We start from the raw sequence: 144,179 nt of genomic DNA on the forward strand, positions 1-144,179 counted from the left end.
TTCATAATGCACCAAGATCACCTACATTCAAATAACCTATTGAAGAGAAACCGAAGAAGGAAGGAACAAGAGCTTGAAGCAACAAAGAGAAATTATATTGCAACAATGAGAAATAAAATTGTTGTACAAAAATGCAAAGGGGGAGCCTGTTTATAAAGGCCTCTAGGAAGCTTGCAAAATAAGCTTAGAAAGTGCTAGAAAGTGCTAGAAGATAAGAATAACAACTAAAAATACATCCACAAGAGGTGGGATATCCTTGATCAAGGTGAGAGGATAAGTATGACTAGATAGGAATAACTCCTATGTTGTCAGCAACTCATCAACTACAACTATTAAATAAATGCATTAACCTAAGTAAACTTAAGTAAAAGAATAAATAATGAATAAATAATTATTTACTCTAATGATAAATGGGCAAGTGTCATTTATGAGGCAACTCTAATGTTACCCTCACAACCTCTTTCAACTCTAGCCCCTTAGTGACACTATGTGGCATCCATATGCTTTCATTTAGATAAGGGAGGCAAGGTCACAACCAAGAACTCTCTCTACCCCCATCCTATCCTATACTATCACTCAAGGCATGGGCAAGGTAAAACATTGACTCTTGTTAATTTATTTTAACCCTGTGATATTGCTATCAAGATTCAATTATGTGATTTTGAGTCAAACTCATTGACACATGTTTCATGAGTAGTGAATCAACATGAATCCTTGTCTCATGAGAATAAATGGAACATTTTTCACTCATTGGATCTAGGTCATACTCATATGGGTGAAGCATTAGGACCTCCTAGGAGGTCACCCATTCCATTACTACTCTAGCCTAAGCACACTTAACTATGAGTTTCCTCGATGGTTAAACCCAAAGCTTGCAAACCCATTTGAAAAACCTTCGCCAAGTTTTTTTACCTTATGAACCATTCATCAGAAAGCCCCTTAAGCTCATCAATTGATAAGTAGGAGATAATTTCCATAGCAAGTCAAATTGTGATATTGGTATGAAGATTTAACTATGTGATTTTGAGTTAAACTCATTGACCCATGTTTCATAAGTAGTGATTCAACATAAATCCTTCTCTCATGAGAATAAATGGAACACTCAAAACTCATTAGATCTAGGTGATGGTCATAGGGGTGAAGCACCAGGACTTCCTGAGAGGTCACCCATCATCCTGGTGCTTCACCTCAATCCTATACAAGCAACTGGAAAGCATCAAAAGATAACTGATCAAAACTCATAGGTTACACCAAGCAAATCACAATATAACCACTGATCCATAACTCAATGATCAAAACACATAACCATGACATCTCATGCAACATAATAAAACAATCACTCGTAGGCCTCTAGTAAACATCCAAAACTAGCCAAAATACTAAGTCAAACCCAACTCCAACTCAATGTAAACCATACATCACACTAAATATAGTGTCATAATTCATTTGATTTTGTTGCCTGGTTATAAAATTGTTTCAATTTTATAGGCCATGGTTACCATGGTTAATTTTTGAAACTTTCCTAGTTTTAAGCCTTAAATTGGTCATTTTATTTTTGAATTTTTGTGAGTCTCTAAACTTCCATGTCTCTAACTCGTTATCAGCTTCGCACAACACTTGGAATTTTTAAAATCCAACTTCTGAGCCTCAAGTTATCACAGGTTAATGGAGAGACTCAAAATGTGTGTTTTCAAGTCTATCATTAACCATTAAGCTCTCAAAAGGTTAATGATAACATCTAAAAACATGTTTTTCTTAACCTCTCAAAAGGTTAATGATAACGTTCAAAAACACATTTTCATTACCCTCTCAAAAGGTTAATGATAACCTCCAAAAACAAGTTTTTCTTAATCTGTTTGAGACAATCTCTATTTAGCTGATAGGGTCAAGAACTGGGCAGCGAGGAAATGGACGAGAATGTTTCCATTGTAGAGTTATTGGATTTGGATACTTTTGGATATTCTTTGATCATTGGGTCATGGATGAAAGACTATGGCAATATGGAATTTTCAAAAATGTCACCTGTCTCCTCAGCTTGTATAGGATCAGAAGGCATCAGAGCATTGATGTCAAAACTAGGAGCAGAAGGCTATAGCACATAAGGAGCATGCTCTTTAATCAAACCCAGTGATTTTTGGCATTGAAAATGATACTCCTGCTGCAAGACAAACACTTTCATGTGAATGGAGAGTTTTCAAGAAGAAACAATGATGATCTTGCTAATAACAGAGCAGCAACATGGGGAAAATCTGGAAGAACAGAATGGATTTAACATTAATGAACTCCCGAGAGAAGTAGAGCAACAAGGGGAGGTTCAGCCTAACAACCCTAAATTGCCTGAGCCTAATACATAGAGTGTTCAGCCTCCTAACAAGCGTACTAATAGGCATGTAATTAACAGAAAGAGAAAAGAAAAGAGAAAGCTAAGACATTTAAGCAGCACACCTTCTGGTCAAATCAATATGACATTACCATCATTGCAACCATATTCTACATTTGGAAGCAAGCACAAATGTGGCAAAGAGACAAGAAAAATATTTATATAGCTTAGACGCAATGCTTTCCATCAATGGTGAAGTGAAAGGATTAATTTGAAGGCTCACATGGAACAGAGCATGTGTGCATAATGAAAATTGATGAATATCTCAAGCTTTAGATAACAAGTAGTTGATGTTGGATAGCGTGCACTTCATAACACCGATTGTTACTGCCATTTGGTAGCTTCTCATCATCCACTGTTTGATAGAAATCTCAAAAACAAGTTTTGCACTTGCTAAAGTGGCATGAAAGTCCACAGACAGTTGTGGAACTTACAAACTTGACTTATGAATGCCACCTAGATGTTGTGAAGTTGATGTTAGGAAAATCAAGATTCCTGATGTTCATGGTTCACTACATGTTTGATAGAATGTCTGAATGAAATGTGGTCTCAAGAATGGGATTAATAATATGGACCCAACAGAATGCACCTATCTCTCATGCATGCCCACCTAATGTCTATGGTAAAGATGCTATGCATCGTGTCACACTTCTATCACTCTAGTTTTGCTCAAGATTAATTAGTGTTGTTTGACAATATATTGAGTTCACATATTGTTGAGAGTTGGCTTTTAAAGCTTTATCAACATCTACACTCGGGCGAGAGGAGATTTTCATGGCACACAAGGTGGTAGATTGCCATCAAAACTATGGAAGCAATATCATATACACATCTTCAAGTTTTCCATCAGGACGTAAAATCATCTAATATATTGTTAGATGACACATTCACTACATGTCTTACACCATTGTTGTCTGTTGAAGATTCGACGTGCATTTTGTTTGACCATTTTCTATCTACACTCAAGGAGAACCTCTTGACTTAAATTTTAGTGCCTGAAATCATATTGAATGAGGGAAAATAGAACACGGATGGAGAATATGGCAAGATTAGCAAAAGCATGTTTGCAAGCGAAAGCAAAAGAAAGGCCATTGATGAGTGAGGTGGTGGAAGATCTTGTTTAGATAAGAGCTAACACAAGACAATCAAGACTTCACAAAGATGTGAGTGTGATAAAGCATAAGACTCATCCAAATAAGCTAGGCTAAATTTTTACACCTTGCTAAACTTATGTGATAGTACTTCAAAGGATCTTTACCCTTTTCCACCATCTGTTACAACATGTTCTATAGAGGATCCATCTACTCAATTGATTTAGACTTAGGTGAGTTCAGCTTTTGTGCAAAATGGTGGCCATGGGAATTGTTTAAATCATGGTTTTTATAGCCAAGTGGTATACCGAGGGCCTATCTATTGTTATCTATGATCTGTTTGCAGCTTTGAAGTTTGCAGGTGACCTTTCAACAAGAAGCTACGTTCAAGAATTCAGTCACAAATGTTTACAAAGATGATTTTGACATATAATAAAAACCATAGTGAAAATCTGGTTGAAACATGAGTTTTTAGATCTAACATGGGCCACAGAGGAGACTAAAGAAGCAACAAGTAATATTGAAGGAAAGTGCATTCTCTCTACAATTCAAGTTTCTAGCATTGTAAGCACAAGGTTAGGACTAACAAATCAATGATGATCATCCTAAATGCTTACAGGGCTTTCCAAATAGATCAATTGTGTCCAGGTAGATAGAGTTAGTAGCTAGAAGAATCAATGATTGTATATGTAAACATCTTTAGGAACTCTAGCTAATGTTTTGTTTTTGCAAGTTTCCTTGTATAGGTTAATTTTCTTGAGGTTAATTAACCTTCTAAAATTACGTATTTTGGAGGTGGTTATTAACCACGAAGAGGTAGTTATTAACCTCTATGTCTATATAAGGACATCTTTTGGCTTTGTAAAAGGGACTTTTTGGTTTTAAAAATAAGGGAACACTATGCTAAAATTTTGATTGAGGGATAAATTTTGGAAAGTATGTACACTGTTTATAGCTGAATTAAAAAATCTCTATTGCTTTCTTAGTGCAAGGAAATGAAATGAGATGTGCTTTGGGTTTCTTATTTTAAAATCAAAATTGTTATATGCAGTAGTAGACATTCTCATGGTGCTATGCGAGTGTTTATGAATGATAATGAATGTACTTGGTAATATTGGTTGCCTTCAAGCGTAGTTCTTGATCACCATTGTTATCAATCTTGTTCACCAAAGAAGGTTGTGAGGGCGTGTGGTGTATTCGTCCTAAATGACTTTCTCCTGATCTTTAAAGTTTTAGATTCTTTATTTAAAAATCCTTTTTCAAAATCCATATCATACGAGGGAGCTACCCCTCTAAATATAGAGGAAGGTCTCATACCAAGGGCCTATCCAACTATTTTGAATAGTTTACCACACACTCTGTTGGGAAAATTCTACTGTGACAAATATGTTTACCAATAGGTTTGAAAACATACAAGTTTAATTTTCCACAAATAGGTTCAAGTTTTATGTTTTCAAAGTGTCATATTTGACAAAGTTTTTAAATTCACAAAAGTAATAAAGTTCCTTAGCATAAAATCATTTTCATATAAAGTGAACCATCTAAACAAAATTTGAGTCATATAAAAGGTCCAGGAAATTTCCTCATCTATAAATAATTTAATTACAATTTCCAAATTAAATTATACATATATATAACTTAATTTAATAATAGTATTTATTAAATTATTAATAACTAATATTCATTAATTAATAATTATTATAATTGATCAGTTTCAATAGGTTACTTTATCGCACACATATAGAGAAGGAAACAAAATTGTTGATTATCTCTCTAACTTAGGTTGTAATGGGATTACTACTTCTTTTACATTACAACCTTTAGGATTCATGGAGCACTACAAAGACTTGTAGAAATTGACATCTAATGAGATTGTGGACTGCTAGAAGTAATTTTTTATTTCTTACATTTTCTTGAATAGTTAATACCATTTCATTGTCAAACACCAGTATTAGTGTCAAGTTTCAACTATTGCTGAGATACAATTCTTCTTGAGATTCATTAATTACCAAGAAAGGTAGGGTAAATTTTTTGTTGAGCTGCATGAACATAGAGTATACTATGCAATCTCAAGTTTAGTAATGACCAAGTCCCTTGAGCCTCACCAAGCTACTCAGTTTAATGTCTATTGAGTGTCTACTTTTGTTGAGCTTCATGAACACAATGTATACCATGCAACTTTGGGTTTAGTGTTGACTGATTTCCTTGAGCTTCATTGAGTAAATTGATTTAGTGTCTACTAAGTGTCTACTTTTTTTGATCTACATGAACATAGTGTATACCATGCAACTTCAAGTTTAGTGTTGATTGAGTTCCTTGAGCTTCACTGAGTAAATCAATTTAGTATCTACCAATTTTTTATCAGGTATTAAGTGGTAGTGTGTTGAATGAGCTCTAGTTGGTTTTTTGCCAAGTTAAGTAGGGTGAGGCTTATGCCAAGCAATTCAATCATAGTTCTTATCGAGTGTTCTCAAGCCTACTACTGACTGAGCTACTTGATCTTGCCAAGTGATCTAGATCTTCCATTACTAAGCTTTTGACGATCAACATGCAAAAGTGTGATGGCTCTAAGGGGATAAGACTTTCTGAATGGTTGATGGTCACTAAGCTTTATACAAATTGGCATCTCTAGTATGGGCCTGAATTTAGTACTGAACATTAATTAGTGCCTTTATAAATCTTAGGTTCTCATGTGCGCAATTAAGGTAAAATCATGCTAAATCTCTTCTTACTGCTTAGAATCATGTTTTTTGACATCACTTGAGTATGTTTTTGCTTCATTTTGGATGTGTGGTTCTTTGTACATGACAAGATCCAATTCAATACATATGGAAGTAGAACAATTTGCTCCTTCTTCAATTCTAAGGGCATCAGTTTTGTACTTTTCCCTTCATAGTTGCAATTAGGTTCCGATTTAATGGCATATTCTTTATTACTCACATGAGAGTAGGTACTTCACTTCCTTTGAGCGTATGATGGGGAATTTATTTATATGTGAAGAATGGACCTCTTTTCATATCTTCATCTTCCTGGCTATTTGTGCTTGTCAGCTCAATTAATTCCAAAATGTTGCTTCCACATAATACATGTGTAAAATGTGATTCCTATTACCAATTTCATCAAAGTATTCTCCCCAAAACCTTTAGAATCAAGCTTCAATTGATAATGGATGAAGATGCACTCTCTCAACCTTTAGATGATGTAGTCCAAGATACTATGTTCACTATGCATTCCTACAATATTTACTAAGTAGTTTGAACCATCATTGGGGAGGATTTCCTTTTTGTATCCTCAAGAAATGTGTTATTTTCTTCAAATTTGGTCTCCATATTCCTATCTAATGCCATGGATCTCCTACAATCAACGTTAGGGTTGGAAATTATCACTATCAAGGTGGTCCAACTTGAGTACTGGGTAGAAAATAAGTTGAAATAGGAAATGCAAAGTTATGATTTGTGGTTTGGAGATGCTTTGGTGGGAGGACTATTTCCAAGAACCATACTCTTGAAAAATCATGAAGCTATGATGACATTCAAAGTGTTACAGAAGTCCTTTGAAAAGCACAACCCTCGATTCCTAATTAATACCTTGCATGTCACGGCACGAGCTCTAGATTTTTAGTTGGTTGAGGAGGTGAAGAAAGTAGAATTTAGATTGCTTGATATTTTGGGTATTCCAACTTCTGACGCACGAGAAAAATCAGGCCACATGAAGATACCTTTGGCTCCTCCATTTCAGTTAGTTCATGAACCAGGTGTCTTGTTAGCTCCAACTATCAATGCTCCTAGCTTCATACACCATGTTTGACAAGAAACTCTTTGGTCTCCCCATTTGGATTTCCCAAAATCAAATATCCAGGATGCACCTTCTACCACTAGCATTTTAGATCTTGTAGCTGAAGGCTCAAATTCAGGATGGGAGGTTACTCCTGTAACATCTTCAAATTTTGGATGGGGCTTCTCTATTAATCTTAGTTTGGCATCCACTTCTATTGAGGGTGCCTCATGCGAGGATATGGAAGAAAGATAGCGCAAAGGCTTCCCTCTATTTTTTGGGTAATTTTTCCAAACTTCAGACATGCTATGTTAATTGTTGACAATCTTGGTTAAATTTGAGTCCTCCATGCTTGCTGTTTGATACGCATGAAAATGTAAAATTTGATAGATTTTGAATTCTTGATGGTATTAGTTTTGTTATTGATATAATAAGATTTTAAATACTAATTTTAGTCACTTGTACATATTGCGATGATGTTGGGTTTTCTTTCTAATTATTTTCTAGTTGAGCTCTTGAACTAGTTTAATTTAATAATATATATATTTAGTGGCTTGTCCACTTTTGCCCAAAAAAAATCATTTAATACAATTATTATTTGATAATTTAAAATATATATAAAAATATAATATAATATAAACTTACCTCACCTTATTTTAAAGCCCATAGGTTGAGAAGGTTGTCGTGGTAGCCTTGCTATTGTAATAGCAAGGTACTCTGTCAGCAGTACCTACTGCTATGATAGTAGCTCTATCGTTCATAGACTTTGCAAAGGCTACTAAAAGAGAAAAGGAGGGGGGGTGGGGGGTGGGGGGTGGTGGCCTCGCCCCCTAAAGTATGTTTTACTTACATTTTTTTAATGGTTTTCTTTCAAAATCAAAGCCCTCCATTACCATATGCAATTGAACTTCTTCTTTTTTAAATTACCGCAATAATTTATCAATTACTCTGGTAAGTATATATATATATATATATATATATTTCCAAAATAGATCTGATAGGGCAATGAAATTGAAATAGTCAAAACTTATGAATTATATTTGGTTTTTATTTTCTAACTCTACCTCAATCTCAACTTTCTAAAATAATCCATTTTCCAATAAGAATTTCTCAATAGATTTTTTTCTCATAATCAATCCAATAATGAATAACAAGATTTCTCAAACAAGGGTTCCAATTTTAATTTTCATTCATAGATGTTTGAATAATGAAGAACGATAAATTTATGATCAAGGGTTTCAACAATAACTATTTTTGAAAATAGATCCATTAACAAACATAGAGAAGATAGAGGAAATTCAAATGGAAATTACTATGAAAATCTTAACAATGATCCTACCTTGATCTAATGCTAAAAAAATGGATGCTTGGAAGTTGCAAGAATTCTTGTCTTCTCGAAAACTCTTTTCTCAAAAATTTTCTCCTGCAAACCTGTATGTGGAGAAATGAGCTCTAATTTCTTAATAAAGAGCTTTCTCCTTTAGGGTTTCCTTTTTACAAACACGCAAACATTCTTTGTATTATTCTAATTTATTTTAATTTCATGTGCAAACTTTTTGCATTTTAATTAAAATAAAATGTATTTAATTTATTCTCTCTCTCTTTGATTAAATTAGGAGACATATTTAATAATATATCTATTAATTTAAATTATAATAATATTTAGATTTCATCAATTAAAATGAAACTCCTAAATTAATTATTATTAAATTAAATAAATATTATTAAACCAATTTGTGAACTTTAATTAAATATTTTAAATTTAATTCTTCCATTTAATCAATTTCTCAATTAATTAAATAATATTAAATTTTGATTTTTCTTTATAAAATTTTCTTCAAATTAAATATTTTAATATTCACTTAATTTGATTTAAGTATAACTAAAAAATCACAACAAACCCACAAATCTAAATAAGAAAACCCATTTTAAAGATAGAATACTAAAACAAGCTCACACTAGTACATTTGTGGGTCATTTTTGACCAAAATAATCAACAACATGCCAATTTGACTTGCCAAATTCATTTTTTAAAAATATGATCCCAATAACATCAAAATTTTGATGAAAGTTAAGTTTAGCATCAATATTTTGACGTTGTCAGAGATACAAAAAAAAGTGTAACTTCATTTAATCACGTGGCAAAGTGTAGGTAGGAGGGAGGCTTCATGAAGATTTTTATAGCAACGTTAAAGGTAAGGGTTTTCATAAAACAATTTGCAAGGCTTACCTTGTTTTAAACCAAGTTCATTTTTTCTCCATCTAGTAAGAAGGTCGTTGAAGAGAAGCTGCCAATAAAATCAAGAGTGTAGATGAACTTTAGATAGTATTAGCTTATCCATCCTAATGATTTTCTAAGGTTTGAGGCCAATTTGGTTGGTAGACTATTTGATGATCTATGAACATACCCAAAATATTTAAGCTATTTTATTTCTTATGTTATGAGTGAGAATGATTTTGCATTGTTATATGTAAATCTTTGTGTGTGTGGTTAGTTTTAGAAAGACTTGTAATCTATCTTGAATTATAAAGAATGCATGCTAGTGTACACAAACAAGGGTTGTATTGCAATTTCCTCCAAATGCTGACAGGACAAATTTGAAAATCAGGGTATGAATACTTTGATTTTTTTTTTCTGATATTAGTTGTATACTATTGACTTTTGATATTGCACGCATGATAAATGTATTGTTGACTGCTAAAAAGTAAGAAACAATGCTACACCATTTTTCTTTAGCATTATGCCTACATATGAAATATCTTTAGGTGTTAAAATTTAAATTTGTTAGTAGGTGATATTTTTGATAGCAAGTGAATTTAAAGTGTATGACAAAAATAATCTTCTAAAAACTATTGCATATTAGCAATTTGGATGGCTTACACCCTTATTGACCATGGAAGCAAGCACTTTTACCCCTTCGTATTTAACATCCCAAGATAACTCCACCATGCTCCATATCATTCCACCCATAGAATCTGCATTTAACTATCAAGTAATTGGAGTAGTATTGATCCATAATTTCTCTATTAAGCCATGCAACCACTAACAATAATTCATCTTGGAAGAAATATTTAGTGAGTTTAAAGAAAGCGCTTAGTTTCTTAAACACGTGATTCTGACTCATTTGTATTTTTATTAGAAATAAATTAAAAGAGTAAAAAGATTAAACATCGTATCCATCAAGTGACCCATAAAACTTAATACATTAGTAATGCTACTATTATACCCTCCCCTATATATTTTGTTTTGAATTTTACTTTTGATGAGCTACAAATAATGGGTGTAATAATATTGTTTGTGCTTCTAAGCCTTCAATTTTGAGACCCGCATAAAAAATGTTTCTTATATCACCAAAGGAATCCTTCCACATTGCTACTCACCCAATCTCAAGAACCCATGATCTATTCCCTATCTTTTGTAACATTATTTTAGATGGTTAGCACACTAAGCATACTAGTTGCATAGCCTCAAATGTTGCCAGAATATTCCAAGCAGGTGGGTGGTGGTAAAACAAGAACCACAATGGACATATCCATCCTAATACCCTTCTACAAGCCAATAATTAGGATTTTCCACTGCGAGAATTAGGAGGGAAGAGCCATTTTTGTTAAAACCCTAACTGTAGTTTAGGTTAACCAATTGAGCCAAATAAATGAAAATCAAACACAAACTAATTTTATTTGATATATACTAATCAATACACTAAAAAATGATCAAAAACATAAATTTTCACCATAAACATAGGTACATACTAAACACTGCAAGAAGGTCTCAAATTTGTACTTGTTGTCTACACACCTCTTTCTGACCAAAACACTTGTTTATTTGATTCAAATTTCATACAACACACTCCAACCCTTTCCTAGGTTGGAGATATTCACTTTATAGGTCAAATGTCTTGACCTTACAAATTCATTCCTACATGTTTGATCAAAACAACAAATTCACCATTGATCTTCTATTTTTGCAAGAAAAGTTGCATGAAAACTTTTTTTTTGCAATTTTCCAATAATTCAAAACAAATGACTTTAAATGCCTTCCAATATTTCTTGCATGAAAACCTTTTTTTCAATTTTTGCAACCCTTCCATATTTCTAATCAAATACCTTCTAATGCCTTCCAAGGTGATAAAATTGCATATGCAAATGTATGTATGTTTGTATGTATGTGTATATATATGTATGTATGTATATGTTTGTATGTATATATGTAGAGAGATCTTGTGGATTGTCAACATTAGTGGAGATGTAGGATTTTGTTGTTGTGCCCTTGTGATCATTGTATATGTATGTATGTATGTATATAAACAAAGAGATCAGGCCATGGGAGAGCATTTGAGTTGTGAACATAAAATTGGGAATGATTTATGTCGTGTTTATTTTTATTTATATATATATCTAAAATCAACTTCACATTGTGTTGTAACTCTTCCATAGGTGTTTGAACTGGTTCCAAATAATAAAGCAATGACATTACCTCTAAACCATACAAAGGATGTTGAAGTGGTTACAAATAATAAAACAATAAAACTCACTCAACCTGTGCTAAGTAACAAGCCATGTACATCTTTCTTAAGTTTAATAATAAAAATTCCTAACTCATAGTCCAAGAATAATTTTTTAAAACATATATTGACCAGTTGGAAATTGAGCCAAAAAATTGTAAGAATGATTGTGCAAAAAGAGTGAAAAAAATTATTGTGCCTGATAATCATCTTTTTATGCTCTTTTTGGCACAGGTGTTCTTACATTTTATGATTTTTTGGTGAGAAAAAAATTCCAAACTAATTAGGTAGGTGATACAAAATAAAATTATAATTGGTTGAAGCATGTTTAAATACCTTATTTCACATGTTATTGAATGTTTCTTGAATGTCTCTAGAATGTTTAGGGTAGTAACTCCTTACACTCAACTCTTCACTAAAGTTATTCTCACTGTCACAATGACATTACCTCTAAACCATGCAAAGGATGTTGAAGTGGTTCCCAACCTTGAAACACTCTTATAACTTAAGAAATGGCAAAGAAAATGTAGAAGCAATACATGACAAAATGCACAACTTGTATTCTTTATATATATATAGAGAGAGAGAGATATCTTTTTTAAGTTGCTTATTATATATTTGCACAACAGAAATTTTTTTCCAACTACATACATATTCTAGAATCTAAATAATAAATTAATAAATTCTAAGTGACAATCCATAACCTAGTTCAATTGGTGTAGTTTTTGATTAGTTGGGTTGATTACAAATCCCTATAGAAATGTCATCAGATTAGGTACAATAAAAAAAATAATCAGCTATTCCTAGCTAGCATTAACTTGACTAGTCTACTTAGATCCATTGATTATTGTCACAATCTTTTAAACATAACTATATAAGGAGTGAGTTAGGATTCATATAGGAAACTACTTGATTCACTTGAGTGGTTGTATGATGGTGAAGAGTTATATTAGGTGAGTAAAACTCACTAGTACTTATAGGAATACAATTACATCAAAAAAATTAGAAACTAGAACTACATATTCATTGTGGTGAGTAGTTCAAGGGTCTTGATCCCATGTTTATAGGTATGTAGGTAGCCTAGTAGGCAGAGTATGCCTCTAGTGTGCAGATGCCTTAGACATAGTTAGGTAGCCTTAGATATAGTTAGGTAGCACTTAACCATGTATGTATCAAGTAGGTGATCCAAACTTAAATCATAGTTGGTAGATGCATGTTTAAATACCTTATTTCACATGTTACTGAATGTTATGTGTTTATGTGTTACTATTAATGAATGTAAAAGGATGAATGTTCTAGGTTAATGTACCAGTTCTTAAGCATAAAATAGATAAATCATGATTTGAAATGAAAACTTGGGTGCTTAACTTAATGAATTAGCACACCAAGAAAAAGCCCTTGTGTGATGAAGGATTATATGATTTTCTACATATTTTGCCACATAGTAGTGCATTGCAAGTTCACATTCATTCTTAAGTAGTTATTTGTGAGCACCAAGTGTGTGAAGGCTCCATGAAAAGACATGTTTTCCAACCCCATTTCTCTTCCTCCATATCCTACAAAAATAAAAAATATTGCCTCCAACATTGCAACCATATGATAAATGGGAATAGCACATGCCCAAGCCATAACCTATTCCAATTGGTGCAGTTGTTGATTAGCTGGGTTGATTACAAATTCCTATAGAACTATCATTAGATTAGGTACAATAAAATGAAATATTAGTTGTTCCTAGCTAGTAGGATTAAATATAGTTTTCCAAGGTGATAAAATTGCATATGTAGATGCATCACTTGAAAAACTAATTACATAAAGGATGCATCATTGTAATATTGGAATCAAACAGAATGCAATCATAGGAATGAAGTTGCAAAGCTAACCCCAATGCAAGAAGAGGTTAAAGATGATAGGAAGATGGTGATGGGTCAATGTAAGAACATAGATAGTATAGAACTAAAGTCTCTTAATGTAGAGGCAACAAGTTATCCATGGACAATAAACACAATTGAAGTACAAAAAATGAAGTGAAAATAGTAAGGTTAAAGTTGTTGAATTGGATGAAGCCATCATTTTTGGCAATTCGTATGTTGAATAGTCAAAGTATTATATTTATTTTTGAGTCATGATAGGTTAGTGAAATAGTTATTTCAATTCATGTCACTAGTGCTGGAACCAAGGTACGGTACAGGTGTATAGTTGATAGATTTGGTCAGGTTTGCACATTTGACTCTACCATGAAGTCCTATTTGATTGATGACTTGAATCATCTAATGTTCATAAGATGAAAGTATGTTAAAAGTAGGTCAAAATGAAAATTTTAACCTAGCAAAATTTAAAAGATAATACATAATGAACAATACAGATAATACACATGATAAGAATAGGTTTAGCAAATCAAGACTAACAATGTTGTCAAAATAATAAATTTAAATTATTAAAGACATTCATTTTTAGCCTCATGGCTCAAAATGCATTGTCTAAGTAATAGGTATGAAGTAAGTTTAACAAAACAAACACCAATAGTATTGTATACATGCCAGTACCAAAAGTATCTCTTGCAATCACAAACAATGTCAAATATTTTTGGACTTGGTAGTAGCTTCTCCAAATTAGCATCTCCTAAAAGAAATTTTTACATGTACTGATAAAAGTAAAATTGGAACCTTAATTAAAGGTCTAATAGTTGTAGGTAGGGCTTCCTCAGAATCTATACCAAAAATTGCAACAACAACAAAAACTATTGCTAGTTCAAAGTTGTTACTTGACGCAGCAAAAGATTGTTTGATAGATTGGGGATATGGGATTTTCTTAAAAAATTCATATAAGTTTTGGACAACCCAGTCCATGTTAATGACACTAGTCAAAACCTACTAGGTGGCATAAAGGATAAGACCAATTATGGGCTAAAAATATCCAATCAATGACCATGTTCCTCAACTGGGACTCAAAAATATTTGGATTGGAAAGTAGAAAACATATGCAAAATGTTGAGGAATGAGCCATCTTGAAAGTGTTCCTATTTATTCTGCAACATTCTGACTATCCAAGGATCTTTAAGATTGGGGTTAAAAATATATACATTGGCAAGAAAAATTAATCTATGCCCTCTTCATATACAATCCTAACATGTGATATTTCCTCACCACACATGGTCTCCAGGGCACTTGCCATGCCTAAAATCCTCATTCCTTTATAATTACTATTAAGAATTGGAATAGTATTGATAGAATAAATGGCCTTAAAGAAGTTATTTATTTCATTTATTCTTGGGAAATAAGACACTAATTGAATTACATGAACTATATATTGGACTATATAAACATACAAAAGAAAGGAAAAAGTAATGAATAATTAAGTCACAATTGTTATGTCGAGAATTAGATGATTACAACTGTTGATTTGTAGAATGACCAATACACATGGTGTAACATGAGTAAAGTTAACTGGAACATGATAAAAATTTACATTCAAATTCATATACTTACAAAGAGTCCTAAATTGAATCCCAAAATGAAAATAGTGGGTATAGCAATGACAGCCAATTCTAATTCACCTGGGTATCCTGCAAAAGCCTAAGTCACAACACTTTTTCCATTCAGAGCTAGGAAATTAAATATGGAAGACCATGCAATAGCTCATATTTTCATTGATTCATCTACAATCCTCTTTCCTAACTCACTTGAACATGTAAATGATCCAATTTCATTGCTCCCCTGCAAATTAAATGAAATTTCATTGCCCCCTGCAAATTACAAGAAACTTCTACATCCCCACTCTATTCATTACAAATAAGGGAATCTTCTAAAGAGTTTGCCACATCTCCCATCTTTACAACTAAATTTTAACATACTAGAGTCAAATGCAACATAAATTTGAAAAATATAACCCCAATGTGCTAAATTTATAACATAGTCATACATCAATGGGGGTGTTGATGATGTCGATTGAAAAAATGGTGATCCTCACAAGTGTCATAGAATGAACATGTGCCATTAATGGTCTTCTAAATAGTAGTCTACTATCAGAAAATATAAACTACAAATGAATAACAACCATAATATTCTCTAATGAATCTTTTTAATGAGTAAAAAAAGAAATCAACCAGTGTTCATTAAATTTTAGTGATATATAATGAATCTCCTTCACATTTTTCATGGCTATAGAAAAATCTTTATTCTCATGAAATTTTTTGAGGGCATCATAAAATTGTGTACTCTACTCTTTAAGAGATTATTTGTTAAAGCACAATCTTCTCTACTCTTCTAACCAAGATATTCTTATGTGGACAAACATAGTTCAAGATCTAATGGTAGGGCTTCATCTTCATTATAATTGACAGTTTTTGCAATCTTGTAAGAAGAATTCATAAAATCATCAAGTTAGCTTCTCTCAGTCCCTATATGCAAAAATCTAGGTTATTTTAGTGTGCTAATTCCAACCAAATCAATCATCTTGATCTTTTTTTGATCATTCTTGCTAGCCTATTTTTAGCCTGGTATAAAATGACAATATTTTCATTTTTTTTTTAAACTCTAACTATCGTCAAAATTTTGACGCCATTTTCATCGATGGTATAAAAAACTCATTCAATCATCTCTCACTAGCATCAATAGTTTGACAAGGTTTTTTGTTGATGGTATAACATACCCATCGAATCATCTTTGGCTAGCATTGATACTTTGATGTTTTGAATTAGTTGTGTGGCACTAACATTTGACATAGATGGGAATGATTTTCAATTGATCTTCCTGTCAATACATCAACAACTATGGAATGTGTCAAACTTTCTATTGAAATTCTTTAGAATAACTAAGAGTGGGGTGTATTAGTTATCCAAGGTCTAGATGTACAAATAAAACTTTTCACATCTTAGTGAAACCATACCCATAAAACATATTCATGCATGCACCCATTAGATCATACAATGCTTAAACTTATAGATTACTATGCTAGGTAAAAACAACTTTGTAAAAATGTAAACACGAAACATAATAGATTCAATAATGCATTTGACACAAGGATTTTACATAGAAACCCAATTTGGGAAAAACCACAAGTAACATGCTACTCATTCTCACTCTTTTGAAGTGATGCATAGTGAAAGGCAAACCTTGTTAAAGGTTACAACAAACACTGTTAAATGTGACCTAGTTAGAGGATTTTAATGACCCTATTAGGAGTGAGCATTGTTAGAGGATATTAGATCATTCACTTGCAATGTCACCCAGTTAAAGGATCTACAAATGACTGTTAGTTAAACCTTACTCCAAAGGATTTACCATGGACTAGTAGAATTATTAGAAAGTAATAGTAAGGCTTGATCCGATAACAAATTACAACTCACTTGAAAATTACATATCTTTATTTTGGTCCTCCATTATTCTTGGATTTCACACACTTCAACTATGATAGCTTGTTCACCATTAAAGAATTCATACCTTTAAGCCTTCTTTCTTTGCTTGCCAATAGCAATCTCTTATGTTCAATCATATAAATTAAGCAATACCTTAGACCTCTTGTTTAACTTAGGTTCTCGAACATGACCAACCTTGCTTCTAAATAGCCATCTCTATAAATAGAAAATTAAGATCTTTTGTCGTTCAACCTCTATAGTCAATTTTAGGGTTAGGTAAGATTAGGTAGGATTCAATGAATCTACCCATCTTTTCATTTGAGTCCCTTCTAGAAACTTCATCTTCAATCCTCTTTAAATTCACCTCAAAATGGTTTACCATGAATTCCGTGCCACAAACTCATCATATTTATCTTCCACGTGCTTCAAAAAATTCAAGAGAACAAAATAGTTAGCTCAAATTCATCAGATCTACAATTTAACATGAATACTAACACTCAACATCAATATGTTATCACTCAGCTTCCAAACTATTCAACCACTCATCTTCAACTATATCACATGGCAAACACTAAAGTTTACTAGTTATCGACATCAACTAAACTTTCACTTTGCTTGGCTCCACTAATTTTATGCTCAGCTTGCACTCTTTTCTTGGCACCTACTACCCACTCGGTCAAGCTTGGTATACTTAATTCTTTTTACTTGTTCTTCTAGACTTAGTCATTGTATCCAACCTTTGTAGCCTTAAGTAGATAATCAATGCACTATAACATCACTCTCTTACTTGATCTTTGTACTCCTTTGTCTTACCATAACTCAACCTTTCCTCTAGGTGCTTTTGTTATCTCATTTGATCAAAACCTCCTCATCAACTAAACAAATGGTAGTACTCAAATCAACTAGGCAGTTGTCTTACCAACAAGTAGCAGGTTTAACATGACAAAAAAATGATTGGAACACATTGTCATACTTGTGCTAATCTATTTTCAACACTTTCAATGCAATTATAGTGATGTTAGAGTTTGACATTTAACTATCAAAATTTTGACTAGAACCACATTAAAAAATAGGTCCAAATTCATTAGTGTCAAGGGTCAAAATCTTGAATTCACGTCACTTGACAAATTTGGAAGGGAAAATAATTCATATACTTGTCCTATTTTCTAGGATAATTGGCTTAGGGTTATGATTTGGACTCAAGAATTATCTCCCCTCTTTACCATTGAGATATTGTAATAGGGCACGCTTGTCCTGGTAGTTCAAGGAACTCAATGCCTAGTACCTACAATTCACATAAAAGTTGAGCATGTACATATACATATCAATCTAAACTAAATATGAAATGAAGGGGAGTGGTGCATCATGTAGATCTCAACTAGCAGGTGACTAGGACTACCTCCCTCAACCACATCAAAAAAATCAAACATAAAGTAAAACATATATGTACACCATACACATGCAAGTATGGGATAAGTAACCATATAAAAATGCATATAAATCATCCATTTAACTATCATCATGAAATAAGTTAAATAACTATATGAACATACACAACATCATCATCAAGAGGATAAACATAAACACATGAAATGATCAAGTATCAAGTGGCTCATCAAATATATAAACTGAGTATGAAATAAAATCAAATCAAATCAGGTAATCAAGTACCACTAAATCATAAAACATAACCATAAAACTAGTCTAAATTTTTTTGGCAATATAGAATGAAAAGTAAATTAGAGATAGGCATTAAAATAACAATACACCAGTTGTACCTAGATTTGAAGGTCATTTCTACAATTTTTAGAAATATGGGCATAGAGCTCAAGAATGTAGATCCAAGGTAAAATCCAATTTGACAGCCAAAGGCAAAAAAATGCATCCAGATAAGGTAACTCCTATAATTGGGATTACAATAGATGGTATAGTTGTCATTATTGTGGTGAATATGGACAAATTGCAAAAAATTGCATTAGGATACATTTTAGAAGCAAATACAAGAGTTGGTTGAATGAAAGTTTGATTGGTTTGTCATAAGATTGGGCATGTAAGCAAGAATTGCAGGACTTGAGCGTTAACACATAGTAATGAACAATTCAAAAGTTTTAGGAAAATTAGATGCATAAAAAACAAGGAATGAGATGAATCAAACCTAGAGAAAGAAGGAAGTAGAAAGAAATAGTGGAACTAGGAAAGCTAAGGTCACCCAATCCAAAGGATTAGGTGATCAAACTACTTCTAACTAAGAAAAAGGACATATAAGAAACTATAAAATTGAGTGCTACATTATATACCAATTCCTAACATAAGATATGTTAAAAGTCCATATCTGCATGAATCAAGATGCACTAGGAAAAATTTGAGGTATGAACTGAGCAAAGAGATCATATGAATAATTGATGTGGACTATTAGTATTAGTGTCTATAGTGATTGTGTATCACGATGTGAACTAGGTTCCTATACATATGGAGTTGATATGTTTACAAAGCCAAGTGCAAAAAAGAAATAAAGACCAAGTCTTGGTCTTGACCAAGCAATGGAAGGAAGGTATTATTAACCGAGTTTTATGTTGAGGTTGAGACCATGGTATTACACCCAATAATGTATGATGCATTTATGGAAGACCTAATTATTGAAATCTGATTGAAAAGATCATTATTGAAGAAGGGAGATTGTTGATAAAGAATGTCTACTATTAGTTGGAATGACAATTACTTATAAGATCCAAAGTACTATCACTTAATTGATTGATGAAGAGGATTTAATCAATGAGATGTAACAAAAGCACCTAAAGAAAAGGATGAGTTATGGCTTCGGAATGAAGTACAAGGATCAATTAAGACAATGGTAAAATGATGTATTGATAATACACTTGAAGATACAAAGGTTGATCACACTTAGAAAATCTAGAAGAATAAGTTATAACAAAACTTTCTGCAAAGCTTGACTAAATTCATCAATGGGTGTCAAGCAAGCTAGTTCATGCCGAGCAGATTATCAATAAGTGTCTAGTAAATGCAAAATCTAGTGTGTGTCAAGTGAAATAGAAGGTGCTAAGCAAGTTTAGGTGCCAAGCTAGGCAAAATGTAATATGTGCCAAGCATCAATAAAACTTAGTTGATGTTGAGTAACATAGTAGGTGCCAAGTAACAGAATATGTGTTGAGCATCAAAAAGTCAATAGTGTCAAACTACTGCATTATTTGAAAAGTCAAAGATTTCCTAGATTTGAGCTAATGAGTTTTTTACCTTGAATTTTGTGAACCATATAGAAGATAAGGATGATGAGCTAGTAGCACAAAATTTTAGGTTAACCATTTTTGGGAAAATTTAGGAGGATTCCACATGATGTTTCTAGAAGAAACAAGATAAGGGGAAGATAAATTGTATCTTACCTAATTCATTTGAATCTAAGATAAGAGTAGGAAAAATATTCCAAATTCCTATTTAAGGAGTTATAGGTCAAGAAACAAGAGTGGTTGGAGAGAGTATGTGGTGTGAAGGAGAAGGCATCAAGAGGGAAGAATAGTGTATAGAGACTCTGCTTCAATAGGTGACCACAAAGGTGATTGCACATGCACAATGAGCATGGAGACTCAAGGAAAAAAAGCTTGAAAGGACGATAAGCTATTAGAGCTGCAATGATTGAAATCTAGGAAAATTTGTGAGCTGAAGTGTGATCTAAAATCTGCAAGTTATGTTGTGAGTTGTATCAGATCAAAAGCCCTTATTGTTACTCTCTAGCAATTGTATCGGTTAGGAAAAATCTTATGGACCTAGGTTGGTTTAACAACCATTTTGAAAATCCTTTAATAGGGTGACATTACAAGTGAATATTCTAAAGTCCTTTAACCAGGCCCACTTCTAATAGGTTGGTTGAAATCCCTTAATAGGGTCATATTTAATAGTGTGTTTTGTAGCCTTTCACAGGGTATCACTTCAGAAGAGTGAGAAAGGAGTAGCATGTTACTGGTGGTTTTTCCCAAATTAGGTTTCCACGTAAATCATTGTGTTGTGTGTTGATCTTTCATGTCTTATTTATGTATGTTGAATTATCAGTAACTTTCTAAGAAGAATGTTTAGCTTTGATGCATGGTTAGTTTAAATGGGCTTACTATACTTAATGAAAAATTTTATCAAGACATTTGGACCTTGAATAACTTATTCACACTCCCTCTCAGTTATTCTAAAGCATTTCTAGTAATTGGTATAAGAGCCATCTTCTGATTTGGTTTAAAGGTACTAGAAGTAGAAAGATCAAGATGTCTAAGAAAGAACTTTCTAAGCTCAACAGAGATAACTTCACTGCATGGTAAAGTTTAATGAAGCTGCACCTTGGACCAATAGGTGATCATGAAAAAATCTCAATTGAAGTACAACATGTTGATCTAGCTAGTGTCCCTACTATAGAAGATATGAAGAAAAAGAAGGAGCACAACCAGACAATACTGAAAATTGTCTTTTCTCTTAGCTATGTTGAATTTGATGACATCAAGGGATGTACATCTACATTCAAGATGTGGGAAGCCTTGTAAAATATTTATGGAGGAGATCAAAACATCCAAAGAGGAAAAAGAGAAAGCCTCAAAGGAAATTTTGATGACATGAGAATAGAGGAAGGTGAGAGCATTGCCCAATATGCCTCTAAAATAAAGGAAGTAGTAAGTGCAATAAGAATCTTTCTTGGTGATTTGGATGATGAAACTATTATTAGTAAAGTCTTAAGAACCCTGCTCCCTATATATGCTATTAGAGTATTAGCCATCCAAGAATTGACATGCATACCAAGAAACAAACTAACTCTTGAAGGTATAGTGGGAAGACTTACTACATTTCAGTTATCCAACTTTGATAACTACAAACCTAAGAATCTTGAGTTTTCTTTCAAGGCCAAGATATTGTTGAAAGACACTATAGAAGTGAAACCAAATAAGAAGAAAATAAAGATAAAATATGCATCTAGTGATAGCAACATAGATGAAGAAGATGTCGAACAATTGGAAGCATTACCGGCTAGAAGATTTCACGGAGGCAAAGGTAAATTCAAAGGTAAGCTACCTATCATTTCTTTTAATTGCAATAAAGTAGGACATATTATTTCAAGGTGTAAGTAGAAGAAGAACCATAGAGAAGGCAACAAGTACAAGAATATAAGAGAATATGATAGCAGGGATTACAAAGACAAAGGAAAAATGTGCTACATTGTTGAAGAAGAGAATTCTGATGAAAATGATGATGAGGTATTCTATGTAGCCATGAAGGATGAGTCAGATAAAGATGAGGCAAAAACATTGGTAACCTATGTAAACAAGAATGATAGGTGGATCATAGACAATGGATGCTCACATCACATGATAGGAGACAAAAGTAAGTTTGTTACCTTAACTCAGTATGATGGAAATAGTGTTAGGTTTGGAAATGATACTCCATGTATAATCAAAGGAAAAGATTCCATTAAGCTTATAGAGAAAATTTCATGTGATAATGCATATTATGTTGAAGGGTTGAATTGCAATCTGATAAGTGTGTCACAGCTAAGAAATGTAGGATGCAAAGTAGAATTTGGAAACAAAACTGCCAAAATCTATGACACTAATGGAAATTTGATAGGAAAAGCATACCAAACTAGGAGTAATATATTTTACCTAGATATGGAGGATGCAACCTATCTTATTGTAAGATTTGATGATGTGTGGCTATGGCATAAAAGGCTATGTCATGTCAACTTTGATAATCTGATTAGCATCAACAAAGTGAAGAAAGGTAGAGGTTTGCCTAAACTAAAGAAGCCTAACAATACAATGTGCAAATAGTGTTAGCTAGGAAAGATGACCAAGTCAAGTTTCACAAGAAAAACCTATACTTCCAAAGAAGTACTAGAGTTAGTCCATATTGATTTATGTGGCCCAATAGAAGTGCAAAGCTACAAAGGAGATAGATATATAATGTTGTTTGTTGATGATTACTCTAGGATGATGACTGTCATGTTCTTAAAGAAAAAATATAATGTATTTCAAATTTTTAAGTGGTATTTGGCCAAGGTTGAGAAACAAATAGGGAAGAATTTGAAGTGCCTAAGCTCTGATAGAGGAGGAGAGTTCACATCAAAAGAATTTGAGACATTTTGCAATCATAAAGGAAATAAGAGACAAACATCAGCATCTAGAACTCCCACATAAAATGGAATTGTAGAGAGGAGGAATAGATTAGTGATGGACTATGCCAAAACATTAATGATGGAGAAGAGAATTTCTCTAAAGCACTGGAGAAAAGCTATAAGTATAGTTGTCTACACTCTAAATCAAGTACAAATCAAAAAAGGTACAAGTGTAACACCTTTTGAATTATGGTATGGTCACTCACCCAATGTCAAACATTTCAAAGTATTTGGTTGTAAGTGCTATATTTTAACAAACTCAAGAAATAGAAAGTTTGATGCAAAGAGTGATGAAGTTATATTCCTTGGATACTCCACTAGGAATAAAGCATATAAGTGTTTAAATACTGACACTAATAAAATTTTGGAGAGTGCAAATGTAAACTTTGATGAGCATACAAAAGTTCAAGTTGATGAATCCATCAAGAAATTAGAAGAGTACAAATCCTTTGTATACTTCTATGAAGGAATGCCTACTAAAGAAGAAGCTACCAATCGAGTTGGAAATCAGCAACAAGTTTTAGTATTAGCTGAATCACAACCAGTGAATGTTGAGTTACATTCAGAAGCCAAGTTGTAGAATGAAGAAAATTCACATTCTGATTTTGAAATCAGTACACATGAAAGAGATGATGAACTACCTAAAAGAGATGTGCACAGTGACTCTGGAACTGAAAGATCAAACATGGAAACAAGGACAAAACTAAGGCTATCCATGTGAGAAGACATCATCCTACTGAACAAATCATTAGTGACAAGGAAGCCAGACCAATGACAAGAAATAAACTAAGAAATGAATCATGTCTATTAAGCAAGATTGAACCCAAAATAGTGAAAGATGCACTACAAGATGATGATTGGTATAAAGCTATGGAACAAGAAATTGAGTAGATAGAAAATAAAAAAAAACCTTGACTTTAGTTCCAAGACCTGCTGACAAGAATGTGACTGGTATCAAGTGGGTATTTAGGAACAAGCTAGATGAGAATGGTGAGATCACAAGAAATAAGGCTAGACTAGTCTATAAAGGCTACGCATAAGAAGAAGGACTGGACTATGGGGAAACATTTACCCCTGTTGCAAGAATAGAAGGAGTAAGAACTCTACTTGCATATGTTTCTTACAAAGGTTTTAAAGTTTACCAAATGGATGCAAAGTCAACTTTTTTGAATGGTATACTGGAAGAGGAAGTCTGCACAGAACAACCAGAGGGATTTTTTGATGACAGCAACAAGGATATGGTTTACAAACTATATAAAGCACTTTATGGTTTGAAACAAGTGCCTAGAGCTTGGTATGAAAGACTTCACAAATATCTTGTGACGATAGGATTTGAGAGAATAGATGACAACAACAACCTACATATCAATGTAGAAAAAGGTAAAGACATTCTAATATCTAAAATCTTTGTTGATGATATAATATTTGGAGGAAAAGATGCATTATGAAAAGATTTTGTTGATCAGATGAAACATGAGTTTGAGATGTCAATGTTTGGGAAAATCAAATTCTTTGTTTGATTGCAAGTACATCAACTAAAACATGGCATATTTGTGACCCAATTAAAATATATCAAGGAGATACTCAAAATATTTGGCTTAGAAGATTTAAAACCAATTAGTACACTAATGGTAACAAGACATAAGTTATCCAAGAATGATGAATTAGCTAAAGTAAATCAGACAATGTATAGATCAATGATTGGAAAGTTATAGTATGTTGTACACAGAAGACCAGACATTGCATTATCTGTTTAATAGTGGAAAGATTTTCTACAAACCTAAGAGAAAATAATCTTATGGTAGTAAAAAGAATAATGAGCTACTTAAAAGGAACATATGACTTTGGTTTACACTACAAGAGGACTAAAAAGTTTGAGTTGAATGCCTGTACTAATGTAGATTGGGGAGATAATATAGAAGATAGAAAAAACATCAGTGGAGGGGCACTCTTCTTAGGTAAAAGATTAGTCACTTGGAGTAGTAAAAAGAAAAGTTGTACCTCATAGTCCATAGCTGAAGTTGAGTATGTTTTTGTTGCCATCAATTGCACCAATATTGTATGAATCAAGCACCTCTTGAAAGGTATGAATGAAGAGATAACTAAACCTATGATACTCTATTGTGATAACACAAGTTCCATCAACATATCAAAGAATCCTGAGATGCATGCCAAAATAAAGCAAAATGCAATTAAGTATCACTATGTAAGAGAACTAGTGGAAGACAAACAAGTGAAGATGGAATATATCAACTCAAAGGAACAAATTGTTGACATCTTCACAAAACCATTAGCTAAAGATCCATTTGAGTATCTAGGAGGTAAATTAGGGGTAATACCCCCATCCAAGGCTATTTGAGTAACAACAAGATTGCCCTGCATCAAATGAGTTGATTGTTGAACTAATATAAATTGATGTAGAGAATCCTTACTTTAGGTTTTTCTTGAATTAATTAAAATAGTGAAATTCCAAATAAGTCACATGCAAGTTGACAAAGAGAGAAACTGGAGTTCCTACAAGTGCTAAATTTGCATGATAAGATGCTGAAAGTATCTATCTTTGGCATTGTTGTTAAAGAGATAGAAATAGCAAAAACTAATCAAATCTACATGATTAAATGCTTAGAGGGAGAAATAGCAGAAAGGAAGGAGAAAGGAAACAATAGCTAAGAGGGAGAAGTAGAAGCAAAGGAATCAATCAGGATAACAGATCTAAGAGGGAGTAGATCAAAGGGGGAGTAGAATTAAAAAAAAGGAGAAGACAATGTATTAGAAAAGAGGGAGATATGAAAGTTGATGAAAATAGTAATGACAACAAGTTTCTTTTTGGCATTTGACTTACTGTTTTAACCTAGTTAGCATTTTGATAACTTGGTCGATCAATTTGGTTTTCCGTCAATGCCAAAGAGGGAGATTGTTGAAATCTAATTGAAAAGATCATTATTGAAGAAGGGAAATTGTTGATAAAGAATGTTTTCAATTATTTTTTTGTCACTGATGTCAAACTTGCTATTTGTTGGAATGAAAATTGCTTATAAGATCCAAAGCATTATCACTTAGTTGATTAATGAAGAGGATTTAATCAATGAGATGTAACAAAAGTAGCTAAAGGAAAGGATGAGTTATGGTTTTGCAATGAAATATAAGGATTAGTTAAGACAATGGTAAAATGATGTATTGATAATAAACTTGAAGATACAAAGGTTGGCCACACTTAGAAACTCTAGAAGAATAAGTTATAACAAAACTATCTACAAAGCTTGACTAAATTCATTAGTGGGTGTCGAGAAAGCTAGTTCATGCTAAGAAGATTATTAGTACGTGCCAAGAAAATGAAAAATCTACTATGTGCCAAGTGAAATAGAAGGTACTGGGAAAGTTTAGGTGTCAAGCTAGACAAAATGTAATATGTGGTGAGCATCAATAAAACTTAGTTGATGCTGAGTAACACAATAGGTGTTGAGTAACACAATATTTATCGAGCATCAGAAAGTCAATAGTGCCAAGCTACTACATTATTCAAAAAGTCAAAAAAATTCCAAATTTGAGTCGACGAGTTTGTTACCTTGAATTTTGTGAACTAGATAGAAGAAAAGGATGATGAGCTAGTGCCACAAAATTTTAGGTTAACCATTTTTGGGAAAATTCAGGAGGATTCTACATGATGTTTCTAGAAAAAACAAGATAAGGGGAAGATACATCGTATCTTACCTAATCCTTTCAAATCCAAGATAAGAGTAGGAATATTAGAGCAAGAAAAGTATTCCAAACTTTTATTTAAGGAGTTATAGGCAAGAAGCAAGAGTGGTTAGAGAGAGTATGTGGTGTCAAGGAGAAGGCATCGAGAGGGAAGAATAGAGTATAGAGACTCTGCTTCAATAGGTTACCATAGAGGTGATTGCACCAGCACAATGAGCATGGAGACTCAAGGAGACAAAGGTTGAAAGGAGGACAAGCTATTAGAGTTGCAATGACTGAAAGCCAGGCAAATTTGTGAGCTGAAGTGTGATCTGAAATTTGCAAGTTATGTTGTGAGTTGTATCAAATCAAAAACCCTTATTGTTACTCTCTAGAAATTGTATCAATTAGGAAAAATCCTATGGACTTAGGTTGGTTTAACAACCATTTTATAAATCCCTTAACATGGTGACATTCCAAGTGAATGTTCTAAAGCCCTTTAACTAGGCCCACTTCTAACAATGTGGTTGAAATCCCTTAATAGGGTCACATTTAATAGTGTGTTTTGTAGCCTTTAATAGGGTAGGCCTTTCATAGGGCATCACTTCAGAAGAGTGAGAAAGGAGTAGCATGTTATTGGTGATTTTTCCCAAATTGGGTTACTATGTAAATCACTGTGTTATGTGTTGATCTTTCATGTCTTATTCTTGCATGTTGATAGTAACTTGCTAGGAAGAATGTTTAGCTTGGATGCATGGTTAGTTTAAATGGGTTTACTATGCTTAATGAAAAAATTTATCAGGATATTTGGACCTTGAATAACTAATTCACCCCCTCTCTCAGTTATTCTAAAGCATTTCTAACATTAATTCAACCACTTGAAGCTATATAAAGAATTCTAAAGATCATCTTATTTACCAAGTGATTAGAGAACCTTTAGAGTGATTTAAAGGTGATTGAAAGAAAAATTTGTGCAAAATTTTGTATGATTGTATAGTGTGCCATTGAAGAATAGTGAATTAAAGTAAGTAAAGTTTGTGAACCAAGTTCAGTTATTTTGTGAAGTTGTCATTATTTTTTTCAAAATCCAAGTTCAAAATGGCATCATCTACATCAGGAAGTTGAAAGGAAGCTTTGTGATGTTGAATTCTTCACCATTAAGGATAACATTCTATTGATAAGATTTATCTAGATTTGAAGTCAACCATATATTCTTTGAGCATGGAGCTAGGTTCAAGATCCATTCATTTCAATAGAATCATTTTTGCACAAGGGAGATTATCCAAGTTAATGGCTAAAGATTAAAACATTAGAGAAAATTTGATCTGTATCCAATCTATTTTGCCACCTCATTTGGAGGTCATGCAAAAAGAACTAACAACTACTAATGGTTTAGTCCAGGGAGATCCACATCTCTCATCAAAATATCTAACTACTCAACCTGAAATCAAGATACAAGTTCTAGAATCTATTAGATCTAGTTGCGATCACACATTGGCTATGATTTTACAGATGCATAAATAGTTTTTGGACAAGTATAATTTGACCCCAATAACCCCAAAGCCTTGAATAAAAAAAATAAGGTAAAAATAGTAATCATATCATATGTTTGAGTGGGAAACTAGAAGAAGGAAGGAAATAAGAACAAATGAAGTTGAAAGATCAAACGTATAACAATATAATATTGCACATTTTTAGAGACATCTATATATGATGTATATAGTATGATTCACAATCTAAGGTAGAGTGTTATTTTTAAATTTTTAATGATAAGTCAGGACAAAGTACTTTTTCCACTAATGTCAAAGGGAGCAATTGTTGATCTCTAAGTCATTTCAACTATCAGTGTCAATTGCTTAGTCAATTCCTAGGCAAAGTGTGTTGTTCATCACTGCGAGGAAGCCACCTAGTGAAGGCTAAGTAATTTATCTAGAATTGTTCACATTTTAGTTTGAGTCAAGAAATTCTTAGGTTATAGAGAACTCCAATATAGACCAAGTACTAGTTTATGTTGAGTAAAGAAAGAAGACATCAAGCTAAGAAGAGTCAACACATCTTGGGTAGTGTAGTTATTTTTGAGCATATAGAAGTTGGGGACACCATAAATATTAGTTGTGACTGAGTGTCAGGGTACTCAAGTGCTAAGTAAACTGATTTTAGCATATGGTCTTGTGATGACACAAACACTTAAACCATTTTGGCTTACTTCTATAGACAATTTAAAGATTTTAGAGATGGTCAAGGAGTTTTTTATCAATTTTTTCATAGATCATTGATCCCTATACAAGGTGATCAACCAATTAGAAAATTGGAGGGACTAACTAGAAAAAGGGAGAAATTTGGATTATTAATCATGGTCTTGAATCTTCTCCAGATGTTTATTTAGGAAGGGTCTAAACCCTAAATTGAGAGAGAGATTGTGTATGTGTGTGAGATATGAAGGAGAGATTAAAGAGTCAATTGTATGAGTGAAGGAAGGCTATGATTTGATGTTTAGAATTAGAGATTAGACATAGAAACCTAGTAGTAAAGGACGTAATAAATTTTATCAAATAAGGAGATCAAATCAGAGTTGGAAAGAGGAGATCCATAATATATCATTAGAGTACAAACTAAAGGATCACGTACTAATACATTCTAGTGAATGAATTAGGGAAAATCTCTTAATAGAGCAGTCCTAACAAGTTTATCCAAATCTCCTAAAAGAGCACTTACTAATTTGTAAGTTTAAAGCCTTTCATCAAGGTATACTAAATAAAACGTGTAAGTTGTTAGTAGGATAGACCCTTCAGTGCGTAGATCACTAGAGGTTATCACATATTGTAGCCTTAATAGACACACTTTATTGCTATAGTAGTGAAGATTTTTTGGTGTCATCCCCACCCTAATTTTACCTTCACCTTGGAGGCTTCCTAGATAACCAATCTTTGAGTTGTGTGTTTAAATTTACTTTCATGTTTGTGGATGTGATGCATAGTTAGATCTATTTTAGTTTATGGATATATGATTCATGATGTTGATATGAGATGGGTTAATGGTTAATGCATTTGATTTATTTCAAATAGTTAAAAGTTTTATATATCCTAATTTACCTCACTCCTCTCAATATCTTACTTTCCCCATAGACTTCCAATAATTGACATCAAATCTTCATTCTCTTAGAAGAAGTGTAACAACTTGAGAGTTAATATCTTGGCAATGGAGACATATAAGTTGGGAAATATCATTGAGAATCAAAAACTTGAGATCTAGATGATACTGTAGCAACTTGAAGTAGCAAGAAAGGAGTTGAAGAAATCCTTAAAAAGAAGAACAAAATTGGCTATCCAATAGAATAACACTCTATATCAAGAAGAAGACAATGAAGGACTACTTGACAATAGTAATTTTAGTAAAAGTGATGTAGCAATAACAAACTTATTGGAAAGAAACAACACATTGAATGAAGAGGTAAGAACATTAAAGAGTGAACATGAAATCTAGTCAGTAAAATTGTGTGAAGTGACTAAACAGAAAAGGAAAGTTGAAGAGGATAAAAATCATATATATCTACCAGACTAGATGATAAGAAAAATGAAGTGCAAAGGCTTACTCAAAATTGGTTTGATATGTCCATTAGACTTATCCTTACAACTCAAGAGTTTAGTAGAGAAAATGTGGAGATTTCTAATATGAAATCTAAGAAAGAGCATTTGAAGAATGAACTAAAACATGAAAAGGAATTTATTGAAAGGTTGAACAAACCTAAAGAAGTTGTGAGATATTATGAAGAGATGATGAGATTAGAAATAATACCTCATGACACATCTAATCTAGGCTATATTGAGCACCTATCTAAGGAAGAAGAATCATCAAAGAGTGGAGAATAGATGAATGAAAAGCCAATACACACCAAACCTACATGTCATAACTATGGGAAACTAGGACATGCAACAAATATCTACAAAAGAAAGAATTGTAAACAAAACCATAAACCAAATTTTAATGGATATTGTTTTAATTATTAGAAGCAAGGACAGCAAGCACATGAATCTAGGTCAAAGGCTAGCAATACACTAGTTGCACCTAGATTTGAAGGTCATCACTATAATTATCAGAAATATGGACATAGATCTCAATGTAGATCCAAGGAAAAATCTAATTGGACAACCAAAAGTAAAATGAAAGCATCCAAATAAGGCAACTCCTATAATTGGGATTACAACACATGGTACAATTGTCATTGTTGTGGTGAATATGGACATATTGCAAAAAACTACATTAGGACACATTTTAGAGGAAAATAGAAAAGTTGGTTGAATAGAAGTTGATTTTTTTAGTTGTCATAGAATTGGACATGTAAGAAAGAACTGTTGATCTTGAGCAGAAGTACTTAGCAAAGAACAACTAAATGGAAAAGGAAAATTTGATGCAGAACAAACAAGGAATGAGATTAATCAAACATGGAGAAAGAAGGAAGTAGAAAACAATAGTGGAACTGGGGAATTTGAGGTCACCTAATCTAAATGATCATGTGATCACACTACTTCTAAGTAAGAAAAAAGGTATGTAAGGAACTGTACAATTGAATGCTACATTATATACTTGTTCCTAACATAGGATATGTTAAAAATCCATGTCTACATGAATTAAGATGCACTATGACATATTTGGGGTAAGAACTAAACAAAGAGGTCATATGCGTAATTGATTTCATGTATTAGTATTAATGTCTATAGTGATTGTGTATCGCTATGTTAAATAGGCACCCCATACATATCAAGTTGATATGTTGACTAAGCTAAGTGTGAAAAAGAAATGAAGACTAAGTGGTGGTCTTTACCAAGTGATACAAGGAAGTTATTGTTAACCGAGTTCTATGTTGAGGCCAAGATAGTTATATTACACCCACCAGTGTATGAAGCATTTATTGAAGACCTAATTTTACCATTTGAATATATATAGTGAATTTTGAAGATCATTTTCCTTCCCAAAAGATTAGAGAAGCTTCAGAGACATTTAAAGTTGATATATTCAAAGAGTGATTTGTGCGAAATTTGGTGTGATTCTATAGTGTGCCATTAACAAATTATGAGAATTAATAAAAGTTTGTAAAATGAGTTTGGTTATTTTTGTGAAGTTGTTGAAATTTTTTCAAAACACTAGGTCAAAATGACATCATCTGCATCGACAAGTGTAAAGGTCAAGTTCTTCACAAGAAAGAATCAACAGTCTCTTAATAAGTTTTAGTCAGATTTGAAGTCAAATGAACATTCTTTGAGCATGGATGCAAGTTCAAGATCCATTCATTTCAATAAATTGAGTTTTACACAAAGGAGATTAGCTAAGTTAATGGCTAATGATTACAACATTATGGAAAAATTGATCTCTATCCAATATATGGTACTGTGTCATTTTGAGGTGATGTAGAAAGAAATAATAGATGCAAAGGATATGGTCTAGAGAGATCTACATCTAACGATAGAAAATAGTGTCATGGATCTAGCTTCAAAGCTAAAAATCAAGATAAAAAATTTGGGATATGTTAGATCTAGTTGGGATCATGCATTGGCTATGATTTTATAGATTCATAAATTATTAATGGACAAGTATAGTTTGACCCCAACAAACCCAAATCCATTAGTGATGAAAACAAGGGGGAAATAGTAATCATGTCATATATTTAAGGGGGGAACCAAAAGAAGGAAGGAAATAGGAACAAATGAAGTTGAAAGATCAAAGGTATGACAATGTAACACTACTCGTTTTTTAAAACATGTATATATGATGTATATAGACCAAGTCACTATCTAAAGGGGAGTGATATTTTGAAATTTTGAATGATAAGTCTTGACAAAGTATTTTTGCCACTAATGTAAAAGGGGGCATTTATTGATCTCTAAGTCATGTTGACTATTAGTTTCAAATACTTAGTCATTTCCTAGCCAGAGTTGGTCAGTCATCACCATGACCGAGCCACCCAATCAAGGCTAAATAATGTATCTAGAGTTGTTCATATTTAAGTTTTACCCGAGTAATTATTAGGTTATCGAGCACCCTAGGATTGGTCAATTGTTAGTTTATGCCAATTTAAGAAAGAAGATGTCAAGCTAATCATAGTGAGTTCATGCTATTTTCATACAATTATTGGCAAGCATACAGAAGTCAAGGGACAACATAAATTTATTTGTGGCCAATTTTAAGGGTAAGTACAAGAAGTTGGGTCTCAATTCTATGGAAGTCCACAGATTGAGATCATACTCTTTTAGAAATGAGCACCCATTTTTTAAAAATGGGTACATATATTAGGCTCGGGTGCCTGATCCAAAATTCAAAATATAAGCATTCATTTTTAATTTTCAAAAAATGGGTACCCATTTTTGAAAAAAATAAATTTGTATTTTTTTAGAAATGGATACCCATTATTTAAAAGTAAAAAATGGGTACCCATTTTTCAAAATGGATACCATTTCCAAAAAATACAATTTAGAAAAATAAATATTTGGGGATTTTTAATGTGTTTTAAATGTTGATTTTACTTTTTCAAAATGAGCACCCATTTTTTGAATTTTGAATAATGGGTGCTTGTTTCTTACAACATGGGGCATGATTTTTTTTCTCTTGCCTCAACTTTTGGTTCAAGATAGGCTTGGCGAGACCAATCCTATGCCTTAACCTCTCAAGATTTGGCTAAGGCATTGAACTAACAAATTCACACCTTGCCATAATATTTAAAGGGCCTTCCCGATCAAAATTTTTATGAAACAGAAATCCATTAGATTTTTTACTATCCTGATTTTAGAAATATAAATTTTATAGTGTAATGATTTTATTTACTATTTTTGCATTATTTTTTAATGAAAGGTGGTACCTAAATGTAAAATAGTGAGGTTCACTAAAACTTTAATAATTTTTTTATTTTATGATTTTTCTTAAATTAATGTGTCAGTGATCAATCTACATACAATATTTTTGAAGCTAAAAAAAAATTGAAAAAAGTGAAATTCTGATCAAATTATGATGTCTGTACATGAGAGGTTTTAAAATTTACCTTTATAGCCAATTAATAAATAAAAAAATTATTCAATTAAAAATTAAGAAAAAATATTATCATTAATCTTAGGTGTATTATGTAACTCCCTCTCAAAGGATTTACAAAAAAAACCATTTATTTGTGTTAAATTATGGTGTCCATACACGAGTATGGTATGGTCTTGAAACAAACATTTTGAAAAAAGTGGTTTTTAAAGATCCATACCAAAAAAAATCCATCATATGGGTACACAAATAAATTACATATTCAAAAAGTAGATTCCAAACACTGCAAGTTTAATTTTTGAAGGTTTTTATATTCAATCTCTAAATGCCTCAAATTTTGACATCAATTGACAAGAAATTTTAAAGATAGGAAAAACACTTCCACTTTTTGCCCAAAAGTGAGACCCAACTTCTTGCACTTACCCGTAAGGATACTCAAGTGTCGAGTAAACTAGTTTTGGCATGTGTATTTTTGATGGCACAAACACTTTTGTAAACCATTCTGGCCAACTTTTATACATGATTTAAAAATTTTGGAGACAACTAAGGAGTAGAGATCATTGATCCCTAGGCTAGGTGATCAACCAATCAAACAATTGGAGGGATTGTGCATAAAAAGGGAGGAATTTGGATTATTGATCATGATCTAGAACCTTCTTTAGATATTCATTTAAGAAGGGTCAAAACCCTAAATTGAGAGAGAGATCGTGTATATGTGTGAGAGATGAATGAGAGATTGAAGATTCAACTGTATGAGTGAAATATGTGTTGACATTAAGGTCAATTTGTCTATGAGTGACTCAAAACATAGCCAGTTGATTACATTTCTATTGAGCTCTATAGTTGCTACTGAGCTTATCATTCATCCAGCAGTGTTAACCAAGTGTCTCCATTGCTACTGAGCTAAACAAATAGTTTACAATTCATGTTGAGCTTCATAGTATCTACCAAGCATTACAGACAATTTATAGTATCACTCGAGCATAACAATGTCTATTGAGGTTTCAAGAAGAAGTGATGAAGACTCTAGTGTTAACAAAGATTTTTAGTGTTAACCAAGTTCTATAGTGTCTACTAAGCTCATAGTATTAACAAAGTAAATCTAGTGTTGATTGAGTTATGCAATGTCAACCAAGTGATTTTGTATCTATCAAGTTTCTTAGTGTTCATTGAGTCACACAGTGCTGACTAAGATCAAGCTACTCAAAGTGATTAGTATGGTTGAGATTCAAGTTCAACAAAGTGCAAGAGTTTTTTGAGCATTGACAGTGTTTGCTAAGTATTAGAATATCACCAAGTTTGTCTTATGAACCTAAGTTATAGCAGTTGGGCTGACTTTGTGTATTATGATGAATTTGGTATTGTAGCTGACTCTAATAAGTAGTTATTTGGATTGATATATATGTAATTCAATGTAACATATCCAGTGTGTTGGGTGATGTGACACACTCTCCTGCCCATAGGTGGTTAATTATGTGGTGTTCCATATTCACTAACAGTCATGGCTTTTGGTGCAACGGTAAATGGGCCCTACAATTGGTATCAGAGCCTAGTTTTGGCCTGGTCATGGGTTCAAATCTTCCCGATGCCTTCCCAACCCACGTAAGCACCTAGTATGCGCGTTGAGGGGGAGATTGTTGGGTGATACGATGCACTCCCCTGCCCATAGGTGGTTAATTATGTGGTGTTCCATGTTCACTAATAGTCATGGCTTTTGGTGCAATGGTAAATGGGACCTACACAGTGTGTCATTGAGAAGGAATATGAAGTGTATGAGTGTGAATTAAAGAAGGCTACAAGCAATATAAGGGACAATAAAGATTTATCTATCAAAACAAGGTGCTCATTGCAATTCAATGAATCTCATTCAACAAATAAAAGTTGTAGATCAGAGACCATCCACTGCTTCATTCTAATAGGTGTGTTAGTTAAATTGTTTAATTGGGTGGACTTAATAGTCTTTTGCTAAATATCCTAATAAAGTGCATACTTCATTGTATGTTTGTAAATCTATTAACAAGGTGGACCTCATAATCCTTATTGCTCTTAATAGGGTAGATCATTAGAAGTGATCAATTATAAGCCTTGACAGGTTAACTTTATACTGCAGTACTAAAGCTTGTGGGTATCATTCCAACCCGGGTTTTACTTTCTAATTGGAAGGTTTCTAGGTCACCATATTTTGTGTCAAAGTGTTATGAATTTTTTATTGCTTTCATTATTTCGTGCATGCAATTAGATCAAAATAATATATGAAGCATTAATTTGTGAAGTGAGATAAAGTTTTATTGGTTCCTGATTCACTCCTCCCCTCTCAGTAACCTAGCCTACCTTACATTTCCAACAATTGGTATCAGAGCTTTTGGTTCTCACATTATAGGTTTAACAACTTGAGATAAGATCAGAGGCAATGGAGATATACAAGAGATGAGGCTATTGAGAATGAAGAGTTGGATCTAGAGTATTTCTATTAGACAACTCAAGAAGGAAAAGGAGAAACTCTCTCAATCATTGAAAAGAAGGAAAGATCTTGCAACACAAATGGGTGAAAATCTCTATATTGAAGAAAGAATTGAAGACTTATGCCCAAAAAGAGATTTAGATAAAGTTGATGCAACAATCAAATCCCTATTAGAGAAGAATTCCAATCTTCAAGAAGAATTTAGAAAGATGAAAAGAGAGAAAGAAATCCAATCACTTAGATTATGTGAAGTCATGGAAGAAAAAGACAAAGACAAAGAAGTGATTGAAGAAAAGAACAATTAAATTCAACTATTCCTTCAACAAGAAGACTTTATTATTCAACTCAATGATGCAAATCAATAGCTTAACAATCTATGGATAGAGAATGAAAGATTGTAGAATGATCTTAGCATGGAAAAGAAATCCAATGAAAAAGTGATGAAATATCAAGAAAGCATGAATCAGTTACATGAAAAAAATTAGTATAGACACAAAGGAAAAACTAGACTAGGATATACAAAAGAAGTTGAATAATCTCAGCAAGGACCTCAAAAGAACAAAGAACCTACTTGTAATAATTGTGGTAAGATAGGTCATACATCAAACAAATGTTGGAGAAATGGTAAAAGAAAATTCAATGGAAAGTTTTATAGTTACAATAAGCATGGACATACAGCAAGTGAATGCATAGAGAAACCTAAGTTTGAAGGAAAGTGTCACAATTGCAACTATAGTGCCTCTCATGTTTGCAATCTGTACCTTCTTTATTTTGATTTAAGAGATACTTGATACTCTTATTATATGTACTTTGAGATGACCTGAGTGTCAAATGTTATACCTTGATTTTAGTACCATAGATGCTTTACTACTATGTTGTTCAGTTTATCATATTTTCAAGTTGATACAATTTTGAGATGAAAGTAGGTCTATAATGATATATGATTATCTAGTATTTAGACTTATTTTTTGAATATGTTATGTGATGAATTTTATGCTATGGTTATTTACTTCATTCTTGTTTCTTTATGTTGTATGCAAACATGAGTGATGTAAATGGATTATTTAGGTATAACTGAATAAATGGTTTAATTACTTATTTAATACATGTATTGCTTTGCTTATGTTATTATATGAAATTGCACTTGATCATGTGTTTTAGTGTGTAGGATTCATATCCCTGGTAGTGGCACATGGAGCTAGTGATTCAACTATTCATATTTTACCAATGGCATCCCTGTATGGTCCACATATCCTTATTTTAATATTTTAAATCAAACCTTTTGATGAATACTAAATCTGAACTTATCTGTGTTATGTGATTAGACCAATGAGCATGTTTGTGCATTTAGAGGTTCACATTGTTGCAAAAGTTGTTAAGGAATTTTCTGTGATTTTGGGTTTTCAGGCTTTAAATCTTATTGAATTTAATTTCTAGTAGCTTTGCCTTAAGTGAATTCTTGTTATGAGGAATAACATGTTTTTGTTTGAGTCAATTCAGAGTTTAGCTAGTCTAATTGGCTATTTGACCTAATCAATTATTCACTCAAAAATTGAATAAGAATTGAAAAAGGGATTTATTTTCTCACTTCTCATTTTTGCAAAATAAAAATTTGAGAGCTTTTTGGAGAATCCTCTTCTGGAGGATCACATTTCTATTCATTGTGGGAGATGTGAGCATGGGATCTTTGTGAGGTCAGTCTCATTGGATCTGGCTTGGGTAGACCTTGCTTTGTAGTGATTTCCAATAGTTTCAATGAGAAATTTATTTTATTATGTTGTTTTTAGTTTCAACCCCTTTTGCTATCAAGTAGGGCTTTCCTTTTTTCTTGTTTCAGCTTCATTTCAACTTCTATTTCTAGTAGCAGTTTGTTAGGAGGCTAATAGCTAGTGTTCCCCTCTTTTTCTTCCTATTTGTTCTGCTTGGTTGGTTGAGTACGGACATTTTCCCTATTTTTGGGATGGGGGTTTGAGGTTTTGTGCTATTATGTTGGCCATTTTTGCATATGGTGTCTAAACCCAAATTTTATTGGATTTTTGGGGTTTTTATGACCAAAGACCAAATGGGTTTTAATTTCAAAGTTTTCCAATTTTGGGGGTTTTTACCTCATTTTGCGTGGTGTCCTATTTTCTCAAGTTTTCTTGGCATGATGTTGGTCGTGGACCCAGATGATCCAATTGTATGTTATTCTGACCACTATTGCACTTTTATGTTGCATTGGGATGTGTGTCACATCCATCCTCCTGAGTCTATTTTTGGTTGAGTGAATTTTTGCATTGTGTTCTCATCTAGTCCTTTGATGTGATCTTTGTGATGGTGGTGTGACACACACAAGTACATGTGCATACATTTGTCGGGTGACTTGCAAGGCTTAATCTTCCATGGTACTTCCAAAAGTTATGATCATTGAGGTAAGTTGGGCATTTGCATGCCTATGGGCACTCATCATTAGATAACCATGGGTATGGTAGGGTAGCATATGGAGGGGGCTTCTTTTCCACAACCCATTGCCTATTTCTCGAGGGTTGGCGCACAAAAGTTTTAATCAAGTGATAACTAAAGAAAATATCTAGTGGTAATAAAACTTAAGATAATAAAATGTGTGTACAAGAGCCTTCCGTTGATGAGTTGAGCCACATGATCTAAGCTTGGGCTTGTCAATGCTAAGTGACTCTCCATGATGTCAACCCCTACTTACTATCCCATTGAGTGTTTGACTAGGACCTATAGTTTATGCATTGTCTCTAATCTTGGTTTCAATCATCATGCCTATCTGGCATGAGTCTTAGCCATTGATGTTTTCTTTATGTGTGTTTTTGGTTGGATCATTATCTCCATCAGCATGGTGGGAATGGGCCTACAAGTTCCACATGGTTGGGAGGCATAGCTACATATACCACTACTAGGGAGTGGTGTATAGAGACAATCTATTGTCCTAGTGTGACAGTTGATGGATGTTTTCACTTGGTACTTCGAGTTCCTAAGTATGATTTCATGTGATTTATGCTTTTATTGGAATATTTGTATATCATGTTTAGATGATGTTAGTATTGTCACATTTCCTTATTATGATGTTTACCATATGTAGATGATGAGTTTAATTGTAGGATTATCTTATGCTTTACTTTTAGCATGTTAGATTTCCTTATGTTTATGTTGCAACACATTTTAGTAGTGACACCCTCATAAGATGGCACTGATGTTTTGGTCCATAGTTTGGGATGTTACACAAGGGGGATGACTAGGGCCCATGATGGCCTTATGATGCTATTATGGTTCGGAGAAACTGTGTACTTAGTTTGGTTGTTTTGTATGTTGTGATGTTATTCCAGTTTATTGTGATGTTGTTTAAGTACACTACAATGTTACCTTTTGTACTTTCCCTTCATTGCCATGATAGCTGGTTAGATTTAGCTTCTATCTTTTAGTTATTCATTCGAGTGTCTTTTCCTCAATATGTGGATCTGATACTCCCCGATGTGGAGGAATACTTTTTCTAGCCAAGTACATTCTCATGCCATTTGGAGCACATCCTCACATTGAAGGTATGTTCTCACATGGCATGTTGCACATCCTCACATGAGATTTCTGTCTACTATTGGTCCTCACATGAAAAATAGGGGGCAACTCCACTAGTTTTTGAGGATCATTTTTTGGTGATTCCCTTTGGGTTTACTTAATTTTCCATGCTTTGATAGATCTTTGTTCCCTTGTGTTGTTATCATTTTGGGTTTTTGTATCTTATTGAGTGTGTGTTAGTTTGGGTAGTGGTGTTTGGAGATTTATTAGTTATCAGGATGGTGGTTAAATCTTCTATTGCAATCTTTGTGTTCCATATATAATGTCATCATGTACACTCATACTTGCAAATTTTTTTTTACTTATTTGACTTGGCTTGTATTTCATCCTTGTTCCAAGGATCTTTGGGCAAAGCATTACATGTAGTATCAGAGCCAATGTTGCAACATTGGGATCAATGTGTTATGTTTCTAGTACACTTTTGTTTTTGTTGTGTATTATTATATTATGGTTGCTATTTTGATATCTTGTTAGTTCATTTTTTTGACTCGTATGCTCATGACCTGATTGTTCTAACATTGTCTTGTTGTTCCCATAGTTATGCCTCCTACACATAGACCTGGTGGTCAAGGTGGTACCTATAGCAGTAACCATGGAGAAGAACATTAGGAAGGAGAGGGGGAATAGGGTAATAATGAACATAATGGTGTGGGGACATTGATGCCAGTGCTTCAAGAGATTCTTTCTTGGTTGGGCCCTCGTGTACAAGAACATCAATGAGATCATAACCAGGAGGAGGGACTCCATCATGGGGATACCCATCATTTAGACCATAGAGACGAGGAACATGAGCATGAATGTTCCCATACTCCACTAGGTGGTCGAGGACACCATTGGGGTGGTAGGGACAACAACAATGAAGATTCCATCTGGTTGGAATATTGTGCAATTATGCAACCAATTTGAAGGCATATTGTGCAATTATGTAGTCAAGGGACCACGCATCTGTATGGTGGAATATTGAGGGGTAGAAGCTCCAGATTAGCAGTGCAGATCTCACCTCGGAGATCTTTGAGGAGAGGTTCTATGAGAGATTCCTTTCTCCTCAATTCAAAGAGGCTCATGCTGGTGAGTTCCATGCAACTAGCAAGGAAACATGACACTAGATCAGTACAAAATCTAATTCTTTGAGCTTAGGTAGTACTCATGCTACAACCATATGATTTACTCATAGCTCATAATTTCATCTTAGGCCTTAAGGATGCCCTGATCAGAGAAGCCCATATGCATCAGCCTAGGACTCTTGTTCTCATTGTAGAGAAGGGATGTATTGTAAAGGAAAATCTAACTAGAGGTTTTAGTGGCAAATCTAGTTCTAAGAACCAAAGTGCAAAGAATTCAGGGTAGGATGCATAGTTTACCTAGACTTTGGGGAAAGGATAGGCCTAGTTAGTACCCTCTCAAGATGGTTTTCATTGTAATCAATAGAAGGGGTATTGGACCATGGGTGGATAGGATTCTAGTACCTCAAGTAAGAAAAGAGATAACTAAAGCCAAGGATACAAATCTCAGTAGGATCATCCTCCTTAGAGTGTTTAGTAGAATTCTAGCAAGGGTAGTGCACCTTATCCTAGTGCTACTTAGGGTGGTCGTAGAATATGGTCCAGCTTTGGGGGAAACTATTATTCTTGTGGCCCACCTAACCATAAATATTTTTAGTTCTTCATTAAACTAGCTTCAAGACCTAGTAAAGGTGCAACCAAATCAAAGCCTGTAGTGGAAGATGTTGGAAGGAATCACCTAGTCTTTGTAGTAGTTAACAACTATCAAGCTAATCATCAAGGTACAGTAGTCAAGGCTACAAGTACATTGCATGGTATTTTTTCTTGAATTTTATTCAACTCAAGTGCTTCTAATTCTTTCATATCACCATCTCTTATTCAGCAATGTGGGCTAGTGGTAGTGCATCAAGTTGATAGGTGGTAGGTTGAGTTAGACATAGGTTCCAAAGTGGTAGTAGACTCATTGGTTAGAGTTTGTATTTTGAATTTGAGAAACTTCACCACCATAGTGGATCTACACATTCTACCTCTTGGATCATATGACATCACTTTGGGCATGGATTGGTTAATCATCCATCAAGAAAATATAGATTGTCATTGTAAATTGGTACAGTGTGTTGATGACATAGGTGGGTAGGTAGAACTTTTGGGAGTCCCAAGACTAGTCTCACTTTGGATGATCTTAGCTAATCAGTTGAAGTAGAGTGTGTAGAAGGGTTGCCAGTTGTTTCTTATCTCTATCACTAATCTTGAGGAAGCCAAGAGTCATACAATGACACTTGATGATCACCCACTCATTCATGAGTATGCTGATGTGTTTCATGATGGGATTCCAGGTATGCCACCATAGTGTGACATAGATTTTTGGATTGATCTTGTACCAAGACTAGAACCAATTTCATGAGCTCCTTATCAAATTACTACTTAGGAGCTTAGTGAGATTAGGTTGCATTTGGAGGAATTTTTAGCCAAGGGCCATTGTTGTCCTAATGTATCCTCGTGGGGTGCATGGGTTATCTTCATGAAGAAGAAGGATGTTCTTTGTGTTTTTGCATTGACTATTGGTAGTTGAATAAGGTGGCAATGAAGAACCAATATCCTTTTCTGAGGATAGATGACTTGTTCAGTTCAATCAAATGAAGGGAGCACAAATTTTCTCAAAGATTGATCTAAAGTTAGGATATCATCAGCTTCATATTTAGGAGGTTGATATTCATCAAACTACTTTCATACATAGTATGGTCATTATGAGTTCACAATTGTACCCTTTAGGTTAACCAATGTGCCATCAATGTTTATGATTTTAATGGATGGATTATTTTGCACTTACCTCAATCAATGTGTCATTGTATTCTTGGATGACATATTGATTTATTCGAAGACTATGGAGGAGGATGAAGTCTATTTACATAAAGTATTACAGTGCTTGAGAGACCATCAGTTGTATGGCAATTTGAGTAAATGTGGGTTCTTCCAAGTTAGAGGTGAAGTATTTGGGACACATCACTAGTGATGGAATTGTAGTTGATCTAGATAAGATTCATGGTATCATGGATTGGTTGGTACCCAATAATGTCTCAGAAGTTCATAGTTTCATGGGATTGGTAGGTTACTACCATCACTTCATGAAGTATTTCTCATGAATAGCTCATCCCATCACTTCTCTTCAGCAAAAAGGGAAGAAATATGTTTGGTCAAAGTAGTGTGAGGTAGTGTTTAATGCTCTTAAAGATTTTTTGACTAGTGCGCCAATCCTTGTAGTGCCTAATCCTAGAGGTGACTTCATGGTTTGCACAAATGCTTCATTGAAAGGCATGGGTGTAGTGTTGATGCAGGATGGTCAAGTGATTACATATGAGTCTAGAAAACTCAAGGACTATGAACTTAACTATGCCACTCATGATTTGGAACTTTTGGTCATAGTTCATGCCCTTTCCCATCGGAGCTATTTTTATTTGGGACATAGGTTTGAGTTGCATAGTGATCATAGGAGCTTGTAGTATATCTTTACTCAGCCAAATCTGAATGCATGATAGTGTCATTGGATGGAGTTCTTGTTCAAGTATGACTTTGATATTCATTACATTAAAGGGAAGAAGAATTTTTTCATGGATGCCTTGAGTAGAAGGTGACATGAGGTATCAGTGTTATCATTTGGAGTGGATTTGTGAGGTCATAGCTCGAAGGCTTTTCCTAGAGACACTTGGTATCAAGAGGTGAGGGTGAAGATCGAGTCTGAGCATACCCTTGAGGGGAGATTTTTAGGTTATTTTGAATCTAATGGACAACTATGACACTTAGGGAATATCTATGTACCCATGTCAAGTGATCTTCATACCTTGGTTTTGTCAAAAGCGAATTGTGCATCATATTCTACACATCTCAGTGTCAAGAAGATGCATGTTGATCTTAAATAGTTGTACTTCTAGGCAAGAATGAGACATGATGTTGTTGATTTTGTTTCTTAATGTCTCAAGTTCCATAGAGTGAAGGTAGAGCATTAGCATCTGGTAGGACTATTGCAGTTGTATACCATTCCAAAGCGAAAGTGGGATATAGTATCTATTGATTTTATCATAGAGTTTCCTATGTCATCACGAAGACATGATTGTATTATGGTGATAGTGGAAAAATTGTCCAAGGTAGCACATTTTTTACCCATGAGAGAATCCTATGTAGCTTCTTCTATAGTACATTTTTTCTTGGAGGATATTTTTTTCTTCTATGGGATCCCTCGTCGGATTATTTTGGATAGAGATCCAATGTTTACTTTTGTACTATGGATGTCTCTCCTACATGCTTTGGGCATGTAAGTCAATTTTGGCTTGGATTATCACCCAGAGACCAATGGTTAGACTAAGAGATTGAATTAGGTTCTAGAGGATATGATTCACATGTATGTTATTGATAGCTAGGTGAAGTGGGAAGACTATTTGTACCTTTTTGAGTTTGCATACAACAAGTATCATAGTTCTCTTGGCATTTCACATTTTCAGACCTTGTATGGTAGACCATGTCATACCCCTTTGAGTTTGGATCATTTAGAGGACTAAGTTCTAGTACCCTTTGGGTTTACTTAATTTTCTATGCTTTGGTAGATCTTTGTTTCCTTGTGTTGTTGTCATTTTGGGTTTTTGTATCATGTTGAGTGTGTGTCAATTTTGGTAGTGGCATTTGGAGATTTTTTGGTTACCAGGATGGTGGTTAAGTCTTCCATTGTGATCTTTATGATCTACGTATGATGTTTTCATGTGCACTCATACTTGTAAATTTTTTTTTATCTTGGGTTGTATTTCATCCTTGTTCCAAGGATCTCCAGGCAAGGCATTACAACAACAAACAAGGACACAAATCTTCAAAGTCAAAGATCAAAAAGTGGAACCCAGTAGAGAAAATTGTGAAAGTAATATTTGGATGGGATTACAACACATGGTGTAGATATCACTACTATGGTGAGTTTGGGCACATTGGAGAAAACTATGGAAACATCACATGAGGAAAAGAGATACTACAAAGAGATGTTTTATTTTTATAGAACTTGGATATCTTTCCAAGAATGATATGAACACAAGAAGAATTGAAGATGAAAAGAAAGCCAAAGCTGAAAATATCAGGAAACAAATGAGGTAGTAATGGGTGCAAAAATCTTTAGAGAATGCAAGCCATAATCATGAGATTATTAACACCCAAGCTAGTGATTTGGATGGCCCAAACATTTCAATTTAGTTCCCTACGGAGATCACTAGAACTCTAATTCAAAAGAAGTCATCTAACATAAGTTCTAGCTAGCAATTATAAATATCCATATCAGTATTCAAGATGCACAAGGATCATTGAGTGATGATGGAAACTCAAGATTGTACCAAGAAAGGTCAGGTTGCATATCTTTTTCAAGATGTAGATGTTGATTTGGTAGTTCCAACCAAGTCAAGAGACCTTATTGAGTTGAAGGTGTCTCCCAAGCATTAGAGACCAAACCGAGTTGAGGATACCTTTTCACCAAACAAATTTGTATGAAGAATTAATGGAAATCAAGATGGGAAAATTTATTAAATGGATTAAATTGATTGTATTGTTTCACTACGAATTTTTAGAGAATAGAGTTAAGAGAAAATTTAGAGCCTATGACAGATTTTAGCTACTTTTGTTGAAGATTCTCTAGTATTTGAAATCCTACCAAGCGATGGTATCTTCAAGAAGAAAAGTTGAGAAAGGTTCTAAAATGTTGGTTTTTGGAGTGGATTCCAAGGCTTCCACATTCAAACTAAGTCCAAAAATTGTGGAGACACTAGACCCCGCTAGAGCACAATCAAAAATTCCATCAAAGGTACTTCTTGTCCACAACATTCATTCTTTCTATCATTGTTCTATTCAAGAGCTTGGAACCCTAGAAATGAATGAAGCATTCAATGAATTATGTGTGGATGGCATTCCAAAACCTAAACACAAATATTTGGAGACAAAGTGTTTGACGTATATAATGCATATGCTGTGGAAATTTTAAGTAAAGTGGATTGGAATTATCTTGAGTTGTGTTCATCACATGTAACTATGATTAGAGCATCCTATTTTGATAACCAAGAAGATCATACATAAGATCACTGGATTGCCCATTTTAGACAAAGAAAAGATCACTAAAACCCTAGGTTAGGAAGAATTGACAAAGTGAACTCTTACCAAGTGGGATGGCAAAGGCATAAAGCTAAGTAGTGTGACTGACATGGAATTGAAGTTTGGGATCCATGTGATAGCTCAAAAAAGCTATAGCTCGAGCCAGTTGAACAACATTTCATGTGAAGTGGTTGACCTAGCATAAAAGGCGGTGAAGAACAACTTATCCTTTGACCTTGCCAAGTAGCTTTTGAATCAATTGAGCAAGAATATGGAGAGCATCTAAGTATCAAAGATGAATCCATGTAAGTTTGGTTCTCTCTTGACATATTTATTTTTCTATGTTCAGAAAATTTTTCCCTCTAAAGGAACAATAGTATGGAAGAAAGATAGTCCAATTCTATACCAAATAAATGAATTAATAGCAGAGATAGGAGAAAAATTTGATAGCATTATGGATAACTATTTTGAAACATTTCAGGAGAAAATACAAATAATATTTAGGATTCTAAGGAAACTTGTAGAAGACTATGAGGAAGATATATGTTTTATGGTTGATTATGACAAGGTTTGCATTAAGGCAATTAGACCTAGAGTGGTGTGGGTTAAGCCTCTAGAATATGTGGTTAACATCGATGACACTAAAGATATCATTGAGGCTCTATTGAATGATCCAATATATCATAACGTAACCTATTTTGGTGTATATGATAAGGTTAAGGCCATAATTGAGCTTGAGATCAAGCTACCTCAAGCAATGAATAGAGGAAGGAAGAGGATAGAGAAGATAATCAAGAATTTCAAGTTATCAAGTTCTTCTCTCATGATTATCAAGGGTAAAGTAGATGATATAGAGGATGAAGATGAAGAGGATGAATCAAAGGAAGTGGGATTTGAGGAAAAGGAGCCACCCAAGAAAAATGGGAAGGTTACAATAACCACACCTTCTAAGTCCTCACCTAAGAAGATCTACAAAATTCAAGAGGAAACTAAAGTTAGGTGAGGATGATGAAGTTGAATAAATTATCTTTTAGAGGTATGTACCTACCTCTTAGGAAAGATTGAAGATGATGGAATGAGACTAGGAATGAAGAAGAGAAAAAGAAGATGGAGGATACACTTATGGAAAAATAGGGTAAGTGGAAATTCTAATACTCACCTTATTAGCTTTCACAAAAAATTCCTAATGCAAATTTGAAACCAGTCAAACCTCAATGGGATGGTGCAACGAAAACTACTATGGACATTTGTGAATAGACCTTGAGATAACTTAGGTCGAGTCTCAGTGAGAAAGAGGTGAAGGAATCTTTGAAGTAGAATGAGAAGAAGCTCACACTCAAATTCAATACATGTTTGATACTTCTCAAGGACATTGAATCTATGGTGAAGTCTACTTCTATCAGAAGGAGGAATATCTATGGGCAGCACAAGTCTAATGAATTTGTTGTGCAAGTTGATGATAAAGATGGTGAAGATGAGGGTGCAATAGAAGAGGTTGAAATCAAGGATGATGAAATAGATGATGTCAATCCCGATGATGAGGAGGAAGAATAGGAAGCCATTAGAGTAAGCCTTCCAAAAATATAGAGTATTGCAGATTATGATGAAATAAAGATTTTAGCATAGATTATGACTTCCTTTCCCTATTCTTTGAGCAAAGCCTTAGTGCAATCAGGCTTAGAGAAAGCTTTTGTCAAGTTGGTTGTAGAAAAATCTACAACACCAAGCACACAAACAATCTTTGGAATTTCTCTACCGAGTATCTCAATAACTAAGGTGCCCATCACTTCATCTACCAAGTTCTTCCAGCATCATGCTTGACCAAGAAACAAAAAGTTATTCTTTTTGTTCGCACTATTTCTATTGTTAATACATTTGGTGATATTCCTAATTTTCCCACTATTGTTTCCACCATGTCCATTACAATGACAGTTGAGAATCAATCTCAACCGAGCATTGAAGTTGTAGATAAAGGTAAAGAAATTATTTCTACCATTCCAAAGATTAAGGGTAAAGAAGAGGAAGAAATTGATCTGGATGAGGACATTGTCATTCCAAATTGGGATACCTCTAAGCTCACTCCTAATCAACTAGATGTGCTGGGTGAACTTTGGAAGAAGAGGGATAAGAAACAAAAGCTTAGAGAAGAGAAGAAAAATAAAAATCAAGTCCTTGCGGATATAAAGAGCATATTTGTTGATGCTCTAATTATTGAGGTTGATGAGAAAAAACCTATTATGGATTTGTTAATTGAAATTGTCCACAAGTAAAATGAAGAATTGAATGGACAAGAAAAGATGGTGCAAATAGTAGAAAGAAAATTTAAGAACAAAGTATTTGAGCAAGTAGCACAGATGATTGCTATAGATCAAGTAGAACTATCAAACATTCTTGCTACACTAGAAATACCTGTTAGTAATGTTGTTTCTTTATTTGTCAAATTGAGTGACACATCTATCTTCGCAAAGGAGATCAAGGAGAAATTGTCCAAGATAGATTATGATATGAATGCAAGTGCACAACATCTGTCACTTGATCCAAGTTGTAGTTCTACACACTTTATAAAGATCAGATATCTAAAAAATCTCTAAGGAAAATCATTAAGGGAAGAAGCCACAATTAGGGCCACACTTGCGAAAATTTAAGGCATGATTATTCCAAACATGGATGCACTACAAAAGCATATTTAACATGAAAATATACTCATCCATGATAATAACTTCTCCATAGTTGACCACATGATGGAACTGTCAATAGAAGTATAGATAGCCTTGCATTCAAGTAAGGTATTGCAAGATAATTGGGACAAGAATATGGTATTAATCTTAAAGGTGCATTTTGATTTCTTCTCACATTTTGGCATTAACTTGTAGATATTATACACCTTTGGCATTTATGTCAAAAAGGGGGAGAACAAGATTATCAATATAGAACTAAATATGTTTATTGATAAAGGGAGAGAAGAATATTATACTCTAGATATATGTATACATGAGAGATACATGTATGGTGGAGTAGTAATATGTATAGATAAGTAGTAAATATGTTTACAAAAGAAATTTTGAAAAATTATAATGATAGAGTATTTTCCAAGCTACAATAGTAGTAAGTCAAAACTAAGTTCAACACACAAAATGTTGATTAAGGAAGTTTTTGACTTGTAATTTTGAAAATTCAAATTTTTGGTATGATAAGTGCTTTTGTCACTAATGCCAAAGGGGAAGATTTTTGAAATTAAGGTCAATTTTTCTATTAGTGACTCAACAATTAGTCAGCCGGTTACATTGCTACCGAGCTCTATAGTTTCTACCAAGCTTATCATTCATCCAATAGTGTTAACCAAGTGTCTTAGTTGTACTAAGCTAAATAAATAGTTTGTAGTTAATGCTGAGATTTACAGTATCTACCAAGCATCAAAGGTAGTTTACTATATTTCTTGAGTGTAGAAGTTTCTAATAAGTTTTCAAGAAGAAGTGATGAAGACTCTAGTGTTAAATGAGCTTTGTAGTTTTAACCAAATTCTACAGTGTCTATCGAGCTTGTAGTGTTGACAAAGTGAATCTAGTGTTGACCGAGTCATACAGTGTCAACTAAGTGATTATGTATCTATTGAGTTTCTTAGTGTTTACCTAGTTACATAGTGCTAACCAAATTTGAGCTACTCAAAGTCATCAGTATGGACCAAGCTTCAATTTCAACCAACTACTAGAGTTTGTTGAGCATTGACACTATTTTTTAGTATTAGAACATCACCAAGTTTGTCTTGTGTTATAGTAGTTGGGCTAACTTTGTGTATTATAATGAATTTGGTATTGTAGCTAACTCCAATAAGTAGTTATTTGGATTGATATATATATGACTCATTGTATCATATCCAAGTGTGTCATTGAGAAGGAATATGAAGTGTATGAGTATGAATTGAAGAAGGCTACAAGAAATATAAGTAATAGAAGAGATTTATCTATCATAACATGTTGACCATTATAATTCAAGGAATCTCATTTAGCAAATCAAAATTACATATCAGAGATTAGCCACTAATTCATTCTAATAGATGTATTAGTTAAATCATTTAACTAGGTGGGCTTAATAGTCTTTTTCTAAATCTCCTAACAGAGTGCATACTTCATTGTATGTTTTTAAATCCTTTAACAAGGTGGACCTCACAATCCTTATTTCTCCTAACAGGGTAGATCATCAGAAGTGATCAATTGTAAGCCTTAACAAGTTAAATTTATATTGCAGTACTAAAGCTTGTGGGTATCATCCCCACCCTAGTTTTACTTTCTAATTTGGAAGGTTTTTGGGTCACCATATCTTGTGTCAAAGTGTTATGAATATTTTATTTCTTTTATTATTTCATGCATGCAATTAGACCAGAATAATATATGAAGGGTTACTTGGTGAAGTGAGACAAAGTTTTATTGGTTCATGATTCACCCCTCCCCTCTTAGTAAACTAGCCTAATTTATATTTCCAACAAGAAGGATATGTCTTGATGTTTAGAAGTAGAGATCAAATAGATAAACCTAAAAGTTAAGGATATGATAGAGTTTATAAGATAAGGAGATCAAATCAAAATTGGAAAGAAGAGATTTGTAATCTAGCATCAGTTTACTAACTAAAGGATTGAGTACTGATACATTCTAGTAAGTGAATTAGGGTAAATCTCTTAATAGAGTGGTCCTAACAAGCCTACTCAAATAATCTAATAGAGTTCTTAATTATTCATAAGTCTAAATCCTTTAATCAAGGTAGATTGAATAAGTCTTACAAGCTCTTAGTAGGGCATACCCCTCATAGGGTAGATCACCAAAAGTGATCTAACATTGTAGCCTTAATAGACACACTTTATTACTACTGTAGTGAAGATTTTTGGGTATCATTCGCACCCCAATTTTATCTTCACCTTGGAGGGTTTCTAGGTAACCAATCTTTTTTTATGTGTTTACATTTACTTTCATATTTATGGATGTGATTCATAGTTAGATCTATTTTAGTTTATGGTTATATAATTCATGATGCTAGTATGAGATGGGTTAATGGTGAATGCATTTGATTTTTTTCAAATAATCAAAAGTTTAATGGATCTTGATTCACCCCCCTCCTTAGTATTTTAATTTTTGAATAGATTTCCAATAGAGTTATCATCGATGACAGAACATCCTTGTCAAAAAATGTCTTTTTAAACACTGGGCACTCGTCAAATTTTTAATGTAATTTGGTAGAAGTTTCAATGAGGATTGTTGTCCATGACATGGAATCCTCATCAATAAATACTTTTTTAAATATAGGGAACTCATCAAATTTTTGACGTACTTTGGTAGAAGTTTCAATGAGGATTGATGTTGATGACATGGCATCCTTGTTCAATCAAATCATTTTAAATGCCTCCTTTTGCAAGAGTTTGGGCTATTTTTTGACAATAAGATGCATTGATAAATAGATGCACAAAGATGGTTAAAAATTCAACCAAATTTTAGTGACAAAGACTTTGGTCAAAATTTTGACCAATTTGCATGTAAAAATTAACCATTTTGTGTCAAAACAATTACTAGAAATTTAGTAGTGTATGCATTGTCGTTTCCTTTTCTTTTCACGCATTGTTTGTATCTTTATTGTTGCTCATATTAAGAAGAGTGGTGGTGTTAGAATTAAGAAATATATTAATTATTAAGTCATCTTGACTTGATCATTAATTTACCTTTACTTCTCTCTTAAGATAACATTTTATGCATCAGTGGTATTTAATAATTATATTAAATGATTTCTTTTTAGCATTTCTTATTTTAGGTTACCAAATCTCCTTTATAAGGATTGATCATTATATACTTTATAAATCCATCAAAAATATTTAAAGATTCATTGGATCTAATAATATAATGTTTCATATTTTTAGAACCCAAACCCTTACTTCGTTATTCAATTCTTCTCAATGAGAAGTTATCTTTGCATGTAAACGATATTGACTTCATGAAGTTGGATTGAAAACTTCTACAATCACCCCCTTAAGTTATTGTGATCATGTTAATCTCTTATCTTGGATTCAATGTGGGTGAGCTAACAGTATATTAATTTTAAGTTAAGAAATTAGCAAGGCTACAATAAAAAAATAAGAGAAGATAAAAGAAAAAATTTAGATAATTTTTTTGTGATTTGGGCTTATTTCAATACTCATATTATCTTTATAACTAATCAAGATAAATACCATTTTTTAACATGGTCAAATATTTTCTATAAGAATTATGATATAACATTTTACTTTGGCATGACCATTCCTTTTGATTATTAATTCAAGATAGTTTAGTAATTATACACAATTTAAAGTAAACATAGAATCCTAGATTAAGATAAAATGGCATATATCTTTAGCAACTGGTCTAATTAAATTATTAAGTATTGGAAATAGATATCGGTAAAAGCCCTAAAAATTTATGAGTTAAGAAACAAATTATTAAAATTTGGACAGAGTGACACTTTCCATTGGTCATGCTAATGTCATTGGTGTCGAATAATTTACATATTTAGCAATCTATCAACTTTCCAAATTAATAACATAATTCTCAATTTAGGTTAAATTTGACCATTTTCCTTATGTGCAAAATTCTTATGTTTAATTGGTATTAGTTTGATTGATGTTAAGCCTCAACTTATTCAGTCTTAGACCATATTTTAAGATTAGAATATTAAATACCCTCAATGATTTACAATGACCATCTATAATTGAAAACCTTTTCTAGGATATGGGATTAAAGACTTGTGAGTGTGTCGATTTTATTTTTATTTGTGTGTGTGTGTGTGTGTGTGTGTGTGTGTGTGTGTGTGTGCGCGCGCGCGCGTGTGTGCATATGTATATATAGATATATATGTATATGTGTATATGTATATATATATGTATATATGTATATATGTATATATACATATATGCATGCATACATATATATCTATGTATGTGTGTGTATAGATATATATGTGTAAGTATGTATATATATGTATATGTGTGTCTGTACACCTAGTATTGACCATAATTTATAAGAACATTTTCTAGTATTAGTAAGAGGTGGAAGAGTTAAAAATTTGTCACATGTTAAATATCACATAGTTTGAGGAAGCCCCCTACTTATCTATAGGTGACTTTGCATGGAAACCAAATCTCATAAGTGTCAATTATACATATGTATACATATATCTGTGTGTACATATACATATATATAGATATATATGTATACTATTATAATGATTTAGAATAATTGAGAGGGGGCATGAATATGTTATCCTTGGGTCTAAATATACCATTTCAAATTCTACCAACTTCAAACAACTTAATCAAACTCAAAGACCCACTCAGTCTATATAGCATATCATCAACAATTTAACTTTTAATGTGATTTCTTAACTCACTATCTCTATATGTGTTAATTGCCAGTAAATAAACTACCAAAAAATATAGTACGCATATCAGTAACATCTAGACATGAAAATAGCACATTGACACTAGGATTTAACATTTGCACTTGTGCATGTGCATACATGTGCACGTCTACAAGTACAACACATGTGTATCTCCCCATAATGCACAAGCCTTAGATAATTGAACTCAGAGGTTATGCACATTGAGACACATGCATAGCTCCATAGGTGCACAATATGTGCACCTCCAACCTCTCACTTTTCTTTTTTCCATTGGCATTACACATATTGCATAGGTTGCACAACTCCCTTTTTCATCCTCTTTTCTAGTTTTACCTCTTGGATTCTTATCTTTTGAGTTTTTGTTCAAGTTCTCAGTCTTCTTATTATTCTAATAAAGGTACTCATAATGTGTTTTGATGAAAGTAACCATGGATTTCACCTCAAACTCAATAGAAAAGTCAAAGATCTCTCCCAAACTAGTGACCTTTAATTTTAAAGAGGTGCTAAAGAAGTCAAGACTTATTTTTTGACATATAGAGATTGAGGGTACACAACTAAGAAATATTGATTGTAACAAGTTCTTGGTGCTATACAATTAACAACATGAGAGATCAAATATGAACATGATGCTTATACAGAATGGAATCATTAATGTAGGCTCACATATTTTCTCGGTATTTTCATCTAAATTGATCATGACATTGGCATAGCATTATGTCTTGAATAAGATGGTTGTGAAGGCAATTACCAAAGATGTTGTTCTTGACATACGGTTAAACAACATAGAGAGAGTGTTTAATCTACCCATCTTAGATAATAATATAAGATTTTATATGAGAATGCAGATAAGTGGTACAAGGAGCACCATCCACAAGAAAATAATATAGTACAAGAGAAGTACTTGATCACTCAAACTCCACACAATAAGCCCAAAAAGAATTGATATGAATAAGGGGAATATGATTATAGACATTATTTGTTGCATAGAACTATTTTGTAGTGTAATAGGGCTTCCTATAATGAGACATTTAGAGACATGGATGTAGATTTCATCAAGAAAATTGAAACTAGGGCCAACAGGATTGATTGGGGCACTATTATTAGTCACTCCTTGGATGTACAATTGACTTCAGTCAAAACAAACCCCACTTCTACATGACCTCATATGTAGTATACTTTCTTTATGTGAGGGAGAAATACCAAAGACTTACAAGAAGTGGTAGCCTACAAGATCTCAATGCATGCCCACATATTGTGCACCCTCAATTGGTACAAAAGTAACTACAAGACAATATCCCAAAGTACAAGATTGTAAATTATTCCTTCATTTTTTAAATTAATTGATTCATAAAAGTATATTATGTTTAGAGGTTTTTAGAAGAGGGAGAAATAAATGCAACCCAAGTTGGTGAGTAATTTATATAGTTTCACACCTTTACATAGATCTAGCTGGTTCGCACATTATTATAGCACAAGAAACTACCACACTATTCTTCGGGTAGATTGATCTTGTTAGAGATTGCATGGAAAATAAGTTTGGATAATGATGGGATTTTTACAAAGAATCAAAAGACATAGGTATGGCCCATTTGAGTAGAAAATTATGAGGTCAAAGAAAAGAGAAATATTGCTTCTTAGGAAATAGAATAGGACAAACATCCCTTGGAGGAATCCTCAATGGCCTACCCATATTTTGATCATATATAGATGTTCAAACACATTGTGAGAAGGGAGTTTATACTTGATTCATATATTTAAAATCATTGGTTTAATTATGTGGATGATTATTAATCCCAAATTAGGGACTATTACAACATGGATCTAGGGTTTATTGAAAAGGTTTTGAACTTGCACATATCCAACAAAGTATAGAATAAGGATACTCCCAATATCCTGGATCCCACATATAATAAGGATAAATTATTTTATCACCCAATAATGAATTTCAAGGTGGAAAAGGAAGATAATTATAAAATTCAACATCGAGCCCAACATATCATCAAGATGACTAAAGACTAGGTACATAGACCTTTCAACTAGACCCATTGATGGGGAGCTTCCTATTCTTAGAGCCTTTTTGCTCTACCAAGGCTACTTCCTAGCCTTCTTAGGGTCTCTTATCTAACCCTTGACTAGAGGATTATCTCCTAATCTCCTTTCACTAAGAAGCTCCCCTATCAATTCAAATTTCACTCCTTTAACTCCAAAACCCCAACTATGCACCTTTTGGCCTATCAAGCCAAAACTCCACAAAATGCTTCTAGTAAGGTAAAAAAAAATATTAAGATTCCACCATGAGGTTCTTAACAAATTTCAAGTCATTCCACACCATTTTATTAGGTTTCACATACCCATTCTTGATATGTTTGTTCTTGTAGTTGTATGAGCCCCTATTAGCCCTCCTAGAAACAAGGATTCTTCAATAACTTGAAAAATATCTTAACAAGACCTATGGATGTCTATTAGACATTGTTTCATATTTACCAAGAATTAATTATTTTCTAGGTATTATTTCTTCAAAGTGTATGTACAATGACATTCTAGAAAACCCTATTTTTGAGGGTTTCCAGCGCAATGATAGCAACTTCATTTAATAGGTAATTAAAACTATGCTCTAGGTTTCCTCCTAAAGTTTAAGGAAACTAGGCACTCTCCTCCATAATTTCCCAACCTTTATTTTCACACTTCAATCCATTCCTCCTTTCTTTTCTCTCCTGCAAGCATATATGTGCCTTGCCAAGCTTCTACTAGCTTGCCTAGGTTTTGCTTGCAAAACTAGCAAATAATCTCTCCCAACCTCCAAGATTAATATTTATATAATATACATAGGATTTTACTTTATTCCCAAATTCCATAGGGTTTCAACCATTGGAACTCAAGTTTTAGCTAGTTTTGTGTGACCTTGCCAAATCTAGCCACTAGGAACAATGAAACTAAAGAATTTTGATAACATGATAAAATGAATGCTAATGACAAAAAAAAAATTGTACAGAGTAACTACATGACCAAAAGCATCTAATCCATCAAAATAGTAAGCAAAATAATCAAGATCTTCAATCACTCCTCCAAAAAACACATTTTTCCCTGTCAGCAATTACTCTTCATTCCATCAACTATTTGTACAATGGCATAACCAACCCCTTCTAAGGAGTTATCTATTGTTTAAATAGAATTCCCCAACTACTTATAAATTTAGTTCAACTACAAGGTTCACCTTATTCCTCCTACACTAATGTAAAAAAAAAATTCATTGCACCTTTTCAAAAATGTAAAGTTGTCAATGAACAACTTTGACAATTTTTGGTAATTTGGCATTTGAGCCCTCCAAACTTGTCTAGTTTGGTTTCAATACTTCCAATATGGTTCTAGAACACCTAAGGAAACTTTCTAAACATTGATTTCTCCCTTCAAGAAAATTTTCTATATTTTTTCCTTTTTGAGACATTTTCGTATTTCTAGGCTTATTCGGACCCAACTACCAAAATCATCACTAAAACCTAGTTTCTAGCTATTCACACCTCCGAAACAAACCATGGGACTTCATCACTAGTCATTATTCACCAAATGGTTTGCTAGACCATTTACAAGACAAAAGTGATTTAGGGATTTCCCCTTCCCCAAGGTGCTCCTACACCACCCATTGCCTATTATAATTGCTCTCAAAGTGCTAGTACAACCCAAGAAAGGAAAGGGGATAATAACTATCCCTACCTAGAAAGAGAAGTATCATGTGAGATCAAAGATAGTATATAGGCATGACAGAGACATGGCATATTTTGAGAGGGGGTGAAAGAGAAAAAATAAAAAGAAAAGGAAGGCTATAGAGGTAGAGGAAAAAACATAGCTAGAGGAGCCTTGAGCTTAATATAAAGCCTCCCCATTGATTTCAATTAAGAAATTGACCAATAAATTGGTAACAAGGGCGAAATATTAGAGGTTAAAGAAGAAGAAGATTAATATTCCCTTAGCCTCTATCTTTAAGACAATAATAGAAGATCCAAAAGAGGAGGAAGAAGAGCCAAAGTATTATATCCCTTGAAATAGGACACACTTATCTAGGGAAGACGACAAATAAAAAAAGGAGGAGAATCCAAACAAAAAACCCTCCAACTACACAAGAGAAATCAATTCAAATTGTGGAATCTGTTGGAAATTATTGAAATGATCATAAGAACAATTGTTTGAATAATATATGGAACTGGTAAAGAATGTCCTCAATCATTGTTTTGTCATTGATGTCAAACTTGCTACTTGCAGGGATGACAATTGCTTTATTGATCCAAATACTATCAATTAGTTGATTGTCAAGGTGGAGGCAATCAATAAGATGTAACTATAACACCTAGAGAAAGGTTGAAGTTATGATGTTGTAATGAAGTACAAGGATCAATCAAGCCATTAATGAAACAGTGTATTGGATGACATACTAAAAGATACAAAGAATGAGCACACTAAAACATATCAAAGATCTAAGGTTTTAGCTAAGTCTTTTGTAAAGCTCAAACTAAGTTTATTAGAGAGAAGGTGTCGAGCAAGCTAGCAAGTGCCGAGCAAGTTCAAGTGCCGAGCAAGTTCAAGTGTCGAGCAGAACCAAGTGTCAAGCAGGTATAGGTGCTGAGCAACACAGAAGTGTCGAGCACCAGTAACTCAATGATGCCGAGTAACACAGAGGTGTCGAGCACCAGTAACTCAATGATTCGAGTAACACAGAGGTGCCGAGCACCAGTAACTCAATAATGCTGAGTTGCTGCATTATTTAGGAAATCAAAGATTCGTCAGATCTAAGCCAACAAAGTTGTTATCTAGAAATTTATGAATTAAAAGGAAGATAAGAATGATGAGTTGGTGGCACAGAACACCATGTAGAACATTTTTAAGATACAACTGGTGAAGTTTCAAGAAGAAAACAAGATATGGGGTAGATACATTGTATCCTACCTAATCTATTTTGAAACCCTAAAATTAGAGAGGGAGAATTGAGCAGCAAAGGAAAATCAGACTTGTATATAAGAAGACATTAGTTAATGGAAAATTAGAGTGGAATAGAGGAGATAGTGAAAGAGAGAGCCGTGGTCAAGCATAAAAGCATGAAATGCTGAAGAATAAGCTAAGGAGAAGATAACACACGAACTCTATTTGGATAGATGACCACAAGGATGATTGCATTGGTAGAATGAGTAGGAAGACTCAAGGAGATGAAGCTTGAGAGGGAGACAAGCAGTCAGGGCTAAAGTGATTGAAGCCAAGCATAAGGATTGAACTGAAAGAGTGATCTGAAATCTGCAAAGTATGTTGTAAGTTATGTCAGATCAAAAGACCATTATCGTTACTTTCTAGCAATTGTGACAGTAAGATAAATCCTATGGACTTAGGTTGGTTTAACAACCATTAGATAAATCCTTTGACAGGGTGACATTCCAAGTGGATGTTCTAAAGACCTTTAACCAGGCCCATTCCTAACAGTTTGGTGAAATCCTCTAACAAGGTCACATTTAACAGTGTGTTGTAAGCCTTTAACAAGGCAGGCTTTTAACAGGGCATCACTTCAGAAGAGTGAGAATCAAGTAGCATGTTACTGGTGGTTTTTCCCAAATTGGGTTTCCACATAAATCATTATGTCATGTGTTGATCTTGAATGTTTTGTCTTTGCATGTTGATTTACAGTAATTTGCTTATATGAATGATTTAAGTTTGAGCAGATGAAAAGGGTATGGATTCATTGAAAAGGTATTAATAGGGCATTTTGGACCTTGAATAACTAATTCACACCCCCCTCTCATTTATTCTAAAGAATTCTAACAATTAGTATTAGAGCTAGACTGTTGATTCAGTTTAAAGGGACTACTAGCAGAAAAGATCAAAATGCCAAAGAGAGAATTTCCCAAGCTCAACAAAGACAACTTTGTTGCATGGAAAAGTTTGATGAAGCTACATCTTGGATCCATAGGAGATTATGCCCAAAATTCAATTGTCACTGAACATGTAGATCCAACAGGTGCTCCTACTGCCAAAGACATGAAAAACAAACAAGAACACAACTAGACAATGTTGGAAATTGCCTCTACACTCAGCTATGCTGAATTTGATGATATCAAAAGATGTGACACTGCATTCAAAATGTGGAAAGCCCTATCAGACATCTATGGAGGAGATCAAAATGTACAAAGATCAAAAAGAGAAAGTCTCAGAGGAAAATTTGATGACATGAAAATGGAAGAAAATGAGAATGTTGCTCAATATGGTGCAAGAATAAAGGAAGTGGTAAGTGCAATAAGATACTTGAATGGTCAACTGGATGAAGATACTGTTAATAGTAAGTTCTTAAGAACCTTGCTCCCTATCTATGCTATTAGAGTATCAGCAATACAAGAGCTAAGATGTATACCAGGAAACAACCTAAGCTTTGAAGGTATAATAGGTAGACTCACTGCATTTGAGTTATCTAACTTTGACAACTACAAACCTGAAAATGTTGAATCTGCTTTTAAGGCCAAGTTGTCACTAAAAGATGTCGAATAGGTGAAATCAAGGAAAGGAAGAAAAATGAAGTATGTATCTAGTGACAGTAGCACTAATGAGGAAGATGTGGAACAATTAGAAGCATTACTCGCTAGAAGATTTCATAGGGGAAAAGAAAAATTCAAAGGTAAGATGCCTATCATTTGTTTCAATTGCAATGAAGTAGGTCATATTGCTGCAAGATGTCCACAGAAAAAGGATTCCAAAGAAGGCAATAAATACAAGAACAAAAGAGATGATGACAAGAGAGACTACAAAGAAAAAGGTAAGAAGTGTTATATTGTTGAAGAAAATTCTGATGACAATGATGATGAAGTTGTTTATGTAGCCATGAAGGACCAATCTGATGAAGAAGAAGCCACAGCACTGGTGACATGTATAAACAAGAATGACAGATGGATCACAGATAGTGGATACTCACATCACATGACAGGAGACAAAAGTAATTTTGTTAAATTTACTCAGTATGATGGAAATAGTGTTAGATTTGGTAATGATGCTCCATGTCAAATCAGAGGAAAAGGTTCCATTAAGCTCACAGACCAAATTTCATGTGACAATGCATACTATGTTGAAGGATTAAACTACAACTTACTGAGTGTCTCACAATTAGGCAATATAGGTTGCAAAGTGGAATTTGAAAATAAAACTGCAAAAATCTATGACAATGATGGTAAACTAATAGGAAAAGGAGATCAAACAAAGAGTAATTTGTTTTACCTTGATATGGATGATGCTTCTTGTCTATTTGCAAAATTTGATGATGAATGGTTATGGCATAAAAGATTATGTCATGTCAACTTTGACAATCTGGTCAAAATCAGTAAAATGAAGAAAGTCAAAGGGCTACCAAAATTGAAGAAGCCTAATAATGTCATGTGTAAACAATGTCAGCTAGGAAAGATGACAAAGTCAATTTTCAAAAGCAAAAACTATACATCTAAAGAGATACTTGAGTTAGTTCACACTGACTTATGTGGTCCAATGGAAATACAAAGCTATAGAGGAGATAAATACATAATGTTATTTTTTGATGACTATTCTAGGATGATGACTGTTATGTTTTTAAAATAAAAATCTGATGCTTTTCAAATGTTTAAGTGGTATGTGGCCAAAGTTGAAAAGGCAATTGGAAAAAGCTTGAAATGTCTAAGATCAGATAGAGTTGGTGAATTTACATCAAATGAATTCGAGATATTCTGTAATGACAATGGAATCAAAAGACAGACATCAACTCCTAGAACTCCCCCACAGAATGGAATTGCTGAAAGAAGAAATAGATCTATAATTGACTATGCTAGAACATTAATGATGGAAAAAAATGTTGCTCTAAAATACTGGAGAGAAGTTGTAAGTGTAGCTATTCATACATTGAACCGAGTACAAGTCAAGAAAGGTCCAAATACAACACCTTTTGAATTATGGTATGGTTACTCAACAAATGTAAAACATTTCAAAGTGTTTGCTTGCAAATGTTTTATCCTTAAAGATGTTAGAAATGGAAAATTTGATGCAAAAAGTGATGAAGGTATATTTCTTGGTTACTCCACAAGAACTAAGGCATATAAGTGTTTGAATGTTAACACTAACAAAATTGTGGAAAGTGCAAATGTAAACTTTGATGAGCACACAGAAGTCCAAGTTGAAGAACCAAAGAAAATGGAAGAATACAGAACCTTTGTATATTCTTATGAAGGAATGACTGCTGATGAGGATGATTTCAATCAAATTGAAAGTCAACAAGTGTCAGTTTCAGCTGATTCACAACCAGTGAATGCCGAGTTCCATTCAAAAGCCGAGTTACAGAATGAAGAAAATGCACAATCCGATTCAGAAGACAACATACATGATGAAGAACAACCTAAAAATGAAGAGCATAGTGATCCTGAATCCGAAAGATCAAACATGGAAACAAGGACAGAGCCAAGATTATCCAAATTTGTAAAAAGACATCACCCTGCTGAACAAATAATTGGTGACAAAGATGCAAGACCAATGACAAGAAATAGACTAAGACATGAATCATGTCTGATCAGCAAATTTGAACCCAAGATAGTATACGGTGCATTAAAATATGGCGACTGGTATAAAGCTATGGAAGAAGAAATTGATCAAATAAGAAAAAATAAAACCTAGAGTTTGGTCCCCAGACCAACTGACAAGAATGTGATTGGCACCAAATGGGTATTCAGAAACAAACTAGATGAGAATGGTGAGATTACCAGAAATAAAGCCAGATTAGTATGCAAGGGTTATGCTCAAGAAGAAGGAATAGATTATGGAGAAACATTCGCTCTTGTTGCTAGAATGGAAGGAGTAAGAACTTTACTTGCATATGCTGCCTACAAAAATTTCAAAGTCTATCAGATGGATGTAAAATTTGCCTTCTTAAATGGTATACTAGAAGAAGAAGTCTACATTGAACGACCAGAAGGATTTGTTGATGAAAACAATAAGGATATGGTGTGTAAGTTACATAAAGCACTCTATGGTTTGAAACAAGCACCTAGAGCATGGTATGAGAGACTTCACAAGTATCTAGTGCAAATTGGATTTGAAAGAACTGATGATAATAGCAACATGTACATCAAAGCTGAAGAAGGTAAAGACATTATTGTATCTGAAATTTTTGTGGATGACATAGTATTTGGTGGTAAGGAAGTACTTTGCAAAGGTTTTGCTGACAAAATGAAATATGAATTTGAAATGTCTATGTTTGGAGAAATCAAATTTTTTGTTGGATTGCAAGTCCATCAACTCAAACATGGAATATTTATTACACAATCAAAATACATCAAAGAAATTCTTAAAACATTTGGATTGGAGGAATCCAAACCAGTTAGCACACCAATGGCCACAAGAAATAAGCTATCCAAAAATAATGAGTCAGTTGAAGTCAATCAAACAATGTATAGATCCATGATTGGAAAACTACAATATGTTGTACATAGTAGACCAGACATAGCATTAGCAGTTGGAATAGTGGCTAGGTTCTCTGCTAATCCTAAAGAAAATCATCTAATAGCAGTAAAAAGAATAATGAGATATCTCAAAGGGACTGATGATTTTGGTCTATACTACAAAAAGAATGGAAAATTTGAACTCAATGCATATATAGATGCAGACTAGGGAGGAAACATTGATGACAGAAAAAGCACAAGTAGAGGTGCATTATTTTTAGGCAAAAGGTTGGTTACCTGGACTAGCAAGAAACAAACATGTATATCCTAGTCCACTGCAGAATCAGAATATGTGGCAGCTGTAGTCAATTGTACAAACATTGTATGGCTCACACATCTATTGAATGGAATGAAAGAAGAAGTAAGAAAACTGGTGATATTGTATTGTGATAATACAAGTGCTATAAACATATCCAAAAATCCAATGATGCATGCAAAAACCAAGCACATTGCAATCAAGTATCATTATGTCAGAGAATTGGTAGAAGACAAACAAGTGAAGTTGGAATACATTCACACAAAGGAACAAACTGCAAATATCTTCACCAAACCATTGCCCAAGGATGCCTATGAATATCTTAGAGGCAAGCTGGGGGTTATACCCCTAACTCAAGTAGTTTAAGATGACAAGGAAGCTGCCTTGCATCAATAGGAATAAATCATTGAAATATCAACAGGTTGATGCAAAGGATGACAGCAGGAACAAAAACTCCAAATCAGTCACAAGCATGGTGACAGAGGGAGAAACACAACAAGAATGCAAAGCTTATATTTTTCATGATAAAGATGCTACATCTTTGGCATTTATGTCAAAGAGGGAGAAATATGCAAAAAAATTATCAATGCAAAGAAAGAGGGAGATATATATGAAAGAGGGAGATATATGTAATCAGTACTAAAAATGCAGCAAATCAATACAATCTTGGTGGTAACTGAATTGATTACTTGATCAGTTTGGTTTTCCATCAATGCCAAAGAGGGAGATTGTTGGAAATGATTGAAATGATCATAAGAACAATTTCTTGAATAATATATGGAACTAGTAAAGAATGTCCTCAATCATTGTTTTGTCATTGATGTCAAACTTGCTACTTGTAGGGATGACAATTGCTTTATTGATCTAAATACTATCAATTAGTTGATTGTCAAGGTGGAGGCAATCAATAAGATGTAACTAGAACACCTAGAGAAAGGTTGAAGTTATGATGTTGTAATGAAGTACAAGGATCAGTCAAGCCATTAATGAAATAGTGTATTGGATGACATACTAAAGGATACAAAGAATGAGCACACTGAAACATATCAAAGATCTAAGGTTTTAGCTAAGTCTTTTGTAAAGCTCAAACTAAGTTTATTAGAGAGAAGGTGCCAAGCAAGCTAGCAAGTTCCGAGCAAGTTCAAGTGCTGAGCAGAACCAAGTGCCGAGAAGGTATAGGTGTCGAGCAACATAAAGGTGCCGAGCACCAATAACTCAATGATGCCGAGTAACACAGAGGTGCCGAGCACCAATAACTCAATGATGTCGACTAACACAGAGGTGTCGAGCACCAGTAACTCAATAATGCCGAGTTGCTGCATTATTTAGGAAATCAAAGATTCATCAGATCTAAACCGACAAAGTTGTTATCTAGAAATCTATGAATTAAAAGGAAGATAAGAATGATGAGTTGGTGGCACAAAACACCATGTAGAATATTTTTAAGATACAACTGGCAAAGTTTCAAGAAGAAAACAAGATATGGGGTAGATACATTGTATCCTACCTAATCCATTTTGAAACCCTAAAATTAGAGAGGGAGAATTGAGTGAAAAAGGAAAATCAGACTTGTATATAAGAAGACATTAGTTAATGGAAAAACAGAGTGGAATAGAGGAGATAGTGAAAGAGAGAGTCATGGTCAAGCATAAAAGCATGAAATGCTGAAGAATAAGCTAAGGAGAAGATAACACAGGAACTTTGTTTGGATAGACGACCATAAGGATGATTGCATTGGCAAAATGAGTAGGAAGACTCAACGAGATGAAGCTTGAGAGGGAGACAAGCAGTCAGGGCTGAAGTGATTGAAGCCAAGCATAAGGATTGAACTGAAAGAGTGATCTGAAATCTGCAAAGTATGTTGTAAGTTATGTTAGATCAAAAGACCATTATCGTTACTTTCTAGCAATTGTAATAGTAAGATAAATCCTATGGACTTAGGTTGGTTTAACAGCCATTAGATAAATCCTTTGACAGGGTGACATTCCAAATGGATGTTCTAAAGACCTTTAACTAGGCCCATTCCTAACAATTTGGTGAAATCCTCTAACAAGGTCACATTTAACAGTGTATTGTAAGCCTTTAACAGGGCATCACTTCAGAAGAGTGAGAATCAAGTAACATGTTACTGGTGGTTTTTCCCAAATTGGGTTTCCACGTAAATCATTGTGTCATGTGTTGATCTTGAATGTTTTATCTTTGCATGTTGATTTACAGTAATTTTCTTATATGAATGATTTCAGTTTGAGCAGATGAAAAGGGTATGGATTCATTAAAAAGGTATTAATAGGGCATTTTGGACCTTGAATAACTAATTCACCCCCCCCCCCCCCCCCTCTCAGTTATTCTAAAGAATTCTAACAGAATCCAGTGATTAGGAGAAGGAAGGGTGGATAGAGATGATAACTAGAGATTATTTAGATACATTTGACCTCTTTAATTTTGACTCCATGTTTGTGGTAATTCATTTAGAGGAGGGAGAGATAGGGGATGCACCATATAATGATCCATAAGGAAATGAATCATATTATTACTCTGCTCCTATAGGTATAGGCTAATATACCTCCTCCTCCACTAGGGAATCTTGATATATGAACATTGCTTCCTCCTAAGACAAATACAATGTTGATTCATCCTCCAATATCAAAAGAGAAAACTCATAAGATTATGGATAAAGAGGAAAGCATATTCCTAGTAGGGAAGGTAATGCAAGAGGAGAAAGTTTCTATAGTTGAACATGCACCCCGAGTAGTATCCCTACCTTTATCTCCTCCAAGGAAATAGTGGTCATTAAAGTGGTACAACCAGAGAAGGTGGAGAAGACTCTAAAAATGGGTATAGATAAGGGAAATGGCTTCACATTGGTGACAACCCCATTTCTGAGTGAGTTTGTAGGTAGTGCCTTAAATGGTTGACACAAGAAGTAGAGGCTTAGAGGAGAACTTTTATCACAAATCCTATTAAAGGAGTAGCAACCCTTTCTCAAGGCTTGCAAAAAATAATGCCTTCTAAAGAGGATCCTTAGCAACTAGATTTCATAATGAGGGACAAGTAGGATAATTTTGTTGCACATATTTCTATCCCTCTTCCCTATGTTGATCCATGAGCTACTCCCCAAGATTATCAAATGCATGAAATTGTATTGGGGATGCCCACTAAAGATACATGCAATATTTGACTGCTATGGGTTTGAGACAAGTATTCTACTAGTTGAATTAGAGCAAGGAAGAGATCCAAATTTTGAATAAAGAGAATGAATTTTTATGGGAGTTCATCAAAGAGGTAGTACATCCCATTGGCCTAACTAACCTATAAATAATATTGAAGGATGCCCTCAAAATGAGCTCCAACCCCACCAAAGGGGGATTCATTTTTTTATGCTTTCTATAGATTGCATCATAGTTTTGATGAACATGGGGTAGAGATCATTGAGGCCAATATCTAACTATTGTACAATATACATGAGAATGAGAGGAAGTTAGTGACTATAATCTATTAGAGTGGGGTTTCATTATACCAAAAGACTAATCTGTTAATGCCCAATACAATGACTCAACTTATAGTACATAACAAATAGTTGAGTCCTTGTCACAAATCTAGAGTGGAGTGCTAAACAAATTTCCAACAAGACCCCCTTAGCATTACTCGAGGGTTTGAGGATTTGAACTTGTGACCATGCTCCTATAGTACTTGTTAGAGTGGGGTTTCCATTACACCAAAAGACAAATCTATCAATGCCTAATAAAACCACTCAAATTATAGTACACGAGAGGTAGTTAAACCCTTGACATGAATATTGAGAATACTAAAAAAAATTCCAACATAATCAAACCTAGGATTTTGGATTGGTAGATGAAGTGTCCTCCTAGTCTAATGATTTGATCACTTTATAGAAGATTAAAGGGAAATAATATAGGATATTTTTGAGATTTTGCATAGGCAAAGAGCTCAATAAAATTGATAACTAGATTGAGAAATACAAGATGTAACCAAAGTAATGTTCTCCATGTTTGAAGGTAGCTAGGATATGCAAGGAAAATCCCAGGCCTAGATACTAGAGGAAGGAAACTATTATAATGCAACAAGGCTAGATATTTTTTATGATGACTCTGGGGAATACTTATTCTTGATGGAAGTAGTAGTAAAATTATTACAAGCATCATTTGGAGTGGTGTCTTCTTGGGACGGCATAAGGAGAGCCTTCAAAGTTGAGAAGACACTCAAAGAATTGGACTCCAAGATGAAGAGTTTTGATGAACTACAAAATGATGTATGTGATTTCTATAGGGAGGTGAGGGAAAAGTACAAGGCATTAGACTTTCCAAATCCCCAAGAAACCACTGTGGCTATAGGAAAGTTCAAGGTAGCTCACCTAGAGATCATTTTTGTTGAACCACAAGAAGACCTAGCTGCTAGAAATTGAGATTATGACTTGGAGAAAAATCTACCAATTTTGACCTTCGAACCTTTATAAGTGCATGACTCTGTAGCTCTGTAGTTTTGAAGATTTTTTAGAAGGAACAATTTTCACCTCTAGATGTGTGCAACTCCACAACTCTGCAACTTTGTAGGTGCAACAATTCCAGACAACTTACAAATGCACTATTAGTTAACTGTGTATTTCTAATTTTGGCATTTTCATGCACTAAATCTTCTTTTGCTTTTAGCTTGGTGGTGGTTAACTAGTAGATGTGCATGGAGAAAATCAAGTTCCTATTTTTGAAAAGCTTATAGGCTCTTTCTTCTTAGAGACTTCCCCCTTCTTATCTTCTTATTCTCTTAATAGTTTTGAGTCATGTAAAGGCTCATGCATTATGTAATGAATAAAAATAAGAGTCCATTCCTACTTAGGACCATATTAGGAGTTTTTTATATATATTTAGCTTTATTTTAATAGTCCTAGCATATTCTTTGCATGGGAAAAAACCTAGCTCCAAAATCACGTAAAAGAGAGATTTCACTATAAATATAGGCATGTAACATGTATTCAGGGATGACATTTTATGAAATAAAGTATGATATTTTTTCTTTTATTCTTTGTGTAGTAATTATTATTGGAATGTGTATTTTCTTTTTGAGTTAATAGTCAGTAAATAATGAAGGAGCTAATAGTCTTATTGTTTTTCAATTCTTGTGTGATCTTAACTTTCTAGGTGTTTGTAATGATTACTGACATAATAGCTTTGTTGTGACAACTTAGAGATCAAGAATTCTACATGTATGTTCTAATAATTTGTCTCATGTGTGCACACTTTTTTGGCTACAAAATTTGATGAGTTGTAAAAAAAAATTATCTTATAAAGTTCCACTGATGATTGCATCAAGGAGATTACCCTTGTACTACTCTAAATTTTATTTCTTTCCTACCATCCTCTTTGAAGATTTAATTATTAGACAGATTTTCATTTTGGTTTATGTTCATTGAGATTTCATTTTCAGCAATTTCTTTACTTTTATTTTACCTTATATCTTTGCAATTTTCTTTTCATAAAATCTAGTTAAGATAGAAATTTCTATTAGTTATACATTAGACTTGCATGCATCAAAAAATTAGAAAATACCAAAAATATTGTTTTCCACTAATAAATTTTTGAGTGTCACAGAGTTATACAATGGACTTCATCGAACCAGTAGAGGCCTCCTCATTAAGGAGAAACATTTATCTTCAATTCATCTACCTTGTTGGTAGAAAAATAGCCACTCAGAACTTTGAAGTTGGTATTTTATCAACTTTTCTAGAAATGGATTCTCACATATTTATGTTGTTGCCATCGTGCAATTACAATGCTCAACACTTTCCAACTACTCATCAAACCTTTTACTATTTTCCTTGGATATCTTTTGAAATTTTTCTTATTCAGCTAACTCCTTTGTCAAAACTTCATTCACTTTTTCAAGATCTTGTTGATTTGCACCTTTTTCATCTAAATCAATTTGCATCTTTTTTATCTAAATGTTTAATTTATGACATTAACTTGATTTGTCATTTGGATCATTTTCTAGATTTTTCTGTGTGTTCTTATCTCTTATTTAGCTTCTTATTCAAGCTAAGAGTTGCAATCTCCATTTCATTTTGTAATTCATCCATTTTTTGCATAACCTTCTTAATGTTTTCTAATGAATATTTTTCAACCTCTACAGTAGAGTTTCAATTCAATTTCATTTGATCAATGATTTCTTTCCTTTTGGACCTAGAATTCTCCAATTGATGTGTAAGGGTTTTTATAAAGCCTTCAATTTCTTTAGTATTTCCCTTCAATTCAAATTCATATGCACTAAATTTTTTAACATATTCAAATGCAATAAAAAAAAATCAAGGATACTCCTATTTCCCATCAAGATTCTTCTTAAGTCATTAGACTATCTCCAACGCATCAAGCTCTAATACCAATTGTTAGGATTAAAGAATACTAAGCAGGGAAGGGGGAGAGGTGGGAGCTATGATTGGCCACAAAATTACTCTATAGGATTAATTATCCCAATTAAGAGATTAAGTGAAATAGAGAACCATGTTAAAGGTTTATGGGTAATGCTCAATAGATTAGGCACTCACCTAGAACACACTACTCTATTACAAAATTAGGGAAACAACCCTTGGACTAAAATCCAATATGATTACAACAAAATATGGGCTACAACCCTAACCTAAAATGTAAAATAGCACCACTTATGCTTGATCTTATTTGATGATGTCTCTCCTTTGAATTTTACTATTTACATGATCACTTCTCTCATCTTCATATCATTCACATTATAAACCTTCAATTATCACATCATGTCATCTTCTTTCATAAATCATAATTTAATTGAATATAAGTATCCTTCAAAAAAAATTCTCTATTGGCTTCAATGAAGCATGGAATCAATCTCCATGACTTGATCAATTAATCAATTCAAAGCATGCTACCCAAATTTATATATCTCTAATATCAACTCTACAAGATTAATTCTTTCACTCAATAATTCATTTAAATTAACCATTCATATGAGTTTAAATATTTACTAAACTATTATGTTCATATAAAGAACTTTGTCAACCCAATTTTGAGAAATCAATATCTCCCACATAAAACTAATTAAATATCTACAATCATTGAAATAGATATAAGAATATATTTATTATCTATATCTAAAATTGCATCTTTATGTTTGAGAAATATCTCTTCAATCTTATCTATTCTTTCTAATTGTCATGTTACTTTACTTCTCGTACTTAAATATTTATAAGTGTATGCATATCCATCATTCATACAATGGAATTCATCAAACTAGAAAAGACCTCCTCATTAAGGAGAAACATTTATCTTCAATTGAGCTACCTTGTTGTTTGAAAAATAGTCACTTAGAACTTTGGAGTTGGTATTTTATTGACTTTTCCAGAAAGACATTCTCACAAATTTTTGTTGTTGTCATCATGCAATTACAATGCTCAACACTTTCCAACTACTCATCAAGATTTTTACTATTTGCCTTGATTTATTTTGAAATTTTTTTTCTTAAGTTAACTCCTTTGTCAAAACTTCTTTCACTTTTTCAAGTTCCCATTGATTTGCACATTTTTCATCTAAATCAAGTTGCATCTTTTTTATCTAAATTTTCAATTTATGACATTCATCTGATTTTTCCTTTGGATCCTTTTCTATTTTATTGATATTTTCTTGTCTCTTATTCAATTCCTTAGTCAAGAGTTGCAATCTCCATTTCATTGTGTAGCTCATTCCTTTTTCTTGCATAACCTTTGCAAGGTTTTCTAATGAAGATTTGTCAACCTCTACAATAGAGTTTCAAATTGATTTCATTTGATCAATGAGTTCTTTCCTTTTGGGCCTAGATTTCTCCAATTGATGTGTAAGGGTTTTTATAAAGCCACCGACTTCTTTAATATTTTCCTTCAATTCAAATTCATATGCACTAAAATTTTAACATATTTAAATGCAATGAATAATTTATTCAAGGATATTCCTATTTCCCATTAGGATTCTTCTTAAGTTGTTAGAATTTCTCCAAGGCATCAAGCTTTAATACCAATTGTTAGTAGGATTAAAGAATACTAAGTTGAGGGGGGGGGGGGGGGGGGGGGGGGGGGCGAGGGGAGGGGAGTGTGTGTGGGAGTGGATGAATTAGTTTTAACTTTTTCATTCAACTCAAAATAATTTTATAAATACCATATAATGAAAACTAAAATTAAACTTCAACATAAAATGAATGCAATGCAAAAACTTATAACACCATATTTCTATGTGGAAGCCTTGTTAAGGAGAAAACGAAGGTGGGAGCTATGACTAGCCACAAAATTAGTCTATAGGATTAATTATCCCAGTTAGGAGATTAAGTAAAATAGAGAACCATGTTAAAGGTTTATGGGTAATGCACAATACATTATTAGGCACTCACCTGGAACACACAACCCTATTACAAAATTAGGGAAACAACCCTTGGACTAAAATCCAATATGATTACAAAAAAATATGGGCTACAACCCTAAACTAAAATGTAAAATAGCACCACTTATGCTTGATCATATTTGATGATGTCTCTCCTTTGAATTTTACTATTCACATTATCACTTCTCTTGTCTTCACATCATTTACATTATAAACCTTCAATTATCACACCATGTTTTCTTCTTTCATAAATTATATGTCACATCCCCTCTTTAACTCTGTCTAGTAGAGACTTGTGAGTCAGCTTATTACGGGATCTTGTAGGCTAATAGGGTTGGATAGAGACCCAGTATGGTTATACAGTGTTGGGATTTGGTGTTGTGGTAGTTATTATTCAGTTTGAAGATGTTACTTTCTTTTAGGAGGTAGTTCCTAAAAATTAGGGGAATATTCCTACTTATTAGTCCCAAGGTTAGTTCTCCATGAGATGATTCCTTGAGTTCAGTTTTAGAGGAATAGGGTTTGTTTCCTAAGTTTTAGGAGCATCCCTAGATTTTAGGGATGAGATTGCCAATGGATCCTTGATTTTTGACTTCAGTCATAGATAGATGATAGGATGATTTTTTGGTTTGTGGTGTCTTTGGGGAATTTTTGTAGCTACTTGGGTTATATTTTTATTATTTCTTATGTTAGAGTTTAATATTTAAATAAGGCTAAGTTATAGCCATTTTTGAGTAATAAGAGGTTTTTAGCCTCATCTAGTTTTCTTATCCTTTGGTGCAATAGCTCATTGAAAAGGTCTTGAACTTTTTAAAATATTTTTCTTTTGACTTAGAGAATTTTGGTGAACAAATTTCTTTTTATTGGGGAAAAGGTCATTTTCTGGATACTTGACCACTTTAAAAATGAGAAATATATTATTTAATAACCCAACACCACATGGAGACACTTTTAGGATTCGAGCTAAGTTTAATGGGTTATAAAGATGTAAAGACAAAGTTTGAAGGCATTATTGACATATTACATCTTGGATTTGTCTTCTGGGCTCTGATTGAGCTTTTAGTATTTGGGATGCCAACCCCACTTGCTTTGCCTATTTGAGACATAGCCCCCAAAATAGTGGTTTGGATTCTTCTAGTCAAAAGCATCTTGGAGATTGTACATTGTTTCTTCTGGGGAACATAATATTGAGTTAGAGTTTTAGCTAGGGTTTGGGCATTTTACCCATGTGTGGGCACTTTGAAGCTATATGGTCACGCCTGGTAGCCATATTCTTTCCCACGTGCAACATTTGAGAGCTAGAATCTAGCCATAGCTTCCTTCTGGGCTCATATTTCACTTTCATGCCTTTAGGTTGGCTATATTCTTGGTTTTAATCATTTGGATATTATTGTAAATCTTCATCTGGTTACATATTAGGCGTATATTCAAAAAATATGCTTAAAACAACTTTTCTTTAAATGTATTTGAAATACATTTTTAGAACTAGTTTATGTTATTGTACTTTTGTTATTACTTATTGAAAAATCATCAAAAATATAAAATAATCAAATGCTTCTACAACTTCTATCTAGTTCTAGAAGAAAATTTTAATAAATAGGGAAACAAATTTAAAAATATAAAATTATAGAAAATCTGTAGAAGAGATCCATCAGGGATCTTTCAGTGGTATTAGAGCTTGATCTTGTTAGCCTATGGATTTGATTACAAATCTATGCATCGAAGAGTTGAGATAAATAAATTTTATACATGAAGGAGAGCTCAACTTGAGCAAGGGTTTGGAATAGATCGAGAACCTATTATGGTAGAAGAATAGGTGGGTAGTGTAGGGAATTAGGATGATGGAGAGAGAGAGAGAGAGAGAGAGAGAGAGAGAGAGAGAGAGAGAGAGAGAGAGAGAGAGAGAGAGAGAGAGAGAGAGAGAGATGATGCAAACCCTATTCACTACTCAGCCCAGGATCGCTCAGGCTTTAGACAGATTACAAGATACCTCAGAGCATTTATAGATAGGTGGACATAGAGGTAGGCAAAGTAGATTAGTTTCAGTGGTTAGTGGTCAGTGTAGCCATTAGTCCCATTCTTTAGTTGGGAGCTCCCTTCATTCCTCTAGGTGGCATCACCATTGTACACCTACTACAAATAGACCATTTCTTCCTCAACTCATACTAGGTGAATGGCCAGTGTAGGTCAAAACACCAAAGATAGAGTTTCAGGAGTTATTTTTGGTTGCCACAGATGAGTGGAGAGCTCTACCCCCTAAGGTTAGGACATCTTCCCTCTTCCCCAATATTATGCACAACATAGAGATATAGCTAGGTTAAGGGGAGATCATGCTTATAGACCACAATAGCAATACTAGAACTATGACCTTAATAGAGCTACTTGAAGATCACATTGGCTACATATAATGGCTCAAGAGATACGAGTGCATGAGCTTGGGTTCACAAGCTAGATATATATCTTTCATTATGGCCTATGCCTTAGCATGAGGCTATTCAGTTTGTTGTGTTATATCTAGAGGGGATTGCCTATGATTGGTGGCACCATGGATTGCTTACCTAGGATCACTCCTTAGTACATTCCTATGCTGAGTTCACTAAGTGACTCATTACATTATTTGACCATAAGGATACAAAACTCTATTGTAGAGAGTTAGCCCATCTGAGACAAATTGGTCATGCAGAAGCTTATATTAATGAGTTCCAACATATTGCAGTTATGGTACCTGATATGCCCTAGAAGTGTAGTGTGATGCTATTCATTGAGGGATTATAGGAAAGCCTTAAGGGATTGGTTCATGCTTTCGAGCTTGCCACTCTTAAGGATGCTATTGATGTGACATTGAGATTGGACACCACTCCTACTTATCCATCAGATAAAAATCCATTCAAAGATTCATGGCCTCCACAGAAGGCCAACACCTCACAATTACGAGATGGTTAGTTAGCTAGACCTCTTAGGATGGAGCTAGAGACATGGAATGATTTGAGGAGGAAGAAACTATGCTTCTCATGCAAAGAACCTTGGGAGCCTGAGCACTGTTGCATGGGTAAAGGAAAGGTTCATTTGATTGAGGTGACTTCTATTGGAAATGATTGAAAAGATCATGAATGAAGAGAAATGGAATTGGTAAAGAATGTTTTAATCATTGTTTTTTCATTGATGTCAAACTTGCTACTTTTAGGAATGAAAATTGCTTAAGTGATCCAAATACTATCAATTGGTTGATTGACAAGGAGGTGGCAATCAATAAGATGTAACTAGAGTACCTAGAGAAAGGTTGAAGTTATGATGTTGTAATGAAGTTTAAGGATCATCTAAGCCATTGATGAAATAGTGTATTGATGACATACTCTAAGAGGATGGACACACTGAGATAGATCAAAGATGTAAGGATTAACTAAGTTCATTACAAAGAGCCGAGCAAGCCAGTTAGAGCCAAACAAATTCTCAGTTGAAGCCGAGCAAGTTCAACTTCAGTAAAGCCACGTGATTACTTAGATGCCAAGTAACATAGAATCCTTCAAGTGCTGAGTAGCAGAAAAAGATAATGGATGCCGAGTAAGTTTTCAAGTGCTGAGCAAAGCCAAAATGCTTTAAGTGTCGAGCCCCAGTAATAACATTAAGAAGGCGAGTAACACAAAAGGTGTCAAGCATCAGTAAACCAATAATGTCGAGTTGCTGCATTATTTGTTAAGACAAGATTCACCAGATCAGCAACAATAAGGTTGTTACATCAAATTTTGTGAAGTAGTTGGAAGTTATGAATGATGAGAAGATGTCATAGAATCCTATGTAATCCATGCAAACCAATCCAAGGTGAATGCTAATGGATTTATCATGAATTTTCCAAAAGAAATAGTTTGGATGGAAAAACAATACCATTTTCTCAAGAGCAAATTAAGATTTGAGTGGGAAATCAAGAACATAACTTCTTTATAAGGAGTTATAGGTCAGAGATCAAATGTACATGCATGAGAGGGAGTTGGTCATAAGTGTAATCATGCGAAGAAGCCTAGAGGAGTAAGAACAAAGCATCAAGACTCTGAATTGATGGAGTGACCAGAGAGATTACATTGGCATAAGGAGTGGAAGAACTAAAAGAGATAGATCTTGAAGGGTGAACAAGTTGTCAGCACTGCAAGGAAGAGAAGCCAAGCAAAGAAAAGAATTGAAGAGTGATCTAAAATTTGCACAGTTAAGGTTGCAATCTGTATCAAGTCAAAACCCTTCTAATACTTTCTTACCATTGTATTAGATATTGAAAACCCTACATTGCTAGGTTAGCTTAATAGTTAGGTGGATAAGCCTCAGGAAAAGAATAGAAGATCCCCAGGAGAAGGATAAAGAGATCCTTAGGAGAAGGATAAGAGATCCTTAGGAGGAGGATAGGAGATCCTTAGAGAGGGATGAAAGATTCTTTTGAGAAGGTGACTGAAAATCCCATGGACTTGGGTGAGCCTAACAGATCTATGTAAATCCTTTAACAAGGTGACGTTCCAAGTTGAATGTTCTTAAATCTTTTAACAAGGTCACATTTAACAATGTATTGTAGCCTTTAACAGGGTAGGCCTTTAACAAGGTAGACCATCAAAAGTGGTTGAAATCAATTGCATAGTTATTTTGTGGGTATCATCCCCACTCCAGTTTTACCTTCTTATTCTTGGAGGGTTTCTGGGTTATCAAATCCTTAGTGTTATGGTGTTATGCATGTTTACTTTTCATGGTTGTTTAATGTTCAATTGCATGCATGACAATTTCAGTTATGTGCCATTAAAGATTTGTAGAAAAAAATTTATTGGACATCATTGGACCTTGGATAATTGATTCACCCCACCTCTCAGTTATTCTAAATAATTCTAACAATTGGTATCAGAGCACACTACTGATTTGTTTCAAGGTACTAGTAGCAGGAAGATCAAGATGTCCAAGAGATAAATTCCCACGCTAAACAAAGATAACTTTGTTGCATGGCAAAGTTTGATGAAGCTACACCTCGGATCAATAGGTGACTATGCACAGACCTCAATTACAGTTGATCATGTAGACCCTGCAGGACCCCTCACTGCAGATGATATGAGCAAGAAGAAGGAGCACAATCAAGCAATGTTAGATATTGCTTCAGCACTAAGCTATGCCGAGTATGATGACATCAAAGGATGTGATACTTCACATCAGATGTGGAATACACTATCAATAATCTATGGAGGAGATGATAATGTCAAGAGAGCCAAAAGAAAAAGCCTACGAGGAAAATTTGATGATATGAAAATGGAAGAAGGAGAGAATGCTACTCAATATGGTGCAAGGATGAAGGAAGTAGTCAGTGCCATAAGAAGCCTAGGAGGACAGTTAGCAGAAGAAAAAATATGCAGAAAATACTTGAGAACTTGGCTTCCCATCTATGCTATAAGAGTATCAGCCATCCAAGAGCTAAGGTGCATACCAGGCAACACAGTGACATTTGAAGGAATAATTGGAAGACTCGCTACCTTTGAGCTATCCAACTTTGACAACTACAAGCCAAAAAAATTTGAATCTGCATTCAAAGCTAAGATGACGATAAAAGACAATGATGAGGTGCAAACAAAGAAAAAGAATGGAAAAGAAAAGTATATATCTAGTGATAGTAGCACTGATGAAGATGATGTAGACCAATTGGAGGCATTAATAGCAAGAAGATTTCACAGAGGAAAAGGAAAATTCAAAGGTAAGCTACCAATCATTTGTTTCAATTGTAATGAAGTTGGTCACATTGCAGCCATATGCACACAAAAGAAAAATTACAAGGATGGAAGCAACTTCAAGAACAAGAAAGAGGAAAACAAGGACTACAAAGGTAAAGGCAAAAGATGCTACATTGTTGAAGAAGACTCTGACAAAAATGATGATGAAGTAGTCTATGTAGCTATGAAGGATGAATTAGATGAAGAAGAAGCAACTACCCTGGTAACCTGCATGAACAAGAATGATAGATGGATCATAAACAGTGGATGCTCTCATCACATGACTAGAGATAAAAGTAAGTTCATTTCCTTTAGTCAATATGAAGGAAATAGCGTTAGATTTGGTAATAATGCACCATGTCAGATCAAAGGGAAAGGTAGTATCAAGCTTACTTAAAAGATATCATGTGATAATGCATACTATATTGAAGGACTAAATTACAACTTGTTAAGTGTCTCATAGTTAGGCAACATAGGATGTAAGGTTGAATTTGAAAAAGGAATTGCTAAGATTTATGATTCTCAAGAAAGTCTAATGGGAAAAGGTGATCAGACGAGGAGTAACTTGTTTTATCTAGACATGGAAGATGCTTCTTGTCTTATTGTTCAAACTGATGATGTATGGTTATGGCACAAGAGGCTATGTCATGTAAATTTTGATAATTTGATAAGCATCAGCAAAATGAAGAAAGTTAGAGGCCTACCAAAGTTGAAGAAGCCTGATAACATCATGTGCAAACAATGCCAACTAGGGAAGATGACCAAGTCAACTTTCAAAAGCAAGACTTATACTTCCAATGAAGTATTAGAGCTAGTTCATACTGACTTGTGTGGTCCTATTGAAGTACAAAGCTACAAAGGTGATAGATAAATAATGCTATTTGTACATGACTATTCAAGAATGATGACAATCATGTTCCTGAAACAAAAATTAGATGCATTCCAAATGTTCAAATGGTACTTGGCCAGAGTTGAGAAAGAAACTAGAAAGAGCCTAAAATGTCTTAGATCTGATAGAGGAGGTGAATTCACATCAAGAGAATTTGAAGAGTTCTGCAATGAAAGAGGAATCAAAAGGTAGACATCAGCACCTAGGACTCCACCTTAGAATGGTATAGTAGAGAGAAGAAATAGATCAGTTATTGACTGTGCCAGGACCTTAATGATGGAGAAAAATGTTGCACTCAAGTACTAGAGGTAAGTTGTAAGTACTGTAGTCTACACACTCAACAAAGTTCAAGTCAAGAAAGGTACAAATGCAACACCTTTTGAATTATGGTATGGACATTCTCCTAATGTAAAACATTTCAAAATATTTGGATGCAAATGCTTTATATATAAAGAGTCTAGGAATGGAAAGTTTGATGCAAAGAGTGAGGAAGGGACATTTCTTGGTTATTCTACTAGAAGCAAAGCTTATAAGTGCTTGAATGTTAACACTAACAAAGTAGTAGAAAGCACAAATGTGAAATTTGATGAGCTTGTAGAAGTTCAAAGTATTGAAAACACCAAGAAAATAGAAGAATACAAGACCTTTGTATACTTTTATGAAGGTATACCTAATAATGGTGAATTTGCAACTCAAAATGAAAATCAGCAACAGAATACAGTATCTACCAAGTCACACATAGTGAATGCTGAATAGCAAACACATTCAGAAGCCAAGCTGCAGAATACAAAAAATGTTCATTCAGATTCTGAGAACAGCCAATAAGAAGAGAATGAACAAATACCTAATGAAAATATACATGAAGATTCAGATTCTGAAAGAGACTACATGCAAACAAGGAAAGAACCTGTATTGGCAGAGTATGTGAAAAGTCATCATCCTGTAGATCAAATTATTAGAAACAAAGAGGCAGGACCAATGACAAGGAATAGACTCAAAAATGAAACATGTCTACTTAGCAAAATGGAATCAAAAATAGTAAGTGAAGCCATAACAGATGATGACGGGTATAATGTTATGAAAGAAGAAATAGAACAAATTGAGAAGAACAAGACATGGACCTTAGTCTCAAGACCAGCTAACAAGAATGTGATTGGAACCAAGTAGGTGTTCAGAAACAAGTTAGATGAAAATGGTGAAATCACAAGGAACAAGGCAAGACTAGTTTGTAAAGGGTATGCACAAGAAGAAGGACTAGATTATGGAGAAACTTTTTCTCCAGTTGCCAGAATGGAAGGAGTAAGGACCTTACTGGCGTATGCAGCCTTCAAAGGATTTAATGTCTATTAGATGGATGTAAAGTCCACATTTCTGAATGGTATACCTGAAGAGGAAATCTACATAGAGCAACCAGAAGGTTTTTGTTGATGAAAAGAACAACAATAAGGTATGTAAACTGCATAAGGCTCTATATGGATTAAAGCAAGCCCCTAGAGCTTGGTATGAGAGACTTCACAAGTATTTGGTGCAAATAGGATTTGAAAGAACTGATGATAACAGCAACATGTACATCAAATTAGAAGAAGGTAAGGATATTCTTATATCTAAAATATTTGTGGATGATATAGTTTTTGGAGGAAAAGAAGTATTGTGCAAAAGTTTTGCTGACAAAATAAAACATGAGTTTGAAATGTCTATGTTTAGAGAAATCAAATTCTTTGTAGGATTGCAAGTACATCAACTAAAACATGGTATATTTGTGACACAATCAAAATACATCAAGGAGATAATCAAGAAGTTTGGACTGGAAGACTCCAAACCAGTTAGCACGCCAATGGCAATAGGACATAAGCTATCTAAAAATGATGAATCAACTGAAGTCAATCAAACAATGTATAGATCCATGATTGAAAAATTACAATATGTTGTACATAGCAGACTAGACATAGCACTAGCAGTTGGAATAGTGGTTAGATTCTCTGCCAATCCTAGAGAAAATCATCTCATGGCAGTAAAAAGGATAATGAGGTATCTCAAAGGAACTGATGATTTTGGCCTATATTACAAAAAGAATGAGAAGTTTGAGCTCAATGCATGCACAGATGCAGATTAGGGAGGCAATATTGATGAAAAGAAAAGCACAAGTGGAGGAGCATTATTCTTAGGTAAAAGACTAGTTACTTGGACTAGTAAGAAACAAACATGCACATCTCAGTCCACTGCAGAAGCAGAATACGTGGCAGCAATAGTCAATTGCACAAACATTGTGTGGCTTAAACATCTATTGAAAGGAATGAAAGAAGAGGTAACTAAACCTGTGACACTGTATTGTGATAATACAAGTTCTATAAACATATCCAAGAATCCAATAATGCATGAAAAAACCAAGCATATTGCAATCAAGTATCACTTTGTCAAAGAATTGGTTGAAGACAAACAAGTGAAGATGGAGTACATTCATACAAAGGAACAAATTGTAGATATCTTCACCAAACCATTGCCCAAGGATGCTTATGAATATCTTAGAGGCAAGTTGGGGGTAATGCCCCTAACTCAAGCAGTCTAAAGCAACATAGAAGCTACCCTGCATCAACAGGAGTAGATCATTGAAATATGAGAAGAATGATGCAGAGGATGACAATAGGAGCAGAAACTCCAGATCAGTCACAAGCATGGTGATAGAGGGAGAAAAATATGGAGATGCAAAGTTTCTATTTAACATGATAAAGATGCTACATCTTTGGCATTTATGTCAAAGAGGAAGATATAGGAGAAACTGATCAATACAAAGTAAGAGGGAGATATATATGGAGATATATATATGAAGGATCAAGAATACAGAGTAAGGATGCAATAGTCTAAAGGGAGAAGCAAAACAAGGGATTCAGATTTTGGTGGTAACTAAGTTGATCAGCTTAATCATTTGATCAGTTTGGTTTTCCATCAATGCCAAAAAGAGAGATTGTTGGAAATAATTAAAAAGATCATGAATGAAGAGAAATGGAATTGGTAAAGAATGTTTTAATCATTGTTTTGTCATTGATGTCAAACTTGCTACTTGTAGGAATGACAATTGCTTAAGTGATCCAAATACTATCAATTGGTTGATTGACAAGGAGGTGGCAATCAATAAGATGTAACTAGAGTACCTAGAGAAAGGTTGAAGTTATGATGTTGTAATGAAGTTTAAGGATCAGCTAAGCCATTGATGAAATAGTGTATTGATGATATACTCTAAGAGGATGGACACACTAAGATACATCAAAGATGTAAGGATTAACTAAGTTCATTAGAAAGAGCTGAGCAAGCTAGTTAGAGTCGAACAGATTCTCAGTTGAAACTAAGCAAGCTCAACTTTAGTATAAGCTGAGTGATTACTCAAATGCCAAGTAACACAAAATCCTTCAGGTGCCGAGTAGAAAAAAAGGATAATGGATGCCAAGTAAGTTTTCAAGTGCCGAGCAAAGCCAAAATGCTTCAGGTGCTGAGCGCTAGTAAATAACATTAAGAAGCCGAGTAACACAAAAGGTGTCGAGCATCAGTAAACCAATAATGCCGAGTTACTACACTATTTGTTAAGACAAGATTCGCCAGATCAGCAGCAATAAGGTTGTTACATCAAATTTTTTGAAGTAGTTGGAAGTTATGAATGATGAGTAGATGTCACAGAATTCTATGTAATCCATGCAAACCAATCCAAAGTGAATGCTAATGGATTTATCATGAAGTTTCCAAAAGAAATAATTTGGAGGGAAAAACAATACCGTTTTCTCAAGAGAAAATTAAGATTTGAGCAAGAAATCAAGAACAGAACTTCTTTATAAGGAGTTACAGACCATCAAAGATCAAATGTGCATGCATGAGAGGGAGTTGGTCATAAGTGTAATCATGTGAAGAAGCTAGAGAGGAGTAAGAATAAAGCATCAAGACTCTAAATTGATCGAGTGACCAGAGAGATTGCATTGGCATAACGAGTGGAAGAACTCAAGTAGACAGATCTTGAAGGGTTAACAAGCTATCAGCACTGCAAGGAAGAGAAGCCAAGCAAAGAAAGGAATTGAAAAGTGATCTAAAATTTGCACAGTTAGGGTTGCAATCTGTATCAGGTCAAAACCCTTCTAATACTTTCTTACCATTGTATTAGATATTGAAAACCCTACATTGCTAGGTTAGCTTAACAGTTAGGTGGATAAGCCTCAGGAACATAATAGAAGATCCCCAGGAGAAGGATAAAGAGATCCTTAGGAGAAGGAAAAGAGATCCTTAGGAGAAGGATAAGAGATCCTTAGAGAGGGATGAAAGATTCTTTTGAGAAGGTGACTGAAAATCCCATGGACTTGGTTGGGTTAGCCTAATAGCTCTATGTAAATCCTTTAATAGGGTGACATTCCAAGTTGAATGTTCTTAAATCCTTTAACAATGTTTTGTAGCCTTTAATAGGGTAGGCCTTTAACATGGTAGACAATCAAAAGTGGTTGAAATCAATTGCGTAGTTATTTTGTGGGTATCATCCCCACTCCAGTTTTACCTTCTTATTCTTGGAGGGTTTTTGGGTTATCAAATCCTTAGTGTTATGGTGTTATGCATGTTTACTTTTCATGGTTGTTTAATGTTCAATTGGATGCATGATAATTTCAATTATGTGCCATTAAGGATTTGTAGAAAAAGTTTTATTGGTCATCATTGGACCTTGGATAACTGATTCAACCCCCCTCTCAGTTATTCTAAATAATTCTAACACTTCTGATTTAGGAGATGAGGATGTGCTCGACACTGATAGTGAGGATAGTACAGAGGATGTTGAGCAGGTACAGACACAGTTGGAGTTAGGTACCCTTGAGCCCATGGTGTCAGCCAAAGTAGCTATAGCTACTCTCTCCAACTATCCAAAGTTTCATGCCTTCTAGTTGAGAGGTATACTAAAGGTCAAGTGGGTCACAAGCTTGGTAGACACATGTGCTACGCATAGCTTTATTGATCATAAATTGGTTGAGATGCACCATTTATTATCTTTAATAATTCAACAGTCTATTCTTGGGTCCAGAGGTTTAAAAAATGGATGACTTCTAAAGAAATTCAAGCAAACATCAATCTTGGAAACAATTCTTTTTATATCCACTTTTTTTTGGGAAGATCTTTATGCAATTTCTCATGATCATCATTTAGATAGATTTGGTTCTGAGGAACCGACAAAAATTTTAGTTTCTAATTTTTTGAGTTTCCTAGCTGTAAAACATTCAATATGTTGAATACATAAATAGAATAATTCAATTAGTTTATTCAGGAATTCTGATTCAAATCAATTCATTGAATACAACAAGAATACTTTTAAATCAATACTAAAAGGGTTTACAATTGTCTTGGAAGTTTCATTCACAATGCAATCAAAACATTTCATAAAAGGAAAGGATGGATGGAATAGTCTCCAATCCATCCATTGCATATTTCCTTTTATGGAGGATAAATTACCACATTCCAATTATATATCTGATATAATGATTCCTTAAGTTTAGTTTCAGAGGAATAGGGTTTGTTTCCTAAGTTTTAGGAGCATCCCTAGATTTTAGGGATGAGATTGCCAGTGGATCCTTGATTTTTGACTTTAGTCATAGACAAGTGATGGGATGATTTCATGGTTTGTGGTGTCCTTGGGGCATTTTGTAGGTACTTGGGTTATATTTTTAATATTTCCTAAGTTAGAATTTAATATTTAAATAAGGCTAAGTTGTAGCCATTTTGGAGTAATAAGGGGTTTTTGGCCTCATCTGGTTTTCTTATCCTTTGGTGTAATAGATCGTTGGAAAGGTCTTGAACTTTTCTAAATATTTCTCTTTTGACTCAGAGATTTCAGTGAACAGAATTCTTTCTATTGGGGAAAAGGCCATTTTCTGGATACTTGACCACTTTAAAAATGAGAAATATATTATTTTATAACCCAACACCATATGGAGGGTTCAAGCTAAGTTTGATGGGTTATAAGGAGGTAAAGACAAAGTTTGAAGGCATTATTGACATATTACATCTTGGATTTGTGTTTTGGGCTCTGATTAAGCTTTGAGCATTTGGGACATAGCCCCCAAAATAGTGGTTTGGATTCTTGTAGTCAGAAGCATCTTGGAGATTTTGCATTGTTTCTTCTGGGGAATATAGTACTGCTGAGGTTTGGGCATTTTACCCATGTGTGGGCACTTTGCAATTGTACGGTCATGCTTGGCAACCATATATATTCTTTCCCATGTGCAACATTTAAGAGCTAAATTCTAGTCGTAGCTTCCTTCTAGGCTCATATTTCACCTTCACACCTTCAGGTTGGTTTTATTCTTGGTTGCAATCATAACCTTGGTTGTAATCATCTAGATATTATTGTAAATCTTCATCCAGTTGCATATTAGGTATATATTCAAAAAATCTACTTGAAACGACTTTTCTTTAAATGTATTTGGAATACATTTTTAGAACTGGTTCATGTTATTGTACTTCTATTATTACTTATTGAAAAATCATCAAAAATATAAAACAATCAAACCCTTCTGCAACTTCTATCTAGTTCTGCAAGAAAACTTTAATAAATAGGGAAAACAAATTTAAAAATATAAAATTATAGAAAATCAACAGAAGAGATCCAGTAGGGATCTTTCATCATAATTTAATCATATAAGTATCCTTCAAAAAAAATTCTCTATTGGCTTCAATAAAGCATGTAATCAATCTCCATGACTTGATCAATTAATCAATCGAATGCATGCTACCTAAATTATATATCTCTAAAATCAACTCTACAAGATTAATTCTTTCACTCGATCATTTAAATTAACCATTCATATGAGTTCAAATCTTTACTAAACTATTATGTTCATATAAAGAACTTTGTCAACCCAATTTTGACAAACGAATATCTCCCACATAAAATTAATTAAATATCTACAATCATTGAAATAGATATAAGAATATATTTGTTATCTATGTCTAAAATTAGATCTTTATGTTTGAGAAATGCCTCTTCAATCTGATCTATTATTTCTAACTATCATGTTACTTTGCATCCCATACTTAAATATTTATAAGTGTAAAAATATTCCAGTAAATTATCAAATCTTCAAAATGGCTAAGATAAAATAAAAGAAGTTTCCACCATAAAAACCTAATATGGATATCCAACCACTCTTTCCAACACTTCCTAACCTTCATCATTTCATATTTGCATTGCACTAACTATACATTCAATCCCAAAAAATCCAATTCAATATACACACAAATCAACCAATCAGACATTCTATATATCAAGTTGATCAACCATAATTGCAACTAAGTTGGACATGGTAAGACAAGCAATATTTGCAAAAAATTATCCATCATGAACATATAAGTTTAGTAGAATCTGTCCCATTAAATAAAGGGGACCCAAATGCATCACAATACAATTTTCACAAATGTTTTAATCAAAGCACAAGCATCACAATACTCTTAAAATTTGACACCAAATGTAACACATATAAAAGCATATGAACATGTTACCTAGGTATCCGAAAAGAAATCATCAATGGTTATATTTCCATGCATAGTACACATGTCATAGAAATTTTAATAGTAACCTCTTATCTCTCCCTATCATATCTAGACCAATAAATCATAAATCAATTCTTGACAATCTTTACTCAAATAGAGACTAGTAGAGACAAAAATAATACAGTCATAATAACATAACTTTTTAATTGCAAAGAAAACCAACATAAAATATATGAATTGGAATATTGTACATATATGTGGAACAAGTCCACTAAACCACATGCCTAGAAATACTAATGCAGAGAAATGAAAAGGATTCTAGAAATACTTCTTATAGAGAAACTTATTATGAATGAAAAATACAATACAAGGCCAACATATAAACCTCTATGCACCTAAAAGTAGGATAGTGCAACATTCACATAACATTCATTTACAAGACCAAAACTGTAAGTCACAAACTTGACATGTGAAGCAATCTAGAATATCCTCCCATAAGGACTTTAGAATCTCTTTCCTATAGATATTATCTTCCCATACTTGTTACTTTCTAGATATACAACATGATGAATTCTCATTATCACTAACATTAGAATAAAATTTGATCATACATCACAAAACTTCATATACTCTTTCTTGCATATCTAACTTCAAATGCTCTTTTTTGCATACTTCATTTCCCTTGTACTTAATTTTCTATGATATGTATAATATTGAACTTGTACGATTCTTGATTGTGTTGATATCAACAATAAAAATGAACTCATAATTATTATAATAGTGTCCTTATAATTAGGGACATACATTTTAGCATTAACGTGACCATTAAGTGAAGAAATCATTGATGATCATTCACATTTACATGAAGAACTTAGGAATACTTTAATTGGACCAATAAAATGATTCAAGATATTGGAATGGAATCAAAATCATGATGACTTGCATGCTTTTCTATTTTTTGTGGCATGTTAGTTTGACAACCTCTCAAAGGTATTTTTAGATGCCACCATTAGCAAGGAGTAAAGGATCTTATAAAATAGAGAGCAAAACTATTCATTTCACTGTGCTATTTTATTTATTACAAATAAAATCTAGACATAATATAATTAATAATCAAATATGTGATCAATCAATATTATTTATTCATGACTAAATAAAATTCAAGGAATATATATACTTTAAAATCATAAAGGTTATATACTTCATTATATACTTTCTATGAAAAATCACATTCTCTCAAAAAGTCAATAATTAATTACTTGTTTCCTTGTTATTTTATTTCCTTCACCGACATTTGAATTCACATAATTTTTTAATCTAAATTAATTAGCTTTAATATATACACATAGAAACATTATTTTATTTTGCAACATTAACAACTTTAAAAATGAGAAATATGTTATTTTATAACCCAACACCATATGGAGACAGTTTTAGGTTTCAAGCTAATTTTGATGGGTTATAAGGAGGTAAAGATAAATTTTGAAGGCATTATTGACATATTACATCTTGGATTTGTGTTTTGGGCTCTAATTGAGCTTTGAGCATTTGGGTTGCCAACCCTACTTGCTTTGCCTATTTGGGACGTAGCCCCCAAAATAGTGGTTTGGATTCTTGTAGTCAGAAGCATCTTGGAGATTGTGCATTTTTTCTTCTGGGGAATATAATACTATTGGGGTTTGGGCATTTTACCCATGTGTGGGCACTTTGCAGCTGTACAGTCATGCCTAGCAACCATATTCTTTCCCATGTACAACATTTAAGAGCTAAATTCTAGCTGTAGTGTCCTTCTAGGCTCATATTTCACCTTCACACCTTCAGGTTTGCTTTATTCTTGGTTGCAATCATAGCCTTGGTTGTAATCATCTAGATATTATTGTAAATCTTCATCCAGTTACGTATTAGGTGTATATTCAAAAAACCTACTTGAAATGACTTTTCTTTAAATGTATTTGGAATACATTTTTAGAACTAGTTCATGTTATTGTACTTCTATTATTACTGATTGAAAAATCATCAAAAATATAAAACAATCAAACACTTCTACAACTTCTGTCTAGTTCTGCAAGAAAATTTTAATAAATAGGGAAAACAAATTAAAAATATAAAATTACAAAAAATCAATAGAAGAGATCCATTAGGGATCTTTCATCATAATTTAATCATATAAGTATCCTTCAAAAAAATTCTCTATTGGCTTCAATAAAGCGTGTAATCAATCTCCATGACTTGATCAATTAATCAATCAAATGCATGCTACCTAAATTTATATATCTCTAAAATTAACTCTACAAGATTAATTCTTTCACTCGATCCTTTAAATTAACCATTCATATGAGTTCAAATCTTTACTAAACTATTATGTTTATATAAAGAACTTTGTCAACCCAATTTTGAGAAACGAATATCTCCCACATAAAATTAATTAAATATCTACAATCATTGAAATAGATATTAGAATATATTTGTTATCTATGTCTAAAATTGGATCTTTATGTTTGAGAAATGTCTCTTCAATCTGATCTATTATTTCTAACTATCATGTTACTTTGCTTCCCGTACTTAAATATTTATAAGTGTAAAAATATTCCAGTAAATTATCAGATCTTCAAAATGGCTAAGATAAAATAAAAGAAGTTTCCACCATAAAAACCTAATATGGATATCCAACCACTCTTTCCAACACTTCCTAACCTTCATCATTTCATATTTGCATTGCACAAACTATACATTCAATCCCAAAAAATCCAATTCAATATACACACAAATCAACCAATCAGACATTCTATATATCAAGTTGATCAACCATAATTGCAACTAAGTTGGACATGTACCTAAGATAAGCATTATTTGCAAAAAATTATCCATCTTGAACACATAAGTTTAGTAGAGTCTGTCCCATTAAATAAAGGGGACCCAAATGCATCACAATACAATTTTCACAAATGTATTAATCAAAGCACAAGCATCACAGTACTCTTAAAATTTGACACCAAATGTAACACATATAAAAGCATGTGAACATGTTACCTAGGTATCCCAAAAGAAATCATCGATGGTTATATTTCCATGCATAGTACACATGTCATAGAAATTTTAATAGTAACCTCTTATCTCTCCCTATCATATCTAGACCAATAAATCATAAATCAATTCTTGACATTCTTTACTCAAATAGAGACTAGTAGAGACAAAAATAATACAGTCATAATAACATAACTTTTTAATTGCAAAGAAAACCAACATAAAATATATGAATTGGACTATTATACATATATGTGGAACAAGTCCACTAAACCACATGCCTAGAAATACTAATGCAGAGAAATGAAAAGGATTCTATGAACCTTTGTTGACTACTTCTTATAGAGAAACTTATTATGAATGAAAAATAAAATACAAGGCCAACATATAAACCTTTATGCACCTAAAAGTAGGATAGTGCAACATTCACATAACATTCATCTACAAGACCAAAACCGTAAGTCACAAACTTGACATGTGAAGGAATGTAGAATATCCTCCCATAAGGACTTTAGAATCTCTTTCCTACAGATATTATCTTCCCATACTTGTTACTTTCTAGATATACAACATGATAAATTCTCATTATCACTAACATTAGAACAAAATTTGATCATACATCACAAAACTGCATATACTCTTTCTTGCATATCTAACTTCAAATGCTCTTTTTTGCATATTTCATTTCCCTCATACTTAATTTTCTATGATATGTATAATATTGAACTTGTATGATTCTTGCTTGTGTTGATATCAACAATAACAGTGAACTCATAATTATTATAATAGTGTCCTTATAATTAGGGACATACATTTTAGCATTAAAGTGACCATTAAGTGAAGAAATCATTGATGATCATTCACATTTACATGAAGAACTTAGGAATACTTTAATTGGACCAATAAAATGATTCCAGATATCGGAATGGAATCAAAATCATGATGACTTGCATGCTTTTCTATTGTTTGTGGCATGTTAGTTTGACAACCTCTCCAAGGTCTTTTTAGATGCCACCATTAGCAAGGAGTAAAGGATCTTATAAAATGCAGAGCAAAACTATTCATTTCACTGTGCCAATTTTATTTATTACAAATAAAATCTAGACATAATATAATTAATAATCAAATATGTGATCAATCAATATTATTTATTCATGTCTAAATAAAATTCAAGGAAAATATATACTTCAAAATCATAAAGGTTATATGCTTCATTATCTACTTTCTATGAAAAATCACATTCTCTCAAAAAGTCAATAATTAATTACTTGTTTCTTTGTTATTTTATTTCCTTCACCGACATTTGAATTCACATAATTGTTTAATCTAAATTAATTAGCTTTAATATATACACAGAAACATTATTTTATTTTGCAACATTAACAATATATACAATAACATACTTAAGAACCATTAACATTGAAATCATGAATCATCAAAGTCATAATTTTATATATTGTAATATATTTTAATTCAATAAAAGATCACATTCTTTCATCAAATCAAGAACTAATTGCTTCATTATTTAACATTTTATTTTATATACTATCATTTCAATCATATAATTTATATTATTAATTAATTAATCAATCTCCCTCAATTCGTGGTCATATGTAAAATAACAATGCATACGTGTAAATATAATCTTCAAAACTGAGATTTCCAATCGTGAGAATCATAAAATTTCTACTATATAGATTTATTCTATTCAATAAAAAAATCACATTCATTCATAAAATCAAGCACTAATTACCTCATTCTTTTATAATTAATTTTAAAAAATCACATTCATTCATAAAATCAAGCACTAATTATTTCATTCTTTTATAATTAAGTTAAAAAAATCACACTCATTCATAAAATCAAGCACTAATTACTTGATTCTATTACAATTAATTTTCTATATTAACATATGAAGTTACACAATTTATATTATTCATCAATTAATCTAGTCGATTCCTACTCATATGTATGATAAAGATGCATACTTGAAAGTTGAAACTATATATTTACTTTTATTAGAATAATTTACTTGAAAACCATTAAAATCAAATTTCCAATATTATAATAATAAAAACAGTTGTAAAGATACCTAGTAAACGACCTTTTTACTAACATAATCCTCATAGAAAGGGGCAAATCATGAGTAGTCTGTTTCCAGACTAGAGGTGACAGCTAGAGAAGCCCTATTATACTCCTCTCCATTTACCAAGGTTGAAATAGCCAACCTGTAAAAACTATGAATACAACAAATACCTTGGAGTTTTAACACCATGAAAGATTGTCTACCGTGAAAAACACATTGGCTTAATCCCATGCATGGAAAAATGTTTAATTTGTCATTGGAAATGAACGTGGACCAGAAATTTGAAATCTCACTCTGAGGGAAACCTTTTATATAAACCCAGAAATAGCAGCATAAACTGAATTGTATCCATACAGTTGTATGCAATCTTAACTTCCCAAATTTATATGGCGAATTGAATTGGGTTTCTAAAATGGGAAAGGGAAGGAGGAGTGTAGAGGAAACTTACAAGGAGCTTCTTTTGGCAGAGTATTACAGCAAGGAGGAGGAGGAGGAGGAAGCCCAACAATGGAGCTTCCATGTTATGTGGGTTCCTGCGAACCCATCTGAGGAGGAGTCGGAAGAAACCATTTTCATCAATCCTTACGTTTTCCAACCATCCCTCCGATCGAATGGTATGCACTTTGTTTGATCTGATTGAATCGTGAGAATTTGAATGATTTGGCAGTGCTATTTGTTGGTTTCATTTTATGAAATGGTGTTTTTGTGTTGTAGATTCTATGGAGAAAACCGCCAGGGGATTCAACAAACTGTCGAATGCATGGAAGAAGGCTGAGAATCTGGCATCAAATGTCTGGCTTAACTGTAAGCTTACTGCCCTCATTTCAAAAAATGAAATGATGTTTTCTTCTGGGTTTATGTAAAAGTTGCGTTTTCATTTTTAGATCTAAATTTTATACCATGTATAAGTTTTGATTTATTTAGGTGGCATCTATCATTTCACAGGCTATGCTGATGTTATAATATCAAGAGATCAATATTGTTGTGATATAGATGTTCTTGATGTTGTGGCATTATCATAATCTATTGTATCGCAACAAATTCTATATATTGATGCTTATGTCATTTCAATCAGCACATAATTTTAATTTGTTTAGGTAGTGACTGTGATGTAAGAGATTATAGTAATGTTACAGCGTGAAGGGCATCAATATTGTTATAGTATGGATGTTCTTGACATCGTGACATTGCATCACAACAATGATGAATTATTTGCTAAAAATTATACACAAGTTTTGAGTAGTTTAGGTGATGTTTGTAATGTTATAGACTATGACAATGATACAGTGTCAAGGGAATCCCAATTGTTATAGTATAGATGTCCTTGATGTACTGCATCATAGTAAACTATTATGCTTTAAACCACACACATTTTATCTTTTTAGGTGGTGTGTGATGTAATAGACTATGACAATGGCGTAGCATCAAGGGCATCAGTATTGCTATTATATGAATGTCCTTGACATCAGGACATTACCACGGTCTCTTGCATCTTAACAAATCTTAAATTTTAATGCAAATTTTGGTTTAAAGAGTACACTAGCATTTGATTTGCTTAGGCAATGTTTGTGATGCAATAGGCTAGGGCAGTGCTATAACATAAGGGCATTAGCATGGTTATAGAAAAGGATGTTCTTAAAATGGTCACATTTTGCATCACATCAAATCTTGAGTTTTAATGCACAACTTGATTTAAATAGTATATACATATTGATTTGTTTAGATGGTTCCTATGATATGTAGATTTTTTTATATATTATTAAATCAAACCTTAAACAATACTTTTAATTTAAATTTGGTTACATGGCTCACTAGAATTCTACCCAGACTTACCCATTAATATGATTTATACCAACAACTTAACAAAGAAAAACATAGAAATAATAGGCATAAACCTAACATCTGAAGGCCAGTCATAAAGAAGTCATGTTTTACTGTATAGTTGTGGTTGACAGGGAAAACAAAGAAACAATAAGCATAAACCTAATATCTGGATGTCAATTATAGAGAAATCATATTTTACTGTATGGTTGTAGTTGATAGGGGTCCTGTCTGATGGGATTATGTTAACTTTGTTTTGAATTAGCTTTTACAATGGGTTTTTTATATTAAAGAAGGCGATATATGCTGATAGCCTTCTTTCACTGGATTGTTTATGTTTGTTATTATTAAGATAGAATTTTTATATTAGGAAAGGGGATATGTGCTGATAGTTTCTGTCAGTGCACCGTTTATGTTTCTTACTGTTGCTGTAATTTTTAGTTTTTAATCTGTGACTTGGTTATTCTTCTTTTTATAATTAAGGAACAATCCCTGATTTTGACTGCTTTAACATAAACAGCATATGAAAACTCCTATAATATAATATCATTTATAACAGCCATCGTGGTGCATGAGTCTTCAGTCATCAAATAACAAACTTTGTGGACAGGTTTTCAAGTTTTCAGCAACTGGGTTTTAATGGAGTTTGTGCAAAAATGCAGTGAAAACAGGGGAAAGCGTGTCAAAGGCAGCGTGGGGAAAGATGAGCGTGGCTGCGAAGGCGCTGGGAAAAGGAGGATTCAAGTCTCTGTACAAACACACATTCAATGTGCAACCCAACGAAAAACTACGCAAAACCTACGCCTGTTATTTGTCCACGTCGACAGGTCCAGTGGGCGGAACCCTCTTCATTTCTACACTCAATGTCTGTTTCTGCAGCGACCGCCCGCTTTGTTTGCTTCTTTACTCTGGGAAAAAGCACTGGGCTTATTACAAAGTGAGTTAAAATCAAAATTCATTCTTTTGTAAGAAGCTTTTGGGCCTTAATTGATTGAATTCTGAGTAACAGAAAGGTGTAATGTACATTCGTTTATTTCTGCGAGATGACGGAGAATTGTGGGTGGTTTTGATTGCAGGTGGCGATACCGGTGGCGAAGGTGAAGGCTGTGGAACCGTTGGTGAGTATGGAGGATCCTGCGAAAAGGTATATTGAGATTTTAACGGTGGAAGATCATGAGTTCTGGTTTATGGGATTTATCAAGTACAACAAGGCTCTCAACAACCTCAGATATTGTCTTCCAATGGCGAATGATTTTTCTTGATTTCGAGGGGAATGTATCATTTATTTATCTTTTCAGATCCTTGCATGCGTATTGTAAGGAGCGGGTTATGGAATGTTGTCCATGTTAAAAGTATTTTACTGAAAACAATTGATTATTGTAAATTCCTACTTCTGGAAAGATTTTTATTTTTTATTATATAAATATTCATTTTATTATTCGTACTTTTAATTCCATTTTCCCCAAATCCTTATCTGCATATTGTAACGTGTTGGTTATGTATTACAGTATCATGTATTGTACTCCAAATTATTATTATTGAATGTTGCAAATGTTTATTATCTGTAAAATGTCTAGTTCTATTCAAAATCTTTTTTTTCCTTTTCAATAAATAACTAATAATAAAATTATTCAATTATTTAATATAAGTACTTCTTTTCTTTCTTTTTTTCAAAAAAAAAAAATTTAATGGTAGTTTTCATTTACTTGGGTAAACATTTAATTAATCAAGATTAAGAGTTCTTTTTACATATGATTTATGAATTAGATTTTGTAAGAAATGATAATGTTGAGCAAGGAACGAGAAACAATCCAAGTAAGTTAAGTGTGAAACAATGTTACCATAAGATAAGCAACTCCAAGAGCATACACCAAGATGGTTCAACAATGGAGACAAGGATTTATAAGGGGAAAGCAAAGAAAACCCCTTGTGAGTATTATGAATGAAGGCAAATGCCTAGAGAAGAGAGAGAGAGAGAGTGTTGGAGCAAAAGTAGCTCAATACAATAACATCAAGTGCTTAGAGTGGTGTTGTAGTTGTGAAGAAAGAAGGAGGAGCATCTCTTATATAGAGATGAGAGAGGAGTTGCATTTGTAACTCCCATTTCTATGAATGCCACATTCATAATAGGTGTGTGCAAAGTGTCACAATCCTCTTAAGGAGGATAAACTAAATAAAGAAATAAACAAGAGTTGTCCTCACATGTGGAATAAAGGACAAACAATGACATGTCCTCCACATGTGTACAAGTGGACAAACTACATGTAGGGACCCTTGGAATATCCCAATTAAAATATATCCAAGGAAAGATTAACCTTTCTAACAGATTTTAAAGAGTCTTATTTTAAAATACCTTGAAATTGAATGATTTGATCATCCCCTAATTTAACCAAATAAAATACAAAATAACATGCAAAAAGTGTGTTAAGTGGTCAAAAGAGAAGGTTAGAGAACATGTAAGTTCAAATCAAGCATTAGAATTAGAAAAATTAAGCATTTGGACCTCATAATTATCTCATTGTTTTTGGAGCCATGAAACCAATAGAGCAATTTTTCACCATAATACTCTACAATAAAATGCTCCTGTTGTGTGTGATATAATCCACACCCACCCTTCATCTCCCCTTTCTCACTTTCACACATATATCTCCCCCTCCTAGGTTATTTATTTTCCCTAATTGCCATCTATCTCCACCTTGTGTCTCTCACCCTCTCCCCCTTTTCTCATGCTCTCTCTCGCATATATCTCCCCCTTGTGTGTGTGTGTGTGTGTGTGTGTGTGTGTGTGAGAGAGAGAGAGAGAGAGACCTCAAAATTCCTTGGGACCCACTATGACACATGAGAATCCATTAGGAACCCTTAGAGCATAATAATTGTCATAACACACACTAATGTGTCCTAAGGGGTCCTAATGTGTCCTAATGCATTGTAATGGGTCCTAGTCAATCCTTATGTGTTTTAAGAGGTCTTAAGACCTCTTAGGACCCCTTTGGACACATGGAGATCTTTTAAAACACATTATAACCCATATGAACTCATTAGGACCCCTTAGAGAAAATAAAATGGTGTAAGACTTACAAATGGGTTATAAATGGTCATAATGTATCATAATGGGGTATAATGGGTCCTAAGTGGTCCTAAGACCCCTTAAGATGCATTAGAGCCCATTAGGATGCATTAAAATCCATCAATACCCCTTAGAACACATCAAGGAGCATATGACACACTAATCGGTTCAATATTCCTTGATGCATTATAATGTGTTCTAAGGGATTGTAATGCATCTAATTTCTCCTAGGAACTTGCATGGAACATACAACACCATAAGAATCATTAAGTCACATTAGTATACATTGGGACCTCTTAGAACACATTAGTCATCAAAAGGCATAGTTTAGGGGTCTAATATGTCTTAAAAGGTCCTAATGTGTCCAAAGGAGGTGCAATGGAACCTATATGGTCATACAATGCCTTAATTCCCATTATGACTCATTTAGACACATTGAGATCCATTAAGACACATTACAACCCATTGATGCCCCTTAGGAAAGCTTAGAGAATAATAACTATCATAAGACACACTAATGTGTCCTAATGCATTGTAAGGGATCCTAATGGGTCCTAATGGGTTTTAAGGGGTCCTAAGAGCTCTTAGCACCCTTTAGGATCCCTAAGACACATGGAGGTCTTGTTGGTGTTTTAAAACTATTGAATCAACAAAATGCTCAATACCAAAATGATATCATTCACACAATCTAAGGATTAGCCAATTCCTATTAAAAATTATATGTGCAAACCATTTGGACCCAACTTCAACAAAATCAAGGGTGGTTTTCTACTCTTTAGGCTCTGCAAAACCAGGGTGGGTATACCTAGGGATGATTCAAGACTGGGAAACACTGTATGAGAATTATTTTAGTTTCATTCTGATTCTTATCTCAAATCCTCAAATACATGCATAATTCTTGACAATTTGATAAACACATCCCATATAATAGATCTAGCCAAAATTCTTCTATAGATCTGCACATGTTCTTAACAATAGTGGCTAACTAAAGCTAAAACATTCCATGCAAACAAGTATAGGCCAACTTTGAAGATCTTTAGGAAATAAAAGTAAAATTGATTATAATTCTGCATTTGAAAACCATTTATGACATATTTTTCTTCCAGTTGAATCAATTTGACCAGTGCCTAATCCATTGGGGTTCAGAATCTACTAAAAATCCATAGATCTAATTTTTTGCCTTACAACAAATATTATCAGCAATTCTTATCAGAATTCATCATTCAAAACATCTTTCTTAATGTTGTAGCAACCTTATCTAGTTCATCAAAGCTTTTACTTAATCCATTGAACTAATAGCAATGGTGAACAGATATACAACCTAAATGGATTTTATTCAACTGCACAAGCCTTTACTCATAGAATATCAAGATAACTAACTAAAAGGAGACAAAATTCAAAAAGAGGACAGCTCATAATTTGTATTCGTTTTCTTTGAAAATTGTATACATTCGCAGTAAACTCAAAATGACCTTAGGAAAAACATAGAGATCATTCTATATTAATGCATTCTTAGGAACTAACATAGATGATACATCATAAAACTTGCTTAGACATTGGACCAAAAAAAAACTAAGTATATCACCTAGAAAACACTAGAAATTGGACCCTCTTTCCAGCCCTAGAATCTCACTTATATAATGTGAGATGCAACAAGCTTCGGGTTAAGAGGAAATGACAAGCGCCCTTTACAAGAGATAATTGCATACACCTATCACAAAATGACAAAATGTAGGTAACAGAAGATGTCTAGATCAAACATTCCTTTTGGTGGGTTCGCTTCTATCACATCCTCTATAGTTGTTGATTTGGTTGTTATTCTAATCCCTCTTTGTATGCTACTACCAAGCTAGCCAATGATGAAGCTTGTTCTGATGATTGCAAGTTAGTCTCCTCTTGTGGGTTTTCACCATCTTTATCTTGTATAGTGGGAGTAACTTCTACTTTTTCCTTTTCATTGGTTGTGTCAATGTCTTGTGGGCCCTGGTCTACAACCAAAAGTGATTAATCATTATTTTCTTCTTCTCCCTATTGGCCTTGTGTAGTGATGGTGTCAATGATTTGGATCTCTTCACCCTCTACCTCATCACTGTCAGTTTCTACTTCCTTAAACTGTTCACCAAGAGCTATTTCTGCCATCCACTTGTCAAACAGTGTGTCATCTGGCCAATTGAATTGCAAAATATCACTCTACCTCTTGAGTACATACTCAGCCTCACTATCAATAGTAACAAAAAAAAATTTCAAAGAATCAAAGAATATTTGAGCTTTCATGATTTCTTCAGTTTTTGTGGCCCACCATGCATGCCCTGTTCCATTTATAATTTTGTTCATTCTTAAACAAAATATATCATCCAGTTCCCTTGCCCATTCATCTTTATTTTTTAAATTATTCTTCTTATCTAGGGCACAAGGAAACAGACTAAACTTTTGGCTCTTGTACTTATCTAAGTAGCCAACTATTATTAATTTCAAATGAATTCTCTTATTGTCAAAGTCAATAAGATCAGAAACAATATCAAAAGTTTTCTCAATTTGATCATAGGAGGTTTTTATAAAAGAATAACATAAAAATGTCATATCCTTCCTCCTTCTTACCCACTTATTCGCAATGGGTTTCAAAGCCTCATCACTTGCTTTCATTTCATCCTAGATACTAATCACCCTAGCCAACTGATCATAAACTAGTGGCTATTCAACTTTATCCCCCAAATACATGAGAGCTTTTCTTAATTTATCTTCATATTTTGCCTCCAACTCTACATGCGGGGCCCTCAATTTACTCTTTTCTTCTTCAAAATCTTCAACAATGTAGTGATGTGGCCTTTGGGGTGTATCTGGTATTTCTATGAGGGGGGTGGATTTGAAGGGTTCAGTTAGGGGGCGAGGGTATGTTATTCTTGGTGTTGCTAACCTACCCATTAGCTTGTTCTCAAGCTCAATTCTCCTCTTTACTTCTTTATTACAGGCATCCACAACCACCTCATACTTGCTCTGCAACTCAGTCATTTCTTTTTCCTCCCTCTCTGCAGTAGCCAAGGAAAATTGAGAGTAATCTACATTCATGTGGGCTGCCTGTACATGTGAGGTATCAGCAACTATCCTCAAAATGATATTCCCTATTAGTCTTGAATCATCAGGCTATGATGGAACAGCCCTAGATCCTCTTCTTAATGACCACATGACAAGAGTAGCTTGGTCATTACTGAATGCAGTTCTCAAGAACTCCTTTTTATTTGGATCTTGCAATCCCAAATTATTTTACATAGAATTGAAAATCAAAGCATCAGGGATGTCCCAATTGGGCAATATTAAAATATTTGCAACCTTTACCATCTGTCTCCCTTCTTCAGGGGTTATATTTTGGAACTCTTGAATCATTTGTTCCTTTATTTGATTTTGAATGGAGGCTTCATCCATTTCTAAATGCTTTGTTTTCATATTCTTACATCTTTCCTCAAAATTGCTCATGTTTTCCCTCCAAGCAAATTGGTGGAAAGCCCTAGACTTTACAAAACTATCATCAAATAAAAATTGCTAAATTGGTTGGTCCAAAATAGGATCCAATTCTCTTCCTATGAAATCTACTACAGTCAACTCAAAACTTGGCACAGGAGGCTCCTAGGGGTTCCCTTCATCAATCTCTGCTTGGGTAACAAAAATTTTTCCTTGTGATCCAATTTGTTCAATCTGCGCATCAGTGAGCTACTCCTCCTCAATTCTCATGGGGGTTTGAGAAGGTGAGTAAATCTCATCATGTGGTTCCTCTTCCCTTATTATCTTTCTCCTCTTAGGAGAAGATTCAAGAGGCCTTTCTTCAAAAACAGCATTAGTAGATTCAACTATCTGTTTTCCTTTATCCACAATGGGCCTTTGATCCTGAATGATAGTATACCCTGACCTCCTTTGAACAACTAGTGGGCTTGCCCCTATATTAGGAGTGAAGCCCAATCTCATCATTATTTCCATGGCCTTATCTAGAAAAGAATCAATGAAATATTGCTTTTTCTCATTCATCACCTCCATTATTTCAAGGAATGTATTCATAAGCTTATTAATTTTATCTACAATAGTTACAGCATTACTTAGAGGGTTGTAATCTTTGTCAAAACAATTAATGAAACTCAAAATTTTTGAATAGACTCTCCATTTTTATTTCTTTGTTTCTTGCTCCTATAAAGAGTACTCATTCCTTACCACATCTTCAGGGAAATAAAATTCTTTCTCAACTGGATGAAGCTTGATCCTATGCTTAAGAGCCAAATGAAAGAAACCTTCTACATCACAAAAATAAGGGTGAGATACTTTCATCTTATACTGATCCAAAAATTTGTAGAGGAAGACCCACCCTTCCTTGGTTATTACAAATTGGTGGGCTACTGTGCAAGTGGGAAAATTTGATCTTGTTCCACTTTTGTGCAAAAAGGCTTCTTCTACTCCTCCCAATTGCCACAAGAATTCAACTACTCCTACCTTTAAGGGCACCTGGTAAGGTAGTACATGGGGTTTCCCTTTAGATCCATAAATTCTGATAACAGTTGAAATTGAATATGGGATGATATCTCCCCAATTATGTGAAACCTTCAAATTATGGGGTTTATCCATAGGCCTAACAAGGTGCATTAGTGCCTTAGGGATCTTGGAATTGTCACTCAATATGAGGCACCTTAGTTTAGAGGCAAAGTACCTGTCAAATCTAACAAAACTAGCATTTTCTACTTCCCCAGTCATATCTGCACTCCATAATTGAACTAGCAATGCTTCCCCTTCTTGTTCTCTGTTTAAAACCATTTCTTTGCCAAAGTATGTAACCCCATTAAACAAAAACATGTGCATTAGCAAAGAGTAATGGCCCCAAGCCTTCTCCACCTTGCCCTTAGCAATCCCAACCAATCCACTGTGGATCTCATTGACCAAGTAAGAAGCAAAATCAAAAATTATTTCCACGCCAAAAGAGGAGATTTGGGTAATCATATACATGAAACTCACAGGGATAAAATCTTCTTCACCCTCTCCAAAAACTCTGCACAGGGTCTTGTATATCTCTACTGCCCTAGCATTGAAGCATGCTTTATTGAAAGGTTCTTTAGAGGATGATGTTATTGTTGGTAGGGTTCCAATCTTGCCAATTTGGGTCTTCAGTGCACCTTGTCTAATTATATCCCTCTTAGACATATAGTCTTCCTTTAAATCTTCCAAATTAATGGGCACATGACACCTAGTGAGAGGTCCCAAACGAAAAACTTCCCTAATTTCTTCTGGGCTGATGGTGATTAGAATTTCACCATCTATTCTTCTCTCACTACCCTAGTGGCTTGATCATAACTCTTCACCTTGGCCTCAAGGAGATCATAGTCCATAAACACACTGGGAACAACTAGCTTTCCTAGATCAAAATTCTAAATATTGGCATGTGAGGCAAACAATTTCCTTTCTGCAAACCATTTCTTGAACAAATTTAAACCACTTTGTGAGGTTTGAGCATCTTGGACCCAATTACCCTTATTATACAATCCATTTTCTATCCTCAACCTAGGGTTTAATGAGGTCAACTTTTTAACTTGCACTATCTCTACAATAGACTCAGGAAGCAACTCAAGCAAATCATCATGTACATTTCTATCCAAATAATTTACTTGACCTGAAAACTCCTTCTTCGGAGGCATCTTTGATTATGCATTATAGAACTGAAATAATTACAAAGATTATAGTAGGATTACTTACTTGAATTATGTCCTCATTTTCCTCTGTATTTCTGCAATTTTTTTGCAAACAAATTGCTTCACAATCTTGCCAAACTTCAGCATGATCTTCTTCAGTAATTGCTTTTGCTCAAGAAAGGCTTGAAATCTTTGTTCGCGTAAGGTGAAACTAATAAATCTTCTGTACTATACTCTATTTTTCCTCCCATGCAAAGCTTTCATGTCTAATTAATACACAGAGTGGCACCACCTTCTGCATTTAAATCTACACTGTTGATCTTTAAAAATCCTACAATCATGGGATACAAAGAAAGACAACTTGGCATTGCACTTGACAAGTTGGCCAGTCAATCCAATGAAAATTACCCACATACACAGCTCCTTCCTTGATGGAATTTTCATATGGGCCCACTGGCGACTAAGGACACGTGTCAACAGGTTGTTACCTTGCTATGCATATCCTCTGAGAAACTCTTCATGGTGAGATAGTGATAGCCATCGATCTAAGATCAAATCAAAGGGTAAAGAAACTGAACAAAGTACCTTGAAGAAGTGGTGGGTTCCACACTCGCTATGTCGCATAGACTAAACATCGCGCAACTTTTCATAGCAAGATGGCGAGGATCATCGATTTAAACTAATCTGATGATCGAAATCCCTAATATGCTTTATGAATGGGGCATGGGTCCAGGGCACTAATGACACAAGAAATTTTTGCACTACTAGCACACAACAAGACCTTACTTTTAATCCTAGTCACCCTTCCATGTTTCTTGAGGTCCCACCAGCTATTCTTTTCACAGCGCCTCACTACTTCGCTAATGGCAAGATGTCAAATTTTTCAAATAGCGAGGTAGCGAGCTTTAGTGACTTTAATAAAACTTGGTGTCGAAAGAATAAAAACCCATCAAATCACCATCGCCCCTACTAACTACTTTTGACAATAGCAATTATTACTCGTCATGCCACCTGGATAGACTACGATTATCGAGAAACTTGGAGGCCACCGTATCTTTGATTTCATGGCACCTCGCTACTTTGCTAATGGCAAGATGCTTAGTTTTTTCGATAGCTTAGTTTTTTCGATAGCAAGGTAGAGAGGCATTGGAAAGACCTTTATTTTGGCGTCGACTTCTAGCTGCTTCTACTGGGTCCCTTTTCCTATTTTGATGGTACTTACAAGGTGCATGTAACTAAAAATTTGGCCAAAAAATAAATCCTCGATCATCGTACCTTCATTTTACGATCTTGTTTTATAAACTTTTTGGCACTCGCTACCTCGCTATGTATAAAAAGTGCTCATCCTTTTATAGCGAGGTAGTGACAACGGCAGATCTATTCAAATCAGATGGTGAGGAACCTAAGAGGAAAGGTTACTTGAGGGTGTGGGAAAATTTTAAAAGAAAATAGAATATTCACCCAATTTTTTAAAAAGGGTAGTGAGGTAGCGAGCTCTGGCGACTTTAATAAAACTTGACGCTGGAAGAATAAAATCCCATCAAATCACCATCGCCCCTACTAACTGCTTTTGACAATAGCAGTTATTACTCATCATGCCACCTAGATAGACTACAGTTATTGAGAAACTTGGAGGCCATTGTGTCTTTGATTTGACAGCACCTCACTACTTACTAATGGCAAGATGCTTAGTTTTTCTGATAGTGAGGTAGCGAGGCATTGGAAAGACCTTTATTCTAGCGACAACTTCTGGTTGCTTCTACTGTGTCCCTCTTCCTATTCTGACAGTACTTACAAGGTGCACGTGACTGAAAAGTCGGCCAGAAAACAAATCCCCAACTGATTTTACGATCCCATTTTATAAATTTTTTGGCACTTGCTACCTCGCTATGTGTAAAAAGTGCTCATCCTTTTATAGTGAGGTAGCGACAATGGTAGATCTATTCAAATTGGATGGTGAGGAACCTGAGAGGAAAGGTTACTTGAGGGTGTGGAATTTTTTTAAAAGAAAATAGAATATTCGCCCAATTTTTTAAAAAGGGTTTCACGCTCGAAAATTACAAAAGGAATGAGACAAAGGGTTTTAATGAATTTTTTCAAAGGTTAACAAATCTGGATGACCAAAGACCATAAACCCTATTCACCATTAATGGATACAATCTGAATTTTTATGCTTGGACAAAGGAATTTTATCATGCAAAAATTCAGACCAACAAGTCCATCAAAACATATTATAACCCATCATGACTCTTAACTCAATAGGAACCCTTAGAACACAATAACTGATGTAGGACTTACCAATGGGTTATAAGTGGTCATCATGTATCATTATAGGATATAATGGGTCCTAAGTGCTCCTGGATCCCTTAGGATGTATTAGCACCCATTATGACACATTAAAATCCTTCAATAACCCTTAGAACACATGAAGGGGTGTAGGACACACTAATGAGTTCAATATGTCTTAATGTATCACATTGTGTTCTAAGGGATTGTAATGGGTCCTAATTGCTCTTAGGAACTTACAAGGATCATACAACCCCTTAAGACACTCTAGTTTTCATTAGGATATAATGAGACCCATTAGGACCTCTAAGAATATATTAATCATCCCATGACATGCTTTAGGGTTCTAATGTGTCCTAAAAGGCCCTGATGTATCTTAAGGGGTTCTAATGATCCTACATGGTCATAAAATTCCATCATACCCATTTTGACTTCTTTAGACACATTGGGACCCATTACAACACATTATAACCCATTAATACCCCTTATAACACATTAAGAGGCATATTCCACATTAATGGGTTGAAATATCTTATGTATTTGAATGGGTTTAATGGGTTCTAGTTAGTCCTAGAAACCTTTATGATCCGTTAGAACACATTAGGACCCCTTAGAATGCATTAATTATCATAAGATACACTTTAGGGTTCTAATATTTCCTAAATGCTCCTAATGTGTCCTAAGGAATTTTAATGGGCTCTAAATGGTCCTATGACCCCCCCATGATTCATTAGTCCACATTATATCCCATTGATACCTCTTATAATGCATTTAGGGGCATAAGAAATGTGGGTTCAAATGCTACCCTAATGAACCCTCATCTATCTTAAGCATTCTAACGGATGCTAACTAGCCTTGAAAACTATTAGGATTCATTAATACCCCTTATGAACCATTAGGACCCATTAGGGAAAATATTAACACATTCACAACCCTTAGAAGACACTATTTTTTGTCAGACACACTTTAGGGTTCTAATGTGTCCTAGCAAGTCCTAATGTGTCTTAAGAAGTTTTAATGCTTCCTAAGCTATCCTACAACTCCTTACCACACATTAAGACTCCTTACAACACATTAGGACCCATTAGGACACACTTAAACCCATTTAGACCCCTTAAGACGTAATAACTATCTCAGGACACACTTATGTGTTATAGGAGATTCTAGTGTGTCATGATATCTTGTAAGCGATTGTAATGGGTCCTAGTGGGGTTCAAGTGGTCTTAAGAGAGCTTATGGCCAATCAAGACACATTACAATACATTATGGCCCATTAGAACATATTATAACCCAATATAACCCCTTATCTAGCACATTAGTCATTGTAGGACTCACTAATGGGTCATAAGTGCCCCTAATGTATTTAAAGGGTTCAAAACAAGACCTAAGTGGTCATCATACCCCTTAAGAACCATTATTACCTCATAGAGTGCATTAGGGATCATTAGGACACATTATATCCAATTAATACTACTAGAATACTTTAAGCGGCATAAGGCACACTAATGGGTTATAATGTACTCTAATGGGACCTAAGGGGGTGTAATAGGTTGTAAGTAGTCCTATGAATCCTTAGGGACCATTGCAACCCCTTATGACTCTTTAACACACATTAGGAACTATTACGACCCCTTACAAAAGTCTCAACATGAGTCTACTACTTATATCTCTAGAATATTATTAAAATATATTACCATTTGGTTTTGTCTAAGATAGTTAAACATACACCTACTCCTTATCCCATTAGTCTTCTTTGATAAAATAATTGAGAAATAGCTATAACTTTTAAATGGTATAACATCTTTGCAATCCAAAATATTCATTGGGTTCTATTATTTTCCTAACACAAGAAGAAAGGAAAAATCTATCAAATTTGATGAAGTATACACAAGTTAGGCTAATCATACATGAGAGTTTTATTTTTCTAGAAATTTTGTAAAAGAATCATAATTAATTATTTATCTTAAAAAAAATTTCAAAAAATATGTGTCACATCTAAATCTGATTATGCTACTTATATCTATAATCTTGTTAAAAATATTATCATTTTCCTATGTTTAAGGTGGTGAGAAATATAGCTACTCTTATCCTTTTAAAATAAAAAAACTTCACCACATATAACATTTTAAAAAAGGCGTTAGTAAGCTAAAAATGACATTCAATTTTCTATAGATTATCATCGTGTGTGTGTGTGTGTGTGCGTGCGCGCGCGCGCGTGTGTGTGTTGGCTACTCATGCCAATTTTTATGTCAACTTTCTTAGCCCTGTTTCTCTAAATTTTCATTTCTACTTAAGAACCTAGTTTGGCATACCATGATCTTGTATGTATGCTCATAATATAAACTTTAGGGTTCTAATGTGTCCTAAAGGGTCCTAGTGTTTCATAAGGTGTTGTAATGCATCCTAAGTGGTCCTAAAATGCCATATGACATATTACAATCTACTCATATGCGTTAGGACACATTAATACCCTCAAAACAAATTAAGGGACCGTATAGGAAACACTAATGCATTTTGATGTTCTCTAATGGGTCCCAATGTGTCCTAAAGGATAACAATGGGTCTTAAGTTGTCCTAGGAACCCTTAGGATTCATTATAACCCATGAAGACCCATTTGGATACTTTATAACCCATTAGAGCCCCTTGAAATACATTAACCATTATAGAACACACTTTAGGGTTCTAATATGTCCTAATGGGTCCTATTGTGTTTTAAGAGGTTTTGATGGGTCATAAGTAGTCTTAAAACGTCTTGGGACCCATTATGGCCCCTTAGGATGCATTAGGACCCATTAGGACACATCAGAGCTTATCAGTACCCCTTAGAACACATTATAGGATGTAGTATACACTAATGGGTTATAATATTCCCTAACTATTTATCATGGGCTCTAAGTGCTCCTAAGAACCCTTAAGAGCCATTACAACCCCTTAGAACCCATTAACACCAATTAGGACACATTAGGACCCCTTAGAAAATATTAATCATCATAAGACATACTTTAGAGTGTTAAAAAGTTTTAAGGGGTCTTAAGTGGTCTAGGGATACATAGATGTATTTTAAGACTCCTTAGGACCAATCAAGACCCCTTGCAAACCCCATTATCCATTAATGTATCCTATGAGTCTCTAGGATATATTAATGTATGGTAAGGGGTTGTTCAACAATGATTGACATATAGTTGGATATGTGATATTACATTTGCATAGAAGAATGAGTATAGACACCATGTCTATTTTCACTATACACTTTGTGATATTCTAGATGAGTTATGATTTATTTTGTAAAGACTAGTAATATACAAGTGTGTTGGGAAATATGAAAGAACCAACTACACCATTTTTGTTATATCTTAATAGTGAGTAGAAATTGATTTTGGTAAACATGGAGGTGGTAGAAAACTTATTCATGTGTGTATGTTCATATTTATGAGTAATTTGACTTATTCTAGAAATCTTGATCATTGGTGTTTAATGTGTGATGCATTTTACTAGAAAATGTGAGATGTGCCAATGGAAACCACCCAAGGAGGGTTGGTTTATACTCAATTTTGATGGATCGTCAAGAGGGAATCTAGGTAGAGGAGGAATTGGTTATAGTATCCATAACTTAGAAGGCACATAGATAACAAAGTTAGCAAGATACATAGGAATATAAACTAATAATTGCATAGAATTATCAACTTTAGTTGATGGACCTGAACTATGTAAAACTCTTGGCTACAAGAATGTAGATATTGAAGGAGATTCCACAATTATAAAAAAATGCTATGAGGAAAGGATCCCTATTTAATTGGAGGTTTGGATCAATTTTATCTAGAGTCCTCTCACTATGTCAAACTTTGACAAGATCCAAATTTCAATCATTTATATTGAAAGGTCAATCAAAGAACAGGTGAATTAGCTAATATAAGTATATAAGTAGGTCAGCCCTAAGAAGTTGTAATTTATATGGAGGGGCTCCATTTGAATTAGGGATGGTTTATATTTTTTATTATTTTAAGTATATTTTACATCTTATTATCCCACAAAACATTTAAGGGTCTTTATTTAGCTTTTACCCACTTCCTACATCTTGCATCCCAAGACAATATGATTAGATAGATAGATTTGGTGTGGAATATGGTGTTGGAGATTGGGAAAATAAGTTTGAGGTGAATTTGGAGGTTATGGAATCTTCTATTTTGGACATCATGGACATTCTAAATGACAAGGAACCTCTTTACCCCATTTTATGCCAGAAGAATACATACATTTATTACTATTGTATCTTATTGTAACTAATCCAAAAAAACAACCTTTGGTGTAACAAACTAATAATTTCACTATTTAAGAAATGTTTGTAGTGCCTCTCCCATTTGATTTATGTGAGTCATCCTAACAGATGCAACCTTGATGATCTTGCTTCATAAGTGACAATAATTGGGACTAGTGAGTGGTCTACGCCCTTTGGGTGATTTCATTATTGTTACTTTAGCTAGTTGTTTATGTTTTTTCCTAAGTGATCAGATTATGCTTGATATTTCAAGGTACTAGGAATATTTATATCATTCTTGCAGTAAACTTTCATAATGTTTCAAATAAATTTTTTAAGTAGATTATTTTAATGAAATTATTTAAATGTTTATTTAAGTGATTTTGTGCACTGTTGCTTTGGCTATATTATTATCGTGTGCCTACACTTGATCAAGTTGTTTATTATGTAGGACTTATATCCCTAACAGTGAGACATGGAGTTGGTGATTTAACTATTCATAGTGAGCCAATGTTGTCCCTGTGTGGACAATGTATCTATGTTAATGAAAATAATTAAACCCTTTGGTTAATTAGTAAATCCAGATTCATTATGGACTTTTGAGTGTGTTTGGACATTAGGAGTCCATAGTGTTCATGAAAATGATTAATTATTACAATTTAATAGTTTAAAGTAATTTTGTGTTTGATTTAATTTATTCTAATTACCAGCTAATTTGTCATAGTTTCCAAGCAATTAGGATTTCTATATTTTATTTGGATTAAGGAAGCCAATTAGATTATTTAATTTAAATAATCTAATTTATATGTCACTTTGTAAAAGTTCATATATTGGCTATAAGTGAGTTTATTCTAACTTCTCACTTTTGAAATTCAGGATTTTGGAGCAAATCCTCCAAAAGTCCCTTGTGAGCATTTATGGTTTTGTTCATTGTGGGAGATTGGCTCAATGGACTGATGCGAGAGTGATCTCATTGGATTTGTAACAATAAGGTATTCTTTTGGTTGAAGGTTTCGTCAGATTCAATGGGCTTTTTCTATTTTGCCCATTTTGTGAGGTAGGACTCTCTCATTTTATTATTTTGGTTCCTAATTTTGATAGTAATTTGATTGGATGTTGAGAACTAGTGTTCCCCTCCATTTTTGTATGTGTATTTTGCCCGGTTGGGCATGTTTGAGCCAATTGGGGTTTTGACTTTGAAATTTGTAATTTTTAAGCTATTATGCTGGTTGTATTTGCATACGAGCTTAGAACTTGATATTTATTTGATTTTGGGGAGTTTGGAAACCATTTGGATAATGGGTTTTAGTTTTTTCAATTTTCAATGATGTTGATTTTTTAGCAATTTTTACATTGCCTCATTTTGTGTGTCACCCAATTTTTTGGGTCTTCCTTGGCATTTGGTTTTGGTCATATATATGGAATTTTTTAGGTTTCTAATTCAACCATAGTATTATTTTACATCACTAGAATTTGTGTAGAATCCATACTCCCATATTTAGGCCAATTGAGGGAGTTCATGATGTTTGTTGTTATGTTGCCTTAGTGGGATTCATGTCGAACTTGTACTCCCAGATATAGGTTGGTTGAGTGAGATTATATTCTTGTTTCATAATTTGGATTTTGCATATCCAACCCTTGCATTGGTATTGTGTGATTACATCTGCAAAGATGGTTTTTCCAACTCACAAGCACATGCGCATGTGTATGGTAGGATTTTGTGAGACCCAAACTCTAGAATATAGGTCAGTTGAGGGATTTTTCATTTATGGGTTAGGTTGGGAACTTACATTCACTATAGACACTCATCATGTGATGACCATAGGTATGTAGGGTGGGCTATAGAGTGGTTTTTCTCACATACCCTAACCTAGAAGTGTTTGATAAGGTAATGCGAAGAGGTTCTAATAAGTGATAACAAAAATTAATTAATGGGAATAAAACTTAATGATAAGGTAAGAGAATACTTGTATTGTATGTAACCTCCTTAGGGAGTTAATTTACAATAGTATATGATGGCATGATGTGTGGCCTCCTGTGGAATTGATGTTACTACACAAAGGTGTGTGGCATCCTATTAGGAGTTGATGTTACCAAACGAGGTATGTTTCCTCTCGGGGGGTCTTGAGCCATCCAAAATTTAGCTTGGGATTTCTGATGTGAAGCAGCTTACACTTCACTTGACTCCCTACATAGTTATCTTTAGTGGGTCTAACTAGTGACCTGATGTATTGCATTGTCTTCATGATCATATAGATATTGGTATCATACTTGATTGGCATGGTTGTTAGCCATGGGTGATTGTCTTATGTGATTGTGGTTGGGTCACTATCTCCATGAGCATGACAAGTGTGGGCCTATGGGTATCATGTAGTTGGGAAGCATAGCTACCTATACCACTGCTAGGGACTAGTATACAAAGATGGTCTACTTCTAATTTGAGGCCAATATTGGATGTTCACTTGCTACTTTGGTGTATCTAGAGTATGTTTTCTTGTGATTTATGCTTTACTTTGGATACATGTATTTGATATCATGTATAGATGATGTTTAGCAAGTTATTTGATGCATTCCTTTATCACGATGTTTTATCAAATTTCTTATTTGATATTTCTTACCACTCCTTTGGATTAGTGATGCTATTGGTAGATTATCATGTTAGGTGTTTCTTGTTTCTTGTGATGTTATTATATGAGTTATTAGGAAGAAAGATCCCATAAGACAAATCTCATGATCTTGTTGTAAAGTTGAGATTCATACTCGAAGGTATGGTTAGGCTCCTTGAGATCTCATGATGCCATTATGGTAGGGCAGAAATGAGCACAGTTGAATTGAGTTGATTGTATCATGTGTGTTCTTTCATTTTCACTATGATCTTGTTTATGTTCATTTCTTCTATTGAAGGTATTGATTTGATGGATGTATGTCATTGTGATATGTATTTTAACTTTATTTAAGTTATTAGATTTACTCTTAGGCTCTTGAGTGTTCACTCCTCAATTTATGTGGATCTGACACTCTCCATTGTGGAGGTTTCCCTTCATTTCATGCTTTTGTTCTAACTTTGACTCTTGCTAACATCATAAGGTCATATGGGACTGCAAAATCTTGTACTAGAGACTAATCCCTCATATGAGGATGCAAATAATCATATGATCTTGAAAGAGCACTCATATAAGACCTTAGGAAAACTCATACTAAGGTCAATCCTAACTCGTGCGATATTGATAATTTGTTTACTCGTAAGGAAAATACTGATTATTTTCATATATTAGATGTAACTGATAGTTTTGGATACCCCTTTTGGTATTACATATTCCTATATTAGAATAGATTAGTTATAGGGTGTATAAAATATATCATTGAAGTATAAGTTGGCATACTTATATATACGATGATTCATTTTGGATAGATTCCATCCTTTTAGGAGTTAAGATAAGGATTCTAGATTTCTTCAACTCACGAGATTTTAGACTTAGTCATATTTGAAGACTTAGTTTTTGTATTTGAGCATGGTGTCAAGTAGATGAGTGAATGTAACCTTGGGCCCTCATCTCATGCATGAACATTTGAGGGTCCCTTCTTTTATTTCTTGATTATGTTGTGGTTAGTTGGAAAAGGACTTGTGTATTTAACCATGCTAGGAACTTTTACTTTGGGTTTGAAATGAACATCTACTTTGAGTATTCTCATGATTATTGTGATCTATGGGTTTTAAGTTATCTTTTTTGGCTTGGAGATCTTTGGAAGTATTTGGAAGACTTCCACTTGTATAAGTAAACATGTGATTTTATTCATGTTCCCTATTTTGTTATCTTGTATAGATGTTTCACTCTTGCACTTGGTTACTTTATGTTGTTAAGTAACTTATCTTAAGAAAAAAATTATTCAATGCATGTTTCATCCTTGTGTTTCAAGGATCTTTGGGTAGGGTATTACATATTTTGTCAACCAAGGAATCACTTCTTCACTCTATTAGATGTATTTTTGGATGACTTAAATGTGTGTGCACATGTGTGTACACACAAACACATAAGAAAATGCTTTATCACTTTACATTTTGTTTCTATGCCCTTTCCATATTCATGTTTGATGACTTTTGAAAGCTTTATCATTCACATAAGTGTAAGATGTAGTGCTCATATTATATACAAATACTAGTCAAAGGCAAAAGAAGGGAAGAATGAGGAACAACCTAGCAGGAAGGTGAAAAAATGTAACTTGGACTAAAGCTTATTATTTGGATGTATTCATATACTTTATGATGCACAAAGTTGAGGTCATTTGTCTATAATAAAATAAAATAAAATTATTCTACTTCTAAATACAATTATGAAATTATTGTATAATTTTAGGTAGAAAAGAATTTGTTTGAGGATAACAAGAAAATTGATTTTAAGGCTCTTCTCTAAATCTTTGAAGGAATGTATAAGAGCAATTTTTCAACTTTTATGTACTCTCAAAATATTTAATAGGCATATCTTGTTGTTTTTCAAAAAATTTTGGTCTCAAAAATATTACACAAACTATATCTTACTATTAATATAACCATTGCAACTTATTGATACAAATACTAGTATAAATAATTTTCCATTATAAAATCATTCTATATAAATCACATTTTTTTTTAAAAAAATCTTATATAATTAAACTGATAGGCTTTTCACTATGGGCACACTCACTAATGGATAATGGTCTGTTGCCATCAATTTGTCTTATACGATTCACTTCTGTCGATAGTATTTTCAGATGTGCAAATAGTCGAAAGTTGCATACAGTTGGGTACATGGACACCAAGATGCTTGAAGTGACTCAGACTATTGCATCAGAGAGCATGACACAAAGTTGCTTGGATTTTTTTTCATCTCATGATAGAAATAGGGCATGGATATATCTTTGAACTACATCTTGGGTTATGTTACTCCATTAGAGTAGCATGGACTACACATACATCCCCTTCCATACATTTTCTAGCAAAAAAAAATGTTAATCATATTGCTCCTTGTAGATGTGTATGCATGATGTTCGTGAACTATTTGATAAAATTCCTCAAAGAAATTTGGTCTTGTTGGGCATTCATTTTGCACGAGGTCAACGGTAGGTATCCATAGTGTAATTCATCTCTTGAAAAGAAAATCTTTTTAAGGATCCACTCCAAGGTTCAGTGTTTGTCTTGCGACGTACCAAATCTCGCTCAGTAGAAGATAAATGTGAGTGTTCACAAGGAGGCCTTTGCTGGTTCTAAAAACTCTTTTATCTTAGAATCGAAGTAAAATCTGTTCACTGTCTCAAAATATCACACCAAAAGAACAATATTTTTCTATTTTTCTGTTATTTCAATGAATGCAACTCTAATAATGCAGCTACTATGATGTCCTATTCTAATAGGGGGTTAGCAAAGAAAATAACATGAAATCAAATAACTTGAAATTGAAATTCCTAAATGGACATAAGCCACATAATACAACACACTGCGAGTTAAACCTTCAAAGAAATCGGTAGGAAACCAATGAAAACAGGAGCAGTGCTTCCTAGAATCCATTGATACAATCGTCGATGAGAATCTTTAACAAATCGAATGATGTTTCACTCTTCATCAAATTCCAAGGCCACGAAAAGTGCACTCATGCAAGACAAAAAGCTATGTAGACACAATCAGGTGATCTTTTCTCAAGCTCATTACATCAACCGAATTCATATATCTGTAGCAAACACTAGAACTAAAAGATCACACAACCAGAAACAACATAATAAACCTTTGGCTCAATCACAATCTCATGAATAAAATCCACAAAACAATGACACATTCAGGAAAGAATAACTACACTTCAAATGCTAGAACCAAAAGCATAATTTTATTACATAATAACAACGGCCCTTCTTACATTTTACAATGGGGTATTTATAAGAAATCATCTCCTTAATTTGTGTTGAGAGTGAGAGATATCTTGATGCAATAAAATGATTTTAAAACATTTAAACAAACTAAATATACAAACTGATAATCTAACTGGTGCTTAGAGGGACTCCATCCATATTTTATTCATTTGAGCCCTTTACATGTCAAAAAAAATGAAAGCATGAGAGAGAAAGTAGGAGGAAGCCATCAGTCGAAGTAGAAGTGCATGGAGACACCAAAAATAGAAGTTGCCCCTTCACTAGGCATGTGTCAGAGTTAAACTACCGTCAGAATGCATTCCCAATGCATGGAAAGTGTTATTTTTGGAACTGGCAGTCAACTATCAATGCACATCTAAATTGCGGACCTGCGGAGCTGTAGATCTATGGAGCTATGGAGCTGCGGACTTGTGGACCTCGACTGGGTCAAAAATCTCAAAATTTTACTAAGTGTCAAAATTGAAATTCTAGCATCTGGGTTTTGTTCATCTTTATCCTAAAGATATGTTTGGATGTTTGCCCTTGAATTTCTCTATAATCTCAATAATCTTAGCAACATCTAGAAGATCCAAATCCTCATACTTGTATTTGACCTTCTGTCTGTAGTTGTCCACCTCAATTCAAGTTTCTACAAAATCTTCGAGTTTGGTGTCCAACTCTAACAGTGCTTCCTCTATCCTGAAGGCCTGTCTGATGTCTTCAGCACTGGATGCTTCCTCTAAAGTCTTTCTGATATTTTCCACAACTACCTCAACTAGTAAAAGCTTCTCTCATTCTTCATCTTCAAAAATGTCTAAGCATGCATCACTGTACAACTTTTCTGCTTCCAAAATTCACTCTTGGGCTTGGACCTTGAGCCTATGTATCTCATCATGCAATGTTTCCATCACTTTATTTCCATCTACAATCTTTTCTATCCAATCATCTATCATGTCTAACTCTTCATTGATATATACATCAATCAGAATGTGGTACCTTTTCCCTTTTATGGCCTGTAGAGTTTGTAAATCCTTGCTCCATACTTGTACCTCATCCATAATGCTGAAGTCCTACCTCAAAAATGCCACGATCTTATCAACATTCTCTTGTATAGCATGCAATAACTTTAGACCTCCTATGATTATAGTAACACCTCTGTCCTTAAGGTTGTCTCGCCAATCCTGACAAGCTCTCAAAAATGGACTAAGCCATACACCTTCCCCTTCTCTAAGAATGGTATTCAAAGTCTCCTCAGGGTGTTCAGAATCAAGAGGACCAATAACTTAAGCTAGATATCCCTTTAAGATCTCAACTTTCCTTTGAAGTGTTCCAATTTCAACCTCATCCCATTCCATATAGCTAAGAACCTCCTTGACTCCCATAGTCATCATTTGTCAGGAAGTATCCCGTGTAGGCTTTCAGGTAACCTGATATCTTTCACTTAATAGTCCTGAAGGCTAATAGCTTCTTCATTTGTACCTTTCAGAGGGTGAGCCACTTGTGTAAATAAATCTTGGTTCTAGGTAGTAGTAATGAATGCAAATGGCATTGCATCATCTAATGGAGATTCAGGCTTGTTCAAAATCTCTGCAATGTCACAAATATCATCCTTTGAAGCAAGGAATTGATGTTTAGCACTTCTCATTATTTCTTTTCGAAACCATCTTGGGATATGTCTTTCTATAACCTTGGCTTTAGATGATGAAGGGATGTGTTCAACTACCTCCTTCCCTCTATCACTCTTTCTTGGAGTCTCCTATTGTGAGAGTTCTTCTTCTATAGTCTTAGTTTCTGTGGATCCCGTAGTTTGATCCTCAACTTCTTGAGAAGGTTGTTGTATACATTCTACTACCCATGCCTCTTTTGATGGCTCATCACTAACCCTTGGTTCTGGTTCTCCTTGTAATGATTATTCCTTTTGAACATGTTCTTTTGAACTCAGAGGTGGAGGTGTCATTGAAACCTTATCTATCATCATAACCTGAGGTGAAGATGGGGGAGTTGGATGAGGACCTTGTGTCTCAGGTGGCATCTGTGTCCAATCTTGCTGTTGAAGTTCACCTATAGGAGTATCTCTAATCTTATCTCCAACCAATTCTATACCCATTGGCATGAAATCAAAATCTAGGATGGAGAGAACATCATCACCTAATTCCCTCTGCTCATTCACCCATCATTGTAATTCATCTTCTTAAGAAGAGAGTTCTACCATTTCAGATTGGGTGGGTGGTGGGGTATTTGTGACATTCTTCCTTCTTTCCAATTTTGTAGCTTTGACTAGCTGAGTTCTCCTTTGTAGAGGCACTTGCTCCTCCTTTTCATATGACTCTATTTCCCCTTCATCTAATTCTTCCTCAAGAATGGTTTCATGAATAGAGGGATCAGGCACTAATCTTTTATGAACTCTTTGCCTCTTGTTCATTCTAACCTTGATCCTCTTTTGTTTTTGTGGAACCATAGGAGAAGCAGGCTCTTCATGCACTAGATGAATGGATGTATCTAGAATTTCTCCCTCTTCTTGTTGACTTGACAAAATAGGAGGCAATGGAAAATCAACCTAGATATGAGAAATTCCAGAGTCTTGGGGCTCCTAGGGATTAGATTCTTGTCACTGCGAAGGGGCCTATTCTTCAACATGCTCTACTTGAATCCTCTGAGGAGAGGCTCTCTTCCTCTTTTCCTTCTTCTTCTCTGAAGGATGGTAGTACCCCACTGGACAATCAAGCTAGTAGACTATTTATGGCCTGATAGGAAACTTGAGCACAAAGATAGGAACTGTGACTTTCTTCCCCTTTACCCTTTCTAGGTGAGCATGTGCATGGAATATCACTGTATCCAGAATTGGATCAAGTGGAAAGGGTTTCTTGATCCAACTCTTTGTATTCTGATGACATGTCTCACTCAATGATTAATATCATCTCCTTCCTCTTTATCAATTTCTACATTCAGGATGTGCCTCTCGCCAACTTTATCTATATTGAATAAGGGATCCAGTAGCTCTTGCGAGTCCTGTAGCCTTATCTCATTCGAGATGGTCAAATGGAGAGCCTTCTTCGCTAAATACAAAGTCATTCTACAATAGTCCCTGATACGAACATTGTAGTCATTTGTGGCATTCATCTAATGATCTTCAATGGCATCCTTGTGGTAGAACTCTTTTCCTACCAGGTTTTCAACTTTACCAACATTGTCGAAGAATGACCGGGGAGAGTTATATTTTTCAAGAGGATAATTCTCCCATTCCCACTCAAAAGTCAGGATATCCTTCTTTCTCTTTACCTGGTATGCTCCTATTACAAAAGGCCAATCTCAACAAAGCCTCCATTGTTTTTTTATCCTCTCATAAGCTAACTCAATCTGCCAAAAAATTTCCATTAGAACCAACTTGTCACTTGGGTACCTTGGGAGCTTCTTTAGATGGATGGACGCACCACCAACCCGAATGTATGTGAATGTCTAAAACTGGATAAAATATGCATCGAGAGCTATGATCTGCATCTTGGCCTCATCATAAAATCTCTTCCCATAATCCCCTTTGATGAATTGAATGATGGAAAAGATGAAGGCATCTTTCACAATTCTATACTCCTTTCTCTACACTGAGAGCCTCTTCTTCACTAGTTGAGGATAGAATATATACGGCCATGCATTAGGATCCTACATACTACCCTTCTTGTACAACCCAGGATAGTCGGTTGCCCTTGCTACAAGTAGATATACCACATAAGAAGTCATATAGAACTTCTTCTTGTCCTTTACTATCTGCAATTGGTCACACAAGTTCTCATTGAGTGTGGTGGCCCAATCCAGTGGCATCTTTGCATGTCTAATGGTCTCAATAAAGTTGACCATGAATGGAGCGAGAAGACCTGTTGTAGGCAATCCCATAACTCTACTCAGGAGAATGATTGAATATCCAATCTTATTCTTCATGTATCCTCAAGTCATATCAAATTTTCTGATTGTCTTCCCTCGAGGTGGTTTCTCAATGAAGTATGAGGTATATATGATGTCGATGGCCTCCTGGTAATGATCCTTATGCCACCTCTTAGTTGCTTCATATGAAAGCCTGATGAACTGATCGGCTCTAGGTAGATGAAAAACCCTCTCAATATTATCAGGTCGTAGATCCAAGACCACTTCTCCAGTGATGCTCTTTACCACCCTTTCATCAAGAACAAAATGTCGAGATAGGGTCATAATCAATTTAGCTAACTGCACAGTCTCAGGATGTGATGGTGCATTGACTAATCTGGAATGGATTAGGGCAAATCTCAAGGATGACCTTTCGGTTGGATTGTTACAAACTCTTAAGAATTCTCCCAAGTTTGTGTGTCCAAGTTCTGTGTCTTTAATCTTTGAGTACTCATTGTGCAACCGTGATTTCGGGGTTATGCCTTGGAACTTGTACACAACTGGTTTTGCTGCTAATCTAAATGTGGACGCCATCTAATTAGATTACCTACATGTCACAAGAAAAAAGAAAAACATGATTAATTATTGGATATTTTTAAAAAAATGTAGAAAAGAAAAAAAACATCCCCCTAGGGAACTTTTTTTTTTTTTTACATAAAAAGAAAATTTGAGGGAGAGTGCATACTGCGCGCGAAAATGTGAGGGCATCCACGTGTGTGCACCAAAAGGGGCACAGCCTACATGCATGCACCGCTCATGCAGTGGTAAGGGCAACACATGCCACGATGACATCACGCACGAGCCCAAAAGGGGCGCAACCAGGTGCAGGCACCGCTCGAGTATCATGCACGTATGCGCCCCAAAAGGGTGTGTGGGCACAGTTGTAGTAGTGTACCCAAAGGGCGAGCGGTGTAGGTGTCGATCGTACATTGAAAGGGCATGCACGCAGGGTGTGGGGCAGTGCGCGCACACCTCATGGGTGCACAGCATTTGAAGAAAGGGGGGGAGTGTTTTACCTCTCCCTTCTTGCTCCTTGGACAAAAAAATGAGTAAGGAAGAAGGGGAGAGAGGGTTTTTATAACCCTCTCTCCCTTTTGCAAGCGTGCCGCACCTCGATGCTTGTGCACACTAGATGATTTTTTTTTTTAATTTTATTATTTTTTTTTTTTACTCTAAAATTCCTAACTAAAATTTCTTCTCTTGACTCCTGAACTATGAGTTCGGGAGTCAAGAAAAAGTAGGAGGTCCCCATTCCTATTGAGGAATGGGGCGTGTGTTGTGGACACCACAACAAGTCTCATAGAAGCTAATGATCGCAAGATATGGACATGATTTCTCAAAACAACTTTTCCAATCATGTTGTTGAAGAAATCCTTTGGAAGCTTGAAGATGGAATTGGAATCCCTCTGCTATGTAGTGCTAGAACACAACTTATAATAGTGCCAAAACATATCATATATAGTCAGTTTCTCATTACAAAGAAAATGGTAAGAAATGCAAGGTTGTTGATGCCTCTATATATTTTCACAAATTTGACTTCGATTTTCAAATGGCTCTTCAAGATTAGGCACAACATAGTAGAAACAATTGTGGTGATTTATGGATGAAGGTTGTATCTTCAAATTCTATGGATTAGAGGCTCTTAATCTTATTTTTGGGTTGCAAAGAGGTTAGAAATACCTTGACTCTACAATCTGGAATGTATGATGACTATGTTGATTATTTCAATTTTATATATGTTGTTAAAATTTTGTGTTGCTTTGGAGAATCTTGTTCAAAAGGTGCAAATTGTACAGAGTTATTTAGTACCTATCAAAAGCTAGATGTTTAGTCTCTGTAGCATCGTGCAACCAGGATCCACTAAACACATACATAGAATTGAATCTACCCAATGGTATCTTCCATTCTAAAGAGGACCTCTGATTGAATAGCTCAAACATCTATACTCAAGATATAATAAATAATTTTATTCATTTTTTCATTAACAAGTATATTGATCTTCTGAGAAATTTAGATAATTAAGAAAAAAACCTTTTGTACAACAAAAATAATGTGGATTATGCATAAGCATGCTTTGGTAGTACAAGCTTGAGCTAATAAAACTTGATTCAAACCACTATGTGCTTTTTCTTTTAGGACAACTAAGATATATTACAAAAACTAGGAACATGAAAGAGTCTCAAGACAACATGGGTTATAAGCCATTGGTAGTTGAAAAGCCTTAAATTTGTGAAGTATAATGAAGATTCTTATATTTTTCTTCTAACCTTCCAAACAATTTCTGATCATTCAACTCTCCAAAAGCATAGAAACACTTTATAGATAGAAAACCATGCTAAGAGCTTATAAACACCAAACACCATAGAGAATTACTAGTCAACAAAAAATATTCACAAAATGATGTCAATTATATACTTAAAATTTTAGTAGATGCATCCCTCTCTCTAAATATATATCAAGGTACACAATAGAAAGTCTGCAGAAATCAAAAAATCCAAATACAAGTCAGGAAATCAAAATAACAGAGTACTGACTAAATAAAAACCCATCTCAATGAAGAGCTCAAGACATATCAACATATAAAACTATAATGGACCAATGTAGAGGTTACTCTCGTATATGAAATCTATTTGATCAAAAATTAAAATACTTCATTTAATGTTTGGCTAGTGGCTTATTCCATGACATAAGCAGAGCCAAAAATATTTTCACATGCCTAGCAAATGGGTCTTTTGAAGCTTTAATTTAAATTAGACTTTTTGAGAGTTGGATGACTAATAGTATTTCTTATTCTATAAGAAAAAATCTTGGTATTTTTAATTTATTTATATGGTTTTTGTTGGTGATAAAGGATGATGCAAAACCTTAAAAATTTTCGAATGATGAAAGTTGCAGCTCATCTTTAGTGGTCGATTTCCCAAGAAGGGGTTTTTAGGTATGTTGTGGAATATCATGTTGGTCTTAGATTGGTTTTGACATTTGAGTGTCAACACACTTAACCAAATTCTCAAGACAATGTTGAGTATAATACATAAGTCGAGCTACAATGTATGCCAAGCTAGAAAATTCAATAGGTGTTGAGTGAACTTTAGGTGCTAAGCAATCTTTAGGTGCCGAGTAAAGTTCAAGTTCCAAGAAAATTTTAAGCTCCAAGCAATGTATAGATGCCAAGTCATTATAGATGTCAAGTGAAATAGAATTTCTATAGGAGCTGAGTGAACCAGTTTTCCTATATGTGTTGAGCATCAGCAACTAGTATGTGTTGAGTAACATATGAGTTTGTGCCTTCACAAACTTAGATCTAAACCAACATGGGATGAATATCAAAGGATCTTGAAGATAAGAACAAATATTTTTCATTACCTATGCAATCAACATGCAACCAATAAGAAAAATGGAGAAGACGTGCAACCAATAGGAAAAGTGCAAGAAATGAGCGAGAAATGAAGATTTAATATTGATCATAGATTCATACCTAACCCTAAGTCTTTAAAATCTTTAAAAGGAGAAAAAAGCCCCATTATTCATGAGAGAGGATGCACAAGAAATAAGTGTATGGGTGAATTATAGCAAAGTGCAGAAGAGTGTAAAGACTTAGTGAAAAATAGAGCAACATTTTAGAATCCAATTGATGAAGAACAGAGTATTAGAACTTTGAAGAGTGATATATTAGATCAAGCAAGGATTAGAGCTAACAAAGAAGAACAAGAATCTAAAATCAGAAATTGTAGATTGCAAAGCTATCAGGTCAAAGACTTTCTAATACCCTCTAGAAATTGTATTAGGTATGGAAACCCTATTGACTTAGGTTGGCCTAGCAGCCATTTGTAAATCCTTTAATAGGGTGGCATTGCAAGTGAATGTACAAAAGTCCTTTGACCAGGCCTACTTTTAGTAGGGTAGTGAAATCCTTTAACCAGGTCACTTTTTATAGGCTATAAAGTCTTTAACAGGATAGGCCTTCACAGGACAGACCATTGGAAATGGTCAAATATTGTAACCTTGAATAGTTACACATTGTTGTAGTGATATTTTGTGTGTCATTCCCACCCCAGTTTTACCTTCTCATTTTGGAGGGTTTTTGTGTTACCAAATTTGTGTGTTGTCTATTTTCATGCATGTCTTTACTTTCATGTTTATTATTTTAATTAAATGCATGTGGATGATATCAGTTAAAAGGATTTGAAAAGGTTAAAGTTAGTTACTTATGATTCACCCCCCTCCCCCCACCCTCAGAACTAAATCTTCCCACTTGTTAATCCCAACATATCATGCATGCCATGTTTCATTATCTTCCTTCAGCATCTTTTTTTCATTTAACTACTAAGAGTAATAGATTTGAGAGATTTTTTTTTTATCGTTTTAAAGAAGAGTTGTGTATTAATATTTGAATCCAAGTACAAATTAGTTGTAATATATGAACTTTCAATCTAACTAGTGTGCTATATCGTAGTATCTTAGTAAAATCTAACATATAAAGCTTTCATTTTTTTTAAAAAAATAGGGATCAATAGATAGCTATCATAATGGTTATCACAAGATTTAAGTTTCAGCGTGTTGTCTTTATATCCTTTTATTTTATTGATAAAATAAGATGATGAACATATTTTGAACAGTTTTAAGGAAATTAATTCCTGAATAAAAGGTTTTGAAATAGCTCGTAGAAAATATCTTTTGGATTTAATAGGAGTTCAAATACAAAAAGACATTGGTTTCTATTTTAAAATTTCCATTGTTTTCATGTGAACTTGACAAAAACAAATTCAAAAAGCTTACATTGGAATATTTCAAAAATATGAATAATCACCTCCCAAATTCTTAAGTCATCTATTATCTTGGAATCAAACTAAAGATAAATTAATCTCATTTTATATAAACACTTTATTGCGGTTTGAGAAAATATCAGTTAAATTGAATACAATGTCAAATATTTAGAAATCAACAAAAAAATAGCGATGATAGGATTACTATTATTAAGATTCCAGATTGAACCAACATGAACAAGTGTGATTTAGATTTGATCATTAGTCCTCACTTTTCAAAACCCATATTTTTCTTATACATAGTCACCTTCGAATAAACCATGTTCATTTGAAATATAGGACCGAGTTAGTTGAATCCTTGATGTGGCACCTCTCAATGAAAATGGTGATGACATTAGGTGCTCTATAATTAAGCCTCATGGTGGGAAGCTGGTGGGCCTGATTGTTCTAGAGAAGCAAAGGGTTTCTAGAAAGAAAGAAGAGCTCATGTTGTGAGCGAAGGATCCCTCTTGAGGGCTTGATGAATCAGACCAAGTTCCTTGAAACTCTTCATTTCAATTGCCTCAGATTGTAGGATGATTCCTTTGTGAACATGTTAGTGCCTATTATTTTAGGCATTGATGACTTGCAGAAGGAAGAAATTGGTTAGCACAAGGATGTTGCATTAGTGGATCAACAAGGTAAACTTGTTGCAATTATGAGAGAGTTAGTGTTCTCTATTTTCACATACTCCAATAGCATCTTTTTTCTTCACTCTACTAGCACATTTAATTCCAAGGCTTGAACAAGAGTGGATTGATCTTTTGGTTAGGAGTTTCTTTTCCAGTTAGTATCTATTCTTGACTTGTGTTTTTAGTGTCTTTATATTTTCTTTGTGATCAGGCAAATAGTTCTTTAAAGCTTAGGTTATTTGCACTTCCTTGACATTTAAGATAGTATATCACAGCTAAAATGTTGCAGCAAAACAACTTATCCAAGGAGTGCAAGCCTAGTTTTAGAGGTCAACTTTAGGAGGGTAAGGCTCCCACCTAATAGCTAAACCACAACCAAAATAAGGACAAGTATGAAGAATTTTGCATCCTCCCTGATGTAATGATCTTCAAAGATTTTTATTGCAAAATATATCATGTCTTTGATCGATGAGTTCAAATTTTGAAAAGTTATTGATAAGAGATAAGAGATAAGAGATAAGGGCATGTTATTGATAAGAGATAGTTAAAATAATTAAATCAAATTATTTTGATGAGTATAAGATCAAAACCAAAATCATTTTATTTTAAATATATTAATGAAACTAAAAAATACAAATAAGTCGAGATCATTAATATGATATTTAAATGATCTTTTAATATAGTTTTAATTATAAGACTACACACAAGATTTATTTGTAAAGATAATTTTATGAAAGTTTAGAAAATATATCAAATCTAATATTAGTATTTTTTGTCATTTAAAACAAAAAAACATATTAAACATTACATAATGTTGACCTAGTTTATATCTTATGATGAATGGAGAAAATAGTCCAAAAATGCATTTGAGTGGCAAAATACAATCAAATGGCAAAGTCATGGACCCGACAACCCATCAAATTGGGTTTTTTAAAAATTGGAATAAGAATAATCTATTCTTATTCCATTTTTTTTAGTGATTCCAATGTGCTCATTTTGGGGTCAAATTAGGATAGGCAAATTCTAATTCCAATTTTATATTTTGCAAACAAACTTCAAATTGGCGAATGTGGGTATTTAGATTTTCCTATTCCGGCCTAATTCCTACAACCAAATGGGGCCTAAGAGAAAAAAATAAATAGAAGATAAAATATATGATTTGTGTGGTATTTTTATTAGAAACATCACATATGTTGACACTTTGTTTTGCATTTTATGCATGCTTTATCAAGTCTGTGGATGGTTGTGTATACCCATCAACCACAAAGTATACATAAAAACCAAGTTTGGTTCCCTTGTGACCAGTTCTAAATACTTGATGTGTCCAAAATCAAATATGGGAGATATATTATTAATCAAAATATTGACTCATTACTGTGAGACTACTTATAGAGAGCAATGCCACAATTGATGTGAATTCTAATACGAGTCAAAGTGACAAAATCATTTAAGATATCACAAGAAACAATAGCCTATAAGATGCTAAGCCCTACTCTATTGCAGGGGCCCAACTATTTTGGAGTGTACAATTAGCTTGACCCTTGGACCTTTGGAGTACAAGTCCTAGTATATATAACTAACCAATATTCTATTATTCATTGAAAATCACTAGTTTTGCATCATTATCATATGGTTGAAAAAAAGATTGACCAATTTTCATCGATAATAATTTATACAAGTGTAGGGTTGATCATTCTTAATATCTTTGAGTTGGGCGATAAGACTAAGAGTAATAAGGAAGGTGAAGTTAAGATTGATTGCCACAATATGGGGTTAGTGGGACACATGGCTATGCAACCATCTAAAAAGCATAATTGTCAGTTTTTAGCATAACAAGACAATGAAAATATCGAGAATTCCCCAACTTTATCACATTGAAACTATTACTAGTAGTCGCACCAACTTTAATTGGATTTAAATTTAAAAAATTAGTAATAAATTATAAATAATAAAAGTGTAATTATAATAAGGAATTTTCTTATTGTTTCGCTTATATGAGCTAAAGTAATTTCAGCATAAAAGAGATTTTTAATGGAATAGAATTGTGTGTGAATTGTCATTTTCAAAAGACAATTTTATTTTTAATTAATTATAGAGAGTTAAAAAAAATGATAATTTTCATTTCAATTGTAATAAGTAATGTAGCATTTGAGACATATATTAGAAACTAAAAATAATCTAAAGCCATTTGGTTTCCATTTGCTACTAATGAAGACAAGTTCACTGCAATATTTTGACTATTTTGGAGTTTAAAAATAAACACAAATGAATCTAAGAGCATAGTATTTGAAGAGAATTCCATATATTTGAAGTACATTCATTTCTTACTCTTTCATAGAAGTACCTTGAGACAACCCGATTTTGTATATGATGGTGTTAAATCAGGCCTAAAAGACAAAAATGTGAAATGTACCTTTATGCATATCCTCAAGCACAAGACAAGCCAAGTAAAGTCCAATTTTTTTGGCATAAACATTTAGAAAATCTTGCTAGATTCTTTTAGCACAACTGTTTAGAAAATCTCATGGAAGATCATTTGTTTCTCTTGGCTAGATTCTTGTTGTTTCTTGAAACAAGTCAAGAAATTTTTTTAGAAACAAAGACATGTAGTACTTAAAAAGGGGGTAAGTGCACCAAGTTGTGGTGGTAAAAGGGGGGTATAAGTGGCCACATTTTTTTTGAAATCAACAATTTTTGAACTTCGACAAGAATTTGAAGATAGTTGCGCTCAATAAGAATTAGTAGTCCTTTGAATCTAGTTTCTAAAATACTAAAAAAAAAAATCAAAATGATTTAGTTTTAGATCCTCAAAAAAGGGGGCCACAGAAAGTGGTACTATTTTTTTAGAAAAAACATAACACAGTACAAAGTGTGTCCCCCCTAAAATTTCAACTTTTTTTTGAAATTCTTTAATCGCTGTAGTCAAAAGTTACCTAACATTGTGTAGTTTATCCCAAATTTTTCGAGTAATTTTATAATGTGTATTTTTTTTATGATTTTTTTAATTGGAGACATCCAAAAAATGTGAAATATCTATGTGCTCCCCCTAGAAATGATTGAAAAATAATCTAAAATCAAAACTTCTTTTTTTTAAAGTGTGTATAATGGAGTCTAGTTTTTAAAAAACTAAGTTTTGTGAAATTAGATGAACAAGCTAAAATCTACAACCTAATTACTACACATTGGTTTTTGACAGAAAATGGACATGCATTCAAAAGAAATTATCATTGAAAGGTTTGAAATAATTCAAATGAAAAATAAATTATATGGTTATATGGCTAACACAAAGATCTACAATGTCATGTAACCTATATTTATTGATGCTCAACCACAAGGAAACTTGAAGGAGAGCACGCAAGAAAAATCAATCATTTTTTATATTTTTGTAGCAAAACATGTCTCAGACCAGTTTAGGGATGCCAAACCTTTGGGTTGGATCCCTAAGGCAAAACCAAGCCTTTAGGCTTGGTAGAATCCAAAATTTTAAATAGCATGTGCACTCAATAGTGCATGTGTGCTATTTAAAGCATTTTTTACATTCAAGCTTGCATAGCACGTACGTGCTTTATTGTGCATGCACTCTTAAAGCTTGAATTTCAATAGAGAGGGAAGGAGAGAGGGAGAGAGGGTGGAGAATGAGAGAGAGTGGAGGATGGGGATGGAGTTGGAGCTAGGATAGGGAGAGAGGGAGGGATAAATAGAGAGAGAGTAGGTGATCAGAGAAGGTGGAATAGAGAGAGAGGGATAGGGAGAGAAGGGGATGGGAGAGGGAAGGAGGGAGAGAGAGAGGGGGGGGCTGGAGAGTAGGGGATGGGAGAGAGAGAGTGAGAGATAGGGAGAGTAGGGGATGGGATGGGAGAGGGTGTGATAGATGAGAGAGAGAGTATGGGATGGGAGAGAGTAGGGGATGGGAGTGTATGTGTGTGTGAGAGAGAGAGGGGGGGGGGGGGGGATGGAAGTGTGTGTGTGTGTGTGTGTGTGTGTGTGTGTGTGTGTGTGAGAGAGAGAGAGAGAGAGTAGGGGATGGGAGATGGTGGGATAGGGAGAGATAGATTTTTCACATAGTAGGGGAGAGAGAGTAGGTTATGAGAGAGTAGGGGATGAGAGGGAGGGAGGGGGGGGGGGAGAGAGAGAGAGAGAGAGAGAGAGAGAGAGAGAGAGAGAGAGAGAGAGTAGGGGATGGGAGAGTGTGTGTGTGTGTGTGTGTGTGTGTGTGTGTGTGTGTGTGTGTTTGTTAGAGAGAGAGAGAGAGAGATAGATTAGGGGGTGGGAGAGAGCGAGAGTGATAGAGTAGGGGGTGAGAGAGAGAGTAGGGGATGGGAGTGTGTGTGTGTGTGTGTGTGTGAGAGAGAGAGAGAGAGAGTATGGGATGGGGATGGGGGAGAGAGGTGGGGATGGCAGTGTGTGTGGGAGAGAGAGAGTAGGGGTGGGAGAGTGGGAGAGAGAGAGAGAGAGAGGGATGGCTATGTGTGTGTGTGATAGAGAGAATAGGGGGTTCTAGAGTGGAAGAGAGAGAGGTGGGGTAGGGGATGGGAGTGAGTGAGTGAGAGAGAGAGAGAGAGAGAGAGAGAGTACAGGATGGGGGAGAGAGAGTAGAGGTTGGGGGAGTGAGGGAGGAGAGAGAGAGAGAGAGAGAGAGAGAGAGAGAGAGAGAGAGAAGGGGATGACTGTGTGTGTGTGAGAGAGAGAGGCAGAGAGAGATTCGGGGATGGGGGGGAGAGAGTAGGGGGTGGAAGAGAGAGAGAGAGAGAGAGAGAGAGAGAGAGAGAGAGAGAAGAGAGAGAAGGGGATGGTTGTGTGTGTGTGTGAGAGAGAGAGAGGGAGAGTAGGGGGTGGGAGAGGGAGAGGGAGAGAGAGAGAGAGAGAGAGAGAGAGAGAAGGGAATGGTAGTGTGTGTGTGTGTGTGAGAGAGAGAGAGAGAGTAGGGGATGGGAGAGTGGGAGAGAGAGAGAGAGAGAGAGAGAGAGAGAGAGAGAGAGAGAGAGAGAGAGAAGGGGATGTGTGTGTGTGTGTGTGTGTGTGTGTGTGAGAGAGAGAGAGAGAGAGAGAATAAGGGGTGGGAGAGAGGGAGAGAGGGAGAGAGAGAGATTAGGGGGTGGTAGAGTGGGAGAGAGGGAGGGAGGGAGGGAGAAAGAGAGTAGGGCGATGGGAGTGTGTGTAAGAGAGAGGGAGTACATGAGAGAGAGAGAGAGAGGGAGAGAGTAGGGGATGGGAGATAGAGAGATAGAGAGTAGGGGGAGAGATAGAGAGAGAAGGGGATGGTTGTGTTTGAGAGAGAGATAGAGAGAAAGGGAGTAGGGGGTGGGAGAGTGGGAGAGAGAGAGAGAGTAGGGGATGGGTGTGTGTGTGTTTGAGAAAGAGTAGGGGATAGGCGAGAGAGAGAGAGAGAGAGAGAGAGAGTAGGAGATGGAAGAGTGTGTGTGTGAGCGAGAAAGAGAGTATGGGATGGGAGAGGAGAGAGAGAGAGAGAGAGAGTAGAGGGTAGGAGAGAGAGAGAATAGGGTATGGGAGAGAGTGAGAGATAGAGTAGGGGATGGGAGAGAGAGAGAGAGAGAGTAGGGGATGGGAGAGAGAGAGAGAGTAGGGGGTGGGAGAGAGAGAGAGAGTAGGGGATGGGAGAGAGGGAGAGGGAGGGAGAGAGAGAGAGAGTAGGGGGAGGAAGAGGGAGAGTGACTGAGAGAGAGGGGTGATGGGAGTGTGAGTGTGAGAGAGAGAGTAGGGGATGGGAGAGGAGACAGAGTGAGAGAGAGTAGGGGGAGAGAGAGAGAGAGAGAGAGAGAGAGTTGGATGGGAGTGTGTGTGTGTGTGTGTGTGTGTGAGAGAGAGAGAGAGAGATAACATGGGATGGGAGAGAGAGTAGAAGGTGAGAGTAGAAGGTGAGAGAGAGAGAGAGAGAGAGAGTAGGGGATGGGAGAGGGTGGTATAGGGAGAGATAGATTTTTCAAATAGTGCATACGCATTATAGAGGGCATGCACTTTAGAGGGCATGCATACTATAGTGTGTACGCACTATATGAAAACACCAAAAAATGGTCATAATGAAAGTTTGGGTTCCTGTTGATCCATATTCTATTTTTTGTTTTTTGTGTGTTCTGCCATTTTGATAGAAAAAATGGGTTTCATGATGTTGGAAGTTAGCAAACACCATATTCAATCACTGGATACACTATTTGAAGGCTTTTTGAACATTCTTTCATTCTATTTTAAGCTAGCAAATACCAAATTCAATCATTGGATACACTATTTGAAGGCTTTTTAACATTCTTTCTATAGAAAAGGTTAGTGCAGTCCTTTTTAAATATTCTTTGTTACTATACGAGACAAATTTGATTATAATTTGACAAGTTGTTTAATATATAGTGAATTAATTAAAATTTGCATGTTTGAATGAATTGTTATTTGGAAATGGTTAGAAATTTGACAAGTTGTTTACTATATATTGTGTATTCATTGAAATAATTATAATTTGTAAATTTAGTTGAATGATTTGTAATTTACAAATTGTAAGTAATTCAGATGTTTGAATAATTTGACATATAGAAATCATCATCATGCCAAGGAAGAAACCAAAAAGTCAAAAAATAGAAGAGAGGGAGGGATATTTGGCCATTAAAAGAGATAAAATGAAACTACTACATGAACAAAGAAAATTGAAAAACAATAATGAAGAATTGTCTTTCCAAGAGGAACAAGAACTATTAATACAAAGAAACAAAGAAGAATAATTGGAAAGACAAAGAGAATGAATGAGACTGTTATGCTCAAGAAGACAATTGAATTGTGAAGCTACATCATCTTCCAATGTTGGAGTCATATCATCATCTCATGTTGAAGAGACACTAATTTGTATAGCTGATGATGTACACACTACATTATGTCATGTTGAAGGCACAACATCAACATATCAAGTAGGTGATATTCCATCTTTTGCATCTTATTGCCAAGGCATATCATCTTTGGTTCAAGGTACGCAAAACACTCAACCTTATGCTAATGTTCAAAATCTTGAGGGAATGGAAGAGATTATAACACCTTCTAGAATTTTTTTTTAAAGACCAAAATATTTTATTGATATTGATACTGATATTTTGAAATCAATGCCTGACAAGATTAGCAAGCATACTTGTCAAAAAAAAGTTAATCGTATGTGGAGATTATTCTTTGAAGAATTAAATATCACAAGTCAATGCCAATTATTTGTTGAAATGATGAAGAATTTGAAATTTAGGCCTATCATGAAGATTCTTGGCCTAAGAATGATGGATAATTGAAACAAAAAAAGAATTGTAAAGAATCTAATGAGTGCATTTGACAAAGTGGGTTCTAAATCACGCACCAAATATAATAATATCACAAGAAGAATACTTACATCAATAATAGTAAGTACCCAAATAAGAAAGCTCTACTCATGATAAAGATAAGAAAATATTGAAAATCGGTAGAGGTACTCTAAGGAGAGCCATTCTAAGGTGTGAGAGATTGGAAGATCTAACAAAAAATGAGTTATGGACATTTAGCGGTAGACTACTGTGAAAGGATAAAGAAATTAGTGAAGCTTTGAAATCATTGATTGAATATTTTTGGACAAATAACACATGTTTACCCTAATAAAAGAGATGTTGTAAGAATGAGGATTGGTAGCCTAAATTGTGACCCACATGCGAAACATTTTTTGGACTCAACTCAGACACATTTTTTTGCAAAATTTATTAGTATGTATCGTCAAATTCAAAAAAGTCAAAAAAATTTTGAGATGGGTAAACCTTTTTATGTGAAGATAAATCACACATGCACAACTTGTTATTGTAGGATACATATTAAATTTTCTAACCATTTTGATGTTCTTAAGCATATATGTGTGTTTTTGCATTCTAAGTTTGTTTTGTAGGATTGTGACATGAATGAGCTGCCTAGATCTTCTAGGGAGTTCATATCCAACATTTTATGTGAAATAGGGGATGACCAACAATTTTACAAGACATCATGCTTGGATGGTACATGCTTATTTTGTGGTTCTTTGCAACTTTTATCAACCTGTGAACATATGGAAAGTACACAAGAAATTGGAAATGAAATAGTAGATTATAGAAAATATAAGATAGTGACATATGCTCTAAAAGATGGAAAACAAAGTAAAAGATGTGATTTAGTCATTGAAAATATTCCAATGTATGAGTTTATGAAGATTCTTTGTGAAAAGATTACTTAGGAGTATGCAAGGCATACACATAGAGCTTGATGGCTAGAATTGCAATTCAAGTTGTGCAAGGATATATTTCCATTGGATACCATTGTTTTAGTTGTAAACTTTACATAGAACTACACACTACAACCACAAAATGAGGTGCAAGCAAAGTATTATACTTCTCAATAGATTTCCATATTTATTCACATCACATTCATGCATTCACCTACAAGTACAGAGGATGATAGGAAGATTTTAAGGGAGTACCATTTTTACATCAGCAATGATCAATCACATTCTATGGAGTTTTTACATGGTTATTTTCAACAATTTTATAGAGATTTGGCTAATAGGGGCATACCATATCATTAGTACATTATTTGGTCAGACAATTGTGCATCGCAATTTAAGAATGCACGGATGTTCTATTGGTTGAGCAAGATGCATGTGTTGTCTAGAATTTAATATATGTAGAATTTCACAAAGGTTGGTAATGGAAAGGGAGAGTACAATTGTGTAGGCACATGCATCAAAAGAGCCTTAGCTCATGAAGAACTAAAGTACAAAGATGGAGCAATATTCATAGATGCAAAATCCATCATCGAGTTGTGTAATGCTACAATGGGTACAATGGGTCCAAGTAAGGAAGGTGAGTCTATAGTTCATAGATTCTTTTGGTTGATAGATAATACTAACATTTCACCATATGAGGATTGTTGCACACTAATAGGATCAAGTGAGTTGCACTCTTTTAGAAGCTCTGATGCAGGTTCATGGAGTATCCACACATGAAAAATGGCATGTTATTGTCCATCATGTGCAGAGGTATGTATATATATATATTTGTAATTTCAATATGTAACTTTATAACTTTTACCTAAGTATTTTCTGAATTAATGACTGCATTTTGTACATTTATCATTGCAAACCATGTTTTTGTTGTTATTGCACCTAAAGAAAATGAAGAAGGGGTAGCTTATTATTTTTGTCATTATGTCCAAGCCAAACAAAAATTGGATCACTTGGTTATAGATGGTGAAGGTTTAGAGTACCATATCGGTGTGGTGGTTGTAATCGGCACATGGCTTAGACAATATTCTATGAAGAACCCTAACTTGTGGTTATTCCAAGATTAGCAAACAAAGAGGAAGATTCTTCATTATTTGAACCTTTTTGTCACATCAAATGTCCACTTGATCAAATATGGTGGAAAAACACATAATAAGACTCTTTGGAAGGTTCATGAGTCAGACCACGAGGCAATACTTGAGACATTAAAATGTAGAGCAAATCTAGTTGGTTCATTAGATTGAATAGGGAGAGAGAGAGAGAGAGAGAGAGAGAGAGAGTATGGGATGCATGGAAGAGACACTACTCTTGATGAGATGCAGAAGAGACAGAACCCTCTAGGAGGTAATAAATAGTCATTCTGAGAATCTGAAGCAAGTGCATCCAATAAAGAAAAGGAACATCATTGAAGGATATATATGCATATATGAACATTAACCAATAAAAAATATAAAGGAATATCAATATTGAGTATTGTACACAACAAATATTTTTCCAAACCAAAGGTAATAAGTTATTCATAATAGTCAAACAATTATGAACTAGATATATATGAACCAAATTATTCTAACATATGTATATAGTATTATTGACCAAATCAGAATTAGCAAAATAATATTGCACATAATCTCCATTACAACAGCATGGAAGCTTTTTTATTTTAATAGTTATATTCTTTAGTTCCAAAAATAGACATTATAGATATTGCTCACTAATCCTTTACAATAGAAAATTTTTACAAAAAATGGCATGTACTTGTATGAGGACATTATATATTATAGAAATCCCACATCGAAGCAGCTAGCTAGCCACTCAAAAAATAGTAACTGAATGCAAGTGTGATCATAAAGATACCTTAATAAACTAGTATCCCCTTTACTCAAGGAACATCTTGGTCATCTACTTGACTAGGACATGATTGGGAACTAACAATCTCTATTTAAACTCAAGTCTCTAGAAGCAATTATAGATGGCAGTTGGTCACCAAAATGATATATGGAAATTCGTTAGGATTTCCACTTCTCTTTGATTGGGATACTCTTTAATCATGGACCTCTTGGCAGTTGGTCACCTAAATGAGAACCTTGAGATTTATTAGGAACTATGAGAAAGAAATCAGTACCTTGAGAAGCTCTCCATTTGCTAGTTGAATTAAAACCCTGGATTATAGATAGTTGGCCTTCATTGCAAAAGGAGTAAGACTACCTCACCAAAGGTGGCAATGAGCTTTTTGTTTTTTTGTTAAGATCATTAATATATTTTGATGAGAACTTTGAGGGATCATGCCCAGCTTGAGTATCCTAGCTTCCCAAGTCCTATAAATGCAAGGTCATTGATGAATAGGCATTTCTAATTGAAACATATGTGGTGTTGGAATGAAGTGTGTGACTAGATTCTTTGCCTACTAATGAGCCAATTTGAGGCTTCACTTCACATTGCTATTTGGACAATTCTATAGCACTTGATACTTCTCTATCTAAAAATTTTGTGTCTATGTACATGTATATTTGATAGATGTAGTTGCAATTCCTCTGTATATATTCCTTTGTATATTAAGTTTTCCTCTGTAGGAATGAGAAGGCATGGGGAATCAGGCAAAATGTTAGTCACTATATTGAAAAAGTGTTTCTTGGCCATGCCACTAATGGGAATCATTTCAAAAAAAAATTAGAATTGGTACCTTATTTGTCTTGAAAGAATAATATATTATTTTCAATGTCTTTGAAATATATGTAGCTAATAGCCAATTATTTATTCATTACTTTTGCATATTCATGGGAAACTAAGATATTTGGTTACCTAGTAGGTCCTAGGAATCTTAACTAGGGTCCTAGAATAGTCCTAGATGAACCCATTTGACCTGAATATGTAAAGAGCAAAAATTGTTCAAAAGTTGCAAAGTTGCTCAAAACGTTGCTTGAGCAACTTTTGCAACTTTTGCAAAAAGTTGCAAATAGAAGTTTGGGAAGTTGTAACTATCCATGCTCAGGTATATGAGCATGGGAAACATATTTTGGAAGGTTTCTAGTCAACTTTACATTTTTAAGCAACTTTTACAATTTTGCACAAAAAGTGCAACTTTTGCAAAGTTCATTAGATTTCACTTCCAGGACTTTGAAAAGGTTCCAAACCATTTAAAAACAACTAAAAACACCTAATCCTAAGCTATCTTGACCAAAAACTCAAAAAGACCCAATTTTTCCTAATTAGCAACTTTTGCTCATATCTTGCACAAAGTGGCCTAGGCATATATATCTTGTTCATATCTCTCTCACCATTTGTCATGGGATCAAACTATTTGTTCTGTTAGCTTTGAGTGGATAGGTAAACTCTAGTCCCAAGCTTGTCCCATCCCATTAAGTGCTGGAGCATTCTCAAGCACATCGAACCAAATTGACCCTAAGAGTCACTAAATGCCACAGGGCAGTGATCTTTGATGAGGCATATCTTGCAGCTCACATGAGGTATGGATGCATTTCTAGGTGCTACAGGGACCATGTTACTAACACCTACAATAAACTCTTTCACTTTTTGAAGATTGGATTCCATTTTGATTTTGCGGCCCCATCTCAGGTGATGTTGAAACTTGTAGTGTTGGCTAGTACAAATTTTCCAACTGTTGAATCTCTCTCACCATTTTTCATGGGATCAAACTATCTATTTTGTTATCTTTGGGTGGTCAGGTAAACGCTAGTCCCAAGCTCATCCCATCCTATTGACCACTCAAACATGCTTGGGCACGCCAAATTGAATTGACCCTAAGAGTCATTAAATGCCATAGGGTAGCAATCTTTGAAAAGGCTTATCTAGGAGCTTGTACAAGGTATGCATGTGATTCTAGGTGCTATAGGACTGTATTTATGACACCTACAATAACCTCTCTCTTTTTGGGGAGCGGATTCCATTTTGATTTTGCTTCCCCATCGCGGGTGATGTTGAAACTTGTAGTGATGGCTAGTATAAAGTTTCCAACTATTGAATCTCTCTCACCATTCATTGTGGGATCAAACTATTTGTTCTATTAGCTCCAGGTGCCTAGGTAAACGCTAGTCCCAAGCTTATCCTATCCCATTGACCACTCGAACATTCTCGGGCATGCCAAACCAAATTGACCTTAAGAGTCACTAAATTCCATAGGGAAGTTATCTTTGATGGGGCATATCTCAGAGCTCATGTGAGGTATGGATGTGATTCTAGGTGCTATAGGACTGTGTTTCCAACACCTACAATAACCTCTCTCTCTTTTTGTAGATCAAATTCCATTTTGATTTTGTGGCCCCATATCAGATGATGCTGAAACTTATAGTATTGGCTAGTACAAAGTTGCCAACTATTGAATCTCTCTCACCTCGTGGGATCAAACTGACTATTTTGTTAGCTCCAAGTGGCTAGGTAAACCCTAATCTGAAGCTCATCCCATCTTATTGACCATTCAAACATTCTTTAGCACGTCGAACTGAATTGATCCTAAGAGTCACTAAATGCCATAGGGCAGCAATCTTTAATGGGGCATATCTTAGAGCTCATACGAGGTATGGATGCAATTTTGGATGCTATAGGATGGTGTCGATGACACACCTATAATAACCTCTCTCTCTTTTTGGAGATCAGATTCTGTTTTGATTTTGTGGCCCCATCTTGAGTGATGCTAAAACTTGTAATGTTGGTCAGTACAAAGTTGCCAACTGCCAAATCTCTCTCACCATTTTTCGTGGGATTGAACTGTCTATTCTATTAGCTCTAGGTGGCTAGGTAAGCCCTAGTCCCAAGATTTTCCTATCTCATTGACCACTCAAACGTTCTCAGGCATGTCAAACCAAAGTGACCCTAAGAGTCATTAAATGTCATAGGGTAGTGATCTTTGATGGGGCATATCTTGAAGCTTGTGTAAGGTACAGATGTGATTCTAGGTGCTATAGGACTATGTTTCTAACACTTACAATAACCTCTCTCTCTTTTTGGAGATCAGATTATGTTTTGATTTCGTGGCCCCATCTCAGGTGATGCTGAAACTTGTAGTTTTGGCTAGTAAAAAATTGTCAACTGTCAAATCTCTCTCATTGTTCATCATGGGATCAAACTATCTATTCCATTAGCTCTAGGTGGTTAGGTAAGCCCTAGTCTCAAGCTTGTCCCATCCTGTTTGTTTCTTGAATGTTCTTGGGCATTTTGAATTGAATTGACCCTAAGAGTCACTAAATGTCATAGGGTAGCAATCTTTGACGAGGCATATCTCAGAGCTCGTGTGAGGTATGGATATGATTCTATGTGCTACGGGACCATGTTTCTAACACCTACAATATCCTCTCTCTCTTTTTGGAGATCTAATTCTATTTTGATTTTGCAGCCCCATCTTGGGTGATGCTAAAACTTGTAGTGTTGGCTAGTGAAAAGTCATTAACTAGTGAATCTCTCCAACCAGTTGTCGTGGGATCGAACTATCTATTTTGTTAGCTCTAGGTGGCTGAGTAAACCCTATTTCCAAGATCTTCCCATCCTGATGACTGCTCAAACATTCTCAGGCGCGCCAAACCAAATTGATCCTAAGAGTTATTAAATACCATAGAGCAGTGATCTTTGACGGGGCATATCTCAGAGCTCGTATGAGGTATGGGTGAGATTATGGGTGCTACAAGATCATGTTTCCAACACCTACAATAGCCTCTCTCTTTTTTTGGAGATTGGATTCCATTTTGATTTTGCGAGCCCATCTTGGTTGATGTTGAAACTTGTGGTGCAGGGCACCTAGGTGGCAACTAGATATGTCATATCATCCAATGATGGAGACTCATGATAGAAGGTAAAGGGGTGGTCATACACCTCATTTTTATCATACTATTTTTTTATTGTAATAAGGTAATCCTTGTTTGTATGGTCAAGGAAATTGAGGTCACCTATAAATCCAAGTTGCCTTAGTCCTAAGGATTTTTTCTTTTTTGTTGTTTTTCTTAATAAGTTGACCCAAGAAGTGTTTTGAGATTCATGACACCTTATATAGGTCCTATGTGTTACCAAAAATCACTTGGTTAAGTTCTAGGAAGAGTTGGTGCAAAAATTACATTTTGCATTAAAAGTTGTTGACAACTTTTTGTCAATTTTAGCAATTTTTTGAAAAACATTGAAATTAACCTTGTAACCAATCAAACCAACTAGTACTCAGTTGGAATGGATGTCAAATGATGAAAATACCCTCTATAAAGTTAGAGGAGGCATAAGGTGTTGGTGATTATTAATTTCTTTTTATATGGCAAAGAATCACTGTTGATGTTAAACTTGTATATAGGATCATTGAGTTATTATCAAATATCATTACTCCCTATTTAGAACAGCAGCCCTGTACTTTGTCAAAATGAAACACCACTTTAGCTACATGTTATCACTAAGTGGAGTTAGTAGAAGATGTTAAGGATCTTCTTGGTTATCTTAATAGCCATTTCATGGGTTTGAAACATAATCACTTCCCTTTGTGAAGAGTTGTCCTAAAATCAGCAAATTACGTATTGTTGCAAAGAATCTACAATTATAAGATGTTGGAAGATTGTTTTCACTCATAGGATGTTGAAGAATCTCTTGGAAGGATGGAATAGATGCCAGACTAAAGTTTTTTAGATAGTTATTAAGTGTTCCTTGAAATGTCTAAGGTGTTAGTTTGAAACAAGAAGTTGATTATGATCCATTTCTCAAACTTGCTCATTTTTCCCATATTGCTTACCAAGTCTTGAATAGGGAAAGTGATCAAGTAGTTTTGTGAATTTGGGTAGAATTTTTTTCAATACTATAACCAAGTTGGAAAGAGTCTTTGAAGGCACTTAGGAAGGTGGGAATGGTAGTTTGCCTTCAAAGTGTTCTTGTTAGGAATCCACTAGCTTTTGGTGTGAGCACTCTACATCATTTTAGATGCAAATTACATTAAAGTGAAATACATGAAATGTACTTAAAACATAAACAAGAAAAACAAGATATATATTATGATAACAAATAATGTCATACATGAATAAAAATATAATATATTATGATAACCAATAATGTCATACATGAATAGGCATATCATATATTAACCAATAATGTCACAAGTCTAATAATGTCATACATCAAATATATATGTCATAAATCAAATATAAAATGTCATAAATACATCAAATGTATGTCAAATATGTCTACTAACATAAAATCTAATATATATGTCCACTAATTCCTATACATGTGTGTCTATCCCTATATCTTCTCCTTCCCAACATGGGAAGAAAATAAATCCCTAGAAGTCTTTGGTTGTTGCGTAGAGGGAGTTGATGGGGATGATGGGGTCTTCCTCACACACTCACTCATCCTCTTGTTTAGGCTCCTCTCTAACTAGAGTTGATACAAACAAAGTAGATATGAATCAATAATCATTATACATTGAAATCAAACATATGTACACACAAAATTAATTATTTTCTTACCGCCATCAAATAGTCACTTTGTACATCCACTTCAAAGGCTCACAGACAATTATGTCTAAAAAGACCCTACAAAAATTCAATCAATATAATCACTTATAAATAACATTTGAAATCCCAATACTAACTATTATAAATAAATAAAACTAAGAAAATTATTTCATACCTTAGTCAACGGCTCTGAAGTAGCCATTGTGGTAGAAACTTCATGATTGATGTACTGGCGAAGATGAGGATGAGTCTCAGACGTCAATAACTGCAAGTCATATAATACAATTTACATGTAACATAAAACATGAAACACATATAATGAAATGAATTAAATTAACATGAAACAAATGTACCTCTACGAAGCTCGTATCATACCTAGGCTTAAAGTCCCTTGTGAATGTCGATGGTCCAGTAGAGAACCGATGCACATGGATAATTTTTTTTTGTCAATCCTTTAGATGATTACTTAATAAATATATGTATTAATTTAAATGATTAAATTGATACATACCTCTCGACTTGTTAATTGGACGTAAAATGGGGATGGAGAATCTGTACTAGGGCCATCAACACTCTTACCTTAAATTTTGAACAATGTCAAGACATGCTAATTAATTAGTCATTCACTATACATACAAGATGTGATCAAATTAGTTTATTATAATTGTAATCTACTTGTGTTTCAATGCCAAATGTGTCACTCAAGAACTCATCAGTGACTAGCCCATCATCCATATTGTCTCCAACATGACTACCAAATGTGCATAAGGATCCACATGATGTGCACATGTGATCGCAATGCAAAGAAGGCTCCTCCTCAACTATTGAATTGGTGCAATGAATGAGGGTCTGTGTCAAAGCATTGATAGTCTCTAAAGTACTAATCTCTACATGTTCTTTCACAACTAAAGGAATAATCACATGCTCACCCTGTGGCTTGATAATAGGTTCCCTAACTACATTAGGGTTACGACATACCTTGGCCTCTCAAATGATGACCCCCACCTCTACCATAAGATTCTAACATATCAAAATAATTGGGGATCTCCCTAAGGACAAATTTGCAATACAATTTTTTTAATAAATACATTGGAACCTCATGATTATTGCAGGGAGGGGCATCAAAGACCATCCATCATCTATCCCAAAATTTATTTCTAATATCATCATATATGCACCAATGGATGCGGAACCTTTCAATTGTATGTTTAGCAGTGTCTTGTTCTCCAAGATTTTTAAACAATGCACAAATGCTACCTTTTACTATGTTATTTTTTCTATCATCTTTATAGGATAATTTGTTTCCATAATATCTTCTTTGTTATTCTCTCTTAACATGCCAAATATCTAATTGACCACTAACAAAAGCTACATAGATCATAATGGACTCAAGGGAGGATGCCAATTGTGCTCTCATAGGATTGGTTTTTCTACAAGATTTCAACCTACCAATGATTTCTTCTAATTCATTTTTTTCCTCTTTCTATTTCATTCGTTATATTGTCTTCTGTGTTAGAAGGAGGTCTTTCAATTGGTAGAGGTTGCAAAATTTATTGCTCTTCTTGTGGAGGGTTTTGATTTTCATCTTGTGGAGGATTTTGATTTGGATCTTGTGTGTTGAAAATATAAGAGTAACTGAGAGGGGAGGGGTGAATTAGTTGCTACAAAATAAATCTCAGATCCCTTAGATGTTAGTACAAAATAATTCTATCAAAACTTGACTCTACTAATGCTCGACAAACAAAGAAATGATGTAACTTGGTAAACACTATAATTGCCTAGTAATTACTTAACATGAAAATATTAAGATGTTATTAGTGATTATCATTACTTTAAGTTAGTTGCAAACATAGAAAATAAATAACATGAACACATTAGACACCAAGACTTAATGTGAAAATTCAATTTGGGAAAAACCACCAATTGCAACTAATTATTGTTTTTCGCTCTTGTGAAGTGAGCCCTATCAGGAGCCAACCCTATTAAAGGTTACAAAACACACTATTAGGTGTGACTCCGTTAGAGGATTTAATCACCCTATTAGGAGTGGTCTTGTCAGAGGTATTTAGACAATTCAATAGAACTACCACCTTGTTAGAGGGTTTACAAATAGTTGTTAAGCCAACTCTGTTAAGAGATTTAGATCACTGTTACAATAGTTAGAGAGTAACAATGAGATGACCTAATTTATGATGCAACTAAATTGCTAATTATAGATCTCAATTATAGCTTAAATACTTGATCCTTTTTTATTGAATATACCTTTTCAGCTCCACAAGGATATTATGCTTATCCTTTTGATTTGCTTCCTCTTACCATCATCAAATCTTCAATGCATTCACACACCACTTCACATATTCTAACCCACAACTTGACCTTATACTTATATCTTTCATATTTTCAAGTCACTTGGAATACAACTTAGAATAACTAACAATCATATTCTCAATCGGCTAGAACCAATAGATAAATTAATTAAACTAAATATGTCAAAATAAGAAAATCCTTTGTTAGTCAATCTTGCTCAGTAGACACTAACTCATAAATGATTTTCCTATGTTAACCAAGTGAACTTAGTTAACATTGCATATTCACAAATTTTCTTTGGTAACTAAGTGTGCTTGGTTAACACTCATCATCTGTAGACTTTCCTTTGGTGCCCGACTGAACTCAGTAGACACTGCCTTTTGAACTAGGCAAACTTTGGAATGCTTGGTAGATATAGAAAATTGTCTTCACTACCCAAATGAGCTTGACATACAAAGGCTGATAGTGATATGAAATTTTGTGTAACATCAAAGATAATACACAATTAATCAATTGTTTCAACAATATCCCTCTTTGGCATTGATGATAACACAACATGTCATAATAAAATGAAATTTTTGGAACAAGAATAAAGTAAGGAACATATCCTTAGTTTCATTCTAATTTTTATCCATGAGAACTCCCTCTGTCATTGTGTACTCTTACTGCCTTTAATTTCTCCCTTTTTCAAAAAATTCTATCTGCTAGAACTTCTACCAAGTTCATTCTCCCTTATTGACAATTCTTCTCTTCCAATCTCCCTCTTTGACATCTCTTCACTATTTACAACTAAAATTTCTATGAGATATGAGAATATACTTCTCCCTCTTTGACATCTTATGCCAAAGACAATGTTTAGTGAATGCCAATGTACCTCAAGTACTAATTCATTTGTAATATGCCCTTGCCAATACTACACTAACTGATTGATCTTCAACATGCTCTAGTTGATGCATCACTAAACTTCATTTAGTGAGATTCAAATAAGAGAATGAGCCATAGCTTACCTCTTAGATACAAAAATGCATCCTTAGGTAATGGCTTGGTGAATATGTCTGCAATTTATTCTTTTGTATTCACATATTCCAATCTGACTTCTTTATCTTGTACCAATTCTCTCAAGAAATGATATTTTATAGCAATGTGCTTTGTTTTGGTATGCATCACTGGATTCTTTGATATATTGGTTGCACTAGTGTTATCATAGTATATGACTATTGGATCCTTGATATCTATCTTCATTCCTTCCAATAGTTGTTTAAACCAAACAATGTTAGAACAATTAATTGTTACTCCCACATATTTTGCCTCTGCAATGGACTGAGAGATACAATTTTGTTTCTTGTTTGTCCAAGACACTAGTCTTTTACCAAGAAAGAATGCTCCACCACTAGTGTTTTTCTGTCATCAAGACTTCTTATCCAACCAGCATTAGTGAATACCTTTAAGTCCAAATTGCCTAATATTTTGTACCATAAGCCATAGTCTTTAGTACCTTGTAGATATCTCATGATTCTCTTGATTTTCATCATGTGATTTTCTTTGAGATTTGCTAAGAATCTTGCCACCATACCAACTACTAATGCAATATCAATCCTTGTGTGCACTACATACTGCAACTTTCCAATCATTGATCTATATGTTGTCTAATCTACGTCTTTGGGATCATCATTCTTGGAAGGCTTATGTCTAGTAGACATAGGGCTTCCAACTAGTCTTGAATCTCTCATTCCAAATTTTTTTAGTATCTCCTTGATATACTTAGATTGAGTAATGTAGATACCATCTTGCTTCTGTTCAATCTATAATCCAACCAAGAATTTTATCTCTCCAAACATAGACATCTCAAATTTTTTACTTATTTCCTCTTAAAATGCTTTGCATAAGTCATCATTTCCTGTGAATAAAGTATCATCAACAAATATTTTTGCCAACACAATTTTTTTGTCTAGTCCTTCTTTGATGTATAGGCTATTGTTATCATTTATTTTTTGAAAACCAATCTATATCAAGTAATTATGAAGTCTCTCATACTAAGCTCTAGGAGCTTGCTTGAGTCCATATAATGCCTTGTGTAATTTGCAGACCATGTCCTTTTTGGTAGGATCTACAAAACCTTCTAGTTGTTCAATGTAGACTTCCTCATCAAGAATTCCATTCAAGAATATAGATTTTACATCCATTTGATATATTTTAAATCCTCTATGAGCTACATATGCTAGCAGAGTTCTAACACCTTCTAATCTTGCAACAGGAGAAAAAGTTTCACCATAATCAATATCTTCTCATCAGAATAGTCTTTACACACCAACCTTGCTTTGTTTTTGGAAACTTTTCCATCTTCATTTAGCTTGGTTCTAAACACCCACTTTGTGCCAATTAAATTTTTATCCTTGGGTCTAGGAACAAGAGTCCAAGTTTTGTTCTTACCTATCTTTTCTATTTCTTCATTCATTGTTTCAATCCAACTTTCATTATCCAATGCATCTTTAACATTTCTAGGTTCAAATTCAACAAGTAAACATGTACCTTTTAATTTGCTTCTTGTCATTGTTCCATCAGATTTGTCTCCAATGATCTAATCAGGTGCATGATGTCTTCTGACATATCTTGCTAACATAGGTTCTTTGGATTTGGAATGAGTTTCACTGATTTCATTATGCACTTTAGTATCAAGCTCAGGTCCCACTTTCTATGACTCGGGTCTTTTAGACTTGGTTTGAACTAGCTTAGTAGCCTATGACTATGGCTTAGGTCCTTCATATAGTGACTAGAGTTGCATTGTTTGCAACTTGGTAACTGTTGGAGATTCTGGGGACTCGGGAGGTGAAGCCTCATTTCTTTCAAATAGGTTTTTTAGGGTATCAGGTTCATAGTAAATAAATCTTTTGTAATCTTTAGGCTTTTTGTTGCTTTCTTCTTCACTCTTTTCTGCAAATTCATAAATTCTTGCATGTTCACTTTTTATAATTTTATGAGTAGACAAATTCAAACATTT

The 144,179-nt window shown here is 34.1% G+C and overlaps 1 protein-coding gene across 1 annotated transcript; it reads left to right on the plus strand.

The window, feature by feature from the left end:
• The first annotated feature begins 91,074 nt into the window (after window positions 1-91,074).
• LOC149579566 (GEM-like protein 5) lies at window positions 91,075-94,012 on the plus strand. Its single transcript, XM_089810731.1, has 4 exons — window positions 91,075-91,488; window positions 91,589-91,678; window positions 93,358-93,632; window positions 93,772-94,012. Exons 1-4 carry the CDS (start codon window positions 91,287-91,289, stop codon window positions 93,955-93,957), a joined length of 753 nt encoding a protein of 250 aa, XP_089666857.1. The 5' UTR covers window positions 91,075-91,286; the 3' UTR covers window positions 93,958-94,012.
• Window positions 94,013-144,179: the final 50,167 nt, after the last annotated feature.

Source organism: Cupressus sempervirens, chromosome 1, assembly GCF_028749045.1.
Source record: "Cupressus sempervirens isolate cs-2001-9-10 chromosome 1, ASM2874904v1, whole genome shotgun sequence".
NCBI classification, from domain to species: domain Eukaryota; kingdom Viridiplantae; phylum Streptophyta; class Pinopsida; order Cupressales; family Cupressaceae; genus Cupressus; species Cupressus sempervirens.

Bases quoted from the DNA above. Each gene is read 5' to 3' on its own strand.
- LOC149579566 (XM_089810731.1), top strand. From the start codon at position 91,287: ATGGGAAAGGGAAGGAGGAGTGTAGAGGAAACTTACAAGGAGCTTCTT. The intron at 91,489-91,588 runs GTATGCACTTTG...TTTGTGTTGTAG, and splicing joins ACCATCCCTCCGATCGAATG to ATTCTATGGAGAAAACCGCC. The intron at 91,679-93,357 runs GTAAGCTTACTG...GCAAAAATGCAG, and splicing joins ATCAAATGTCTGGCTTAACT to TGAAAACAGGGGAAAGCGTG.